This window comes from Callospermophilus lateralis, unplaced genomic scaffold (assembly GCF_048772815.1).
Source record: "Callospermophilus lateralis isolate mCalLat2 unplaced genomic scaffold, mCalLat2.hap1 Scaffold_105, whole genome shotgun sequence".
In the NCBI taxonomy this organism is placed as follows: Eukaryota; Metazoa; Chordata; class Mammalia; order Rodentia; family Sciuridae; genus Callospermophilus; species Callospermophilus lateralis.
In genome coordinates this window covers 2,872,849-3,017,027 of record NW_027510702.1, presented here as the reverse complement: position 1 = coordinate 3,017,027, position 144,179 = coordinate 2,872,849, and the positions used below count along the sequence as shown (strand labels likewise).

At 39.0% G+C, this 144,179-nt stretch overlaps 1 non-coding gene and 2 pseudogenes across 1 annotated transcript; 1 reads left to right on the top strand and 2 right to left on the bottom strand.

Annotated features, from left to right (window-relative positions):
- Window positions 1–39,985: 39,985 nt before the first annotated feature.
- Window positions 39,986–102,619, bottom strand: LOC143640005 (lysine-specific demethylase 5B-like; annotated as a pseudogene).
- On the bottom strand, window positions 85,379–85,479 carry LOC143389813 (small nucleolar RNA U13). The gene has a single exon (XR_013090173.1). It is a non-coding gene; the product is annotated as a small nucleolar RNA U13 (small nucleolar RNA).
- Window positions 102,620–124,187: 21,568 nt separating the features above from the next.
- On the top strand, window positions 124,188–129,846 carry LOC143640004 (splicing regulator RBM11-like; annotated as a pseudogene).
- Window positions 129,847–144,179: the final 14,333 nt, after the last annotated feature.

Sequence of the window (144,179 nt, the reverse complement as noted above, 5' to 3'; positions counted from 1 at the left end):
TTAAGGCAGGAAGATTGCCAAATTCAAAACCAGCCTCAGCAATTTAGGGAGGTCCTAAGCAACTTGGTGAGACTGTCTCAAATTAAAAAAATAAATAGGGCTGGGATATGGCTTAGTTGTGAATCAACCCTGGGTTCAATCCCTGGTACCAAAAAGAAGAAAAAAGGAAAAAGTAGAGTCTTGAATATGTTCACACCAAAGAAACAAATTATACGCACACACACACACACACACACACACACACACACACAAAATGTAGAGCATTTGAAAATATGTGAGAAAACCAACCCCCATCCTCACCCTGCAAAATCAAGCTGAACATTTACAATGGTCTGAATCTGTCAGCATTTTTCATAAATGTGAGCACCTGCACTTGGAATGTCTAAATGAAAACTGAACACTATGCTCCCATTTTGTCTGTTTCTTTAAAATTTGGACTGACCATTGACCCTATTTGAAGAAAGATGAGGTGCCTGATAATTTCTGATAAAATATAGAGAAAGTAATTTTAAAAATCCTGGGGAAATAAAAAATTTATTATTTTATACTCTAAACCAGCTCTCAAAGAATACCTCTTTAAAGTACTCTGAAGTCTCTTCTTTCAACAGATATTTAACACACACATTTGTGAGGAGAGGTTCAACATTTTGAACTGCTCTTTACCCATTGGTCCCTGTTAGATAGGGATGGTCAGGAGAATTAAGTTAAATCTCGGTTTATATGTACTTTCTTGTTTTATTAAAAATGGGAAAATATTGAGAATACAGAGGGTAGCTGTAGAATATAGAGGATTACTGTCAGTGATAATTCCAACTTCTTGGATAAGCTAGTTTACTCTTTATCTCAGCTTAGAAATCAACAGTCTTAATCATTATGTTACATAGGATATCAGACCTTGCTAAAGAGATTATACTATGTTTTTGGCACCCTAAACACAGTGTTATTGCACATGTGTGTCAGAGAATAAGAATTTAGTTTTTTGTAAAAGTGCAGACTCTACTGTCCCATGAAGTTGTGGGCATAGGGAGCTGTAATAATCTGTGTTAGTGGAAAGATATTACAAAATTGTTCTTTTCTTAGTGAAGGACAAGTGACTGACCTTGTTATCCCACCAGTAAAGTGGCAGAAAAATGATTGTCATGTCCTTTTGAGTTAACATGTATGTAGATGGCCTTGGCAGTGAAACAAAAGTGAGGAAAAACTTTTGTTTTTTTTTTTGTGGTTGTTGTTGGTTTCAAATGGACTGTTAAATAGTGAGCCTTTTTATGTCAGTGGATCTCACTGTGTTTGTGGTTAAAGAGAGTAGAGAGAAGAATGCAGCCGTGAATGTGTCCTGTCTAGTGGAAATCTTTGCAGGACTCCTCATGGCCAATTTATGAATGGATTGCTGCTTGCCTTGCAGATGGGCAACACCTACCAAGATCCTAAGTTCCTGTATTCTTCCTGAATTTTGGCCACTCTCTGAAGGGGTTCAAGGTTTTGTGTCCAAGATGTGTACCACATTCAAGCTCTGTGACATGGCCATAGACTGGATTGCTGAAGGGCATGCCAAGCATCTCAGAAAACTCAAAAATTAGCATGACTGGTAAGGATCTCTCTGGAGAATCCCTGCTTGGATAGATAGTAACCCAAGTTGCATGATCAGGATCTGTCAGTGCCACAGTGTTCAATTAAAGAAAAGTTTTTCTCCAGGCTTCTTTCTTCCCTATTGTTCTGTTCCCCTGAATGTCAGGGAGGTGTTTGCCTTAGGGCACTCCTTTGGGACTCCTCAAGAAAACAGTTTCAAATGGAAATGAAAAGGCCTAATCTGTGCTTTTTAAGTAAAGTGCTTTGTAAAAGCTGTGTCTGAATCAGACTCTTGGCCCTGTGTGTGGCTGGGAATTACATTCTTAGCACCCCAGGCAACTCATGAAAAATCCCATGTGTCCATCCCAATCTAAAAGGACGAAAAAGAAGTGTACTATTGGATGAAGTCTCTTGCCTTCCTCTGGTCAGACTCCTGACCTTTATGAAGTCAGAACAGGGATCCTCTGGGTCAAATGAGTTGTTGCAAGCCCTCCAGTAACTAGCACACAGGTGTTTGGGTTTTTTCATGAGTCCAGTACAAATAAACAATCTACCCCTGGCAGGCAGGAGGCCTCTAATTTGAGCAGCAGAGCAGTATGAGCAATCCCTATGTTTGCTGCTGGCAACCCCTCCAGGTAGTTCCCCAATATTCTAAATGTTGGTCAGTGTAGACATTCCACAAAGAGGACAAATCCAGTCCCCAGAATTATGGACTGTGGGGCTCTCTCCCCAGTAAAGTGCCCCCTGAGAAGGATGCCAATCAGCTCTCTGCACAGAATCCACTTATCTGTAGGGAAGGGTCCCCTTCCACCCCATGGTTCTGAGAGTCAGGGAAACCCAGGAGTCCCACACCTACCAGGAGGGCAGCGTGAAACATCTGATTATACAAACCTGCCATGGTCCCTGATGAATATTTCATACAGGAGCAACGATCCGTTAGTCACCATCAATTATTCATCCCCGTCAGGGCCAGAGCCAGGGAGGCAGCAGGGAGCAGCTGAAGCTGGGACCCACCCCCACCCCACCTCCAGGCCCCCTGAGACAGTCAACAGTCTCTCCCATGTTCCACCCACCTGCAGCTTCCTGAGCATCCACTTCTGAAAAGTGTATTCAGGAGTCAGATGGATATCGCTCAACTGAACAGATGGCCCAGACACAGGCCAAGCTGAGACTGCAACCTAGAAGCTCGCAATAAGGATTTCCAAAAAAGGAGAGGCAGACATGCTCTCCTAACCCAGTTTGACGACAGGTTGATGTAGTAGAGGTAGCAGGGCAAAAGGTGCTGCATAGCGTGTCCCTGAGTGAGACACCTATTGCTTGCTCAGCTCTGGCCTCACTCTGAGGTCTCCATTTTTCAAAAGAGGTCACAGAATCATGGAATCTCAAAGCCAAAGAGAAAAGGTCCTCAAGCCATCAATGGTTCCTAAGTCCCTCCAACACCTGGCCTCTGCTCAACTGTGCCCAAGCACAAGTGTCCATATCTGAGGCAGGCCACTGAGTCTCTGGACAGTGCTAATTCTACAACATCACAATTATTTACTGAATTTCAATGCACCTGGTTCTGAATGAGGCACCAGCCTGGTTTACAACTGAAACAGGCGAAGTTCTTTCTCTGTTAGAATCGGCTTCCTGACAGAGGGACAAAATCAGTCCCCAGGTTGCTGATGCTTCCCATGCCTGCTCGGAGATGGGGGAGATGTGAATCAGTTCTGCTTATACCTAAAGCCATGAGGTCCCTGCTCTAAGACTGTGGGACTCAGCCTGCTCCCCCAGGCTGGGCTTGTGCCCTGGAACTGCCCTCCTGATCTGGGCAACGGTTTCCAGAGCAGGACCTGAGCATTGGGGAGCCCTGGTTTTAGAGGTTTGAGCCCCCGTCCACCCCCTAGAACACTGTGCCCGCTCCTGTGCACCCCTGATGTCTCTGCCAGCCAAGAGTCTGCCTCCACCTCGCCCAGACCCCTTGACACCTAAGAACTAACTTTGAGTGAGGTAGGTAGTGAGCCACCTGGCAGCACGAGTGGTACAGGGAAATTCTGCCTAGAATATGTTCCCCAGCAGCCTTGGCAGTGCCCGGATTCCCAGCCTGCTTACCCAGCCTTTTCTGGGTCACTTCACTGCATAGTCAACATGCAGGTGTCCCTTGGTGTGGGAAGAGAATGGGGGGGGCGGGGGGACCATGAACCTGGGTCTAGGGATATAAAATAAAACACACCAGACTGTTCTTCTGGCTGGAGGAGGAAGATGAGGTGAGCCTGAAAGTGACAGCAGGTGTACCTGTCATCTCTGAGGGGAGCTTAACGGCAAGAGCACCAAAAGGGTTGGTGCAGGTAACTACACACTGCCTGGAGTCTCCCCTTTGCTGTTCAGTAGGTCTGGAGGGCTCCGGGTTACCCCTCTCAGCAGACAGGCCTGTGCTGCCTTCTTGTGACTTCTGGGGATGACAATTGTGCCTTCTACCCTAGGCTAAGTGCCCTGGACAGGGGAACCAACAGGGCTTGGATTCCTAGCATGGTGAGAGATGTGGAGGTCAAGGAAAAGACACAGAAGTGGGGAAGATGGGAAGAAGAGCGAGAGGACAGAGGGGAGGGACGTCCCATCCCTGTTGGGTGACCTGAGGGCTGGGAACTGAGGGATGACCCTGTTCAGACTCATCAAGAGGCCAAAGCCTGGTGCAGCCCTGCTCCAGACACATGAGGACACAGCCACAGTCTGGCACTCAATCCTTCCTCCTACTGTCACTCCTACAGCCCTGAGCTCTGGAGAGCTGCCAGTCTCCGCTCAGCCCTGCCCTCGCATCTGGCCCCATGCCATTCTATCCGGCTGTGCCTCCTCCTGCCTCTGCAGGATCCTCTGCAGTCCAGCCCTGTACTGAGGCAGAGCCACTGCGACAGAGTGAGGGAGGGAGGACCCTGCTCAGATACCTTGCCCCCATCGCCAAGGCAGCAAGGTCTGGATTCTCCCTCCCAATGCCTAGGTAGCCCCCTCCCCCCCAGGTGTGTCTACTCTGCTCAGCCCCAGCCTGGATGGAGGCTCTACCCCACATTAAGCTTCACCTGACCCACTGCCACCACATAGCTTGCCTCTCCCAACAACCCAGGACAGGTTTTGCCCATCAGCAGAGTGGGCGGTGGGGGATCTGGAATAATGAATATGGCAGAGAAGACGGCCCTGCCCTACATGTTGGAGAAATATGCATGACACTGATTTGGGGGCCATGGCCAGGATGCAGGACCTGGGATCACATATCCTTCCCCTTACAGGCCAGAGTAGCTCTATCCACGCCTCACAGGTTGAGATCACTCATAAAGACCCTCTGGGAAAGACATTCACAGTCACTCAAGCTCACAGTAAAGCAGAGCCCTGGAGTTCAGCCACCTCGTTTTACACATGAAAAAGTGAAGCCCAGAAACAGGAAGTGTCTCTGACAAGGCCTCACCTTGTAAAAAGCAGAACCAATATCCTACAACACCGGTTTTCCCTTGTCCCTGTCTCTACCTACAATATTGGAGTCAGGATTCAGCTTTGTGGCCTTCCTGTCTAGAGGAGGGAGGTGCTCAGCTCTGTCCATGGTCCTGAAACTTTTCCAAGCCCGGCTGCGCAGAGGTGCTGAGGATTGAACCACTGAGACACACCCCCAGCCCTTCTTGTTTTTATTTTGAGACAGGGTCTGTCTCACTAAGTTGCTCAGGCTGGGATGGCCAGTTGAGTAGCTGGGATTACATGTACCACCATAGCGGGTACGGACTGCATTTCTAAGCACAGTTGGGGCTTCCAGCTTTGCAAAGGCACTATGCAAGAGACCTGAAGGCTGAGAATAATTCTAAGGGGATTAATATGCAGACACCAAGATCACAAAGAAAAGTAGTCTAGAGTCCCAACCTCTCACTATCATCTTGAACTTGGCAGGACAACCTGGCCCTAAGACACTGAGAATCAGACCCTTTCCCAGAAGCCAAATGTGATTAAACAACATGATGGATACTAGTTAGCCAAAAGAAACACTTTCTAAAAAGGGGCTGTAGCTTAGTGGTAGAGCGCCCGCCGTGCACATGTGAGGCACTGGGTTCGATCCTCAGCACCACATAAAAATAAATAAAGATATATATATATATAAATAAAATTATATAATAATTATATAAAATTATGTTTATATAAATATATATATAAAACTACTAGAAGGAAGGAAAGGCCAAGAGAAATTTAGAGAACATGTACCTAACAGGATATGGGGTGATTTAGGAAGGTCCTACCCCGAGGCGGGAGATTTGGTACCAGGACATTTCAAGGTCACACTTCCAAAATCCAGAATCATGATTGTGACCCTTCCTGGATTGTGGTCCCAGGAGTCAAGTTGGGAAGATCACTAAAAATATTAATGCACTGGTCATTCAGCCTCTGTGTTGGTAGTAAAGTAACCTGAGATGAGGTTTATGCATTTTCTGGTTGAGACACCCTTAGAAACATCTGGAATGACATCAGAGTTGTATTAGAAAAAGAGCTAAAGCCAGGAGGTGCACACCTGTAATCTCAGCAACTTGGAAGGCTGAGACAGGAGGATCACAGTTCAAGACCAGCCTCAGCAACTTAGGGAGATTTGTACCAAAAATAAATGAACTGGGGATATAGGTCAGTGGTGGCGCAGCCCAGGGCTCAATTCTCAATGCTGCAGAAAGAAAGAGAGACAGAGAGGGGAGGCGGGGAAGCGGAGTCTATCCTGACACCAGGCTGGAGTCCTCCTGAGTGAATCTGGAAACTGTATTCTTCACCAATCCAGGCTCTTCATGCTCCCTTCAATATTGAGGCTCAAGGATCGTGGCTTTCTGGCCGGGTAGATGCTCAGCGTGTGTAAATAGACTACACTCAAACGACGGGACACGCGGCGCCCTGAATTTAAACGGGCAGCGCTGCCAACTCAGCTGGGACTGGAGAGTCACCTGCAGGTCCCTGTGGCAGGTTTGACTCTCCTAACTCAAGTTTCCTGACTCACACACTCACCCACACAATGTCCCTGAGCCCAGAGATAACACCATGACACTGCTAAAAAAGGGCTTCCACTCTGCTGAGCCCTGTTAGGTCCAGCATTACTCTCCTCCTGCCTCCTCCCTTCCCCCAGCTCCTCTCTCCCCTGACACTAATGCATTCAATGAACACACGTTCATGGACTGACAACTGATCTGTTCTTCCTATCTTGTCTAGACCCACACTCACACAAACCCTGGTATGGGAGAAATCTTGTCAATTTTTCCTTCCCCGATGTCTTTCCCATCTGAGGCTTCTCTTCCTGTTGAAGGATGTCTGTCCCACCACCCGCTTGGTCTTCTGTGACAATGTCTATGTTTAATGTCTGGAAATTCCTCTTTCCATCTACCTGATATTCTTCATGGTAGAGCTAATCCCATTGCCTTTCTAACAATATGAATCATGTTTTTCAGATGCACAGTATGTTCCTCAGTAGAAGCGGAGAACTTTTCAGAATCTGGGTGCAGACATGTGCATAAAGGTAACACAGCCAGGCTCGGTGGTGGTGCATGCAGTAATCCCAGCAGGTAGGGAGGCTGAGGCAGGAGGATCACTAGTTTGAGGTCAATCTCAGCATATTAGTGAAATCAAACTCAGCAAGACCCTGACTCTAAATAAAACAAAAATGGGCTGGGGATGTGGCTCAGTGGTGAAGTGCCCCAGGTTCAATCCCTGGTACCAAAAAAAAAAAAGTAATAATGACACACGGAGGACCTGTGTCCCTGGACAACAATTTTTTTTTAAAGTCCAAGGACACAAAGGACCTTGATAAGACATGGGATCCATCCCCCTTTATCTAGAGACATAACTGCCCTGGTGCCCCCTGAGCAGAAGGCTTTATTGGCTACCCAATGCCACACCCTCGAGGAGTGCATTCTCAGACCTCGTTTCTGGGTCAGAAACATGAAATGCCTCCCAGCCCCCAGATTGCCAGAAACTAATACACTTTTCAGAAGCCATGTTTCTATTACAGGAGGACACAAGGGCAAAGGTGTAATTGGCCTCCATTTGATTGAGGGTGACAACTGCACAGTTAGCCACATGTGTCATCAAGAGATGTGAATCAGGATAGTTTATGCTCAAAAACTCATTTCCAAGAGGACCTGACATCTTCCTCTCCCAGACACCCGGACAGCACTGACATCAGTGGCAGCGCCAGGAAAGATTCATGGACTTGTCTGAGGAGAGACCTTGTAAGGTCACCCATTGCCCCTGCCTCCACACAACCATCTCCCTCTGAAAAGCTCTTTCTCTGCTTTTTATGAAATAGCTATGACACTCACTCTCCTTCAACATCTTTGGTCGCCTGCCAGATGTCTTAGTATTATAGGCAAGAAAGTACTGCCTAATATCTAACCTAAACCCTGCTTGCTGTAGTTTTCAACCACTGCCCTGGGATCCCGCCATTAGTACAAATCTCCCTGATTCCAGCCACTGTAGGATGCACCTGTCATACCCACACCCCTCCATTTGTGCTGTCAAAGGACCATGATCTCCTGACTCTGGCTTGTTCTCCTCCCTATCTGTCGTTCTCTGGAGTGAGTGGCTGAAGATCCCATTCCTGAGTTCCTTTCTAGGAAAGAACTATGGTTTGTCCCTTGGAAACTGATGCTTTTCTGGGATTCTGGGAAAGGACATCAGGAAATTTTGAGTAAGATTTCATTTCACAGAAGAAAGAACAGAGGTACAAAGAGAAGCGACAAGCTCAAGGTCACCTGGGGAACTAACTAAAGGCAGAGCCAGAAATTCCAGTTCTCTTTACAAGTCGGAGTGATGCTCCTGCCCATGCCTTCCAGGTGTACACACTCGGGCACTGCCAGAGAGCGGCCTGACACCCCTCAAGAAGGCCCAGGAATGCCCATGAGCTGAGGTGGCCACAAACCCATTCCCCACTATAAACCCTGGAAGCATTAAGCATTTCTCTCTGCATGCCAATGACCACAGCTGCAATTACATGAACAATTTTGTGATTCTCTTGCTTAATGTCTTGCTTCCCTTGGACAATAAGGGCCAGGAGGACAGGGACCTTCTGTCCCATCTTCCTCACCATTGTAGTGGCACACAGAGGGGTTCCCTGACTGTTGGTAGCCTGGAGGAGTGATCCCAGGGAAGGGTGGCCCTGAGGCATGTGATGACCTGGAGGCGTCCATAAGTGAAGGGCTGTGGGGCAGAGGTCCCCGTTCCTCTTCCTGGTTTCAACACTGACAAGAGTTTCCCTTTTCTACAGAATTTCAGGCACAATTAAAAAAAAAAAGAAAAAAAATCTTCTCACTATAGGGTGAAGCATGGATCAAGCTAGCATCTGGAGTTGGTGAAAGGACCCAAGGGATCTACACACTTTCCTACCTACCTTTCTTCCCTCCCCCTTGCCTTCTCCTCTGCCACCTCTGTCACTCAAGCAGTGACTGGAGTGCCGGGCTTTGGTCCCAGATACACTGTCTCATTCACCTTCCTCCTGACCCAAGTCCCTCTCCAGAAAATGCTTCTCCAAACCTCGGTCTAGAGTCTGCAAGCAGGCCACACAACTGCCCAGCACCAAGCAGGACCCAGAGCACTGCTGAGCCAAGCTGGGGCAGTGGCATGTGGACTGGGGAAGGAGGCCCTGTGTCACCTGAGGAGTCTCCTCCAGAGACAACACAGAGATGAGGCCTCAGGTTGAATTTCATTCTCGATTTCCAAGGAATGAGAGAGGGAGGGCCCCTGCCCATGGGCACCCTGCCAAAACTGGGCCTAGGCGGTCTGGTGAGCTGGTGGGACGTTGTTCATCCTTCCCCCTCGGAACCAAATTTCCCAAGGTGCCATCAACCCCAGATAAGGAGATGCTTTCAGAAAGTGGGGTACAGATGGGACCCTTCCAGGAGCTGCTTTGGGAACCTGTCTCTGTTGTTTTGGAGGGGGAGGTGGCCAGAACCCTGTGCCCCAGAACGGACATGACAGGTGGGTCCTGGGAGCACCCACTTGCCCCCCAAGACCTCATCCACACTGTGAGAAACAGAAAGTCTCGTGGTCCATTTTCAGAATACAGTATAACGCCTGAACTGGATCCGATTGGAGCCCTTCCCTTTTGCCCGCCCCAACTCTAAAATAAGTCAATCGCGTAGAAGGTAACCCCGAACTCGTCCAATCAGAGTGAAGGGCAGAGCTGCGTTAGGATAAAGATAAAAGCAGGCAGGCTGCTCACCCGGGTCACTTGGTAGCCAGGTTCTAGGAGCAAGTCCTCTGCCAGGTCCAAAGATGTGCCTAGCTCACCCACTTGCCACCACGTGTTTGATTTCTTGTGGCACCTCGTTCTATCTAACACGCACACACACAAGGTATTTATGTGTGGTGATGGATGTGTTGATTAATTTTACTATGGTGAATATTACACAGTATGTACATATACCAAACCATCATATTGTATACCTTGAATAGATAGACTTTTTATTTGTCAATTATACCTCAATAGAGCTTGGGAAGAAATGATTTAAAACAATTGTAATCCTGCCTAATGAGCTGCCCCAGCCCACCTCTGAGCATTTGCAAATTCAGTGTTGATTTTCCCCTACCTGACGGCTGCCAGCTCAGGGTCCTTCTACAGTGCTGCTCGATGTTGTGGAGAGGAAAGGAAAACACAGCTGGGGGTGCTAGGAGGGTGAAGGCTCAGAGACCCCACTCCTGCCATGGTTGGATGACCTCTGTGGGCAATGTCTCCCCCTCCAAAGCAATGTCCAAGGAAAGTTCAAGTGACCCTTCTCTCCCACCCGGCCCCCCATCTTTTACTATGTCTTGGTCTTTCCCATTCCTGGTCTAAAATGGGCAGTGGAAGCAGCCCTGCAGAGGCACTCAAAAGCTGGGCAGCCAGGGATGCTCAGGCAGAGGAAGGAGCGGTGTGTCAGGACAATCAATTATGTCAGCCTGTTCTGCTCAGGAGCTGAGGGAGGTGAGCTCCCTGTTAGGCCAGATGTGCATGAGCAGATGTGCATGACCCCGCATGAAGGTGGCTCTTCTGCTGTCCTCCAGAGCCTCCCCGCCCTCCACTTGTCCTTCCAGGATAAACTGACCACATTTTCTCAATGCCAGAGCCACAAACGCCACAGAAGAGACACGAAAACTGCCTGGTCTTCTTGTGGGAAAAGCAATTACCTCCAAGCCTCAGAGATCAGGGTCTTGAATCTTCATTATAACAGGTAGGTGTCCAGGTAGACACAGTCCATAATCTGCATCTGGCTCTGAGTTGTTCTCTAAACTATGTACATTGACCCCCCCCCCCAGACTCACTGGGTAGGAGACCTGGAAGAGTGGATGGAAAGTGGAAATGGTTAGTCAATGCAGCAGGAGGAATGTGGCTAGATGCCTTACCATTAGAGGTTACTAGTGTTAAGAACCAATTTTATTTACTTCCTGAAATTTTTATTTCCCAGACCCTAGAGGACCTGCACAGCAAGGAGCTTTAGGTCTCCTGTAAATTAGGCAATGGAAGCTCCCCGTTCATGCAATTTTACCCTGGAGAAGAGCAGAGATCCAGATCTCCTCAGCATCCACAGAGCTGTGTGGCCAGAATCATGCTCAAACTGGACTGACATGACCAGCTCTTGTGACACCAGCCTTCAGGGGTGACATTTGCCCACAGCCCCCAAACAATGGACCAGCTGACCCTCTTCTTTGCAGTGTGCCCTGGGGAATGTGGCACGGGAAGACAAATAAACTTGAATCTGGGTGTTAATTCTGCCACCCATTCCCAGAGTGACCTTGGAATTTATTCTACCTGAGACGGTTTCTCTCTATAAATGGGGTAAAACATGCTCTAAAACTGGATTCTAGTAATGATTTTCCATGCTGTAAATTTACTAGACACTATTGAAATGTGCACCTTAAACAGATGATAATGTGATCTTCAAATTCACCTCAGCAGAGCTCAGCCTTGTTATAAAGATAAAACTGGATGACACGCAGGGGGCATCAGGATGCATGCCTGACCATTTGCAGGGCCCCACCACAGAGTACCTAGGCGCTGTGGGCGGAGGCGCTCCAGTTACAAGGGACTGTCTCAGGTGTTGGTTGTGACTTGATCACTGGTGAGTTGACGGCTCACTGTGTTTTTTTGAGAAGTCACTTTCCCTTTATTGGTCTTGTCTTTAAAACAAAGGACTGGGGCAGTTGAGGGGGCCAGTCCCTGGGTATTCTCTCTCCCAACTCCAAGAAAAGCAGTCCAGGAAGAGCCCCTGCCCCAGAGGTCCTCATGAAGCCAGTAGGCTAGGTATCCCCCGGGGCTTCCTTGACCCTGGATGTGCATCTCTAGGGGCCAGCTGGTCTCATGCAGGATGCCCAGCAAGGCTACTAGGTAACCCTGGACATTTAAGACACAGAATGTCCCAGGTTCTGTCCCACAGTACCAAATCCTGGGAAGTCAGGAGCTCTGAGGAGCAAGCAGTCTTTGTCTGGCATTTACTGGGTGCCCAGCTACCAGCTTGCCTTCACCTAGGATGGTGTTCTCAAATATGGTCCCAAGACCCATTGATGGAGAACCCTCCAAGAGCCTGTGGTTATGTGGGTTATAGCTACCAATAATTACCATATTATAAATTTCTAACTTTATTTTTTAATTGTACGTGAACAATACCTTTATTTTATTTATTTATTCATTATTAATTTTTATGTGGTGCTAAGGATTAAATCCAGTGCCTCAAGTGTGCTAGGCAAGTGCTTTACCACTGAGCCACAACATCAGCCCCTAATGTTAGAAATTAAAACTCAGAAATTTCTAAATTATTATATTAAAAAAGCAATAAACTCTTTATATAGTATCATAATATAGTTCAATAAAAAGTAACTGTAGGGCTGGGCTGGGGCTCAGCAGTAGAGCACTTGCTTGGCATGTGTGAGACACTGGGTTCAATTCTCAGCACCACAAATAAGTAAATAAAATAAAGATCCATCAACAACAAATTAAAATATTTTTTTAAGTAACGATAAGCTAGGTACAGTGGTGCATGTATGTACTCCCAGCAACTTGGGAGGCTGAGACAGGAGGATAGTAAGATTGGCACCAACCTCAGCAACTTAGTGTGATCCTGTCTCAAGATAAAAGAAATAATAATAAAGGGCTGGAGATATAGCACAGTGGTAAAGCATTCCTGGGTTCCATTTCAAGTACCACAAAAATAAATTAATTAAAATTTTTAAAATAAATTAAAAATAAACACAAATAAAAAGGACTGGGGATATAAATGGGTGGTAGAACACTTGCTTATCATGCAGAAGGCCCTAGATTCCATCCCCAGTGTATCTCTCTCTCTCTCTCTCTCTCTCTCTCTCTCTCTCTCTCTCTCACACACACACACACACACACACACACAGTGTAAGTTCTATCTAGTAAGAAGGCCTCATTTTACATCTCCACAAATGTCTCCAATGGCTGGTTTACTAGAAGGCAGCTAAATTCTCATGCCAGCTTCTGTGTTCAATCTGTTGCAATAAGTTACTTTGATTGAAGGAGAAAAGAAAATCCAAACTTATACAGAAGTGTAGCTGTGAAAGGGGAGGAGGATTTGCTAAAGCCTTTGCAGATCACTGTGGATATTCTTCTTTGATGGGACACCAAAACTCAATACATGGTAGTTTCTTAAAGGTTTAGCGGCAGTGTGGAATCTGAAACCTTAAGTTTGGAATGGATCTTTTAACTCTGAGCATGATTTTATAACACCATAATTTATCATTTTGAAGATACTGGTTTGCTCAGTTGTGCAGATCTTTCAGATATTGAAAAACTTCAAAATATTGACAAATCACATCCATTAATATTGTAGCTAATCTAATCAGAAGTCTTTTTTTTTCATGGCAATAGATGTGAGTTTCCCAAAATTCTAATTCTTTTGCTTGAAAGCTTGAATTTTATCATTGGAAACAAATACTATCAGTTGATTTTCTTGAAGTCACAGTCTGTATTCATTCATTTTTGTAAAAATGCCTGCTGAACACCCAATTCTAAATAATTGTAATTTGCCCATCATTCTTTCAAGTAAAAATGATGTCCCCCACTAAATGTGATTAGTTTAGCTTGTAACTCAAACAAATGCATAGATATTGGTGGTGAGTTTTTGTTTTGTTTTGTTGTTTAAGATACTAAGGATTGAACCCAGGATCTCATGCTTGCTAGGCAACTGTCTACCACTGAGCTATATCCTAATCCTTAATCTTTAGTTTATGAGAGAATTATTTCAGTATGCAGAAGCGTACTTCTCATTTCACCACAATGACTATTTATAAGATGTGTGCTCCAAGCTGGGTGTGGTGGCGCACACCTATAATCCCAGAGGCTCAGGATCCTGAGGCAGGAGGGTTGAGAGTTCAAAGCCAGTCTCAGCAACTTAGTGAGGCCCTAGGCCACTTAGTGAGACCCTGTCTGTAAATAAAACACAAAAAAGGGCTGGGGATGTGACGTGGGTTCAATCCCCAGTTCCAAAAACAAAACAAGATGTGTGCTCCAGGAGCTGGAGATATCGTTCAGCCTAGTATACGAGATCCTAGATTGGATCCCCAGCACTGCAACACACACACACACACACACACACACACACACACACACACACACACACACAAAGAGAGAGAGAGAGAGAGAGAGAGAGAGAGAGAGAGAGAGAGAGTGTATTACAGAGTCAGGATTTAATAAAACCATACCATCTGCTGCTTGATCAAAGACATTCTCAGGTGAAACTGCCATTTCCTCATTTACTGACTTATTTGCGGTTTGTGGTGGGGAAGAAGACAATGACCAGTACAGTTGACGCCACAACCTTGACTTCTGCAGAGGTACCAGCAGTTTTGCCCACAGTTGCCTCAGTACCCATCACCATCACGTGTGAAAATGTCAATAACTTAGGGTTATTACGAAAACTTCTTTGACCTTGGGGCTCCCTCTGAAAAATTCTTGGGGGCTTCCAGGTATCTGTGGATCCCATCTGGAGAACTACTGTTGTAGGACATCACATGTAGTCTTCCAGAGCCACGTGTCCTATGTGTTACTAGCTCCATCCTCAGAAGACCTTGAGGTATAGAAAGTTTAAGTGACTTGCCTGGGGACACATGGCCAGGAGGTGGGAGTATTGGTTTAAACCTAGGCCACCTGACTCTCTGACCTACACCTTCTTTGGAGGTGTCTTTTATAACATGCAACTGGGGGCATGGAGCCAGGGGTGTCAAATGCCTCCTCTCCCCCTTCTCATTCCTCTCCTCCTGGGGTCTTTGGGGCTCACTGGACACCTCCCAGCCTTGCAGCAGTGAGAACCTGGGCTCCCCATTGCCCCTCCACCAGCAGAGCCTGGATGGTAGTGGGGGTTAGGCCTCCCCGCAGCCTCAGACCCCTGGAACTGGGCTGCCAATGGCTGGCTTAGACCTGGCTTCTTCCCTGCCTCCCACAGCAGCGGAGCACAGTTCCCAGCATCAAAGAGCTAATCTGATTTCTCGGCTGTGTCTCCCCCTTTGCCTCCTGCAACGCCAGGATTGATTTGGAACCAGGGCAGCCTTATTAAAGTGATGCTTTTTCCTCCTCCTGGGAGACTCACACTGGGAAAGAGAGACCTCCTGCCTCACCAATTAACTCCGTGCTTCCTGCTAACGCGGATCCTAGCCACAGGCCGCCCTTGACTTTCCTGGGGTTTAACCTCTAACTTTTCTTGGCTCCTAATGGGGAGGCTGGATTTCAGTCCCAGGTCTGCTTCCCCGCAGGACCCCTAGCACTGAACCAACAGATTCTCGTTTTCTCCCTCCACTCCTGAGCTGTGGAGTGGGTGATCCCATTCCTCCTGGCATCTGGTCCCAAACCCTACCCTGGGACGTGTGATTTGGGTTCATCTGAGTTGGCACAATGAGTGATCCACGGTTGACAATCAAAACAGGGAACCAGACAGCCCCAGGAAGGACAGAGATAAGGGACTATGTGTTTGTTAAATATTCTCTTTCTAGATACACACAAGATGCAGAGGCACACAGAGACCTCCACCACAGTCAAGGACCCTCCATGACCCCCCTGCAGGCTGTCTCTCAGGCTCTCCTCCTCTCTAAGAAGCTAAGGAGCAGCAAGAGAAGGTGAGGTCACACATCCTTTCCATTAAGACATAAAAGCTCTTTCCCCAGACACTTTCCAAAACAGGAAGCAGCAGCCCAACACATCTGGACCATTAGTTCAGAGCAGAATCAACGGTGAGGAAAAGATACTTCTCTCAAATCCTCCACCTCTTAGGGAGCAGGAGTTGTCCAGAGGGTCCTTGGAGCACAGAGCACTGGCTGACCTTGGGGAAGCCACATCTGCTCTGGAAAGCGACAAACACGCACCGTCCACTAACTCCAAATGTCCCCTCTTGACTTGATCCTGCACCAACACATCTGGTCTCATTTGGCTTCAGAAGAAATTGAAGCCAGGAGTAGGAGTGAGGAGGGAGAGAAAAGAACAAGAGGAAAAGGGAAGGTCAGGTGTGAGGAAGGCACTGTCCCCTCTCTCACAGTTGGTTAGGACTTACTGTCTGCTTCTCCTCTGCCCCATGGCTTCCACCACCACTCCCTCTGCACCTGCAAGCAACCTGAGCTGAAGAAGCACATAGAATTTGAAGTTTCCCAACACATGCACACACACACACACACACACACACACACACCCTGCACGCACACACAAAATGATAAATGTCTGAGATGCCGATTTCCCTGAGCTGATCATTACATATTGTGTGTGTGTATATATATATATATATATATATATATATATATATATATATATATATAAATGTCACACTATATCCCATAAATATGTGTGATTACTGTGTGTGAACTAAAATTAAAAGCAATTTTTTAAAAAGGCCCAGGGTGAGCCTGGGTGATTTTTGTCTCAGTCACATCTTACAAATGTGACCGGCTGCTTGCATCTCCAGATCATTTCTCAGCTTGGGCATGTAAAGGGTTAAGCTCTTCCCAGCCCCACCCCATGCTCAGCCTGCAAGCCCCTCACAGCATCCCTTCATTCATTTCTATCTTCCCAGCTTTCTAGTGCCACGCTAATAGTCACAACCACTTACACTAGATATTAAGATGCATGGAATAGTAATGGGTAAGTTCTGCCTCTAATTGCAATATTCCCTAATTGCTAAATTCCAGAGCTACCACATCAGCCCCATTATGAAAGCCCTGCCGGTGTTTACAGCCTGACAACTTCCTGTCGCACTCAGAGGCACCTGGTCCCCACAAATGCCTCCAGGGAGCCTTCCTGATTCCTCCCAGGATCCCAGATTGTGCAGTCAGGAAGCCTGGGCTGGGGGAGCAGTGGGAACCCTGCCGCCCCACACGGGCCATCACGAGTGCTCCCTCTGGGTCCTCGGGGATCCAGGACAGGGGAAAGAGTTCCATGCCCTGCCCTTGGGGAGCTCCAGGTTGGCAGAGGAGCCGTGGTTAATTTGAGCTCCCTTTGCAGCCGTGGGTACTTAGTTGAGTTGAATGGAAAGTGGAGGGAAGAGGAGGATGGTGGGAAATCGAGAAAGCACAGGGCACTGTGGCTCAGACTGTGCATGGACTCCAGCTACCCATGCATCTGAGGGTTGGTGTTGAGGCTGCACATCCCATGGGGATCTGACTTCTTGAGCCTGGGCTCTGAAAGAGAAGCAGGCTCCAAGGAGTTCCCATTTCCCCTGCCTTTGCAGCTAATCCTATGACCCAGCACACACACTCACACACACACACACACTCTCTCACACACACACACACACACGTGCACACACACTGTGCCAGGCTCCACAGGCTGCCACATGTCTGGCATCTCAGACATTTATCATTTAATCACCAAACTGGGAACTTGCAGAGGCTCAGGTGCCCAGGGGATCAGTGTCCCATTACACCCAAGGTGGCTGGCAGATTCAGATTCAGCTGCAGCGGGCATCCCATCAGTCACCCCAGCAGCCTACCATGGCTCTTCCCTACCCCCTTCAGAGCAGGTGCTCCGGAAGAAGATGCCGGAGCCTTTATGGAGAATCCCAAGGAAACCCTGCAGCAGGGAAGGAGAGCCAATTCAATTTCTCCAAGTCTCACTGCCTAATTTTTTTCAAAAAATCTGCTGCCTGATTTCAAACATCTAGTCTCCAGTTTACACTCAAAGTAACAGGAACTTCATCCCCAAGGGCCCCCAAGAATTCCCCAACCCAATTCTCTGGCTCCATGCTGTAGGCAGAACTGGTGAGAATGGGGAGGGACTTGACCACAGCAGGCCAACTCCACTCTGACCAGTCATCTCCGTCCTGCAAGGACCCGTGGCCTGGAGATTTGGGATATGTCACACCATGTCTCTGGGCCCTTGCCTCTCTGTTGTAAAATGGGGACAGTGATGGCTGCTCTGAGATCTGATGGTGGTACTGGAAACCCTTTCTGAACAGCTGTCTCGTGGGCAGGCAGCATGCTGCGGGTGACAAGGGGCGTGTGTTCAGCCAAAGCTGAAATCCTGGGGCCCCAGATAAAGTGGCCAAAGAAGGACCTCTTGACTTGACGGCAGCAGGCAACTCCTCTCCCTCTCTTTCTCTCTCTGTCTCTCTGTCTCTCTCTCTCTCTTTTCCTGAACCCTCAGATGTGGGGGCAGGCTAGAGCATCCGACGCTCTGAGGTGCAATGCTTATTTCAGCGGCCCCCACTCCTCCTGCCTTCCTACAGGGCAGGATCTGGAAGGGACCTCCAGAACCCGCACTCCTCGTCCCTTCACTGGGGGACTCCGTCCTCATCTGGAAGTTCATCTGAGGCAGTTCCACGGCAGCTCTTGCTTGCCACACATTTCAGAGTCCTCCGTGGAGTTGGATCTCAGAGCCAGTCTGTAGGGGTGGTGCCACCAGTTGGGTGCCCCCTGCAGGCTGGACTCCACTCACTCATCAGGTCCCTCTGGGTTTGCATCCAAATTTACTCTGGCTCCCTCTTGGAGCTGTCTGTTTCAGGGATGAAGATGAAGGATTGCCAGGACAGAGCCTTCCCAGAAATCAAGCTTTGGCAAGAAACGGCTTGTTAGCCATAAAGAAGCCCCTGGAAATCGCAAGGATGAAATATTGCAGTGACCACCAAGGCAGTTAGAGCAGCATCTTCTTTGAGTTTTTAAGATGAACAGAGGTGAAATATGGTTCCTTCAGCTGAAGAACCCAGGACAGAGTCCTGTCTGTGGGCAAGGAAAGGGCTGTGAGGAGCACCATGACAGAAAAGCTTATATGACTCTCACCCTGAGCAATGCACTTTACAAGATCCAATTCATTTACTCCTCACCCACAGAAACCTAAGTCAGAGGCAGGAATGTTAGTTCCATTCTACAGATGGGAATACTGAGATTTAGAAGTTGATTAACTTGCCCAAAGTCAGAGCAAGTGGCAGAACCAGGAGGAACCCAGGCAATCTGGTGATAGTCACTCTACTGCCTCTTAGAAAAGAAAAAAAAAAGCCAGGCACGATGGCACCCTCCTGTAATCCCAGCAACTTGGAAGGCTGAGACAGGAGGACTGAAAGTTTAAGGCCAACCTCAGAAACATGGTGAAGCCATGAGCCATTTAGGGAGACCCTGTCTCAAAAGAAAAAAATAAAAAGGGCTGAGACTGTAGCTCTGAGACAAAGTACCCTGAGTTCAATCCCCAGTATCAAAAAAAAAAAAAAAAAGAATAAAGAATGACTGACATTTCTCCAATGAAACTGAAACTGTCATTTATCACAGGCTTTCTGACCCAGGACTGAATCCCAGATCCTGACCTGGCTTCTGACCCAGTGGAGGAAGAATAATCAACTTGTTGCCTGTGTAGAGATGATTCATGCACAGAATTTAGAAATGCATCTGTCCAGTGATCCAGGGACTATTTTAAAGATGAAATTATAGTTATTTATACAATATTACCCTGTAAGGTAAATAGTATTACTTATTCTCATAGAGAAAACTCTCTAAACCTGGTCAGGCCACCCCATGAAATGCTCTCTCGGAGTATCCTGTATTATTGCCATGATACTTATCAGGACTGTGACGATGGATTCTTGGTGTAATTATTCATCTAATTGTTTGGTATTCACTAGATCATCAGCTCCACGGGCAGGAACCAGGTCTGTTTTGTTGCCATCTGAATCTGTTGCCTAGCATAGCTCTGGACACAGCAGACTGTCAAACAGCAAGAACCGAGTGAGTGTGGAAAGTGACATCAGGGTGGCAAAGGATACAAAATCCCAGATTGACAGGAATTTTTTGTCTATTGTGCTCACGGCTGCATCCAGTGACTAGAACATCTGCACAGAGTAGGTAGAGTAGGTACTCACTAATAAAAATACTTGTGTGAATGAATGAATAAGGCCACACCACTGTAATTCAGGACCCAGGGATCTGAACCCAAGCCCAGCTGGCTCCTGGCCTCTCTACTTTGCTGCTTCCTGTTTTAACCACCATCTGTGTAAAAGCCCTCTCTGTTGCTCCCTCTGGCTGGTCCTTCCAGTTCCTAAAGAATAATCTCAGCAAACTGGACCATCTAAGATGTTTAGCTCAAGATAAGCAAATCCAGCTTTAGTAGAACCTGCCCACATCAGGAAAGTCCACACAGCAAATCCCAAAGCTGAGCAAAGCAGCATTTGTACTCAGCCGCAGCCTTCCATCATCCACCAGGTGCCTCAGTGCAAGCAAGGGATTGACATGTCATTCCTCTGGCGCACTAGGCCCAACCACCACCACCATGCCTGCCCATACCCCTTCCACCACTCAGCAGAGAAAGAGGAGATCCAGGCATGACAGGACAAAGAACAAGCAGAGGCCATTCAAGGTCAGGCACACCTAGGCTGGGGAGGACTGGGGTGGCTGGCAGGGAAGAGACTTCTCCAGCCACCTCCGAAGCCCACCCCGCCCCTCTCCACAGTATCAGGGGTGGCCTGGCTGCATCTGCCTGGAAGATGCCTGTGGAGGAAAGAGCTGGAATTAGCTCCATCTGCAGTGTAGGTCCAGCAACCCAGACCCAGCTCTGGAAAGGCCTCTCTGGCTACGCAGAGGCTATGGAAAGGTCCAGGGATGTGACCAACCCCAGTCACAGGTGAAGCCAGTCGGCCTCCTCTATGGGGAAATGGGCAAAGTGTGCACCCCCCCACACCCTTGGTTTGAATGAAGACATTAAGCCCCAGAACTAAAAGAAAAAGAAATGTGCTTGCACAATCCACCCCCCTCAAAAACAATAACAACAACAACAAAAAAAAAAAGATCCCAGGTTGAGTGGAAAGATCTCACGAGTAAAGCTGACTCACAACACAATGGTCTGGTCTCTGCCTCTCCAGGGACACAAGGCCAGTCTATGGGAGGCTGTAATTGGAACACCTACCTCTGCCTCCCCCTTCGCCACTTTCCCAAATCTCTTTGCTCCTCTGTGGGCCAGGTACAGAGGAGAGATGGTGAGGAGGAAACCCAAGAAGTCCCCAGTAAAAGTCAGACCCTGAGGGAAGTCCTAGATGTGTCCTAATATGTGTCCTAGATGAGGAAGTCCTAAGGATGTGTCAGGGAGCCGAGCAGGTCAGAGGCTGGCCATACTGAGGGAGGAAGCCCAGGAGTGGGGGTGCAGCCCTCATGGGTTATTCCCCAGGGGCAGGAGGAAAAGAAGGTCTGGGGCTGGACTCCCAGGGCCAGGCCTCAGTGTGCCTGGCATGGACCCCTGACGCTGACTCACCCCCTGAGGCCCTGACACAAGCTGCAGCTTGCAGTGCCTGCCAGGCCACTGCCACTGCTCGCTGGCCAGGACGCCAGGCACGTCCCGCTGCATCAGAGCCTCCCTGCCCCCTCCACCAGCCCCTTCCACTCAGCCCTAGGGACACAGGGCATGGCTATTTTTTTCAACACCTCTGATGATCACAGGGATGTTTCCAGCAGCCCAAAAGCTGAACTTGGACTAAGTAGGGGGAGATGGCTGGAAGGACTAAGGGCCATCCTGTGCCTCCTTGTCACCCCTTGTAATGAAATGCCTAGGTTGCCAAGAGCTGGAGCGACTGGATTGAGGACAATTTATTACACAGGGAGAGGACCCCTCTGGGCAGAGGAAGGAGGAGAGGAGGTTAGCGCATCTACCCCCAGGCTTTCTGGGTCAGGCCCCAGACCACCTTCTTGCCTCGACCCCGGATGCTAAGGATTTCCTCATCTCCTGCCCACCCCATTCCCACCTAGGCCTCCTGCACCCAGCCAGCCTCTGCCCTCTCCACACTGCAGTGGTCCCTCTGGGCTAGTGCCTTCTCTGTCCTTGCACTGGTTTCTTCCGCTGCGGGGAGTGTAGACGGGAGGGCTCTCATTCCTCTACTCCAACAAGAAACCCCATGCCCACTTGGGCCGCGTGGGCCAGGGGCGGCAAGAGGCACCTGTGGAGTGTGGAAATGAAGGGAGGATGCCTGGGATTAGTGGAGGGGAAAGGATACAGCTCCTCTTTGATTCACATAACCCCGTGCCAAGGGAAAGGTAGATGGAAGAGTCCAGAAAGAAGAATGAGGTTGTCTGTACATGGGGACAAGGGCTGGAGCAGGAATGGGACGTCCTAGGTGATGCTGAGTCATGAGATTTGAAGCGAGGCAAGGGGCTCCTCCATCCCTGCTCCTCCCTGTCCCTGCTCCTCTGGACCCTCACTTCCAGACAGTCCCTGTATCTGGCTCTGCAACCGCTCCCTGATCCAGGGGCTCCGGTTCGCAGGGCTCGCGGACCCTCCCTTCTCCTCCCACGACGGAACCCGGGGTCCCCACTTGGTCAGAGACCGTTCAGGCGGGCGGGGGAGCGCAAGATGCGCATAGGGGGGCTCCGGGAAGTAGCCAAGAGGAGCGAGGGCGCAGGGGTCGTTGGCCCCCTCTCCTCCGCAGCTCCTCTCTGGGAGGCGGGAGAGGAAATCTGCTCCCTCTTGGCCCCAAGCCCGCAGAGGAGCCGTCCCCTCACCCCTCATCCGGCTCCCCTAAACGAACCTTCTTCCCCCAGACGTTCCAAACTCCCCCAGAGGCGGCGCGGGCGCCTGGACCCCTTGGCCTCAAACTTCCAGAGCGCCACCCTGGCCCCTCTAATTTGTAGCGGGGATGGAGAAACTTCGGAGGGGGAGGTCGGTGCCCCCACAGATGGGGTACGGACTTACTGGAGACAGACCCCCAGGAGGAAGGAGGGATTCGGGTTTCCCGCTGCGAGGGCGCGTCGGGTTGTAAGGATGCGGCGCTGGCGACAGTGTAGCAGCGGTGTCCTTTCCCCCGGGGCGCGGAGTCCCCGCTCCGCCCGGCCCGGCCCCAACTGGGCTCCGAAGTACCTTTGCCGCAAGACTTGCTGAGCTTAGCAGTCTGCGCTGAGGCGGCAGCGGGAGGGGGCCTGATCGATGGGCGAGCCCGGCGAGCGCTGCAGTGAGGGGAGGAGACCAGGCGGGCGGCGCGGGAGGGCGGGGACTGCGGAGGGAGGAGGCCCGCAGGAGGCGGAGGGAAGGACCTGCCTGCAGGGACCTGGTCGGGTCTGCGCAGCCCCCTCCGCAGCCCCCTCCGCGCTCCGCGCCCACGCCTCCTGCTCAAGGTCAAGGCGGCTGCTCCCAGGGCAGGGAGAGCAGGACAAGGAAAGGGGCCGCCTCCTCCCCACGCGCGACGGGTTGTCTCGCTTGAGACAGCGTTTTCTCCCCAATCTGCAGAACCCTCTGCAGCTCAAGGCTAAGTTATTAGGCTCAGAACCCCCCCCCCCCCCCGTAGCCATTTGGGGCCCCTGAATCCCTTTCTTTTCTCCCCGCCCCAGTAAGTCTACCTACAGTGATCACCGGGATGGTGGGGGCCTTTCAGCCTAAAGGATGAGTGAGGAAGAGGAGGATCTCTGGGAGAAGATAAAGGTGCCTGGAGCAATAGGGTGGTGTCCAGGAAGAGGGGAGGAGGTAGGGAGGAAACCCCTAAATGATGGATTTTCCCTACGTGTTAGTTTGCTGAATATGTGAGACATCCCTTTCTTAAGACATCCCTTTCTTAAGATGGGTATTATGCTTAGTTTATAGATGGGGAAACAGTTCAGGTACAGTACTGGACCAAGGAGCCACACACAGCAAGTGGTGGCACTGAGGGAGAGTCTGGGGAAAAAGAGGATTGCAAGCACAGGGTGGAGCCCTAACCTACTCAGGATCCCTGGGGGCATGAGGAGGAAGGCACACAACTCACACAATACAGCACAACTCCAATACCCACTTTAACTCTTCCAGAGTCAGTTTTTATTAGTAGTGGTATTAGTATTAGTATTTATTGATTTATTTTACCACTGAGCTGCATCCCTAGCCCTTTTCGTTTTTGAAACAGGAACTGGCTAAATTGCAGAAGCTGTCCTGGAACTTGTGATCCTCCTGCCTCAACCTTCCAACTTGCTGCAATTACAGGTGTGCTCCACATGTGCAGAGTCAAATTTTAATCAAGGAAGATGTGACTGTCATTATGTTGTTGTTCCCATGCAAAAGAGGATGTCCAACCCCTCTCTGAGCCAGGCATATTCAAGGACTTGTTTCTTGGACACAGGGACAAGCTCTTCTCCCCTTGCTCTTTCATACTCCTAATACTGACAGTGTGTAACTACAGGACTGCAGTTCCCATGCTAACGGGGCTAACACACTTCAATTCTATGGCAGTTGGCCCAGCTGCGCGCATGCAATGAAAGCCTGTGTCAATCTGGTGCCCCAACTTCTCCTAAGCTTGCCTGGGAACCTAAGGTCAGGGGAAGCCAGCCTGCCTTCCCAGACTATTAGGAAGTCAATGCTGCAATCAATTTGGTTAAATGAAAAATGTGGTGTCCCTGGCTACAGCCTTAATGTTCTTTTAATTCATCAGGACCAGTAGTGTCTGAGTTATAAACCTAATCACGAGCTCAGAATCCCTTATTCCCCCAGGAGCTGGAAGAGCAAAGAATGGAAAAGACATCCACTCTCTCCACACCCAACCTATTATTATTTTCAACCACTCATCATTTTTAAAAGATGAGCCCTTGTAGTCTTAGTCCATCATCACTGATTTGCATGACCACTAGGGCAAACCCTCTGCCTGTATGCAAGATCATTCTGAACCCATGAAGGTAGGGGTCTGCCCATATAACATAGAGCTATATGGGGAGAAATCTACCTCCCTTGATTACATTGTTTTGCCACTTTCTACTAAACAGTGCTTCCTCATAGCTTCATTCTCTAATTTTTCTCATGTAGGAAAGAAGAGAGAGCAAGGAACCAATTGCAGCATCTCCCTCCAAAGGACTCTCTGGGGATGCAGAGTCTCTGTGCCCCTCCCCCACTTGCCACTAATCGGCACATAAAGCCCAGCATTTTTGTCCCTGGTTGCTCCCAGGTCTGCTAGCACTTACACTGAACACCTAGATTGCTTCCCCCTCTATCCTGGGAAGGTCTTTGTTCTCACACAGCTTTTCAAAGCCCTGCCCATTGTCTGTCCTTAGAGTAAACAGAAGAGATCAGGCAGGAGCACCCTCCTTCCTGTCCACCTGCAGACCTGGCCAGCTCATTCCTGCCTCCTCTCCACACACTTAAACACAAACATGGGGCCAGGGATTGCCATTCCCATCCCCTAGCCCACAAGCATCCATCTTATCTCTGCTTGTTGTTTCCAACAATTAAGCCAATAAAGGCTGGACCCGCCTCTGAACACACCTGCCCCACTGCAGGCACTCAGTATATGGGTCTATAAAACTGACATGCGGTTCCTGTCACTGAGGTCTTCTTCACTAGTGTTTTCTGCTCGGATTTTGTACACGTAGCAAGTTTGAATATATCTTGGTTTTATTTATATATATTTATAAAGTCCACTTAATTTTTAGACATCCTATAAAAATGCTCTCAATATAGAAGACACTAATTCAAGCCAGGCACAGTGGTGCACATCTGTAATCCCAGCAGCTCAGGAGGCTGAGGCAAGAGGATCATGAGTTCAAAGCCAGCCTCAGCAAAAGCAAGGTGCTAAGCAACTCAGTGAGACCCTGTCTCTAAATAAAATACAAAATAGGGCTGGGGAGGTGGTTCAGTGGGTGACTGCCCAAGTTCAATCCCTACTACAAAAAAAAAAGAAAAGAAAAGAAAAAGAAAGAAAAGAAAAGAAGAAAAAAGAAAGAAAGAAAAGAAAAAGAAAGAAAAAATAGAAGACACTAACTCATCAGACAGAGGAGGATGAAACATGGGTAAAATAAAGTTAAATATTGTACAATCCATGTGATATAAGATATCTTATTTTTAGTTGTAACTAAAAATAAAAATCCTGGTTTCCTAACAAGTGGTGAAGGCCAGCTTTTCCAGGAAGGCTATTAAATGAATTGTAATTATTTATGATCTGTGCAGTGAACAAAACAATAAAACAAATAACACGGAGCACAAATAAAACTCTTAAATACAACAGAATGGGGAGGGCTATTTATTTATAATTTAACACTCCTAGAAGGAAAGTGTCTGGAAGTTTTCAGGACCATATGACATACAGAAGAAAGTTGAAAAACTAACCACAGAATTTTATTAGATCCCAGGGACGAGAGGACATCATGAGGACTTCATGTTTTCACATTCTTGTCCGAAAGTAAAAATGATTCTCACATTCAAAGGGAATAATCTAAAACACCAGAGCAGACTTCCTCCCTCCTCAGTGGAGTCCCTGTCACACAGATTTATGTCCCAGACAAGTTATACTGAGCCTAAGTTTCTGCCCTTGTAATACAGAATAGGGTTCTGGACTATTCTACCTAATGTGAAAACTGCCACTTTCCCCAGCCACTCCCCCTTACACTCTTATGGTGACTCTAAAGATGTGGAAGAGATGCTGTGCGCAGGGAGGTGCGTACCTTCTGGGACGTGAGGAACAAATGGCTCAGAACTCAGATCTACAAGGGCAGGATGTTTTTCCTTTCCAGAGGGCAACCGTGGGCTTCGAAGCTACCCATCAGAAGGAGATGGAAAGCAAGTCAGTTGAAACACTTTCTGGAGAATTAATCCTGGCCCTTTAATACCCCAGCGTCCATTAAAACCTTTCATACATTGGGGTTGTAGCACAGAACTGCCCTTGGATGAGCCCCAGCTGTGGGAGGTGAGTACCAGAAGCCACAGCAGAGGACACCAGGGAAGAGCTCTAGGATTGACACATGCTGGGAGCCATCAGCCAAGTAGGTATGACAATCTCCTTGCCAGCTTACTTCCATGCTGTCTAGTGGAAGGACTTCTGAAAGGTGACCTTGCTCAAGGACTAGGGCAGTTTAGCATAATAGGAGAGTAGGGTGTTCCCCCTTTAGAATAGGGCAGTTTAGCATAATAGGAGAGTAGGGTGTTCCCCCTTTAGAATAGGGCAGTTTAGCATAATAGGAGATTAGGGTGTTCCCCCTTTAGAATAGGGCGTATCCTGCTGCTGAGTTCCTCTTGAGTGCTTAGGGTCAGACAGTATATTTTGGGAGACAGAAGCCCATGCGGAGTGGATTTGGGCGGAGAAGTGGATTTGGGAGAGAGTGGATTTGACCAGAGAACGTGGATTCCCCCAGAACGTGTTTGTAGACGGCCGGTGTGAGTTCGGGAATAAAGAATTGCTGTTTGAATCTACAAGCTGTGTGGAGACTCGTGATTTGTGCCCAGCCAGAGACTGCGGCAGACACAGTCCTCTTTTGGGTTGCCCAGGTGCATCTGCCACCCTTCTCTGCACCTCTGGAGCCAGTTCTCTTAATCTTCAGATCATCCATGTCCCCATGGGCTACCCAGTCAGCATTTTTTCCACTCACCTCCTAGGACAAGGTCTATTAGGACCCCTGCTAGGGGCTGGCAGTGTGGAGGGGACACTTACACACCTCCAAGAGTTCACAGCCTCCTGGAAGCAGGGAGTGAGATGATCAGGGATAGGAAAGTTAAAGGTACCATGAGAATGGCAGCGAGAGTCTCCAGGTCAGCGTGGCAGGAAGGCGGAAGCCATGACAGCCTTCCCTCCTAGAGGAACATTTCAGCTACCTCCAGAGGAAGGACTAGTTCTCTGGGGAGGCAGTGAAGTCCAAGGCCGGCCAGGCAGAGACAATCCTGGTGTAAATGGGTAGAGTGAGCTTATCAAAGCGCTTGAGCTTTGTAGGGGGAAAGCTCTGTGACCTGGGATACCTTCTGAAACCTCAGCTTCCTTATCGTTGAATGGAGACCTCACCATCTCCCTTGAGGGGTTGTTGTGAAGATTAGGTGTATTTAAAGATAGAGCAGTGCATTAGCAAAAGGTATTATGCTCAGGGAAGTGAAAATAGTTCTGTGAGGTTGGAGTGCAGAGTGGGCTTGGGGAGCAGGGAGGCCAGGGCAAGACCACGCCAGAGCCTGTTGGCCAGCTGTGTGGATTAGGGCCTTACATTCAGGAGAAACTTGATCCATTTGTTTTTGTTGTTGCTTTGTTTTTGTTTTTGTTTGGCGGTGCTGGGGATTGAACTCAGAGCCTCACACATGTGCTTTTACCACTGAGCCACATCCCCGCCCACACACACACCCCTTGTTGTTTAGGTTTTCTGGTACCAGGGATTGAACCCAGGGGCGATTAACCACTGAGCCACATCCCAAGCCCCCTTTTTATATTTTATTTAGAGACAGGGTCTGCATAAATTGCTTAGGGCCTCACTAAGGCTGAAGCTGGCTTTGAGCTTGCAATCCTCCTGCCTCAGTCTCCCAAGCCACTAGGATTAGAAGCTTTTGCCACTGCCTCCACCAAAACTTGATACACTTGATTTTAGAAAAATCACTCAGTCTGAAGTTAAGTTGAAGGACCCATAAGGACCCTTTTCCTGATGGCCTCTCAAAAGAGCCCACATAGCATAGTACTCACCATTTTGGATTCTAAAGCCAAACCACCTGATTTTGAATCTCAGCTCACCTCTCACAGGCAGTAAGACCTTGGGCAGGTTAGTTCATTTATAGAAATATGCTGAGAACCAAACTAGGTAATCTAAGTATGTTAGTCAATCTTTTCATTGCTGTGACTCCAATAACTGACAAGAACAACTTAAGAGGAGGAAAAGTTTATTTTGGATCATGGTTTCAGAGGTTCGGTTCTTGTTGGCCAAATCCATTGCTCTAGGTCCAAGGTCAGGCAGTACATCATGGCAGAAGAGCATAGAGGAGGAAAACTATTCATCCCAGACAGACAAGAAGCAGAGAGTGCAGGAGGAGCCAGGGACAAAATGCGTAATCCCAAGGTATGCACCCAATGACACCGCCTGCTCTAGCCATATGCTCTACCGCATACAGATGCCACCCAGTTTGTCCATTCAAATTATCCATCATATACCAATAATGAATTGGCTGAGAAAGAAATCAGGAAAACAATTCCATTCCCAATAGCCTAAACAAACAAACAAAAAAACTAGGAATGAATCTAACCAAGGAGGTAAAAGGTCTCTACAACAAAAACTATAGAATATTGAAAAAAGAAACTAAAGAAGACCTCAAAAGATGGAAAGACCTCCCATGTTCATGGATAGGCAGAATATTGTTAAAATGGCAGAATTAATATTGTTAAAATGGCCATACTACCAAAAGCAATATACAGATTCAATGCAATCCCCATCCAAATACCAATGACATTCTTTACAGAACTAGAAAAAAACAGTCCTAAATGTTATTTGGAAGACTAAGAGATCCTGAATATCCAAAGCAATTCTAAGCCAAAAAAAAGAATGCTGGAGGCAATACCTTACTTTAAATTATACTACAGAGCTATAGTTAAAACAAAACAAAACAAACAAACAAACAAAAAAAAAACACGCTGCCTGTTGGGCTGGGATGTATGTAGCTCAGTGGCAAAGTGCTTGCCTCACATCTGTGAAGCCCTGGGTTCAACCCCAGTTCCAAAAGGGGGAAAAAAAGACCAGAGCCAAAAAAGAAAAAAAAAATGCATGATACTGGCATAAAAACAGATGCATAGACTATTTTACGGTCGTCTGATTCTTGACAAAGGGGCCAAAAACATACATTGGAGAAAAGACAACCTTTTTAACGAATGGTGCTGGGAAAAATGGTTAATGAAACTCTATCCTTATCTCTCAGCCTGCACAAAAATCAACTAAAAATGGATCAAAGACCTAGAAATTAGACCAAAAATTATGCAACTCTGAGAAGAAAACTTAGGATCAATACTTCAGCATATAGACACAGTAAACAACTTTCTCAACAGGACCCTAAAGCTCAGGAATAATGCTGAGAGTTAATATATGGGATGGCATCAAATTAAAAAGCTTCTGCATAGCTGAGGAAACAATTAGGAATGTGAAGAGATAGCCCACAGAATGGGAGAGAAATCTTTGCTTGCTACTCCTCTGACAGAGGATTAATATCTAGAATATATACAGAACTCAAAAATTTTTATGCCAAAATGCCAAATAATCCGATTAATAAATGGGCAAATGAATTAAACAGACATTTATCAAAGGAAGAAATGCAAATAAAAAAATGTTCAACATCATCAACAATCAAACTATTCTGAGATTTCATCTCACAACAGTCAGAATGGCAGCCATCAAGAACACAAATAATAATAAGTGCTGGAGAGGATGTGGAGAAAAAGTAACTTTTACACTGTTAGTGGGAATTGTAAATTAGTACAACCACTATGGAAATCAGTATGGAGGTTCCTCAAAAGATTAGGCATGGAACCACCACAAGATCCAGCTATACAGTTCTTTGGTATTTATCCTGAAGAATTAGTCATCTTACTGCAGTGACACATGCATACCCATGTTTATAGCAGCACAATGCACAATAGCCAAACCATGAAACCAGACTAGGGGTCCCTCAATGGATGAATGGATAACAAAAATGTGTTATACATACACAATGGAGTTTTATTCAGCCGTAAAGAAGAATGAAATTATGTCATTTGCAGCAAAATGGATGGAATTTGGGACCATTATGTTAAGCAAAATAAGCCAACTAAAAAAGTTAACGGTCATATTTTTTCTCTCATATGCAGAAGCTAGAGAGAAAAAAATGAAAGGAAAGGTGGGGGCAGATCTCATGAAAATCAAAGGGAGATCAGTAGAGAAAAGGAACCATGGGGTGAGTAGGGAAAGAGCTGGGGAGTGATATTGGCCAAATTGTATTGCTAAATTATGTGCATGGATTATAAATATGTAACAACAAATCCCGTCATTATGTACAACTATAATATAATAATAAAAACTGTGTGGTGGGGGAAACAAACTATTCATCAAAGCCAGATGTGATGGCACACACCTATAATCCCAGTGACTTGGGAGGCTAAGTCAGGAGAATGGCAAGTTTGAAGCCAGCCTTATCAACTTAGTGAGACCCTGTCTCTAAATAAATAAATAAATTATTCAGAATGTAGTTCAGTGGTAAAATGCCCCAATTCAACCCCCAGTACCAATAAAAAAATCAAATTATTCATTAAATGAATGAATCCCTAATTTGATTACAGCTCTCGTAACGTAATCATTTCGTCTCCGAACATTCCTACATTAACGGGAATTTGGGGGGATACCTCATAATCAACCGATAACTCTTAAGTATCCAACATGGCGATAGATGTTGTAGCAAGAGCTGAATGAATGTTGGGCATTATGGTAACTTATTCCTTAGCTCCAGAAGGCCAGCAACTAGAGATTCCCCACATCATTTGCCTCCGAGAGGCTGAGTGACTTTCCCAAGGAAACACAGTGAGTCTAGAAATCTGCTTACCACCTCATTCTCAGTGGCCTGGCTGGGGGAAGGTTTGAAGACCATTGAATGCCCTGAGCTAGACCCCCCACACACACACAGAGGACATGGCATCAGATATGTCCTCCTTTCTGCATGAATGATTGCCCTTTGTGTGCAGCTAAGACCCACCAGCATGGCAGTCTTTGGGCTTGGCTACCTGGGTTCAGAGCACTGAGTGCGTGCTTCTCCTGGTAAGTGTCTGCCACAAGAGAAGCTTGCCTCAGGCCTGAGGTTCTCTTCTTCCAGTGAGGCCAGTCACCTTGAGATTTTCCACTTTTACTTATGCAATTCCATCTCTAAAGGTCTGAGCTTTCTGGGACTGACTTGCTCTTTTTGCCAGGAACAATGAATATGCCTGGCCTCAGTCCCAATTGAGGTGACTTTGCTCACAGTGGCTGGAGGCTGAGGGCTGTGGTGGAGCTGCCACCCACCTGCCAGCAAGTTCCTGAGGGCAAGGTCCCAGCATAGACCTGCACACCTATCTCCTGCGTGTAGCAGGCACCGGAACCTTAAAGAGGCTGCTGAATGCGTTTCCAACGTGGCTCAATTACCCGTTTAGTAAAAAAGAATGTTTACTGGGTTTTCTGAAATGAGGCTTTCATAAGCCTCACCAAACCTGGGGTAGAACAAGAAACTCACAGCCTATGGGGAGTTAGTAGCTGTGTTGGGGAGTGTTTAGGAATGGTTTATTGCTTTGGAGAGCCACATGCCGCAGAGGCGAGGCTCAGGGGTACTCAGAGAGTTTTCATTTTGCTTTTGAGGTTCAGACTCTGGGTTCGAATTCTAGTTCCTCTACGTACCAGCTAGATGGCCTTTTACTTCTCTGAATTCAAGTTTCTTATCTGTAAAGTGGGCATGATAATACTGACCCTGCTGGGATATGGTAAAGATTGAGCCTGCATTAGGCATTGTGCTAGTTTTACCATTTTTCACGGTTATGGGTGTCATTTGAAATGCCTCTTCCTCACCTTTCCCTAAACACACACCTTCTTCTGGTCATTCCCTAAAGATACTGAACACAGACTCCTAGGACCATTTCATTTGGTTCTTCTCCACTCACATATCCAAAATTTGTTCCCAGCCTCAATACCCAAAGGTCCTCCTGGGCCAAAGCCTTTACTGGAACAATTTGCCATCAGTGCCTCTGGCTGATCTTAGGTACCACTTAAGGTAGTGGCAATCAAGCCAAACATTTAGGGAGAGGGGAAATATGGCCCAAATGACACTGGGGATCTCATAGCCAGTCTTATTTTTCTTCTCTAGTTCTACTACAATTACGTATTCCCAGGAGAACAAGAAACTAGAATGATCTGTTTTCTTAGTTCCCTCCTGCACTCAACTTTGAGTTCCTTTGGACACAGGGCTTATATTCCTTAAGGTCATGAATCTATAAAACCCAGTGCAGAGCTACGAATATAGGAGATAGGTGCTCAATGTGCTGGGCAATTCATTGAGATCATCACTAGCTTAGGGCTTGCCTCCTATCAACCAACTGAGAGAACAAGGATTCAGAGCTTCGGTTTTAGGTCAATAACCAATCTTCTCCCAAACAGCAAGCAAGTTAGATTTAGATGATGAACTGAAAGACTACACATTGCAGAAGACAGATCCTTACCTCTGGCTTAGGGTTGGCCATGTAGATGTAAACGAATGCAGAGTGACCTTGGGTACCTAAGTGTTTCTCTCTACAAGGCCTAGCTCAGGTCTGGGAAATAGGATGGGAGAGCAGTTTAATCTTGGTCCTCTGCTGCCCTCTTCTGTTGTTTATTAGAAGTTCCTGGTGGCTTCTGCTTCACAGTCTGAAAAACACCCAATCTTCTAATACCCCTTCTCCCCACACCCTCATGGTTTCAGTGCATGAGGTTAATATTAGAAGCAAGAAAGCTGTGATTGCCACAGTTTCTAGTTCAGACTAGAAAATAGACTATGGTCTTTCTGGGCAAAAAGCACCAACATTGAGCATTTCTTCCCTTCTGAACCCTGTACTTCCCTCCACTAAGGATCTGGCAGACATGGAACCAGTACATGCATGCTCCTAAACTCTAAAGCTAATACTTAAGGGCACAATTATGCATCGAAATTCCATCCTTACCTACAGGGAACTATTACCTTGTGTTTCGAGGATTAAATATACATAAAGTCCTAGGAATAGTATCTGAGGCAGGAGGATCACAAGCTCAAAGTCCGTCTCAGCAACTTTAGTGAGGTTCTGTCTCAAAGTAAAAAGAGCTGAGGTTGCAGCTCAGTGATTAAGTCCCCATAGGTTCAATTCCTAGTACCAAAAGCAAAACAGGCTAACAAAAAAAGAGGGCCTCGACCTTATTTTCCCTTGAATTGAAAAACAAACCTATCCAAAGACACTTTGGCCCTGCATGGTGGCACAGGCCTATAACCCCACAGACTTGGAAGCTAAGGTAGGTGAATCATATGATCAAGCCAAGCCTCAGCAATTTAGTGAAAATGTATCTCAAAAGGGCCCCATGGCTCAATCCCCAACACACACCACCACCCCAATAAAAAGACTGATTTGGGAGGAAAGCAATGTATAGAGACCCAATGGCTTTCTCTGCTAGATAGGGCTGGAGCCCAGCTGGGCCTGGTGACACACAACTATAATCCCAGCTACTCAGGAGACTGAAGCAGGACAATCACAAAATTGAGGTCAGCCTAAGCAATTTAGCATGACTGTTTCAAAATAAAAATTTAAACATTTTTTAAAGGATTTGGAGGTAGCTCAGTGGTGTATTGCTGAAAAATCAAAAAAACTAAAAATGGCTGGAGCCTTAAAAGCCCTAATAATCATATTGAAGTTTGCCTAAACTCACTCTAGTTTGTTTATTTCCTTGTGACCAACCTGAACAGGACCAACCTACATGGACAAGGCCAGAGGATCCATGGCACTTATAGAAAGCAAATAGTGCCATCTGGTGGCCACGCCAGGAGTGGCAGCTCCTTAAGTCTAGCAGTGGCTCAAAGAGGGTGTGCTCAATCAGTGGAAAATCATCACCGAGCTGGGAGCTTGGACACCCAGGCACATCACCTCCAAATCCTCCTCTGATTTGCTTTCTGGACAGCGCTTCTATAGTCCTATAGGATCCTGGAGGAGCTTCTTTGAGCAGTGGGTGGTATGGGGGGTGGGGGATAGAAATGGAGAGAGCAAGGAAATGAACAAAGTCCAGGAATTTGTGTCCAGGGTCTGCTTTCCCTTGTGAAACTGCCTGAGGACACCAGCAGTATCTAGTGGGGTTAGTTATGAAACACCCTGTACTGACTATGTGTTCTCAGTCTCAGTAGGGAAAAGGAAGTAGGGTATTGGGCCTACGGAGGCGAGTGGGGGGTGGTGTCGTTCTAGTGTTAAATGCTAAATGTGGCTGCTAGTTTTCAGACATCTATAAAACACAAAAGCACCTCCCAACCAGGGCCACAACTAAGAATCCAGTGGTTGGAGGTTAAATCCTGAGTCACATCTGTCCACTCTATTCCCTTCAGGCTGGGAGAAAGGGGAAGGTGGAAGACTGAGAAAGGAAGCAAGATCACCCACCTGAGTGCCCATATTCTTGGTTCTCTGAAACCTGTAGAAAGTTGTGGAAAGGAACCTGCAAATCAGAGCAACAGGCTCTGCCCTTAGAATAGGGTGCCTACATCAGTCTCATCTTATGCCCAAAGTTCATATCTCCTATCTTGGCAAGTTACCGTCTTTCAGTTTTCAGACCTGTGAAATAGGAAAATCGGGCTCTTTGCCACATACACCCTGAAAGGTGATCCTCAGGAATAGTAGACCAGCTTTGAAGAACACAATTCCAAGCAGACTAACTACCAATGCATCACAGCTGCTGCAGAGGAGTTGCGTCATCTGTAATGGCAGTTGTCTCCTGGGAGCTTAGAACATTTTTACAAATACTGAACCACATGATGTAAAATTAGAGATTGACCCCAATCCTATTTCTACATTCCTTCTCTAACCTGTGCATTCAGTCTTGGCCTGCTGAGCACTTAAGTCTGCTCAGGTCCTCATCCACAAACTAAAATTGTTTTAAAATTTAACTGAGTATTTTTCATCCTTTATTTTTGCAGTACTGGGGATTGAACCAGGCAGGGGTGCTATATTATCTAAATATATCAACCAGTCCTTTTTAGACTTTAAGACAGGGTCTTGCCAAGTTACTGAAGGTATTATCAAGTTGTAAAGGCTAGCCTTAAACTTGCAATCCTTTTGCCTCAGCTTCCTGAATCCTTGGGATTTACGAGTGGGGCAGAGAACAGCAGCTTCTAGCCAAGAAAGTTTGCCAGGAGCTGAAATTTTTGGTGTATCCTAAAACAGCAAATAATGTTTCCTTGGAAAGGCTTTTTTTTGGGGGGGGGGTGCTGGGATTGACTCAGCTTCTCCTGCATGTTGGGCAAGTGCTCCACCACTGAACCGTATCCCAGACCCAGAAGGGCAATTTTTTAAAAAAATGTCTGTTCCTCCTGAAGGCAAAGCAAAAAGAATAGTCCTTTGGCCTCCACTCACCTGAACAGATCAAATGATCTCACCATTTCAATTCCACTTTGGTAAGCAGTAGGTTATCCTGAAAATTAAAAACACACTCAAACTCACCAGATCACAGCCCTTCACCTCATGTAATTAACCCAAAACCAAAACAGGGAGCTGGATTATCCATTCTGTTGTTGGCTCTATATATATTCCACTTATACTAAGGAAAATGTACAGGTGCATTCCAATGTCAGCAGTATTTAAACATGAAAATTTGTTTACATAAATTTCAAAGTGAAATATATACTTTACAAATTGTTTATGCCTTAAAAATAGATTTGCAACAGTATTGCTTTATACAATTTTTTGTTTAGGCAACTTTCAATAACATTTCTAGTACACAAGTTATACATGAAACCTCTCATGTGAAGAGGCTTAAAAAGCCACGTGCAGAGGACTGGGAACAGAGAGCCATCAGAGATGAAGCCATCGCTCAGGTGTTTCTTAGACACTAATTGAGGAAGGACCCCGGTCCTTAAAGGATTCGACACTGAGATCTTCACTGCTTTCCTCAGATCTTCCTCCCAACAGGCAGCATTTCCTCAGGAGGGAATTCAGTTTTACACAGCATCACAGCAGGGAAAAGCCAACGTAATATAGGCTGACCTCTAGCACATGTAAGTAAGCCTGTACTGAGTGAACAGCTCGGGTTCAATGCCTGGCATACAGGCAGACTCAAAATACTCAGTAATTCCATTTCCTATTACAGGAATATAGCACCTGTGATCCATTCCAGATTGAATTGAAACCTAGGTAGGTTGAACCCACAAAGACACCCGTGGGCACTAAACACCAATCAAGGCTTATTTCAAGCTAGAAGCAGGTCTTAATGGACTGCCAAATATCAGAGGGGGGAAAAAAACCACGGGGGTGGAGGGCAAGAGGTGGGGGCAGAGATCCACTACACAATGGTACATAAATGCCAAGTTTTAGCTCCTTTCAAGTTGGCATCTGCTCCGTTCTCAAGTTTATCTTCCACTGATACCCAAAAGTTTGTGTTGCTTTTTATGGTGGGTATAATGGCAAATCAGGTGCATCTCATTACTGAAGATTCAAAGCCTCAAGACCTTCACATCTTATTTTCTTAAGCTCTGCATGGCAGAATGGAAAAGGGTAACAAGTCTGTACCCACCTCCACTGCCCAAAGTGGCACCTCTGCTTTAGGTTCATTCACCTTGAGACAGAAAAGTGAATCCTACCTCTTAGAGGACCAAGGAAGTTGGTGATAAAGATGTTAACCTCTCTTACAGCTAGTCCAAATGACACAGTCTTTATTTTTCCCCCAGGCTGGAGGCTTTTTTTAAGAAAGCCATTTATTTAATATAAGAAATCCCTTAAGTGAGGCACAGTGGCACATGACTTTTTTCCCAGCTACTTGGGAGGTTGAGGCAGGAGGATTACAAGTTTGAGGCCAGCCTCAGCAACTTAGCAAGACCATGTCTCAAAGTAAAAAAATAAAAAAGTGGCTGGGATGTGGCTCAGTGGTTAAAGTGTTCCTGGGTTCAATACCTAGTACCAAAAGTGGATTGGGGCGGGGGGCGGGGGGGTTTGGGGATGTAAGCTCAGTAGCAGATCACCCCTGGATTCAATCCAGAGTACTGTAAAAAATAAATAGAAATAAAAAAGGCTAGGGACACAGTTCAGTGGCATAACACCCCTGGGTTTAATCCCTGCTATCAGTCAGGGTAGGGAAAAGAAAAAAAGGAGATCTGGAAGAAAAAGCAACCACTTCACAGGTGAAGTGACAGCACTCCTCATCTACCCTTTGCTGGCGATGTCCCCGGACTTGCTCTTCACCAATGAGTTCCTCCTGGCTCAGGCTCTACCTCCCTCAACCCTTCTCTCTGAGCTCAGGGGGCTGCAGAACTACTGAGATGGAAACTCAAGTGTCAGTTGGTGTGTATCTTCCTCATATTTCCAGTAAGGTCAGAGGTTTCTCTGGAGTCCAGGCCAGTTTTTAGATAACAAAAATTAGTCTGTGGTCACATTGGGTACGCAATGGAAGCAAAAACATGCTCTGTTCATTTGCAGTGTTTGATAGCGTGCAAGACAGCAGAACTGAAAGAAAATGCCAGGCATTGTCATTTACTGGCAGTATAACTGTAGGCAACCGATGCTGTCTATATCTCTAGCTTCAGCACATGTTTAAAAAAAAAATGATCAGTGGTTCCCACCTGGGGGAGGGGTGGCTCAAATACACACCTGCCTATCTTTCCCCCTCAGAGATGAAGATAATACCTCACCAAAGAGGCTATTGTTGGAGATTGTGCACAACTTACAGATGAAGAAAGACTATTGGGGTTGGATGGCGGGGAGGGGGTGGGGGTGTCTTGAACAACATGGGTGAGAGCTCTCTAAAGGCAAAGGCTTTATTTTAGCAGCAGTCTTCTTTGCCCCTTGCAACGCTGGGGGTGGAACCCAGGGTCCTGTGCACGAGCTACTCCCGAGCCCAAGCTTGTCCTCTTTCAAACTTTCTTTCTCAGTGGAAGGTGAGGACTGGGTCAGCTGGTATCTTGTTCCAACACCAGGGGTGGGGTGAGGTGGGGTTAAGAATTTGGATACTAAAAAGGCCAAACCACTGTTATTTCAGATTGTGCACTGGAAGCTATGCATTTCTTTTGGCCCCATAACCCCCATGAGACAAGGAGAGACATCACAATAACTGCAGGAAAACTGACTAGAAGTCATTCTTAAAGAGATTTAATTATTTGAATTGCATAAAAGGGGGTAGTACATTTAAATCTCTGCTACATCACAAACTGCTTTTTGTTGTTTTATTTTATTAAAGACCCACTAGAGTTTTACGTCTGCAGGTTTATGGCTATAGAATATGGGAGAAAGAGGAGAGGAAGAGCGAGCAACAGTTTCTTCTGTTGACCAGGATGCCCTCTCCACTGCAGAGGAGAGCTCTTTCAAAAGAAAAGGAGGGAAACAGATGTGGCAGTCCACGCCCCATACCCATCCAGCTCCAGATCCAGAGTTAGAAAGGGACAGGAAGGAAACCAGGAAGGCGGAGCCTGGGCGTTCACAAGTTTCCCTTTAGCCCTCACACTAAACCCAACCCTCTATGAGGATGAAACTTCCTTAGATTTCCTTCCAATATCTTAACCCTAAATCAAGTTTCCCTGTCAACTGAAATATAATAGGTGTCATTTCCACAAGGAGGGCTGACTTGAGGGTTGACTCACCAACATTCTGAAGTGTTTATTAAAATAGAGCATGGCTTTAAAGACAGGTTCTAGTCTTCAAAGACTGAGGGGTTCTTTTAGTGGAGCCTGGAGGCATATGACCCACCAAAAAGAGCAGGATGCGAAAGAAGAAACCCCCATGTTGTTCGCAGGCATACACTCATTGCCACCACAGCCTGGCTGGGCAGAAGTCAAGGCAAGCGACCCCTTCTGGTTCTGCAAGCCCACAAGGCAGAGGAGCAAAGGAAGTTGTTCTAATGACTCTAAATAACCAGCATATAGTGTAGTATTAGGACCAAGGATTTATTCCACAATATAAACTGCAACATTTGATACAAGCTACCAAAAAATAGGGGAGGGAGGAATGGGCAGGGAGAAAGCCAAAATACAGCTGTGGCAATTACTTACAGAGCAGTCTCTTTTCTACATCACTAGTTCATCAGTGACACTAGAAACTAGACATTTGCGTTCTGTACATCAACCAAATGCTAAAGCACCAACACACTGTTCAGGAGTTTGTTTTGTTTTGTTTTAATTCCAGCCCTGAAACCAACATAGAAGTTATTGCTCAGATAAATAAACCTAGTCTACCAGAAAAAAGAAAAGTGGATAAAGAAAGGAAGAAACAAACAAAAATCCCAAAAGTGGAAAAACTTAAAATCCCCAATGTGGTAACAGAGTAAACAAGAGAAGGATTCCTCAAATGAGGATTTACTGGAATTTCTGGTGCCCCTCTGGGCACTGAAACTGAGTTGGGTCTTAATCCGGTAAATCCCAGACAGAGGTACAATTTCAATGCTGTACATGAAAAGGTGCAAGCTTCAATGCCTTCCAAATTGGTGGAAATTCCTGCAAAAAACAGTCAGCGTTTCAAACCTCAACAACCACAAACAGCTCTTAAGGAAAAAAAATACAAAAAGTGTCAAAAATTTTTTAGTTGTTTTTTCTTTTTTTCAAACAGTTCTGGAAAAATGATCCCATGAGGAATAGAAATAGCACCATGTACAGACTGGCTTGAACACCAGTCCTGTAGCTTTGCTGAGATTTGAGGAAATCTTCTTGGTTGGAGTCCTGAATTACATTAAGTGGGGGTGTTTGTTTTGTTTTTACTTTCGGCTTGGTGCGTCCTTCCCAGTACAGCGCACACAGATGTAGTCTTCTTTCTCTGCCATCTCTGGAGAAACACCAACACAGACCTGATGAAACCACTGATTGCAGCTGCCATCACACTGGACCCAGTCCACCTGGTTACAAAGAGCAGGAAGATGGGGTGTTCAGAGGAAAGAATGCCATTCAAAATTGGGCAGGCCAGCCTCAAGATATTCAGGCCGTTTGCCATTAATAGCCACCGTCCCACCACTGGGACCAAACGAGTGTAGCTGGCCCACCAGCCAAAGCAACCGAGTCAAAGTCATCTTCAAGTCGTGACTGCTTTGGGGTTAAGACAGTGCTGCCCTGTGACAGTAAGCAAAAGGGCATTACGTCAGCATCCCTCCCGCCTTCTTAGCGCCAGGACGGTGAAAGCTGGAGGAGCAAGAAAAGGAAAAAGGGAAGAAAGAGAGTTTCTTCAAGAGAAGGGAGGAGAACCAGGAACGATGGTAAGAGCAGAAATATCGGTGGGGGGAGGACTGAGCAATCCATTCAGATCAGCTCAAAGCAGATAAGCAAAAGAGAAAGCCCCAGCGAGATGAGGTCTAGCTTACAGGGTTTCTGAGTTAAGGGAAAGCACGTCCTCTACGGCCCAAACCTCACTGACCTCATCTCCTTCTGGCTGCAGGCAGCTCGCAGCTGGACAGATGGCATCTTCATCCTCAGAGTCTTCCTGTTCCAAATAGGACATGTCTGAGGGCAGGGAATGAGTTTCAGCAGAACGAACTAACTCATAGCTATGCTCTCTCTCTCTAACTTGAAATTGTTCATGTCCTTAGGGTGGCTCAGTTTGATTTTCTTCTTTTTGGGGGTCCTCATTTTTTTAACTCGATCCCACCGTTCACTGGAGAGGCCTTCTCTCTCCAGGCGTCTCTTCAGTTTCCTCTCAAGATTGTTGATTCCATCTCTCTTTCCTCGACAGCAATCATTCTGGGTGGAAGATGAGCAAATTCAATTTTAGCCTACAGTTTCCCTACTACTAAAATTAGTGAAGCTAAAGGAAATGGGCGAATGAGCCTGGCATGGTGGCACACACCTGTAATCCCAGCTACTTAGGAGGCTGAGGCAGAAGGAACACAAGTTCAATACCAGTCTGGACAACTTAGTAAGTCTTTGTCTCAAAATAAAAAGGGGAGAGGATGTAGCTCTGCAGTTGAGCACCTGCCTGAAATGTGCAAGGCCCCAGATTCAATCCCCAGGACCACAGAAAGGGAAAATAGGTGAATAAAAAACCAAATTATTCCCCTGGTGAATATCCTGCATCCTAAACATCACCACCACCTTCCCCCTCCAATTCTATGGACAACCATTTGACTTTAACTTCCTTCCTTCCTCTTTGTTAGTGCTACAAAGAAGACTAGAAAAAAATAATGATTTGCCTTAAATTACTCAACCAGCACCAGGAGATGCAAGATCCTTCCAAAGATTCTTTTCATCAAATCAGGGAGTGACTGGCCACTTACATAGTTTCTATCTGGGTGTTTATGTCTACCCTTTGATCTGCTGGCTCCTAAGGAACCAGGCTATTAGTTCCTTCTTTAAAACCATACACCCCTACCTCTCATAGAAACATTATCTGAACACAATAATGGTGCTAGGGGCTGGGATTGTGGCTCAGTGGTAGAGCACTTGCCTAACATCTGTGAGGCACTGGGTTTGATTGTCAGCACCACATATAAAGAAATAAAATAAAGGTCTGCCAACAACTAATAAAAGTATTAAATAATAATAATGGTGCTATATTATTTGCTATCATAATGAAAAATAAATCCTAAATGCTGGTATTAGCCCTTGTATTATCTTTCTTGAGATTCTTCCCTAATATGGCTTCAGTCTTCCTGGTAAGTTTCTATCTGACTATTTTCAGGGGCCTGAAGTGCCAGGTCAGTTAGTTCAATAGAAGGAAGCAGAAATAGTACCCTTAACTAGGCTAAGAAATAGGACAGTGTAGAGAACCCTTCAAGTCAGCCAGCATTCAAGATGAGCATCCTCAATCTTCACACCAGCTGCCTTGTTCAGGGAGTAACAAAAGCATTTGTTCAGTGTTGACTCTGGAATTATCTTTGATTTTTGAAATTGTTATAATTAAAAGCCCTCTCAGCTATAATTATATTTTCACCTCTTAGTATTTCTGTGATAGGACAAAAAAAAACACTAACTCTCACTATTATCACATGGTAATGATGAAACATACACCTTACTAAAAAGAAATTAAAAAAAAAGAAATTCACACAGTCACCTCAAACAAAACCCAAACACAGGCCATAAGCTTAAACTGTAGCAAATGGTGGCTGGTGCCTACCTTCTCACGGACACCCTTAAGAGCAAGCTATAAGGAAGACACCAGGCACCCTTTTGTGGATTAAAAATATCATCTCAAAGCCTTTGTGCTTCTGCTGCCTCCAGCAGCCTCAGACACTCACCTTCTCACTGCTGGGTCTAACTGGTGAGTTTCGGTCAGTTTACTGAGCAGGGCTTGGCTTTGCAAGTAGAGTCTGGTAAAGTTCCTGAATTTCAGGAAGGGATACCTGGAGCAACTGGGCTTCCATCAATAGCTCATTCACTTCTGGACTGATGCCTGTTTAAGACCAGACCCAATCAAAAGGATGACAACAAAGAGTGTTCACACATGTGCATTCAGGCCTATGAAATTTACAGAAGGACTGCCTTTCATAACACTTCCACCCTCTATCCTCCTTAAATGGCATTCAGTTCAAGCTAAGTTCACTTAATGTGCCCAAAGCCCCAAACTAGATTTCCTAAGACTCCTTATTACTAGAGAAGTATTAACTTCATCCCTTTGATAATTGCTAATACAGAAAAGACAGTACCTCTACCCTGACAGCTCTACTAGAAAACTCAGAAACAAGCTGCTAGCTCAGGGCATGAATAATCTGAGTGGATCAAGGGGCTCTGACCACAAGACTAGATGCACACTGAGAAGGAGTGACGAAGGCTCAGGATTCCAACTGCAGCTTTTGGCAGAAATCATGGGGTAGTCATTTATAAGTAAGAAAAAGAAGGTAGGCCAGGCATAGTGGGGCACACCTGTAACTCTAGCTACTCAGCAGGCTGAGGCGGAAGGATCATAAGTTCAAAAGCAGCCTGGGTAACTTAGCAAGACTCTGTCTCAAAAGAAAATTTTTTTAAAGGGCTGGGTGTAAATCAGTGGTGCAGCATCTGCTAGCATGCATGAGGCCCTGAATTTGATTCCAAATAAATTGGGATGGTGTAGGTTTTAAATGTGTATTATCTCTGAGATCCTCCACAAATCTCTTAGGTAATTTAATAAGACAGTCCATGACTTAGCACCTGACTTAAATACTTGCTGCTTAATTATTAGTTGTACGGGACTGACCCTTCTGTCCCTGGAAGCAATAGACAAGGCCTTTCTCTCTGTTTCTTTCGCACTTATAAAACTTAAACATTATCCCTCTTCCCTACCTAGTGAATGCACATTAACCCATATCCTACATTTAACAATGAAGTTCTGCTGGGTGCAGTGGTACATGCCTGTAATCCCAGTATTTTGGAAGGCAGAGACAGAAGGATTGCCAAGTTTGAGGTCAGCCTCAGCAATTCATCAAGACCCACGGGAACTTGAAACCCAGTCTCCAAGTAAAAAAATAAAAAGGCTGGGCATGGGGTGCAAGCCTGTAATCCCAGTAGTTAGAGAGGCTGAGACAGAGGAAAATTTTAAAGCCAGCCTCAGCAACTCAGTGAGGCCCTAAGCAACTCATTGAGACCCTGTCTCTAAAGGACTGGTGTGGGACTGGAATTGTAATTCAGTATTAGAGCACTTGCCTGGCATGTGTGAGGCCCTGGGTTCAATCCTCAGCACTAAAAATAAAGATACTGTGTCCATATACAACTAAAAAACTATTTTTAAAAAGGGCTGGGGATGTGGTTAATGGTTAAGTGCCCCTGGGTTCAATCCCGGGTAGCAAAAAAATAAAAGGGGTTGGGATGTAGCTCAGTGGTAGAGCATCCTGGGTTCCATCCCTAAAAGACAGTACCTCCACCCTGACAGCTTCTACTAGAAAACTCAGAAACAAGCTGCTAGCTTGTACCAAAAGGAAGAGAAAGAAAGGGGGCTCAAAGCTGATTTTCATTTTATTTTTTCCCTACCACTGAGCTACATCTCTAGCACTTTTTATTTTTTATTTGAGACAGGGTCTCAATAAGTTTCCCAGGCTAGCCTTGAACTTACAGTCTTCTTGCCTCAACCTCCCTAATGGAAGGATAAAGTTTTTTATTGTACCTGATCCTCTACAACAAAAGACTTGGTTATATCTAGATGACCTGTTACTCTCCAGCCCTCAAAAGAGCAGCAGTAGTAGTAGTAGTAGTAGTAGTAGTAGTAGTAGTAATGATAATAATGATACACAAACCATGGAGAGGGACACAACTCCATCCGGTAGAGAAGGGAGAGTGTAAATATGAGGTCCTATTTTCCCAGTCATCAGGCAAGGAAAAAGAGGTTGTACCAGGAGGCTGAGATACCTAATGGAAGAAAAACATCTTACAACAAGGCCTTTTCAGGATTAAAAATACTGGCACCAACCAAAGGAAAGTAACTTGGGTTATCAGGAAGGTAACCAGGAAAAAGAAAGACTAATTCTCCCAAACTGAAGAGTCTCCTGGTGTTTCTAAACTGACTAACTCAACAATTCTTTGTCAGGAAGACCAAGCCTTTCATCTTCCCAGTTTTACTTGGACTGAATTCAGAAAGGTAAAGAAGACCACTGGGAAATAAGCCACTTTCTCTGAGAACAATCATATAACCTTATGTAATTATCCTTATTGAAGATTACAATACAATAAACGTAGTCAAGTACCGCTCTGAACAGATCAAAGGAGAATTTGTCAGAATCATTCACATTCATCTCCCTATCTTCTCCTGTATTTAAAGGAAATAGGGAAACATTTCTTCGACCATGATTTAATAAATAACAGTTGTGTCTTTGCCTTTACTGATATAATCCTAGCAAACCCTGTGTAAAAAAAACACAAGCAATTCCACGAAATAGATAGCTCCAATTTATCTATGTAGTGAGTATTGAATTGATCATCTGGTATATGCCAGGCACTGTATTTTTAAGGCCTGGAAAGAAATAAAAACACAGAAACCAAGGAAACAAATATGACAAGGGCATTTTTGGTTCCTTAACCCTTAAGTTGCTGAAGATTTAATTCATTTAGTTCATGTCTGTCCTTAATGGCACAAGAGCACTATAATTATCTCAGATAGAGAAATACGTACTAGATTTAAAAGTCAAATTATAAAAAGACTGACTATTGTCATTCTGACTGTGCTTTTCTGGTATCTTCACATTCTTCTCCTGCAGCTTCAATGGAGGAAAAGACAGAAAACGGCCTACCCCTTCCAGTGATGGTCAGGGAATCTGGCTTTGGCAGAAAGAATGCACAAGGTATTGAAACCCACAGCCTTTCTACTGAAGAAATAAAGGACTCAAATACTTACAAAAATTATTCTTTCTCAAAGGCTGAATACACAGAAGACAAAAGCTCTTCCACTCTCAGCAAATTCCATGAGGGAAAACGGGCCAGGTGCCAAATTTGTAGTCAAACAATAATTTAAAATACACACATATGGGCTGGAGTTGCAGCTCAGTGGCAAAGCATTTGCTTAGAATATGCCAGGCATTGGGATCGATTCTCAGTACCACATACAAATTAATGAAATAAAGGTCCATTAACAACTAAAAATTTTTTAAAAAAGATATATACACACATGAAATACACATTTGGGTTAACAGACATATAAATGGAAAAAATACTTGTATATATGAAAAGGTGAACATTTGTTCTGTGGAAATGGAATGCCTAGGCAACAACTATTAGGAGCAGAGGAAACTAAAAGGATATGGCAGATGAGCACATCCTTCAAGTAGGAAGCTGTAGGTGCCACGAGTGCTGGTAACACAAGGTGATTACCAAGGGAACAAACAGTGACACCATAGCTAGTGACACAAGGATCAGGAGAAAGGTACAGAGATTCCCAAAACCTGAGGAGTCCAGACTCACCTTGTTGGTCTCTGACACCTGTCCTGCTGAGGCTTGCCATCTGCTATATAACAGTCCTGAGCCCACACGGTCTTGCACAAATTTTAGATTCCCTGACGAGAGCAGTTGCTGGGCTCTGTGTTGCCAGTTCACGGTTCTTTCGATCATGTATCGAAGTGCATCTCCCTCAGGAAGGCGAACTCGGATTCGCTGCAGGGAGGCCAGCAAGGGAAGAATTTTCTCTAATGGAGGTTTCTCTGACCTCCGACAATGGGGACAAAGCCAGATTCGGAGGCTTTGAGAAATACTGGGTACCGCCACACAGCTAGTGTGGAAAGCATCCCTGCAGAGTTCACACTGGATCATAGGGGTAGCTGGGGCCTTCTGACATAGGCAGACTTTCATCTCCACATCTTGGGCAGGTGACAGCAACTTCCCTTCATTGGCAAGTCTAAGAGACTGCAAAGCTTCCATTTCCCTTAGGCGAGCTTCCCCAAGTGTTGCCATCTGAAAAGAGAGGATGGTATCATAAAGAAATTGACTTCTCCAGAACTCAAGGTCCTAGTAGTTAACAGAAAGGGCCCCACAGTAATTTATCTGCATTCAAAGCCTGGCTCAGCCTCACATTGTAGTGCAAGGAACTGTGGGGAACATATTCCACTCTCTATAAAATAGAGATGAAAATAGTGTGCACCTCACAGGACCGCAATGATGATTAGCTGTGATACGTGAGATAGATCACTCTGCCTGGGGCATAGGAAGCACAGTATGAGCAATTACTTAACATATATCACTTCTTAAAAATCCAACATCTATGTACATTTATCTCCTAGAAAATTTACTTCTCTGTAAATAGAGACTTTTTTTATACTCCATGTGAGCTCATTTCTGAGGCTCTCCACTTGCTTTCAGTCCCATTAGCTTTTGCATTCTTCTAGAAAGGTACATGAGATAGAGGTCTCTTAGGCCAGCCATTACATAGTACTAGTGTATGTCTAACTGCTCTTCAATGCTGAGGTCTTCCATGTGTGCTGAGTACAGCAATTACAGGCAATGAAACTAGAGTCCTCATTAACAAAGAAAAAAAAGAAACCTTTTAACCAGATTTATTTTTTTCCTCCCTCCCTCCCTCTCTCTCCTCCTTCTTTCTTTCTTTTCTGTACCAGGGATTGAACTCAGGGGTGCTTAACCACTGAACCATGTCCCCAGCCTTTTTTTTGAGGCAGGGTCTCTCTAAATTGCTCAGAGCCTTGCTAAATTGCTGAGGCTGGCTTTGAATTTTTAATCCTTCTGCCTCAGCTTCCAGAGTTGCTCATACAGGTGTTTACCACCACGTCCAGCTCAGATTTTATTACATGTACACATGCATACTAAACTAAGATCATTTAATGCAAACACAACAACAAGTAAACTGCAAACCTGCTGTTCTGCAGCAAGTTGAATGTATTCATAAAACCTTTCTTCTTTATTAAAGAAAGCCAGCACCCAGCAGAGTTCAGTCACCTTGTCTTGAAAACAAACACAATCAACTTCATAGTCATTAAGCTGAAATGACCATTTAAAGCTGCCCACAAGTGAAACTTTTTATATGCAGAGAATAAAGCACTTTCTATCTATAAGGCCTCCAGTAAATAAGCAAGCCCAAGCATTACAGATTTATTCACTATCCATCATGAAGTAAAAGTAGAGTATAAAGGTGGCAAATTCAAATTTGTACCATGTCAGAGTTGGCCATAACCTCAATCAAAAGCTGGACCATTAAAGCCCTCCTCTAGCACATTACTAAAAGAAAACAGATACATGAAGGGAAACAGATTTTTTTAAAAAGCTATCAGATGCAGGACCTATTCTATTTTCTCAAGTCTTTAAAATGTTAATTTGTCAAAGGTGAAACCATTCCTAGTGATCATATCCATCCATCCTCCTTCAGTCACACCATGAATTATAAGACCAGAATGAATTATTGTCTCTCTTTGAGATTGAGGAAGAAAAATCTATGGGGGGGGGGCAAGAAAAAATAGTTCCAAAAGTATACTAAGTAACAAACCTGTGATATATTTCTTTAAAAAATCTTATTGAAAATGAACATGATGTTCAGCAATATATATGTTATCTAATAACAAGGTGTCCTCTTATAACCAAAAAATGGAAATCAAGTGACTGACCTTTCAGGGTTCTGCCATGCGTGCATAGGAGGAGCTCTTAAACCAGAGTCCATGGACTAGATGGGCAGAGACTGACTACACACAAAGTTTCAGACAGACATATATGCATTTCAGGGAAAAGGGACTATGACTCAGTCTTTACAAAAATGAAGCACAGATATAATAGTGTAGTTCACTATTATATCTGAGAACTACAGTAACTACACCAAAATAGTGCTTGGGTTGCAGAAATATATACATATACCCCAAAGAAACAATGTGTCAAATATATAAATAAACCAATGCAATCCCACATAGATCATAAGAGGTCAGTGAGCTACAAAAAAGCAAACAGGAGAAAAGGTGCCCTGGCGCAAAGATGAACCCATCCAGTCACGTTCCAACATCAGGTTGCTTGCTACATAATGTTATGGTCAACAATAGACTGTATATATGACAGTGTTCCTGTAAGATTATACTGCCTACTGACACTGTAGCCCTATTAGTTGTAAGGGTACACCTCTATGATGTTCACCCTTCCCAGAACTTATCCCATCCTTTAGCAACAGGTGATGTATTCCTGCTCTGTAATGGGCCATACTTTGTGCCAATAAAAGCATCCAAATCAGGCTGGGAGTATAGTTTTATAGTAGAGTGCTTGCTTAGCATGTGGAAAGCTCTGGGTTCAATTCCCAGAGCCACACAAAAACAGCTTCCAAATCATGCAGCTATCTTCTTTTACCTAATACTGTTCATTGAACATGAGCTTGACTTGACTCATTAACTTGAAGATGATATCTTGAATCAACAGTTTTACTAAATGCAGGTCAGACTCAGATAAGCAGTGCTGGGCATCAAACCCAGAGCCTTGTGAATGCCAGACAAGCACTTTACCACTAAGCTAATTCCCCCCATCCCTGACATCTTTCTGTGTTGGTCAGGTTTTTTGGTTTTGTTTATGATGATGTTGTTTTTGTTTTGTGAGATAGTCTATGTTGCCAAATCTGGTCTTGTGACACTCTTGCCTCAGCTTCCTAAGTAGTTGAGATTATAGGCATGTGCTACCATGCCAGGTATCCTGGGAAGTATAAATCTTTTATACTTGACAATTTCTAATAAAACTGAGCACTTTATTCTACTTGCCTTCCCAGTATACCTGTATATCTGAAAGGGTTAAAAATTATCCTTCCCAAGGCTGGGGCTGTAGCTCAGCAGCAGAGCTCTCACCTAGCATGTGTGAGGCACTGGATTCTATCCTTAGCACCACATTAAAAATAAACAAATAAAATAAAGGCATTCTGTCCATCTACAACTACTATGTGTGTGTGTGTGTGTATATATATATCAATAATATTCCAATAATAAAGGAGAAGAAAAAACCCTACTACGCACAGCTGAAGCAGTCTCTTTGCTTTCACTTAAAGCCCTCTCCAGGGCACTCAAACTCTCCAATTTGGCGCTTTTCTTCTTCCCACTTGGCAAGGGCTCCTTTAACTTTCTCTGCTTCCTTTTCAATCCCAAAAGGCCAATATCACATCGAGGACACAGCACCTAATGTGGGACAAAGCACAAACATCAGCAAAATGGGTTTCAGATAAAGCTAAATAAAAGACTAGTCTATTAAAAAAAGGAAAGAAGGAAGAATGGGGAAAGGAAAGGAAGACAGGATTGCTTACAAAATATTTACTTTGATTCCAGATTCAATTAAATAGGTAAAAATATGCAATATAGGGCTGGGGATGTGGCTCAAGTGGTAGCGCGCTCGCCTGGCATGTGTGCGGCCCGGGTTCGATTCTCAGCACCACGTACAAACAAGAATGTTGTGTCCGCCGATAACAAAAAATAAATATCAAAAGACTCTCTCTCTCTCTCTCTCTCTCTCTCTCCTCTCTCACTCTCTCTTTAAAAAAATATGCAATATATCACAGACTCTAGTGATGGTGCATGAGCATCAGCTTAGAAAAAAATATAATAAAAAAGTACAGATAAAGCACTTTATGAAATAGGTGCTTTCTAATCTGGTAGTGATGTAAAACTAAGTTTAAAAGTACAATTTCAACAAAGATAGAGGAACTTAAATGAGAACATGGTCTTTAGACACTGAATGCCAACAGGTATCCAAAAATAATTTAAGATTGCTAAAAACAATTCAGAACACAGATTCATATGTAATGATGTGATTTTTGTATATGATAGACCACATATTTTACTAAGCTAGGAGATTTTAGTGCTTCCAAGTGAGCCCGCTGTAAACTTACCTCTAAGAGAGAATATGGAGAATTTTCAGTCAAGAATGTATTAGCAGCACATTCTTTCCAAGCCTGAACTTCAGCTACTAGTGATTCCAGTCTTGGCAAAGAATTTAGACGAACTGGGATAGATCGACCTCTTGTAACAAGTTCTATGAGCATGTCTAACACTGGCACACGTCCTCCAGCCTAATAAATTAAGAAAAATTACAGAAATTTAGGGAAGAAAAAAAAATATTCCATGTAAAACAAGGAAAGAATAATTCAGATGGTCCATGATCAATGGACCAATTCAAATTACTCTGTGACTTCAACATGTTTAATTCCCAGATGTTCCAATGGAATGTCAACATGACAAACACTGTGGTGTCTCTTTGTTCTATTTATGTCATTCTACATTGACTTGTTACATTGGTCCCTATGGACTGTCTGAAAAAACTCAACAGAAATAAAAGCTTACAGTGACCCAAGCCTTTCATATGCTGACTTATATTTTAAAAAGTAACAAAAAAGTATTTTTCTCCAATCCACTCACCAATGATGAATTAAAGTAACCCAGAATAAATTATTCAGGAAACTAAAATCTGAGTTGAGAAAGCCCAGTGGTTCTTAAACTTTAGCATGCATAAGAATCATCTGGAAAGCTTGTTTAAACACAGTTTCCTGGGTCCCATCCCCAGACATTCTGATTCAGTAGGTGAGGGAAGGGTCCATGAATTTGCATTTCTAACAAGTTCCCAGGTGATGCTGCTGCTGCTGGTGATGCTAATGTTGCTGGTCCAGGAACCACAATTTGAGAATGATAATGCCAAACTGGAAGAAGAATAAAAGCATCAGGTTATGGGGGATGAACTGCACCAGTGTTGCTCTAATACAATGGTAAAACTTAACATGGCTAATGGTCAATCTTCCAGATACATCACCACCTCACATATGGATGTATTTATTCGAGTTAAACATATTTAACTCAAATCCAGCAAGGCTTTGAAACTAACTTTGAAACTATAGAAGACAGAACACACCACAAAGAATCTCTTAACCAGACAAATCCAGAAGGTGGAGCATACCTCAGGAAAATTAGACTGGACAGTGAAACCGGGGAGGGGGGGGGAGATGGGATGGGGAGAACTCCATGACTTTAAGAAAAAAAATAAAAAGAGCTATAGGTGCAATGGATTAGACAACCCTAAACGACATTTCTAGGGCAACAGGGTAAACTGGGCAGTTGAATATTTATGCTATTTTATATTTATTCTTAAAGAAATGAATCTGTTAGGGCATAAATTTCTGATGGACATTTAAAATAAAAGCATTGACTCATGAGTCACATGCCATTCCTATCATTGTTATTCAGAAGAAAATGGAGTGGCTGGGTACTGGCCATGGCCAGCGGAGGCAGCTAAACTAGAGATCTCTCAAGCAAATTTCCTAAGATATCAAATAAAACACAAATGCACATTTACCTTTAAATTCGGCTCCTCTGCCCTCAGCCTCAAGCTCCCTAAACGGGGAAGCGAGGAATATCATAAGAGCCTGGCGAGAGAGAGTGAGCATGTTTCGGAGTGGACTTTTATTGGGGGGACTCTAGATTCTTTAGAAATTTCCATCCAATGAAGGTCAAGAAGGGCAGGGTTACAAGGACAGGTAAGGTAACTCAATTCCTGGGGAAAGAGGAAGGCACGCCCATGCATGGAGACACATTTGGCTGCATTTTTACTACCCTCAAGATTGGGGCTACCATCTTCAGCCACTTAAAAGTAGCCAGATCAACAGGGATGACTGATAGTGCCTCAACCAATCAGGAGGGAAAAACGCTGGTCACATGATGTGACAGCCTCCCACAGCTGGGCACAGCTGTGCATGCTTATAATTCCAGTGGCTCCAGAGGCTGAGGCAGGAAAAAGAATACTCCATAACCTTCTAAAATAAATAATCTAACTATCAAGTGGATTGGTTTCCTGTTGTTAATCAAATCTATGTAAGAAAAGGCAAGGCTATTTTTTTTTCAAGTAAGAAGCAAAACTTGCTTTTTGGTCTTAAGGACACTATTGCAAAGAAATGAATGCAATATACCTATCCAGAAGCATAGCCTCTCCATTTGCATAACCTCACCTTCTGGTTGCTACCAATCACTGAGTGAAAAGAGGGCCATGACTACAACTAATTACTATAACATCAACAACTATTGAGAAGAGCCTGCAACTACAACTCCTTGGGCGTTTACATGCATGTAAAATACTTTTGTCTTGCTAGGATTACATTTTAATTACATAATATCCCTCAAACAATGTATCTTCTTTTAAGCCCTGTTAACCAGAACAGAGGCCCAGATATTTTGTTGCAAACATTTATCTACAAATGTCCCATTTGGTATTTCTTATTAACAAGTGGTCAATAAGCATCAATTAAAATTACACAAATATTTAGAAAACAAGAGTGTCTTATTACTAGAATCTGAAAAGAAAGCTTGAGGCTCTTTTTCCTCCCTCAAAAGGTCCATCAAACCTACAATAATTACAAAGATAAAAGAAGACACCCATTTCCCCCACCAACTGCTTTTCAAATTGTTATCCAGCTAAAAATTGGGTAAATCATAGAAGGCATTTTTTCTGAACCTTACTAATGTTTCAAGTGAACTGGAGTTGGGGGTGGAAGGAAACACAGCAGACAGTACTGAGGATTGAACACAAGAGCTCATGTATTTTAGGCAAGGCCTCTATCACTTAGCTACATTCCTAGCCCAAATATAACTCTCTTTTTAAAACTTTATATCCAAGTCAATAACATCTAGCAAAAGGCCACATAATTACTTAATTGGTGATAATTACTTTGGATATAACTTTGAAACCCATTTTCTTTTGGTGGGGGGGATGAGAGGATAACCTTTTTCTCTCAACAACTTTTTCTTTTCTTTTTTTTCCCTTGATCTGCAACCAAGTACTCAAGAAAGACTCCAAAAAGTGGGTTGAATTTTCTATGCTTTAAATATTTGATCCAATTGGTCAGGATAATATCAGGTAAGTATATCCCAAAAGGCTGAAAAGAATCAGTATTTGGGTCTCAACTCTTAAAAAAAAACAATCTGTGCAGTGAAATAAGATTCCACACACCATCCTTAATAACATGTCAATTATTAGCTGGGAGCCATGGCACACACCTGTAATCTCAGTGACTCAGGAGGCTGATGTGGGAGGATCCCAAGTTCAAAGCCAGCCTCAGCAACTTAGCGAGGGCCTAAACAAATTAGCAAAACCCTGTTTCAAAATAAAACATAAAAAGGGCTGGGGAATGTGGCTCAGTGACTAAGACCCTTGGGTTCAATCCCTAATACCAAAAAAATATATATCCTACTGTAATTTTATTACTCCCAAACAGGACTGCCTACCACTAACTGAAGATTCTATTCCATTTATTTCTAGTACCAAAAAACAAAATCCAAAAACCAACATGTGTGTGCACGTGCGCACACACACACACACACACACACACACACACACACACACCCTCTCCCCCCAAAAAACCTGCTTGTCAATTATTGCTCTTCATAGATGCACTTACAAATCTGGGACATTTTCTTTTGTTTTTAAACCAACCTGCAGAGCCTCGACATTCTGAAGCCAGTCTCTGTCTTTTTGCACTGAATCTTTCAGGGCTGCACCATTGGGCAGATATGCGGGGATCTCCTGGATCTCCTTTACAGCTGTAGCAAGGCTTTTCAACGAATGCCGTGGTCTACATAAATTAAACAAAAAGACTTCTCAGCATTTTCTATGAAGGTTCATTTTTCTTAAAGCTAAAACAAACCCTCATTTTAAAAAATAAGAAATTAAGTATGGCAAATAAATCTGCAAATGCAAATGGCACTGGTTATTAGATATAAAATTAAACTTTAATTGCTCTATAATCACAAATAGGATTAAAAAGCAAATGATTCAGTAAAGCATTTAAGCTCTACTTGGACCTGATCTTATGATGGTATAAACTCAAACTTCCATCTGCACAAGGTAAACAACTTACTGACAGACATCTCTTCTACGTTAAACTTGATAAACTGTCAGAATTGAGAGTTTCACTAAGGACAAAGTGAAATTCTACAGGATATTAACACATTCAAAGCAGAGTACCAAAAATTGCTCTGTTCAAAGACCTCTATTTTAGGATTACAAAAGAATGTCTATAACCTAGATAATTTCAATGCTTTATGTTGTCAAGAGGACCAACAAAAATCTATCAGAAAAAGCAAGAGTAGGAAGAAGCTTCATTCTCTCTTCTCCCTCAGATGGTTAGCCTGTGTATAATCTAAATCTAAACCTCAAAAACAGATAAAAGTATCCTGAATTACTAAATCAACAGCACAAATGTACAGTCCTGTTTCTATAGAAAAGTTGCATTATCTACATATTATCTCTCAGCTATTTCTCTTAAGACTTCCTGACACCCCACTTATTGGTTTAAACATTTCCACCTATTTGTAAATGTTTTCTTCTCTTGAAGACAGTCTCATTGGGATCCAGAAAAATTTCATTAAATCTTGTCCCTAGAAGAGGTAGTTCATTTAAATCATTAATTTCATCATGAGTAAAATAAAATAATAATAATAATAATAATAATAATAATAATAATATTCTTCACCTAAGTTGCAAAGTAGGCCAAAATATCTAAGCTATTTCCACATGTATTCTATATGCATTTTAGCAACTGAACACTTACAAAATGCCAACAAATATGCTCTCTGTGCTTTAAAATGTAACTATCATCCAACCTTCCCCAAGATAGGGATATGGGTTTACTATTTTTACCTGGCCTTGAGAAGACTCTTGGCTTTGTCATCCCAGTGCTCTGACACTGTAAGCAGTTCTTGCAGCCGGGCCATAGCTTTCTCCACTCCCGAATATGGGGCCAGCCCCACTCCCAGGTCGATGAGACGTCTCATATCATCTAAAGTAAGGGACCTGGGATCTAGATAAGCTTGCTGAACTTCTTCTAGCCAATGGGCCTGCTCCAGGCGTATCCGCATCTCAGCAAGCTGTGGAAGTTCAACGTCAAATTCAAAGCTAACATCTAGCAAGTCCTGTAGCTCAGCAGCACTAGGCATTTCCTCAGAGAGTAGTTTCTGGCTGTGTTGTTGGAAGTCTTCTACACAGTTCAAGAGATCCTAAAAGGAAAAAAGCAAACAAAAACAAATTGCACTTGGTGCAAATGCAACAAATTACAAGCTGTCCCACCAAAGTAGTAATTTCAAAGCCAGACGTGGTGGTGTACACCTGTAACCCAGCAAATTGGGAGGCTGAGACAGGAGGATCCCAAGTTCAAGGCCAGCTTGAGCAACTCAACAAGGTCCTAAACAACTAAGCAAGACCCTATCTGGAAAAAGATAAAATAAAATAAGGGCTTAGGATATGATTTGGTGGTTAAACACCCTTGAGTTTAATTGCTAATAAATAAACAAGTAATTTCAGAAATTGGCTCCTTTCAGACTTAAAATCTTTAATTCACATTCAATGTGATCCTCTGACATCATCCCTCCTTGATTTTACTAATAATATAAGTAAAAGAGGCAACTAACATAAGCCAACTGTAGCAAGTTTCTTGCTAAAACAAGAGACTATGTTTAAAAACAAAACAAAAAAAAAAAAACCTTACACCAACTGTAAGAACTAGCTGGTGGTCACTTTCAAAATAAAAATTTTGAATTTTCTCTCTCTTCTACAGACATATTATAATTTCTTTATGCGCACCCAATTTTAATGTATATTAAAATGTATTTGAAATAAAAGAACAAAGTAATTAGGAAAGATAATTTAATGATTAAAGTTTATTTACAGAACACAGAATTAATAATGTATTCCCACACATCCTCTATAATTACCGTTAGCAGTGGTGTTTGACTGAGGACACACGGAAGAGCATACAACTGTGTCACAAATTGTCGGAGTTCATTCACTGTCAACTGATTTTGGGATTTTCCTCCACCAGATCGATATCTGCAAAAAAAAAAAAAAAAAGGTCCAAGGAAGCTTTATGAGAACCTTATTCATCACTCACAGGTTCCAATGTCAAAGAAATCTGGGACAGAAGGAAAAATCAGTTAAAACAGGTTTCCAAGTTTAGGTGACAAAAATGATCAGAAGTACATACGTAGTTTGCCTTTTGCCATTAAGCAACTGCTAGGCAACAGAGGCACACTTTTCTGCATCTTGTGTGACTAAGTGAAGGTGACGCAAAAGATCATTATCTGGGAATTTCTTCATTTCCGATTCTTCAATTAAAGACTTAAAGCTGACAAGACCTAGGAATAAAGAAAAAAGTCACCTTTTTATAATTATTATATTTATTAGTACTGTCATAGAACTGAGAGGGAGAGATTGCTTTTATCTACTCTTATCTATAAACATAACTTGAACACTATTGCAATGGTCATTAATAAATTTGTTCATTTGAAGTGGGCATAGTGGCATAAGCCTGCAATCCCAGCAACTTGAGAAAAGCTGAGGCAGGAGGGCTGCAAGTTCAAGACCAGCCTCAGCAATTTAGCGAGGCCCTAAGCAACTTAGTGAGACTATCTGAAAATAAAACATAAAAAAGAGGGTTGAAGATGTGGGTCAGTGTTTCGATGCCATTGGTATCAATCCCCAATACCAAAACGTAAAAAGAAATTGATTACTTAAATAAACTTATTCATTTGAGTGGGGGGTGGGGGTGGCAGCTGGGCAAGAAACTGACTGGCAGGGGTGCAGTGCAGGAGGTACTGAGGATTGAACCCAGTTCCTCACACATGTGAGACAAGGGTTCTACCAATAAGTTACAATCCCAGCCCTGTAGCCCTTTTGATTTTGAGACACAGTCTCACTTAGGCTGGCCTCAAACTTGTGATACTCCTGTCTCAGACACCCGAGTCACTGAAATTACAGGCATGCACCACCACGCCTGGCTGGAGAAAAAGATTTTAAACAACTGTTTAGATGTGGTCTTCAATATGAAAATATTAAGATCTACTCAAGATGGTACACACCTGTATGTATATGAGGCTGAGGCAGGAGGACTCTAAGTTCAAGATCAATGTGGACTACTTAGCAAGACCCTATCTCAAAGGAAGAAAATAAAAAGATAGGGATATAGCTCAGTGCTAAAGTGCCTCTAGCTTCAATACCACAAAATAATAAATAAATAAAAGCTTTCCCAAGATTCTATGTGAAATGTAAAATGCTTTCATCTCTGAAACAAAGAGGTGTAAAAGGTTATTGTGTTTCCTAACAATATTGTTAAATAAACTATCAAGCACAATTCATATACTAAATCATCACTTTGATGTAAGGGCATCTGCTTTATTCACTCTTGGGTTTTAAATGTGTTGCCAATGCTCTAGAAACCTGGCTGCACAGAGGTGGTAACCAAGGATGACTTCAGCTCTTTCTAATAATCTGTTTTGTTGATAACTTTAAGTTGTCTGCATCACAATCAGCCCCAATTTGCTATTCAGCCAGCCCCACTTTCTGTGCCACATACTTTTCTTCTTATTGATTTTTGCCTCCAAAGCTTCGTTCACATTCAAGGCCCATTCATTGTAAGATTCTGCTCGAAGCTTCAATGCATTCATCATAGGGTAGAGATCATCCAGAGTGTATCGAAAACTGGAAAGAGAATACCAGACAGCTTTGAGACACATGGCTCTGGAGAAAACTTAATGTTTTATACTTACCATTTTAGCCCGAGAACAAGAAGATCACTGAGCTTTTAATAAAGATTCCATGCTATTCATAAAGGGGGGGAAATCATTCCTCTTACTTACCGCAGTTTATATTTATAAGGAGGACAGGAACACAATTCCTTTACATGATGCAAGCAAACAAGCAGGCCAGGTTTACAAGAGCAGGAGATGGCAGACATGAAGCATGTTGTTTTGCATTTTATACACTTTCGCTCATCATCTGGCAACAACTCAAAATCCATTCTCTCCAAATCAATTACTCCTTAAAATGAAGTAGACTTTAGAGACTTCTAAAGGACAATAATCTCCTTGCCCCCAAGACTAACAAAAAAAAAAGTCTTACCAAAATACAGAAGCAGGGCAAAAATGTGTGAATACAAAGTAACAAGGACCTCCACCTTTTTGAATAACGTAAGGTCTTATGTTTGGCTTTTCTGATCTAAGTATAAAAACAGAATGTACTAACAATGAGTAGCTGCTTATCCTACTCCAAAATGGCCTTGTCCACGTCTTCAGCAAAGATGGGGATAAAAGAAATAGAAAAGATTTCTATTTATGAGAAAATGCTACATAGAGCTTCATAGTGATATTCCTGGATAATCTATAAAAAGAATAAAAATAAAAGAGCAATTGGGAAAGATACCCAAGCAGTAACTGTTTACTAAGTGGTCTCTTAATTTTTTACAGAAAAAGTTATCTGCAGTGATATCATTATCTCATGAGGTTATAAAATGTGTGTAATAGAAGAGACTAATTTCAAAGTAAGACTCTCAAGGGAAAATAGTCTTAAGCAGTGAATTTCACCTGTATTCTACACCATCCAATTTTTAGAGGGCCCTAGTGGGATGTATCTTTTGCCACTCAAAGCCTAAACTCTACCACCTATTCTAATTATCTGCTTCTAGATCCAAATCCAACTTGAAAATGCCAGTCCTGAGCCTTCTGTTTTATTTTAACATTTTGGCTATTTCACTTCTAACAAATATATTGACCAACAAAAACAAGGAGAGTAAGGAAAATGCTAAATTAATGTTTTTTATAAATATGTAATTTTTTGGTCTTACATCTATAATTGAGAATGTCATGAATGGAGACAGTTGAAATTTTTTGTTTAAAATAAGATTAGCTACAATTACTAATGTATGAGCTTAGTAGGTCATTTAAATCCTCTGGGCATAGCTTCCCCAACTATAAAGTATCAGGGGAAGGTAGATATCCTGCAACTAATTCATAATGGACCTCAGAGAGTCAACATTTCAGCATACACCCAAAGAAGGCACATTTTTAAAAAAAATAACTAAATTCTACTTGAAGACTTGTCCCCAAAGATATCCATTAAAAATCTATTAGAGGGGCTGGGGATGTGGCTCAAGTGGTAGTGCCCTCGCCTGACATGTGTGCGGCCCGGGTTCGATCCTCAACACCACATACAAAAAAAGATTTTGTGTCCACCGAAAACTAAAAATTAGATATTAAAATTCTCTCTCTCTCTCTCTCTCTCTCTCTTTAAAATAAAATGTAAAGAATCGTTGACAGCCTATACTTGTACAGTTGTTTTTTGTTTTTTGTTTTTAAATCTACTAGAGGGCTGGGGTTGTGGCTCAGTGGTAGAATGCTTGCTTCGCACGTGTGAGGCACTGAGTTTGATCCTCAGCACCACATAAAAAGATAACAAAAAAGGTACTAAAAAAATCTACTAGAAATGGCCAGGCGCAGTGGTGCATGCCTGTAATCCTAGTGGCTTGGAAGGCTGACACAGGAGAATTGTGAGTTCAAAGCCAGCCTAGGCAACACAATGTGTTAAGCAACTCAGTTGAGACCCTGTCTCTAATATAAAATAGGACTGGGCTCAGTGGCTGAGTGCCCCTGAGTTCAATCCTGGTACCCCACCCCACCCCCACAAAAAAAATCTACTAGAAATTAAAAGTGAGTTTAGTGAGGTTGCAGAATACAATTAATCAGTTGTATTTTTACATGTTAGCAATTAGAAAATAAAAAACTTTAAAGTGCCACTTATAATAATGCCAAAAAAGAGAAAAACATAACTATACCATGTTCATGAACTAAAAGACTCAGTATTGTTAAAAGTATCAATTATCCCCAAACTGTTTATAGGTTTAATAAAGTCCCAAACAAAATCCTAATGAGTCATTCTGGTAGAAATCAATCAGCTAATTCAAAGAAAATAAAAGACACAAAACTATTTTTAAAATAAAGAACAAAGTTGTAAACCAGGCAAAGTGGTGCACACCTGTAATCCCAGAAACTTGGGAGGGTGAATAAAGAGGACTGCAAGTGAGACCTTGGCTCAGAATGCAAAATACATAGGGGCTGGTGATGTGGCTCAGTGTTAAAATGTTTGCGTTCACCCTGGGTTGAACCCCCAGCCCCCAGTAGGGGAGGCAGGGGTGGTTTTGTAAGATACAAAATTTTAAAAATTCTTAGAAAATTACAATAATGAGGAGCATATGGCATTAGCAATAGGACAGATGTACATATGTATGAAGTGATTTTCAACCAATATGCCAAGGTAACAATGAATAGAGATACTTTTTTCAAAATATGATGCTGGAACAACTAGACATCCACATGAAAAAAAAATAGCTTTGACCAATACCTTATTACACAACAAAAATTACTTGAAATGGATCAAAGGCCTAAATATAGTCTTCAAACTATAAGATTCTAGCCAGGAGTGGTGGCACACGTTTATAATCCAGCCACTCAGGAGACTGACAGGAGAATCTAAAGTTCAAGACCAGTCCCAGCAACTCAACAACAACAAAAAAACCCTGGGGGGGGAGGGTAGTGCTGGGGATGCAGCAAAGATAGGAAAGTAGGACCCATACCCCCCACCCCCCCACCCCATGATCTACAAAAGGAAGAAATCTGGCTGGGGATATAGCTAAGTTAGCTGAGTGCACACCTCGAATGCACAAAACCCCGGATTTAATCCCTAGCACAGCAACAACAAAGGAAGAAATAAAATGGACTTCATTAAAATGAATACATTCTATTCTGTGAAAGACAGTGCTAGGAGAACCAAAGATAAATCAGACTGGGAGAAAATATTAGCAGAACACTTATCTGATAAAGGACTGGTATACACAATATATAATGTACTCTTAGAATAATCTAATAAATAAAAAGGGCCTAATATGGGCTGGGGTTGTGGCTCACTGTGAGGCACTGGGTTTTATCCTCAGCACCACTTAAAAACAAATAAAATAAAAGGTATTATGTCCATCTACAATTAAAAATATTTTAAAGGAGGGGTACAAACATTTGAATACGAAGATAGAGAAATAGGTGGCAAATAAGTCCACAATAAGATAGGCAGTAAATAAAAACAAAAATGATATATTACTATACATCTACTAGAATGGCTTTCAAGGAAATTAAATACACTAAAAAAAGACTTCTTAAAGTGTGTAAGAACTTTAATAAGTTATACCCGGATGACATGCAATTAGGTGAGGAGAAACCTTACCAATTTACGAACAGTCTCCCTTAAGGCTTTCTCATCTTCAATCATAATGGCCAGGTCTTCCTGAACAGTTGAAGCCACTACAACATCTAGTACATCAGCCTTAGATGCCATATTACATATCATCTCATCATGGGAAAACACACAGTAACGGTGAAGCAGGCAGTAATGCTCCACACACTGTCGGCCTAATGGCAGCTGTGTTGAAAGAAAGGAGGAGATACACTCATCTTCTATTTCCCAAAACTTCTAACTTGTACTATCAGTTAATCAAATGTCGCATTCTGGGTTAAAACATTTATCAACTCTAAAACCAGACTAAGATACCAAGACTAGACCCAGACCTTATATATCTTTGGATCTCAAAGATCTAGCATATTGGGTACCTTAGTTGAAAAGTGGTATTAAAAATATCACCAAATATCACACTATAAAATATCATACTAGCATGTATGAAGGCAATGGAATCTCAGCACCACATATTTTTTTTTAAAAAAAAGGTCCATCAACAACTAAAATATACTTTTTTAAAATATTCAACTTTATAACTAAAGGAAACCAAATGTGTCAGTAAATTGCAATACTGTGAATAATTTAAACCAGTATGGACAAAGTTCCAGACCAGAGTTTCAGAATATTAATCAATAGCCTCCTTTCATCCTTAAGTCAGGATACTGAAGAGGCTAAAGAAGGTCACTTGAGCCCTGGAACTTGAGGTGAGCCTGGGCAACATAGTGAAACCCCATCTCAAAAGAACAATAATCAAAAACAAAAAACAAACAAACAAAAAGTCACAACAACAACAAAAAATAAAGTCTTGCTACAAAAGAAAGAAAAAGTTAGTGGAATTAAATAATTGTGATTATATTACATATGCTTGATTTACAATGTGGTACAAAGAGCCCTATCTCTTTATGGACTGGAAAACAATTTGCAGACTGTCCAGCTGAACATCAACGGGTTATAGTAACAATACACAGGGCAGGTTTGAAAGCATTATATTCCATTTCCACAGTTAGAAAAAGCTCACTAATTTGTAATTACATACCCAGTCAACAGTGCAGAAGTTAACAGCCTCAGCAAAATTAAACCCTTGGTTAAAACCACTGTGGTAAGCTCCTGGAAATGTAATCACAAACTCTCCAGCACACTGATTCGTTCGATAAACCTAAAAAGACAGACAATTAGAGATTTTTGAGGTTCTCAATTACACTCTCACCAAAGATAATTTGGACATAAACTATTAGGTGATTCTCCAAAACATGAAGCTTTCTGCCAGTTAAAACTGAAGAAAAAAGAAAAAGAAAAAATATAGATAGAATGTCACCTAATTTCTGCCACAAGATGGAGCAAGTACCCCAGGCTACCATAGTTAGTTACTCTGAACAAAAAATATGGCTTCCAATACAAAACTTTGACCACATCCAGGATCGATTTTTTGATCATTTTTCTAAATGCAGCTACCATAAAGAATATCCTACTGAGTATGATGGTGTAATCCCATTATCTCAGAAGGTTGAGGCAGGATGATCACAAATTCAAGGGCATACTCTGGAAGGCAAGCAAATTGGCAAGACCCTGTCTCAAAATTTTTTAAAAAATTAAAAAATTTAAAAATAAAAGGGTTGGGGATGTGGCTCAGTGGTTAAGCATACCTGATATCATTTAAAAAAAATCCTAATGTAATTTCATTAGCCCCAAACAGGATAGCCTACCACCAGCTGAAGATTCTATTTCAAGAATATCATAATAGGGCTGGGGTTGTGGCTCCATGGTAGAGCGCTTGCCTAGCTTGTGGAAGGCCCTGGGCTTGATCCTCAGCACCACATAAAAACAAATAAATAAAGACATTGTGTCCAACTACAATTAAAAAATATTTTTTTTTAAAGAATCTCATACAGAGCTCTTCCTGATTTGGATCTCAAATTTACTTCCTATCATTCCACTCTTTGGATTAACCAAACACCAAAAGCACCTGTATTATTCAAGGCACACAACTTTTACACTGAACTTACATAAGAGCACACAGCTTTTTAAGCCTCTGTATCTCGAATTTATGGTTGTTCCAACTGTGGTCAAGACCCCAAAAAAATCAGAAATTCTAGTGATGGGGCCCAGACATATGCATGGTAATGACTCTATTGGGGTTCTCATAAAGACAGACTGTGTCACATGAGCAAAATCCTTTCTATCTGAACTACTTTCTTCCTCTCCTACTCTTTGCCAAACACTGATAAGCAGAAGTTCAAACTCCTACTTCAGATGGCATCTAATTTATAAGCCCTTTCTGAATCTCAATAGTCTACTTGACACTAACAAACCACACCACCCTTTCCATTTTCTACATAAACTTTGTCCCTTTTCCCCTTAAATTGTGAATCCCTATTGCACAAGGAGCTCACAAGGAGCTCATTTATCTATTTTGTTTGTTTGGGGTACAGGGCATTAAACTCAGGAGTGCAAATTGGCAAGACCCTTTTATTTTTGAGACAGGGTGTCGCACTAAGCTGCTTGGGACCTCACTAAATTGCTGAGGCTGGCTTTGAACTTGTGATCCTCCAGCCTTAGCCTCCTGGATCACTGGGATTATAGGTGTGAGCCACTGCACCCAGCTTATTCATCTACTTCTGTAGGTCCAGAATGTAGTCTTGCATGATTTGCTCAAATACTAAAGAACTAGAGCCAAGTCTTGCATTGAGCAAGCTACTTTTGACAAATGGGGCAAGACCAATCCACATTGGGCGGGGGCAGGGATCAATGAGCAAAGTACTAACAATGAAAGTATGGAAGAATTTTAGTACTTATTGGTCATTATTTTATCAGTTATAGCCCATGCATAACTTATGATACCTCAATGAAATGTCTTTTCAGTCTATTCCCATTGACTAACTAACCTGTGATGCCAAAACAGATAAAATTTAGGTCACAGCAAGATCAAGAACTCACTTTAGGGCTGGGGTTGTAGCTAAGTCACAGAGAATTTGCCTAGCACATGTAAGGTATTGAATTCAATCCTCAGCACCACATATAAATAAATAAGTAAAACAAAGGTATTGTGTTCATCTATAATTAAAAAAATAAAAATAAAAATAATTCATTTTAACACTATTAGTCTATCATTTACATTTTATTTAGCTAATTAGGATGGACTCTTCAATTCCATACATCTCAATATAGACTCCCAGGCTGGGGATATGGCTCAGTTGGTAGAGTGCTTGCCTTGTATACACAAGTGCACAAGGCCCTGGGTTCAATCCCAAGCACCAAAAAAAAAAAAAAAAAAATCAATATAGACTCCCAAAATATCTTCAGAGTATTATCCAAAAGAAAGCAAGCATATGAATGTTACTTTATGTAACAGCAATCTCAGAGAAAATATCCACAGCACCTTCCAAGTCAAGACTGGGAGCCCTGAACAAGCTCAAGACCTAGAAGTAAATTTTCACTTAAAATAAAACTTGGGGATAGGGGTACAATATAAATAATTTCTATTAAGAATGATACTTTGGTTCACCATTCAAAATGAAGATCATATAGATTCAATATAATTATTTTTCAAATAGGGACAGAATATAAAGAATTCTAACACCACTCTATTTATAACAAAATCTAGCCATTTTCATAGTAAACTATGTATACTGACAGATCATTTAAGTTTTTGCTTTAGGGCTGGGGTTGTGGCTCAGCAGTAGAGCGTGCAAGGCCTTGGGTTTGATCCTCAGCACCACATAAAAATAATAAAATAAAGGCATTGTGTCCAACTACAACTAAAAAATATTTTTTAAAAAAAGTTTTTGTTTTATTGATTGTAAGACTGAAGTCATAAAAGAAATTCAGTCTAGAACATATTAGTGGTCAGAGTTGCACAACCTATGAATATACTAAAGCCATTGAATGAACAATGAGAAAGAAAAAAAGAAAAATATCACACTTTTTTTTTTTTGGCAAAGCAAGACCATTCAGTTATCCAGGTATTAGCTGCAACAAATCAGTTTCTGTGGTATTTGAGTGACTACCCCCACTGGGTTAATGCTATATATATAATACCAACTTGCATCAAGCACCTGTTTCTGCTATGAAGTATCCTATGGAAAACAGGTAACCAAATCAACTTCATTAAAAAGTAAATAATAGGGAATAAATGGTGAATTAGTAAGTTGGAGTGATAGGAGGATTAACCAGAACATACAGGCACTTCATGAGTCATCAGGGTATTGGGGTTCATGATGGTCACAAGCTGATGGAGGAGATCTGGTTGGGACACAAAGAGCTCTGGAGCTAGTTTCTTCATTACATTTTCCAGCTGCTCAGCAGCATACCCTGGTACTCCATACAGGTTTTTGGCTCACCCCTGGAAAGAGATTATAAAAATAAATCAATCTGCAATACCAACACAAAACAAAATGTTAATCAGTTCGTATTTTTCAGACCCTGCTGTGTAAGACTTAGTTACAAAGGAATGTTCAAATTGAGGAAGTATCATTATAAATGTGATCTGAACATACGTAATGCATTTTCTACCTTCAAGTATAAGTGTAAGCATGAGACTTTCTAGCTGAGGTCCATTCCTCTCCCAGCTCCCACTTTTAACTAACTAACCCTTTAAAAAAATGCAGATATTCAGAATTTGTAATAATAAGGGATCTACAAGATATGAAGTTCCACGGTTTCCTACAGCAACTGACAAGAGATGGCAACTCTCCATCTTCCTCTTCCCTTGCCCATTCTGACAGATGAGGTTACATCAAAAATGATAAGGCAATTAGCACTTCTAAAGAGCTCTTATTCTTCAAAGCATTTTCAATTGTCAACCAATTAATCTGTAACATCCCTGTGAGATATGATAAATATCATCTTCACTTTACAGCTGGGAGTAACTGCCCAGGGAGTAAGAACTGATGCCATACGTATATATGCCATCTCTTCTTTCTTGTGGTACATTCTTGAATTCCTTATATAAGGATTTAAGTGAATTATGAATCTTCAAATATTTTTATATTTAGAAGCAAGATGAATAAAGGGGGGAAAACAGATGTGAAGAAATGGCTTTGAGAATAGAGATCCAAGTATCTGCATCCACAAAATTGACAGACACAAGGATGAGGTTCCCTCAAAGTGTTGTGGTGACAGAATTCCACCCAACAAAAAGGAAGCTGGCATCCCAAGGACCTGGAAGATACTATGTACCTATAGCCTGCCTCTATTCCCAAATTGCAATTGAATACAATTTTCTATAGGAAAGTACATTCCAAAGCTTTTTTAACCATTCTATGAGTAAAAACTTACTCCACAGAAACAGGCTACACTTCTCAGGCTACAGTGTACAATTTAGAGGATCCATGTACTTTCTAGAAAGCTTTATAAACTACTACTGCCTTAATAGGATGCCTATTATAATAGCAGTGAAAAAAACTAGCTCATCAGTCTTCAAACATAGCTGAGACATATTTGAGAGGAACAGAAAGTTTTTCTACCCGGTTTACATACTGCTTATAATTTCTATGTGGGATTTCTCACCAGTGCAGGTATTTGATGGAATAGCTCCAATGGTCTTCAATATGCCAACAGAATGAAGAAAAGCACATTCCCACATACAACCAAGGGAGTTTCATGCCACATATATCAGCAGTAATATGGGCAAGGACAGACTGCTCCATCACTGGCATATTGTTCAAATTCCAGCCACTATCAAGATATTCCTAAAAATAAGAAAAATGAGGGTAAAGTTTTAGCTGTACCATGTTAATACTTTAGAATTCTATTTCCAAAGGCTGTCTGGAAAATAATTTCCTTCCAAATAAAAGGGAGAGGGAAGTAGAGGGGTCAACATGCTCAATTTTAGGATGCCCGTAGATTAGTTCTGCCTCATTTGAAGCTTTATATAAATGGACTTGTTCCAGGATTGGTGGAAAAGGCTGTAATCCTAGTGACTCAAGAGGCTGCTGCAGGAAGACTGCAATTTCAAAGCCAGTCTGGGCAATCTAACAAGACCCTGGATACAGAGATACTAATGTTCAAAAATAGGCAAAGTAATCTTCGGTATTGGAAGTCAGAATAGTGGTTATCCTGAAAGAGGTAAAGTAATGAAGGAGAGAGGGCAAAGGGGGAGTTTGGCGCGGATTCTTAATTCTTATTCAACTGCTGGTTACATGGGTGTGCTTAGTTTGTGAAAATTCATCAAGCTATAGATATAGGATTACCCATTTCCTGTGTGTGTTAGAATATATTTATATATTTATTTTTTTTGTTTACTTCCTAACAGGATAGAATTTTTTTTAAGAAACCTGATGGTGTAGAAAACAATAGACTCATAGACATAATTTTAAGATAAATAAATAAATAAAACTCTTAGATTTTCTTCAGAAGGAGAAATTAATTTATACAATCTGAAGGCAAAGTTATTTTCCCTTATCACCATGATATAAAATGTAGTGGTACAATTAGGACTAGAATTGTTCTATTGTCTTCCAACTTTTCTTGAAATCACTAAAAATCTGATAATTAAGGATCTGCTGAAAGTAATAATAAATTACTTCAAGGACCAAACAGAATTTCAATAAGTACTTAAACTTTCAAGCCACATACATGGACTTTCATTTTTTATAATAAGGATGCTGGGGTTGCGGGGGTGCTGGCTGGGGTTGTGGCTCAGCAGTAGAGCCCTTGCCTCACATGTGCAAGACCCTGGGTTTGATCCTCAGCACCACATAAAAATAAGTGAAATAAAGGTTTAAAAAAATGATCCCATTAAAAAATAATAATAATAATAAGGATGCTATTAATCCAGTAGCAGGCTCTTTAGATCAAGGATATGCTGCATCATAGCTTTAAATGCACAAGTCTCCCTCAAACTAAAAGTTCCTTACTATTTGGGCCTACCTCGTCCTCAGGTGAAAGTTTGATTTTTCCATCTCGAACAGGAAAACCACTTCCAAATTCTTTTGAAGCAATATCAGCTCCATATTCCACTGTGACATCCTCTTCGATAGTGCCTACCAATCGCCAGAATTCTTTCTCCACAGTTCTGTGGGAACCATCTAAAAATATAATAAGAGGAAAAGGTGAGTTTTCTTACTCAGTTACAAACTGCCTATGACTGATGTAACTAGGTAAATTAATGACAGGAATCATGGACCAGACTTCTAAGGGAAGATTCTCTCCATATCATTCCATAATTGATCCCAGGCAATTCAGGAAACATCTTTATTTTCTAAAAGGAATTTTATAATTAAGGAGCATTAAGAGTTGGGTACAATGGTGCAATGCTTATAATCCCAGAGACTCAGAGTCTAAAGCAAAGATTGTAAGTTCCAGGCCAACCTGAGCACCTTTGTGAGACCCTGTCTTAAAATATAAAATACAAAGGGACCAAGGATGAAGCTCAGTGGTAATGCATGCTGTGTTCCATCCTGGTTACCAAAAAAAGAAAAGAAACGGCAACATAAAAATTAAGAATTCAGGGGCTGGGAATGTGGCTCAAGCGATAGCGCGCTCGCCTGGCATGCGTGCGGCCTGGGTTTGATCGTCAGCACCACATACAAAGAAAGGTGTTGTGTCCGCTGAAAACTAAAAAAATATATATATATTTTTTTAAATTCTAAAAAAAAAAAATCAAGAATTCATGTTTCTCTATCACGAACCTGGCTATGATTATAAAAAGTAGCTAAAGAATGTAAAATGCTGATATTCAAAAATTGGGAATGTTTGTCTTTTCAGAAATGTAGTACACAACTTGGTTGAGGACAGTATAAAAATAATGGTCATCTGTGTTTAGAATGATGCTTTATACTTCAAGAGGCTTTTGAACACATTGTCTTTGAGTCCATCCATTTTTTTTACTAGATATGAAAAGAAGAGTAAAGTAGGTAATGATGATTAAAAAAAGAGACAAGGGTGCAGAGTATGAACAAAAAGAACAATTAATTTGGGCAGAATGCCCTATAAAAAGGCACCAGACTGTCAAGGATCTGTTGATATCTGACTTGAGTACACAGTCAAGTAAGTAACTTAAACATCTTTCATCTTTTAATTAAAATAAAAAGCCAACCATAGATAGGTTGCAAGTCACTAGAATTGGCTGAGCAAAAACTGGCAAATACTATAATATACAAGGAAACAAAAGACCTAAAAATTAAAATGGAGAATAAATATAAGCCAATTAAATAAACAAACATTTTAGCTAATGTTGGTGATAATAAAGAAAAACAGGCTAATTAATATATACTGCTGGATGTTGGGACTGGGAATATAGCTCAGTTGGTAGAGTGCTTGCCTTGCATATACAAGGTTCTGGGTTCAAATCCCAGCACCACACACACACACACACACACACACACACACACAAGTAAAGCTGGAGTGCCATAAATTGATGGAAATGTGGGGGTAGGGTAAGGAATAAATATTCTTATTATGAGAACATTAGATCTCAGCAATCATTCAAAGAACATAATTCAATTACAGAGATCAACATGGATGAAGTGTTTGCTATAGCATTTATTTAGAACTGAGGAAGACCCCAGCTTTAAATAACCAGAATTACTAAAGGAAACCATTTAGTTTTGTCATATTCATTTGATAGACTATTAAATGCTGAATGAAGCATGCTTATAGTGCTAGGTGAACCAGGGAGAATTAAAACAAGAATCCTATGAAGTTCATAATACTAACTTACATGCAACTAGCTAATATACAACAAATGCATTCCCAAGGCAAAGCACACAGCTTGGCACATAGTAAGTTGTCAATAAATTTTTGCTGTATTCTTTAAATTACATGCATTGGGCTAAAGGGACTGTAGGTGATTTTCTTTATTGCTATTTTTACTACTGCTACTGTATAATCTCTGTGAAAAAGGTATCTCTAGTGAAATTCTTAGATGAATCAGAATGCATTTTATTGTGGAATTTTAATATCATTAAAAATTAAAAGTGTCATTTCTGTCTCCAAAGTTATTAAAATCCTCTATCAAAGCAGTAAATGTGTACATACATGGACTGGCATGTTGAAGTAATCAGATTTGAATGCATCTTCCATTTCCCCAAAAGTACGAAGGGTGTAGTCCCTGGCTGTTTGTTCAAAGCCAAATGCTTCTTGTGGTTTACTACATTCCTGCAAATAAAAAAGAAAGTTTGTGTTCTAGGTGGCACCTGAAAATGTCAAGACTACAAGTCTATCTGGTCAATCATCAAAAGGACAGATTTTCTTTAAAAAAAAAAAGTTTTATTTTTTTTTACTTCTATGCAATGTCTCCGTTTAAAAAAAAAAAAATCAATCTGCCTGAAATTTGAAGGGTGTTCTAGCAAGCAAATAAATTTACTTAAATAATCACATCTTTGAATAATTTAAATCTCTATAAAGAAGCATCCTAGGCTGGGCATGGGGAAGCTGAAACAGAAGGATAACAACTACCAGGCCAGCCTGGGCAAATAAGTGAGATCCTATCTCAAAATAATAAATTTAAATGGGGGGATATAAAGCAGTGACTAGGAATATAGCTCAGTGGTACAGTTACCTGAGTTCAATCACCAATTATTAACTCTTTGTCCCCAAACCCACATACACACACAGAAAAGAGGCAGCCTAAAACCTTGCTTCTTTCAGAACCAAAAAAAAAATGTTTTCAATAATGAGAGGAATAATGTCCTTCAGAGAGTTAAAACTAAGAAAAAAATCAACACATAATATATCATCAAAATAGAGATAAAACACTTGATGGAAGTAGAATGGCTCTCTGAACAGCATTAGTTAATTATATCCTAACTATGCCATCAAAAACAAACACTGAGCCAGGCACAGTGGTGCATGCCTATAACCCCAGCAACTTGGGAGACTGAGATAGGAGAATCCCAAGTTCAAGGGCAGCCTCACCAACTTAGCAAGGCCCTAAGCATCTTAGTAAAATCCTGTCTCAAAATAAAAAATAGAAAGGATCAGCAATGTAGTTAATTGGTAAAGCAACCCTAGGTTCAATCCCCAGTACTAAAAAAATAAAACTAAACATTGAGAAGTTAGCAGGCAGTTACAGGTGGCCCTAGATTATAGAAAATTAATGAATTTGAATATTCCAGACCATCTTGCAAGTTCAACCCTATTTTTTTCAAAATATTTTTTAGTTGTTGATGGACATTTATTTTATTTAGTTGTATGTAGTGCTGAGAATCAAACCCAGTGCTACCACTGAGCCACAACCCCAGCCAAGTTCATCCCTATTATCCACCTTATTATATAATCTAATCCTAACTCAAACATAGTATTCAAGTGACTGTTTCATTATAAATAGTATAAAATAATCCTCATAAAAAGTGATGGCAAGTATCAGTAAATACACAAAAATACTTTAAAAAGTAGATCACTAAAATTGCTTATGTAATGTAATTTCATTTGTTTAAAATAGAAGAGAGTCTGGATGAATATACACTGATATGATGGTTATCTATGCACTGTGAACTATCTCTATTTTCAGTTGTTCAGTGTTTCAAGAATTCTTGCTAAGAATATGCAGTGCTTTTTAGAATGAGATTTTTTTAAAAGCAATGTAATTATATCTTACATTTTTTTTTACTTCCCCCCCCCCTTCTCAGCCACACTGTGGAATTTACTTCTAAGACTTCTATCCTATTCAGGGTCAATCCAATTTTCTTCCTGAACTTCACTATTATCCATTGCCAAATCTAAACCACCAGGCAAAAAAAAAGTACTCCAGAAGACATTTTCTAATGTTACCACTGTCTTTAATTTTTACCTGAGCCAAACACTTAGGACACCTCCAGTCTCCCTTGGGAACATCATGGAGTGGTGGAATCAAGCAAAAGGTATGGTAACTGTCATCACAGCCATCACATAAGAGAAGCCGGTCCTCATCATTGCCACTGCCACACAAGAGGCTGACATACAGGTCCACCTGCATCAATGAAAAAGAGGGTAGAACAAAGCAGAATGAGCTATTACTTGATTTAGTGAAACTGTAAGAATGAAATGGATCTAAGACATGTATGTAGTCTTTCCAGCCTGCTTCCAGTTGTACAACTTCTATAAGGGATATTTAAAATAAAAAAAAACCCTTCATTTTCTTTCTTTTTTTTTTTAAATTAATTTTTATTGTAGGTTGTTCAAAACATTACATAGTTCTTGATATATCATATTTCACACTTTGATTCAAGTGGGATATGAACTCCCATTTTTACCCCATATACAGATTGCAGAATCACTTCAGTTGCACAACCATTGATTTACATATTGCCATTCTGGAGTCTGTTGTCTTCTGCTGCCTTTCCTATCCTCTACTATCCCCCCTCCCCCCTCCCCTCCCCTCTTCTCTCTCTACCCCCTCTACTGTAATTCATTTCTCCCCCTTATATTTTCCCTTCTTTCCCCTCACTTCCTCTTGTATGTAATTTTGTATACCCCTGAGGGTCTCCTTCCATTTACATGCAATTTCCCTTCTCTCTCCCTTTCCCTCCCACCTCTCATACCTGTTTAATGTTAATCTTCTTCTCATGCTCTTCTTCCCTACTCTGTTCTTAGTTACTCTCCTTATATCAAAGAAGACATTTGGCATTTGTTTTTAAGGGATTGGCTAGCTTCACTTAGCATAATCTGCTCTAATGCCATCCATTTCCCTCCAAATTCTATGATTTTGTCATTTCTTAATGCAGATTAATACTCCATTGTGTATAAATGCCACATTTTTTTTTATCCATTCGTCTATTGAAGGGCATCTAGGTTGGTTCCACAGTCTTGCTATTGTGAATTGTGCTGCTATGAACATGGATGTAGCAGTGTCCCTATAGTGTGCTCTTTTTAGGTCTTTAGGGAATAGACCGAGTAGTGGAATAGCTGGATCAAATGGTGGTTCCATTCCGAGCTTTCCAAGAAATCTCCATACTGCTTTCCAAATTGGCCGCACCAATTTGCAGTCCCACCAGCAATGTACAAGAGTACCCTTTTCCCCACATCCTCGCCAGCACTTGTTGCTGTTTGACTTCCTAATGGCTGCCAATCTTACTGGAGTGAGATGGTATCTTAGGGTGGTTTTGATTTGCATTTCTCTGACTGCTAGAGATGGTGAGCATTTTTTCATATACTTGTTGATTGATTGTATGTCCTCCTCTGAGAAATTTCTGTTCAGGTCCTTGGCCCATTTGTTGATTGGGTTATTCATTATCTCATTGTCTAATTTTTTTAGTTCTTTGTATATTCTGGATATTAGGGCTCTGTCTGAAGTGTGAGGAGTAAAGATTTGTTCCCAGGACGTAGGCTCCCTATTTACCTCTCTTATTGTTTCTTTTGCTGAGAAAAAACTTTTTAGTTTGAGTAAGTCCCATTTGTTGATTCTAGTTATTAACTGTTGTGCTATGGGTGTCCTATTGAGGAATTTGGAGCCCGACCCCACAGTATGTAGATCATAGCCAACTTTTTCTTCTATCAGACGCCATGTCTCTGATTTGATATCAAGTTCCTTGATCCACTTTGAGTTAACTTTTGTGCATGGCGAGAGAAAGGGATTCAGTTTCATTTTGTTGCATATGGATTTCCAGTTTTCCCAACACCATTTGTTGAAGATGCTATCCTTCTTCCATTTCATGCTTTTAGCCCCTTTATCAAATATAAGATAGTTGTAGTTTTGTGGATTGGTTTCTGTGTCCTCTATTCTGTACCATTGGTCCACCTGCCTGTTTTGGTACCAGTACCATGCTGTTTTTGTTACTATTGCTCTGTAGTATAGTTTGAAGTCTGGTATAGCTATACCGCCTGATTCACATTTCCTGCTTAGAATTGTTTTTGCTATTCTGGGTCTTTTATTTTTCCATATGAATTTCATGATTGCTTTCTCTATTTCTACAAGAAATGCCGTTGGGATTTTGATTGGCATTGCATTAAACCTATAGAGAACTTTTGGTAATATCGCCATTTTGATGATGTTACTTCTACCTATCCATGAACAGGGTATATTTTTCCATCTTCTAAGATCTTCTATTTCTCTCTTTAGGGTTCTGTAGTTTTCATTGTATAAGTCTTTCACCTCTTTTGTTAGGTTGATTCCCAAGTATTTTATTTTCTTTGAGGATATTGTGAATGGGGTGGTTGTCCTCATTTTCATTTCAGAGGATTTGTTGCTGATATACAGGAATGCCTTTGATTTATGCGTGTTGATTTTATAGCCTGCCACTTTGCTGAATTCATTTATTAGCTCTAATAGTTTCTTTGTAGACCCTTTTGGGTCTGCTAGGTATAGAATCATGTCATCTGCAAATAGTGATAATTTGAGTTCTTCTTTTCCTATTTTTATGCCTTTAATTTCTTTCGTCTGTCTAATTGCTCTGGCCAGTGATTCGAGAACTATGTTGAACAGAAGTGGTGAGAGAGGGCATCCCTGTCTTGTTCCAGATTTTAGAGGGAATGCCTTCAGTTTTTCTCCATTCAGAATGATGCTAGCCTGAGGCTTAGCATAGATTGCTTTTACAATGTTGAGGTATGTTCCTGTTATCCCTAGTTTTTCTAGAGTTTTGAACATAAAGGGATGCTGTACTTTGTCGAATGCTTTTTCCGCATCTATCGAGATGACCATATGGTTCTTATTTTTAAGCCTGTTGATGTGGTGAATAACATTTATTGATTTCCGTATATTGAACCAACCTTGCATCCCAGGGATAAATCCTACCTGATCATGGTGCACAATTTTTTTGATATGTTTTTGTATCCGGTTCGCCAGAAGTTTATTGAGGATTTTTGCATCTAGGTTCATTAGAGATATTGGTCTGTAGTTTTCTTTCTTTGAAGTGTCTTTGTCTGGTTTAGGAATCAGGGTGATGTTGGCCTCATAGAATGAATTTGGAAGTTCTCCCTCTTTTTCTATTTCCTGAAATAGCTTGAAAAGTATTGGTGTTAATTCCTCTTTAAAGGTTTTGAAAAACTCTGCTGTATACCCATCCGGTCCTGGGCTTTTCTTAGTTGGTAGTCTTTTGATGGTATCTTCTATTTCCTCAATTGATATTGGTCTGTTTAGGTTGTCAATATCCTCCTGACTCAATCTGGGCAAATCATATGACTTAAGAAATTTATCGATGCCTTCACTGTCTTCTATTTTATTGGAGTATAAGGATTCAAAATAATTTCTGATAATCTTCTGTATTTCTGAAGTGTCTGTTGTGATATTGCCTTTTTCATCCCGTATGCTGGTAATTTGAGTTCTCTCTCTTCTTCTCTTTGTTAGTGTGGCTAAGGGTCTGTCGATTTTATTTATTTTTTCAAAGAACCAACTTTTAGTTTTGTCAATTTTTTCAATTGTTTCTTTCGTTTCGATTTCATTAATTTCAGCTCTGATTTTAATTATTTCTTGTCTTCTACTTCTTTTGCTGTTGTTTTGCTCTTCTTTTTCTAGGATTTTGAGTTGAAGTATTAGATCATTTATTTGTTGGTTTTTTCTTTTTTTAAGGAATGAACTCCAAGCAATAAATTTTCCTCTTAGAACTGCTTTCAATGTGTCCCATAGATTCCGATATGTTGTGTCTGTGTTTCCATTTATCTCTAAAAATTTTTTAATTTCCTCCTTGATGTCTTCTATAACCCATTGATCATTCAGTAACCTATTGTTCATTCTCCAAGTGATGCATGATTTTTCCTTACTTCTTTTATCGTTGATTTTCAATTTCATTCCATTATGATCAGATAATATGCATGGTATTATCTCTACTCCTTTATATTGTCTAATAGTTGCCCTGTGACATAATATATGATCTATTTTTGAGAAGGATCCATGTGCTGCTGAGAAAAAAGTGTAACTGCTTGATGTTGGGTGGTATATTCTATATATGTCAATTAAGTCTAGGTTATTAATTGTGTTATTGAGCTCTATAGTTTCCTTATTCAACTTTTGTTTGGAAGATCTGTCCAGTGGTGAGAGAGGTGTGTTGAAGTCTCCCATGATTATTGTATGGTGGTCTATTAGACTCTTGAACTTGAGAAGAGTTTGTTTGATGAACATAGCTGCACCATTGTTTGGGGCATATATATTTATGATTGTTATGTATTTTTGGTGTATGGTTCCCTTGAGAAGTATGTAGTGTCCCTCTTCATCCCTTTTGATTAACTTTGGCTTGAAATCTATTTTATTTGAAATGAGTATGGACACTCCTGCTTGTTTCCGAAGTCCATATGAGTGATATGATTTTTCCCAACCTTTCACCTTCAGTCTATGTATGTCTTTTCCTATCAAATGCGTCTCCTGAAGGCAGCATATTGTTGGGTCTTGTTTAGTGATCCATTCTGCTAGCCTGTGTCTCTTAATTGGTGAGTTTAAGCCATTAACATTTAGAGTTATTATTGAGATATGGGTTGTTCTTCCAGCCATATTTGTTTATTTATGTTACTAAACATGGTTTGTTTTCCTCTTTCATTATTCCCCCTCACCTTTACTGTACTACCTCCCGCTGTTGGGTTTTCATTGATATTTTCCCTTTCCTCTTCCTGTAATATTTTGCCGAGGATGTTTTGAAGAGCTGGTTTTCTAGCTGCAAATTCTTTTAACTTTTGTTTATCATGGAAGGTTTTAATTTCATCTTCCATCCTGAAGCTTAATTTCGCGGGATACACAATTCTTGGTTGGAACCCCTTTTCTTTCAGTGTTTGAAATATGTTATTCCAGGATCTTCTAGCTTTCAGAGTCTGTGTTGAAAGATCAGCTGTTATCCTGATTGGTTTACCCCTAAATGTAATCTGCTTCCTTTCTCTTGTAGCTTTTAAAATTCTCTCCTTATTCTGTATGTTGGGCATCTTCATTATAATGTGTCTAGGTGTGGATATCTTATGATTTTGCACATTCGGCGTCCTGTAGGCTTCTAGGATTTGGGATTCTGTCTCATTCTTCAAGTCTGGGAAGTTTTCTCATATTATTTCGTTGAATAGATTGCTCATTCCTTTGGTTTGGACCTCAATACCTTCCTGTATCCCCATGACCCGTAAGTTTGGTCTCTTTATGTTATCCCATATTTCTTGAATGTTCTGCTCATGGTTTCTTAACAGCTTTGCTGAGCTGTCTATGTTCTTCTCCAGTTGAAATACTTTCTCTTCATTGTCTGATGTTCTATCTTCTAAGTGTTCTACTCTGCTGGTAGTATTCTCAATTGAGTTTTTAAGTTGGTTTATTGTTTCTTGCATTTCCAGGATTTCTGTTTGTTTTTTATAACCTCTATATCCCTGTATAATTGATCTTTTGCTTCTTGGATTTGTTTATGTAATTTATTGTCGAAGTGGTCGAAGTGGTCTTTCATTGTCTGATTTTGCTGTCTAATGTCTTCCTTGAGACTCCAGATCATCTGAAGCATGTATATCCTGAATTCTTTATCTGACATTCCATCTGCTGCAGATATTACCTCTTCTAAAGTTGAGTTGACCTGCATTGCTTGTGGTCCTTTCTTTCCTTGTCTTTTCATACTGATCGCGTTTCTTTCTGCTTGGTGAAACTGTTGTGTTATTGATTTTTCCCCCTATATATTTATATTGCTCTTGTATAGCTGCAAAGTCTCCCTCGCAGGCTTTGGCGGTGGCTCTGCCCCTCCTCCAATTGAGGCAATGTGCCTTCCACGCCAGGAGGCCGCTGTACCTGTACTTTCGATGGGCCTGTTCTTTCGGTGGTCACAGGTCCGCCTACCTTGCAGGCGTGAGCAGCGGCTTTGCCCCTCCGCTGGCCACTAGGCCTGTTCTGTCTGTCGGTTGCAGATCTGTCTACCTAAAAGGCGCTGGTGGCGGCTCTGCCCCTCCCCCGATGGGGCGATGTATCTGGCGGGCCACTGGGCCTGTTTTGTCGGTGGTCACGGTTCCGCCTACCTTGCACACGCATGGAGCAGCTGTTTCATTAGTGCCTGGGCACACTCTCCTTGTTTGCCTCCCTCAGGCCCTAAGTTTGTAGAGCTTGGGGCTGAGAACCCCCAGCAAATTTGCTTACCTTCTGGTAGCCACGCCCCCATATCTGGTGCAAGAGACCTCAGTTGTCAGCACTGGTGGGAGCTGTAGCTGGGAGACCCGTGCCGCGCGGCTCCCGCCGGCTCCTGCGTCAGCGCCGCCTCAGCTCCCGCCGGTTCCCGTGCCGCTGCCGCGGTTCCCGCCAGCTCCGGCCGGCTCCCTCGCCGCTCCTGCTAATTTAGAATCCGCTGGGAAGGAATCTCTTTGGCCGATCTTTGATGACTTCCCCTCTCTGCTATGGCGGGCCCCTGGCTCCTTGCAGGAGTGACCGAAGGGAGAGGTGGAACTGGCTTGTCTCTGGTCTGACACAATCTCTGGTTTTAGATCCCAGTTCGCTAATTCATAGAGGCTTGGTTAGATTTCCTTCCCATCCTCTCAAGGGGGGGAGCCCTTTCCCGGGTGGGCAGGGCCGTTAGCAGAGCCGGAAGGGCACGTGCCTTCTGTCGGGCCAGGCGGGGACCCTTCTGGCTGCGCTGGGCCGCCGGGGGCGCCCACAGAGCCAGGCAGATGGCGCCCGCGTGGCTAAGAGCCGGGCGGGGTGACCCTTCGCAGAGCGGGCGGGCCGCCAGGAGTGCCGGGATGGTGGGAGCTGTCTGCCGGCCGGGCAGGGACCCTTCTCGATGAGCAGGGCCGCTGGGGGCGCTTGTAAAGCCGGGCGGCTGCAGCCTCGTGGCTAAGAACCAGGCGGGCGGGGTGGCTGTTTGCAGAGCAAGAGCGGAATAGCGGGAGCTGTCTGCCGGCAGGGCGGGGACCCTTCTCGCAGAGCAGGGCCGCCGGGGGCGCTTGTAAAGCCGGGTGGCTGCAGGCGCGTGGCTAAGACCCAGGCGGGCGGGGTGGTTGTTTGCAGAACAAGAGCGGAATGGCGGGAGCTGTCTGCCGGCAGGGCGGGGACCCTTCTCGCCGAGCAGGGCTGCCGGGGGCCGCTTGTAAAGCCGGGTGACTGCAGCCGCGTGGCTAAGAACCAGCCGGGTGGGGTGGCTGTTCGCCGAGGCAAAGCAGGGCCGCCAGGGTAGCCGGGATGGCGGGAGCTGTCTGCTGGCTGGGCGGGGACCCTTCTGCCGCGCTGCTCTGGGCCGCCTGCCGCTTGCAGAAGCGGCGGGTGGCCGCGGGATTGGACTCTGAGCCCGCGCTGCCGGTCAAGTTTCACTTGTCTGGGGCAAACTGTCACGTCTAATAAACTTACTAATTCTCGGCAGGTCTCCTTTCAACGGAATTTTGCTAGAAGATCCTCAGTAGGTAGAATGTAGCTGTTTTAATTGGTGTTTCTGATCCCGTTAATGTGGAGATATTGAAAGTGCAGCTTCCTCGCCGGCCGCCATGTTGGATCCTCAACCCTTCTTTTTCTATAAAAGGTATTTCATAATACTTCATGCAACCTCAGTTCCAAAATGTGATCTCCCAAGTTTCTGAATATTTTTTCTCAATTGTCCTATATTTACATTGCTACCTTTTGGTAGTTTAAAAATAAGTCTTTCAGGGGTGAGGTTGTGGCTCAGTGGTAGAGTGCTTGCCTAGCCCCTGTGCGGCACTGGGTTCTATCCTCAGCACTGTGTTTATATACAATTAAAACAAGTATATTTTAAAAAGCTTATGACCCAACCTTAAAAGAAAAAAAAAGTCTTCTAGAAGAATAAGGTGCTAGGTAATAATTACCCGCTAACCAAAAGTAGAATTTATGAAGGAAAAATTCAATTTTGCCATATTTAAAAGAAGAGAAGTTTTAAAGTTAATTAACTACATTAAACTACCACTTCAAATTCTAACTAAGTAAGGGTCAGTGTTTAAAAGTTCCCCCAAAATACCCACTGGTGAGGTATATTTACCGGTGTGGGAGCAGGAAATGAGGGCAATCAGAGCCTAACACTCTAGTTTCACTTTAAACAAAAGTGTCTAACAGAGTAAACAGCTCCCCATCTCTGCCATGTCCTACCCACTAATCCCTAGGCTCCTTTCTTCTTCTTTCCTTCCTTTCTCTGTTTTATATTTCATTTCTTTTTTCTGTTCCTTTCCCTTGCTAGATGGAAAGTTGGAAAACACCAAACTGATTTTTGAGATAGCCTTCAGCTCATTTGAAGGTAGGTTCGTTGATTCAATATATGATACAGCTCGTTTACTATTCAGTGCTCAACAGAATGTTCTCTAGAAAAACAGCTGCCCCTACCACCTCTCCATATTACTACACTGTCTTTATAAGGTTCTCGTGTATTTCTTCATTTACAAACTGATAGTATAAACTGACTCAAAAAGATCTTTTCATTGTCAGGCAGTAAGTTAACCTAACCTAAGTACGGCACAAAAGTATAAGCTTCAGGGTAAAGAGACTCAAAAGGAAGAAATGAAAGGAGAAAAGAAGAAATGGGGGAAAAGAGAAAGGAAGAAATCAACTCACAGCATTGGTGGATTTTTTAGATCGACTCTTGGGCTTTTCCTTCTCACTTTCTACAATATAATCTTTCTTCTCAGTGAGTTCTTCCTTGACGTTACTTTTCATTTCTTTGTCTGTGGGAGGCAATCCAAAGTTAGATCTTTCTGTATTATGCTGTTCTCTGCTTCCTTCTTCACCCCATCACCTCCTTCTTCCTTCTTTTTTTATATTGGGTATTGAACCCAGAGCTTCCCAAATCTAGGCAAGCACTGAGCTACATCCCAGGAAATTTTATTTTATTTTGAGACAGGTCTCACTATGTTGCATAGGCTGGTCTCAAACTTGTGATCCTCCTGCCTCAACATCCTAAGTAGCTGGGAATACACCGTACTCAGCTATGTTTTCTTTCTTATTTATGAATAAACTTTCTTACCATTTTTACATTTTAGAGTTGGACAACCCATTCGACGTCTCAGATTATGAGTTCTGGCTTCTGTTGTCTCTTCTGGCTCTACTTTAATATTCATGGCCTAAAAGAAATTATCATATATATGAATACTTTCTTTAAAAAGAAAGAAATCTTTAAAGAATATAAACTGTACAGGTTTATATAATCTTACAAACTATATCTGTTAATCAGGAATTCAAAAACACACTTCTCTCTTCCCTTGGAGACCACCTCATCTTTGAAACAACTCTTTTTTTTAATGTTTTTTAGTTGTAGATGGACACAATAATTTTATTTATCTTTATGTGGTGCTGAGGATTGAACCCAGTGCCTCACTCATGCTAGGTGAGGGCTCTACCACTAAGCCACAACACCAGTCCTGACACAACTCTTACTTAAGGTATAAAGGAGAAACTTAGAAGTTAACAGAGTATTCTCCACTATTTTATGTTTTAAAAAATAAAAATAAAATGAAATAGGCCCTTTCCCCACCAAAAATAACAATGAAAAATCAGGAACAAATTATGGGAAATATTACTACTCAAATTGGAAACAACTCTTATTTTCCTCCTGGAAGCTTATTTATTTTTGTTGACTTCTTTTCAAGGTCTACCAGTATTCACAGAAAATTCAGCTTCTAAAATTTTCTTCAATTCTTTTTACAAACCATCATTATAAACTATACTTTTAACATCAATAAACTATTAAGGACTTCCTTCTCATTGAGGGTATATAAGCCAGTCTTGGTTTTTATTGTTTCTCAAAGTACTAATATTTATTGGGTTTTGTTGTTGTTGTTGTTGTTTGTTTCTTTTTGCGGTGCTGGGGATTAGAACCGAGGGCCTTGTGCATGCAAAGCAAGCACTCTTACCAATAGCACTATATCCCCAGCCCAGTACTGATATTTTTTGGGGAAAAAAAACCAAAATTATTTTTGTGATCTGTTAACCAAGTAGTGTTTCTGAAACTATATATCACTTTGCCCTTGTTCATTCAGGTATATTAAGGATGTCCATAAGTAAGAGATTTTCTTCTAAAGGTGTCACTGAGGTAAGATGTAGGCATCCATATCCCAGGACATGTGTCTCAGTTATTTCATTATTTCTTTTATCTTTTTTTCCCCCTTTGGAGGGGGGTGTCCAGGGATTGAACTGAAGGGCACGTGACCACTAAACCACATCCCCAGCCCTATTTATATTTTATTTGCAGACAGTGTCCCACTTAGAGTCTCACTAAGTTGCTGAGGCTAGCTTTAAACTTGTGATCCTCCTACCTCAGCCTCTCTAGCTGCTAGGATTACAGGCATGTGTCTCCACAACCGACTATTATTTATTTTTTTTTTGAAGTAATGAGAATTGAACCAAGGGGCCTTGCTCATGCTAAGCAAACATTCTGCTACTGAGCTATATCCCTAGCCCTTATTTATTTTGAGAAAGGGTCTCACCTATGCCAGATTGGAGGGAAACCTGTGATTCTCCTGCCTTAGGCCTCCTAAATAGCTAGAATTGCAAGGGTGTGCCACCATGCCCAGCTTATCTACACAATTATTTTTTATTAGAGCATTATAGTTACACATAGTACTTAGGTTTATTAAAGATCAAGGATATGCTCAAAAAAACTGATTCTTTAATTAACAAACTTAATATGTTTATGGCTTTTGAATAACTATTTTCCTATTCTAGATAGTTTCCCTCATTCAAAAAATGGGGTTACTAAAGTTTTTCATATTTCCAACTTTTCAAAGTAAAAAAACACTTCTCTTATTTATTCATTTTCTCAGAAAGCAAAATGGCTGAGTCTTTTTTTTTCCATCTTTGTCAATGATTATTAAATAGTCAAGAGATTGAGAAGTGTGGTTACTGCAATATGAAGCTTCTCATTTCTAAATGTTCCCTATATATTCTGAATCCTAAAACATACATGCTATCAGACAGACTATACAGGAATCCAAAAAGTTTACACCTCTGTATGGAACAAGATAACTGAAAAAATATTCTTTCTTTTCCAGGGAAACTTCTTATCAGTCTTTTTACTATTCTCCTGATTTTCCTTTTATTTCACCTCATATATTTAATGCTACTTTAAGCTTCCCAATTCTCTCTCAGCTAAGTATTTGACATTGGTTCCATGCTACTTTTCAGTAAGTCTAAGAATTGTGGCTTTCACTCTCTAACCTGTTTTAAAAAACTAACAACTCCCCATCTTCACATCTCCCACCCTTAATCTCCAATGTATATCACCTTTGAAAGTACAATGGGCAGACTGGGGTTGTAGCTCAGTGACAGAACACTTGCCTAGCACATGTAAGGCACTGGGTTTGATCCTCAGCACCACATAAAAATAAATAAATGAATGTATTGTGCCCATATACAACTAAAAATTGAAAAAAAAGAAAGAAGGAAAGGGCAATGGGCAATCCAAATAGAAGCACAAGAACACCCATTCTTCCTAAGTATTGACTAGTTATAACTCAGCAGCTATCCAGGCAACATAAGCCCAGAAAAAGCTCTTCAATTTCTTATCCCTTTGCTGGAACAGTTCCCACCACCCCCACCCCACAAGCGTAAATGCTGGAATACACAAAGCCTCCTTGTGTGAGATGAATAAGTTTCAAAACAATAAAAAGCATAGGTACAGTTGTTGGACAGCCGTAGCACCACAATTCCACAATGCCTGCTAATGGACCTGGAGAAGCTCTCACCTCAGCTCTCATGCATTTCGCTCTTCAGGCTGGGGGACAGGTTTCTGAGGGCTGCACAGACTGCCTCTGGGGAATATCATGGGGTTTGCACTCCTTGTCCTTTGTGTCTGTGGTCAGGTCGGGCTTCTGTAGACACTAAACATAAAATAAATTGCATTAATGAATCTCCCTTCTTTTTTTTTAATCTGGTTTTGATGTATTTTTACATGGTACAATTATTTATGTAGATAACATACAGGTCTATTTTTTAAAATCTAAATACAAAGACAAGTTTGCATCTGTTTTAAAAAACTAACAACTAATAATATACACACATGTAATAAGTACAACAGCTTAAATTTTTTTAAACAACTAAATTTGGTTTCTTCAATTTATTTCATTGATCTCATTAAGTCACAGGAAACCACAGCAGGTTCCAGACACTCCCAAAGAGCCATTTGCAATTTCCCTTGCTTGCAACTGTCAATTAATTGAAGACAAGTTGTTAAAAAGACCCCTAATATGTTCCAAAAATAATTTCCTACATTAAGACTATCTTATTTTTCAAAAAGTGTTTGGAGTAATAAAAAGGGGAATCCAATAGGTTTTTTACAATTTTACCATCTTGTAGTTTTAGAAATAACTAAGCAATGCTGTCACCAAAATATACCACCTGAATTGAGAAAACAGGACATGTGACAAGCATTCCAAGGTTTGCATATCTCCAACAAAGTCTAACTCACAAAGCAAAGATTAATCAGTAGCTCAAAGCAATAACTGGCTCATCATACAAGTCTCTACTTATTCACTTTCTCCTTTAGTTTAATTCTAAGCTGACTAAAACATGGTATTTAATGCCAATACAGCATAACACAACAAAGTATCACCACTGAAGCTAATATGAATTTTAAGTTAGCACTTCCATTTCATAAGAGAACCCACAAACATCTTAAGCTTTCGGGAGGTGGAGATAGAGGAGATTAAACCCAGGATAATTTATCATTAAGCTACATCCACAGTCCTTTTATTTTATTTTGAGACAGGGTCTCACTTGGTTGCTTAGGGCCTTACTGTTTTAAGTTGCTGAGGGTAGCCTGCAACTTTAGATCCTCCTGCCAGAGGCCCAGAGTTGCTGGGATTATAGGTGTGCACCATCCTACCTTGCATGCAAAGCATTTTTTTTCCCGCCAGAAAGGTAATATGCCATGTCGTAACAAGGTTGAGAGGGAGGCACATCTCACACAGGAGCATGAACACCCAATCGTCACGCTTATGAACCGAAGGATCATGGCAAGCATTTTTTTAAAGTGAGTTCCAGCTAGGCAAAGTATGCACATTTATAATCCCAGCAACTCAGAAGGATCAAAAGTTTCAGGACAGCCTCAGTACCTTAGTGAGACCCATCTCAAAATAGAAAATAAAAAGGGCTGAGATTGTAACTCAGTGGTAAAGTTCCCCTGGTTTCAATCCCCTATACCAGCTGTGCAACACCCCCTGCAAAATGTTCCAAAATGTAACCATCTAGAGGTTTTATATCATTTGTATTTGGTATGATAGGTACCAAAATAACAAAATTCCAGAATTATTGGCATTATGGATACCACTATTACCATATAGTCTTATTTACATGTTTAGCTCCTTTTCCTTTACATTTGCAGAGAAAATAGAGACGCTGTGGGGAGAATAAACAAAAGAAACCGTAGAGAAACAAATTATCAGTCTATTTTCTAATGTTTAAGAAATATAATATATAAAACAGAACATCAAGTGATTACTTAATATCAAGTGAGGAATATACCAAAGACACAACAACATAGCAATACTAAATATTTTGTTCTTTCTAAGTGATTTTATTTGGAAGTCAATTATTATATCATTAATATTATAATTAAACAGTCTGAAAAACTTATGAATAAAATACCAGTAATAAGTGAGAGAACCTGAGTTTTTTAAAAAAAAATTGTTATGAAATAATATCTACCATTCTATAACAAGTCTTCTATTGAGCATCTGGAGCACATTTAAAGAAAGCAAACAGAGAAGAATAAACTTGCCCATCACATAAATTAACCCATTTATGTGTTCTATGAACTCTCTATTTGAGACACCAAAGTTGGGAAATACTAATTACTGTAAGGATGGTCAGAAATTCAGATACTAAATATTCAGACCATTTTTATTTCCCACTAGTTTCAATGATTTCCATTATCTATGATCAGTTCAGTTCTATAGGGACTCTATATATTGAGACCTACGAGCTTAGCAGCTTTTTAGAATATACATGAAGAGGGCTGGGGATGTGGCTCCAGCGGTAGCACGCTCGCCTGGCATGCTTGCGGCCAGGGTTCGATCCTCAGCACCACAAACAAACAAAGATGTTGTGTCCGCCAAAAACTAAAAAATAAATATTAAAATCCTCTCTCTATATATAAAAAAAGAAATATGCATGAAGAGCTTCATTATTTTGTTCTGAACCATAAATCAAAACACACACCTGAAGCCTTGGTTTTATATCTAATGCTACCACAAACACTAATTTTAACCTTTACTTGAGAAACAGAAATTTACAAATGATTAATAGCATCACACCATAAGCACATCATCCCACAGAGTAATCCCTTAAGACATTTAAAAAACATGATGATGCAAGATGGAGACCTGTGTTCTATAATGCCCATATATCATTGCTCAACTTTACTCAAGTTTCTCCAAATTTAGGCAATAAATTTGCAATAAATCCTTCATTATGTGCACTTCTTTTTTAAAACTCTATATTTTCTAATTCTCCTTTACCATAAAAACAAATTTTGACAATGAGAAATGAGCATAGGGGCTAGAGGTGTAGCTTAGTGGTATGGCTCCTGCTCATCATGTGTGAGACCCTAGGTTAAATCCCAGAACCCCCATTCCCTGTCCACGCCCCCCCCTCAAAAAAAGGGGGACCAATATAAACCAATATAAACTTTCAATAGTAGGAGAAATTAAATCAAGACCTGGATATAAAATGGAAAGCCACCATCATTCAAAACTGTGTTTTTAAAAACATTCAATGACATAGCAGATGCTCATGTCAAAAAGACAGGATAACAATATTGTATAGGAAGAACCCATTGCCAATTTGTATATACATGCATAAAAAACAGCCAAGAGAAGTAACAAGCAGGAGGATTAGGGGCAATTTATTTTCATGATACTTCCCTGTGTTTTTAAATGCTTTTTAAACAACAAAACTCCACTGCCTAAGTATACAGATGGCATATTTCTGAAATGTTGGAACTTTAAAGCAGGAACTTTCTCTCCCCTGAGTCACTGCAACCTCCACACTTCAGATTCAAAAAGAGAAAATCTATATGGACAACTCTATCTAGGTCTGATTATAAAACAGAACCATACAAGTTCCAAATTCAATATTGTTTTTAATTTCATCCATGGACTCACTAACCACTCATGTAATATACATTAAAACAGCTGGGCATGGTGGCACATGCCTGTAATTTCAGCTACACAGAAGGCTGAGGCAGGAGGATCAAGTTTGAAGTAAGCCTCAGCAACTTAACAAAAAGACCCTGCCTCAAAATTGGGGGGAAAAAAAGTAAAGGAAAAAAAGGTGGGGGCAGGTGGTAGGGTAAGGATGTAGCTTAGTAATAAAAGCACCCTTGGGTTCAGTTCCAAGTAACAAAAATAGACACATAGCTTTCTGAATATCAGATTGGTCACTTTCTTCTAGGCTAAAATGAAAATTTACTTGAAATCAAGAAAGGAGAAAGGGAAGAAAATCTATAGGATTTAAGCATTACAAATGGTACTAGATTATAATATTAGAACAGGGTTTTGATTACTGGTTTGCCCTCAGAAACCATGTTATTATCTACCTTTCTATAACATAGAAACAACTTTTAAAATTATAGGGCTCACTGCTCTAGTCTTAGAATAACTCAAAGGATTTAAATAAATTATGACTCTCTTTTTTTGCCAGAATCTTGAAATAGGTGGGAAGTTTCTACAATATTGTTTTACTTTAATTAATGAGAACAAAAGTGTTTATCTGAGTAAATTCACAAATACCATTTCTGTATGGAAACAAACATGGCTAGGTAAGAACTACTGAAAAAGGAACCCATTAGCTTCAAAGCTTTTGGGTTTTTTGGTTTTGTTTTGAATTGTGTTACAGAGGATTGAACCAGGAATGGCATATGCTAGGCGAATCTTCTACCACTGAGCTACATTCTCAGCCTTTTTTTAAATTTGATTTTGAGATAGGGCATCATTAAATTGCCCAGGTGGTCCTAAATTTTGTATTCTTTCTCCTTCAGCCTCCCATTAACTGGATTACAGTTTTAAATCCCACCACACACCCTGAAGCTATGCAGTATTTTTAAGTTCCTTCTCCTTTACAAATATAAGCATTCTACATGACCCTTTCCTTGGGAATCTCTGCTGCCAAAAAAGAACAAATAAATTATTTTCCAAGTTATACTTTCATAATATGGGAACCAGGGATGCTTTAAATAGCAAGCAAATGCAAAAGTATAAACCTAACAGTATACAATAATTAACTTCTTGCTGTAAATAAACACCTGTTGTGGAGTAAATACAGATTTCAGGTTTTGACAGTAAAATAACATGTCCTCTATAATCTTACTCATTCTAAAAACAAATGTCTAAGTATGGTTGCTCTCAAAACAGAATAACAACACTGGAGAAAACGGCCAAAAACCAAGGTCTTCTGAACAGTGTCATTCAAATACAACTAAGGCTTTTTTATTCCCCCTAAAAGATAATATACCAACAAGCAGTAAATGAAACAGGTATGTGGCGAGCCCCAAAACTCCCCCTCAGACTGTCTCCAGACAGGAATAAATTGTAAGGGTTGAGAATTTGTTCATAATGCCCTCTGATATGTGAACCCACAGCTTTGCCAGGAGCAAAACCCATCTTGGTGGCAATTTTGGTCCATTTTCTATCCTTGCAAACAACTGCAAATCCACCTTCTTCTGCAACTAACTGTTAAAATAGCAAAAGTTAGAAACACTTATGTGGAAATCATGCCTAGGTAGACTCCAAGAACAAAATGTTCTTGGCTAATGTTATATTTTAAAAATACTTTTCCCAAGTAAAAGAAAAAATGCATGTGCTGTTAATATCAAGCTAGACAATTAAAACATTTTTTTAACAATATGTTCATAAACATTTTGTCCCTCCCAAAATGACTTCTTGCTTCCCCAAAGCAGTCATCTTAAAAGAATCATAATCAAATCTCTACTAAAGCAAAGGCCCTAGGTACTTGGTCCTACTCCGTGACCCTTAAAATCTCCACAAACTAAGGGACAGAAAGCCTGAAATAATGTTTGGTGGAAAGAATGAAGGCTTTAGATTAAAGTGGGACCTGGGGGGCTGGGGTTGTGGCTCAAGTGGTAGTGTGCTCGCCTGGCATGGGTGCGTCCCGGGTTTGATCCTCAGCACCACATACAAAGATGTTGTGTCTGCCGAAAAATAAAATGTAAATAAATTTTTTTTTTTTTTTAAAAAGTGGGACCTGGAATTTAACTATGAGCTCAGCCATTTTAACTGGGTCATTTTTTGTTTGTTTGTTTGTTTAAATCCCCATGAGCTTCAGTTTGTCTGTCTATACTAAAATGGAAAGAAATAGTTTACAGAATTATTGGTGAGTTTAAAAATGACAAAAACGGGTGGCAGCAAAATACACAAGACTTCCAGACCAGACAGATGGAACCTGATTCTTATCACTCAACGGAACTAAAAATCTCACTTTACTTTGATTTTGGTACCAGGAATTGAACTCAGGGGTGTTTTACCACTGAGGCACATCCCTTTTTATTATATTCAATTATTTAGAGACAGGGCCTTGCTGAGTTGCTTAGGGCCTTGCTAAGTTGCTAAGGTTGGCTTTGAACTAACAATCCTCCTGCCTCAGCCTCCCCAGTTGCTGGGATTACAGGAGTGTGCCATTTCACCCAGCTTCACTTTATATATTTTAAACAAGTTTCTTCACAAGGCAAAGAAAACCAAATGCACTGTTCACAATTATATAAATGAGTAAGATGGTCATTAGCCCTTTACCTTATTTAGCTGAAACAAGTCCAAGATCTTCCTCTCCACATGTGGAATTTTTAGAGTACTTCCCTGTAACTCCCAGTACTTTGCAATCTGGTCCAGGAAATTCAATTTTACACGAGTTTGAGCCTAAATGACAAAAAACTGAGCATTAATCTCAGATATTTTGTTTATGTCTTTGTTTACTTATTTTTGGACATGTCTCACTATGTTGCTCAAGATGAGCTTGAATCCCTGGGATCAAGGGATCCTCCCACCTTAGCTTCCTGAATAGCTCAGACCACAGGCACATATGCCTGCTTATAAAATAAACTTACCTAGTTTTATTTTAAAGCTCATGTCTATTACCTGCCTGTGCCACATTTTCATTCTTAGAATATTTAAATGCAAAACTATTTCTGAATTCAAGAGAAATAATCAAAGGATACAAGATAAAGCTGATTAAACAATCATACTTTAATAGAGAAATAGCTGAAAGTAAATAAATGAAGTTGGCTAAAAACTTATATACTAACTCAACAAAACCTTAATTTAGCCCTTATCAGGCAAGGAGTTCTACACTCAATAAACAGTCTTATAACATAAGTTCTTACCCTAAAAGGTGCTTCATTTAAGAGGTACCAGAGTAAACACAATTTCATTTTACAGCTTAAGTTACGTGACAAGTTTTTATATGCCCACCTTGGTCTTTTTACAACAAGATTTCAAAGGCTTGTTGCAAGTAGAAATTTTCTTACTTGCTCAAACACAAATCTAAAACCAGATTTATAATAGTGCTACTATAGCAAATTTTTTTCAATGGTCCTGGGGATTGGATTCTGGGCCTTGTGCATGCTAGATAAACACTGTACTGCTGAGCTACATACATCCCCAGCTCTGATCCTCCTAGCTCAGCCACCCAAGTATCTGGAATTATAAACATGCAACACCAGATGCGGTCTATATGAGTTTTTAAAAAATATATATATTTTTGGTTGTTAGAAGATCTTTATTTTTATTCATTTATTTATACGCGGTGCTGACAATCAAACCCAGTACCTCTCACATGCCAGGCAAATGCTCTACCATTGAGCCACAACCCCAGCCCCCATATCAATTTTTAAAAGTGTCTATAATTTAAAGATAAAAAAGGAAACTTTTTAAACATATTATTATTATACAGTCATTTTTATTTTTACTCTCTTTGCCAAATATAAGCTGGACAGTTTGGGGAGATTTAACTTGAAGCCAGACCAAAATTTGAATCAATATTCAGATATTCTCAATCATACCAAGATTTCAAGTTAGTAATTATCTTCTGTTTTCAGGTTTAATTTGAATTTGAAAATACACTGAAATTATTTACAGTATACACATTTTAATCCTATTATCAATGTCTATAAAATTCTGTTGGATATGTGCTCTGTTTCAGTTAAGGATGTTTAGTTCAAAATTAAAATCAGATTTTAAAACTAACAAAAAACACAAGTCTTATCTACCCTGCTCTTGGTGGCTAGAAACTGAAAAAACATCTGTTCTCTAGAGAATGTTCTGTGTTCCTCACTCTTCCTTAGGAAACTAAAGTGTTATTAAATCTAAGTGACAAAGTTATGCATTTTGAAGAAATTAGGACTATAGAATCTGTTCTACTGTGTAATTCTTTTCAAAACCTAAATTCTAATGATTATCGCCTTAATATAGGATTTACTAACAGACCAAAAAGTGTCTGACAAGTATCATTGCTTTTAGTAAAATTTGTCTGTTTCAATGGCCTTACTGCAAATTGTTTTACCATGATCATCAACTATTGGACATAATTTCTTTCCCTACCAGATTGGTGACAAAGCCTCTTCAAAGTGGACCCCTCAGGAATACGGGAAACAGGAACAATAGTAAAGACATTACCTCCAATTCATTCAGCCTCTGGATCCGTGGAGTAAAATGAATTTTATCAACATCACATGCAAAATGTGGCTGCCAATCCTAGGAGAGAGCAAAAGCTCTTATTAGAAGAATTTATAATTATTTGACATTTAGTAGCAGAATATATACACGAATGAATGATATATCACATATACTCCCCCCCTTCCCTGCTGAGCCCAGCAATATCACTAAGCGCCAGCCTGTGTTGAAAAAACAGGTTTAGGTAAAGAGACTCTAACTTCTTATTTACTACAGAAGTATCTTACTACAAAACAGCTATATCAACACCATAATATATATTTTTATATATTTAAACTTCTAGTCACATTAGCTTTTATTAAAAAGTTGAAGATAAGTTCTTCAATAGGGGGAAGGAGAAACTGACATCCAAAACCAATTTTCACTATCCTTAATATGTCTATTCATATAGATACCTGATCTCTAGAGAATCCTTCTATACTGGGAGAAATGAGATCATGAGGAAAGAATCAAGCAAGAAGAAAAACATATAAATTTACCTATGTGGAGCTAAATACAAACAAAAATCTACAATAAGGTAAGAGCTAAAATATTTTAAAAATGCTTTTTAATGAATTTCATTTGAAATAATAATGAAAAAGTCCAGAGATGGATAGCAGTGATAGTTGCACAACAATGTAAATGTATTCAACCAAAACAATCATAATCATAATTATAGGAACAGGGAAATCAATAAAGTAGATCAAGGAGATCAGGGAAAAAAGAAAAAGTGGCTTTGAAATAGAAAAATAAAATATTGAAAAGATATAATTCAAGGAAGTTCATATCCTTTAACCGAATTTCATACACAGAAATTTATCCTAAGAGAATAATTCAACCAGAGTGAACAAATTTCATGTGTGAAATTAACTGCAGTATTATGTTAGGAAGAAATATTAGGATATTAAAATAACAATGAATAACATACAGCATTTGCAAGTGCCAGATTTATGAAGAATCTCTGATCAATAAGAAAAAATTGGGGGGGAAACTAGGGTGTAGCTCAGTAGTGAGAGAGCATGCTTAGCATGCACAAGGCCCTAGGTTTAATCCCCTGAACCAAATTTTTAAAAAGAAATGGAAAATGACCAATCATCCCAAGATTAGTGTCCAAATTAATTCCAAATAAGAAATAATCAAAGCTTATATTGTTTCTACCTATCTTACTTAGCAAAGACTAAAAATACACATACCATCGATATTAGAAATTTGTGACAAACTGTGCACTCATAATGGTAAGATATTTAGGAAGCTTATTAAGGCATATGCCCTCTGACCCAGAAATTCCCTGACAGCAATTTACAAATATGCATTAGTATTCACAATAACAAGATGTAGACACAGGAAATTCACTGTAGAATTGTTTCAACTTAAAACCAAATATGTGGGCCGGGATTATAACTCAGTGGTAGCATACTTAACTAGCATGTGTGAGGTACTGGGTTCAATTTGCAGTACCACATATAAATGAGTAAAATAAAGGTCCATCAACAACTAAAAATAAACATATAAATTAAAAATTATTTAAAAAAAAAACACACCCAAATACACTAAGATGGGCTTGGTGGTACACACAGCTGTGATCCCAGCTAATTGGGAGGGTGAGATAGAGGAATAACTAGTTCAAAGCCAGCTTGAGCAAAATAAACAGAAAGCACTGGGGACATAGCTCAGCAGTAGACAGCCCCTACGCTCAGTCCTCAGTAAACAAAACAAAAATAAATGACAACAAAGCCCTAATATGTATCAGTGAGGAGTAAGTTAAGCAAATGTTGGTACATCTGTAAATAATAAAACTAATCAGCGGTAATAAATAAAATATCTAGGCATTCAACATTGAAAATAGCTAAGATTCAATGAGTAAACAAAAACAAAACATGAAAAATTGTGTTCACAGTTTTATGTACTTTAAAGACTACCATAACAGGAAGAAGGAAGAAAGGCTTTTTCACCTTTCGAACCTATACTGCAGGAATTTATCACTATAGTTTTTTTGTTTAAAAATAAAAAAAGCCAGGCATGACAGAGCAACTCAGGAGGCTGAGGCAGGAGGATTAAGTTCCAGGATAACAACAGGGCAATTTAATGAGACTGTCAAGAAACTGGGGATGAAGCTCAGTGGTAGAGCACACTGGCATTCAATCCCCAGTGGTACCAGGGATGGGGGTGGGGGGTAACAAAAAATAGAAGTTTAGTTTTGTTTTAGTGATATAAAAGACTTCAGTTGAAATGCCCACCTGCAAGTTCTAACACGTGAGGGTTAGTTGTTTAAGAATACAATGTTTAATGCCATTTCAGTCACACTGCCTTCTCAATAAAGACTATGACATCCCAGCAGCTCAGGAGGCTGAGACAGGAGGATCACAAGTTCAAAGACAGCCCCAGCAACAGTGAGGCGCTAAGCAACAGTTGAGACTCTGCCTCTAAATAGAATACAAAATAGGGCTGGGAATATGATTAAGTGGCCGAGTGCCCCTGAGTTCAATCCCTGGTACCAAATAAATAAATAAATAAAGACTATGGCTAATATTTAAATGGTAGTTATGTTCAAGTTAAAAATACTCCATACTAGGGCTGGGGATGTGGTTCAAGCGGTAGCGCGGTCGCCTGGCATGAGTGCGGCCCGGGTTTGATCTTCAGCACCACATATAAAGATGTTGTGTCCACCAAAAACTAAAAAATAAATATTAAAAATTCTCTCTCTCTTTTTAAAATAATAAAAAAAATAAAAATACTCCATTACTAGTCAAAAATATGAAAGTCTAGGGGCTGGAATTCTATCTTAGTGGTAGAGTGCTTGCCTAGCATGTGTGAGACCCTGGGATGAATCCAAGGCACCACTTAAAACTAAATAAAATAAAGGTGTTGTGTCCATCTTTTTAAAGATGAAAGTTAAAAATACTCCATACTAGTCAAAAAGATGAAAGTCTAGGGGCTGGGGTTCTAGCTTAGTGGTAGAGCACTTGCCTAGCATGTGTGAGACCCTGGGATGAATCTCAGGCACCACTTAAAAGTAAATAAACAAAATAAAGGTGCTGTGTCTATCTTTTTAAAGATGAAAGTCTGCCAGGTGCAGTGGCACACACCTATAATCCCAACAGCTCAGTAGGCTGAGGCAGAAGGATGGCAAGTTTGAGGACAGACTCAGCAACTCAGTGAGACCTTGTCTCTAAATAAATACAAAATAGGGCTGGGGAGGTGGCTCAATGGTTGAAAGTCCCTGGGTTCTCTCCCTGTATCACATATACGAACAAGTGATCAAATATTTAGTTTTATCATACCATCCAAAAGGATTTGAAGGTGATATAAATTATTCCCTGACTGATCAGATAGATAATAAGCCTTCTAATCCCTAAACATAAACACATGATATAGAAATTTCATGTCCTGATAAGCCTGAAAAACTTTGAAAAATTAAAGTATATCTTTATATTTCTATAAGTAATTTATGCTTATTTTAGCCTGTAGCCTCAAATAAAATGAATACTAAAAGTGACACATCAAGAGTCCCTTCAATTATATTTTATAATGACACATCAATTAAAATTTATAATTAAAGGTTTCAAAAATCATTTTTTTTCATTTTAAAATATCTACTCAAATGTTTGCCTCCTCTTTCAGTTGCAAATTAGAGGAAAAAAGATAAATGCCATTCCTTTTGGGACTTTCATTTTCAGTAACAAAGGTGTACTTCAATAAAAAAAAAAAAAAAGAACTGCATGGTGCGGTGGCATGTGCCTGTAATCCCAGAGGCTCAGGAGGCTAAGGCAGGAGGACCACAAAGCCAGCCTCATCAACTAGAGGTCCTAAGCAACTTAGTGAGACTCTGTCTCTAAATAAGATACAAACTAGGGCTGGGGATGTAGCTCAGTGGATGAGTGCCAGAGTTCAATCCCCAGTGTTAAAAAAACAACAACACAAGAACTGCACATTATTTGAATGCTCACTATCATGGGGAACCCAAGAGAGCCTTGGCAAAGTCTGGCCTCATTGGGTCATGTGTTTTAAATAAGGATGGGAAAGCCATTAAGAAAGAAAGATAAGAAACCATTATAAAAAGGCTCTAATAAGTAAAAATTAGGGGAAATGATTTTCAGATTAAGAAGTCAAATAATAAGATCTCCACTTACAAACATTTTGAAATTTTCTATCTCAACACTTAATCTAAAAGGAAAATATCATGTAACCTAATCAATAAAGTGATTAAAGGCTGGGAATGCAGCTCAGCGGTAGTGGGCTTCCCTACCATGAATGAAGCTGTGGGATTCATCCATGGCAATACAGAAAAAAGATTTTTAAAAAATTTTAGCCAGGCATGGTGACGCAATATGCCTGTAATTACAGCAACTGGGGAGGCTGAGACAGGAGGATCACAAGTTCAAGGACAGCCTCAGCAACTCAGTGAGGCCATAAGCAATTTAGCAAGAATTCAATCTCAAAAAATAATAATGGTTGGGGGGGTATATCATTGGTGAAGTGCCCCTGGGTTCAATTCCCTGTACACCCAAAAACAAAAAGTGTCATTTTTTATTTTTTTAATTGTTGTACACAATACTTTAATTTTGTTAATTTTTATGTGGTGCTGAGAATTGAACCCAGAGCCTTGAACATGCTAGGCAAGCCCGCAACCCCAGCCCAATAATAAACCATTTTTCTTACAGAAAAACAATATTTTCAGTCCATAAAGTAATAAGAAATCATAGATTACAAGCGGTTCTAAATAAATTCCCTGCTGAGATTTAATTTCCTTCATTTTTAAAACTTTAAAATATAGTTTTAACTTTCAAAATAAAAACTACAAGAACTATATTATTTAACACTTTCCTGTTTTCATATATGTATACACGACCAATGTAACTCCAAATCATGTACAACCACAAGAATGGAAAGGTAGGCCAGGCACAGTGGCGCACAGCTATAATCCCAGCTGCTTGGGAGCTGAGACAGGACAATTGCAAGTTCAAAGCCAGCCTCAGCGACAGCAAGGCACTAATTAATCAGTGAGACAGACCCTGTCTCTAAATAAAATACAAAAATACTTCTGGGAATGGACACAGTGGTTGAGTGCCCCTGAGTTCAATCCCCAGTACAAAAAAAGAAAAGGAATGGTACATAATGGTAGGATTCATTGCTAACACATATGTTCATATATCATTCCCCAGGATCTCCTCTTAACCTTCTCCTCCCTCTCACTGGTCCCTTTATTTTACTCTACTGATATCCCTTCCTTTTTCATGAGACCCCTTCCCCCAACCTTTCTTTTCCTTTCTCCTCTCTAGCTTCCACATGAGTGAAAACATACTGACCCTCCAACATTCTGAGTTTGGCTTACTTTGCTTAATATAGTGTTCTCAAGTTCCATCCATTTTCCCGAAAATGACACAATTTCATTCCACTTTATCACTGAATAAAACTCCCATTATGTTTACACCACATTTTCTGTATCTATTCATCCACTGAGAGACACCTAGACTACGGTTCCATAGTTTGGTTATTGTGAATGGTGCTTCTATAAACATGAGCATGCGTGTATCAGTACAGTTTTCAGACTTTAATTCTTTAAGATAAATAGGAGTGGTCTAGCAGGGTCATATGATGGTTTCTCCATGCTAATTTCCATAGTGGTTGTGCTAATTTACAATCCCACCAAAAGTTTAAAAGTGTTACTTTTTCCTCCCATCCTCTCCAGCTTGTATTATTACTTGTATTTTCTTTCCCTTTTTTTTTTTTTGGTGTGTGTGTGTGGGGGTAATTAAACCCAGGTGGGCTCCAAGACTGAGCTACCTCACCAATCCTTTTTGTTTTTTTGAGACAGGATCTCTCCAAGTTGCTTAGAGCTTCACTAAATTGCTGAGGTAGCCTTGCACTTGATCCTCCTACTTCAACCTCCCAAATCACAGCTGTATTGTTGTGTTTTGATTTGCATTTCCCTAATTGCTAAAGATGCTAAGCATTTTTTTCCATATATTTGTTGGTCATTTGTATGCTTCTTTTGAGAAGTATCTGGTTTAATTCTTTTGAGAAGTATCTGCTTAACTCATTTATTAATTGGATTAATTTTGGGGCCTGGGGTGTTAATTTTAAATTGAGTTGTTTAAATTCTCTTTTCACCACTTTTAACAAAACTTGATAATTGGGCTGGGTTTTTAGCCAGTTAGGCCCTGGGTTCAATCTTCAGAACAATAAAAAGTACATATATATGCATATGTATATATAAACTTGGCAATTACAGGTCCTCAAAACCAGAAGAAAATATAAAATGGCTCTCAGAGATCTTTTTTCATCAAACCTCAAAGAAACAGTTTCCTGTCAGGTCACTTTATAGGAACTAGCCAAGTATCATGTTGTTCATATACAGTAGAGTAAGGAAGCTAACTAGACCACATAGATACCTTACCATTCCCAAATTTACTCATCAGAAGTCTCCCAAAATCACCTACTGAAATGATTCATACAGATTTTGGCATATCCTCGAAAGTCTTTTTTTTTTTTAGAGAGAATTTTAATATTTATTTATTAGCTTTTGGCAGACACAAGATCTTTGTTTGTAAGTGGTGCTGAGGATCAAACCTGGGCCGCAAGCATGCCAGTCGAGCGTGCTACCGCTTGAGCCACATCCCCAGCCCCTCCTTGAAAGTCTTAACAGGCCTATAATGAAAATATCTTTTTTAAAATTCACGAAGAAGGATTCTAAAAAAGCTAACTGAATCCCTAGAACAAATCACCTTCTACCCAAATGGACTGATAATCATGATGTGGGCTAATCATGACAAGTTAACAGAAAACTAATATTTCTTTTCGGTCACTCATAGTTATGATATGTAAATCACTGGATGGGACCAGAAGAAACTTTAGATTCTTTTTCCCTACTGTTACCAATACAGGCACACATTATTTATTTTGGAATGCTAACACCAAGTCAGATTGTGACCAAATAGTCAGATTGTGACCAAATAGCTGTAACACCACAGCTTTTCTCTCAAGGAAGTTATTATTTATTTATTTTTTATTTATTTATTTTTTTAAAAGAGCAGCCAAGACCTTGTCTTTCTTTCTTTTTTTTAATATTTATTTTTTTAGTTATCGGCGGACACAACATTTTTGTTTGTACATGGTGCTGAGAATCCAACCCGGGCTGGTCGCATGCCAGACGAACACGCTACCACTTGAGCCACATCCCCAGCCCCAGAAGTTATAATTTAATAAGTAGTTTTGGTTCAGTTTTCTTCCATACTTAAGATCCCAGTAAGGAAAAACAATGTCTGGCAGAAAATTGAAGTTATCAAGGTTATTAAAGACCTGTTAATTTACCATCTTAAGTGGATGTGCATCATCTTAAATGTTTGTGTCTCAATACATCCTTTATTCTTTCAAATGGGCATCTATCCTTGAAGCCTGGTCACTGTCTTAATGTGTTTATGCTGCTAAAACAAAATCCTGGAGACTGGGTAACTTGTAAATAATAGAACTTTATTTTTCACAGTTCTTGGTAGGTTTTGATATTTGGTGAGGGTTAGGTCTCTGTTTCCAAGATGGTGTTTTGAATGCTGTGTTCTACTTGGGTGGAAGGTTTGTAAAAGGGTCTGGGCTAGTTCCTCCAACCCTTTTATAAGATTTCTAATCCTATTATAAGTACTCTGCCATTGTGATTTAATCACTTCCCAAAGGGTCCTACCCCTTAATACTATCACTTTGGTGATTAAATTTTAACACATGAGTTTTGGGAGGGGCACAGACAATGAAACCATAGCAATCAGAATCTATTAATATTTTGAATGGACTAGCAGTTTAAACCTTGTTAAACATTTAACAGTAGTGGGGTGAGCTAAGCAATTTCCAAGCTAATTTCAGTTCAGGTTTAAGTTTAGTCTTTGACTTTAAATATGACTATTAGGGATCATATGTGGGGTTTAAGAATGTTTCCACTTTGAATGTTAGGCTTAAAGTTAATGAATCTTAATTGTAGGAGGGCTAAGTATTTGCTGTTAAATATTTGCATCTATTAAAATAGATTACCATTTAACTTCCTTTTTTGAATACAATTACAAATGTATGTTTAGTTGAGACATCAACACAACAACAAAGTTTTTGTGTTCTTTTTCTACCTTTTCTGAGGCTCAAGATGATTTTTAGTCTTTCTACTATCCCTTTCCTGACCCTGGCTTTGAATCTCTTTAAAAGTGATTAGTTCATAAAAGACCAAAGGTAGAGCTTGTGTTTACAGTCTAATGAGACCTTAAAAGTAGGGTGTGGGATGTTTGACTTTTCCTGCCTTTGGTGTCCAGGTAGGTTTGGGTGTTGCTTAGGGAAGGATGTGGGGGCAGAGTTCAACCTGAACCCCATTCCTCATGAGAACAAATCATTTTTAGCTTGTAGGTGAATTCTAAAAAAGCAAACACAGCCAGGAGTTTATGAAGGAAGGGTTATGAATTGTTGCCTGATAAGAACTATCACAAAAGGCTCTGCTAGAACCATTAACTTGCACAGAGGCCACCAAAAAACTCATGCAAAAAGTACTTCCACAAGGTCATCTGCCCAGCAACCGTCTGTTCAAACTTGAATTGTTGCCACACTTGTTATTAACCCTTGTGACTAAGGATTATTGTTTTGAAATATATGAGGTAATCCTCTTCATTTTTGTCTTTAAAAACTTCCCCTGGCATCAGTGTCTTTGAATAGGCCCATTATTTCCTACGACAGGCATAGTCCCCTTGCAATACTCTGCCATTTCCAAATAAATATTAGTATTTTAGAGTCACCTGTGTTTTATTTAGGTAGATAGTTCCATAAATAGGGGGCAAATTCTGGTTGCAAAGTGAAAGACATTAAAATGATTCAGATGCATTTGGGAAGAAGATATAATAATATCTGCCAATCCATTATCTCATACTGCTTTGAAATCTATTTTCCCTCCATTTGAATCTAGGCTTACTGTCTTTGGCCGATAGAATGTGATGGGAATGACACCTTGTAATTCTTTTTTTTTTCTTTTTTTTTAAAGAGAGAGTGAGAGAGGGAGAGAGAGAGAGAGAGAGAGAGAGAATTTTAATATTTATTTTTTAGTATTTGGCGGACACAACATCTCTGTTTGTATGTGGTGCTGAGGATCGAACCCGGGCCGCACGCTTGGCAGGCGAGCGCGCTACTGCTTGAGCCACATCCCCAGCCCCACCTTGTAATTCTAGACACAGGTCTTATATTCAGCTTTTAACTTCTCTGAGTCCTCACCTATCCTACTGGATAAAGAACATGGAGATGGGTAGAGGTCCAGCCAGCCATCCCCCTGCTGTTCCAGCCATTCAAGCTGAGACACCACATATGTGAATGGATTCCATTCATCAGCTAGCTGTGCACTCCAACTGACCCTGATCACTAGCTGATAACCCAGATGAATCCAGCCAAATGCTCAATCCCAGAAAATACCACAAGGAACAGAGGAAATACCCAGTCAAGCACACCTACCCCTTATTTCCTGACCTATAAAATCTTAGGCAAATAAAACTGTTCTGGATTTAAGCCATTAAATATTGGGATAGATAGTTGAGTAACAAAAGATAACAAAAACAAACCTGACACTAATTAAATTTCTTAATGATCAATTATAGAATGCCTACACTTGAGGTGATCTATGACCTGTTTACCTTCAATAAGTTACTTTAAGGAAAACCATGCTGAAGTCTGGAATATTCAAGTGATATGCTTCTAATTTTAAACATTGGTCTTTTGATAATTTATAGTTTGATATTAATTTAAAGCAAATCTAATACAGTTAATACAAAGTAGCATATGTAAAGTTCACAATTATCTACAAGTTTATCATGAATTCAGGTTTATAATTATTAAAATTAGCCATTTGATCATCACATAAAAAAAGCAATTACATTGTTCTGTGGAATGTAGTATTCATGTCTCTAAAACATATTTTCCAAATAACAGGAAAATATATTTAACACATAGCCAATTGAATTGAAAGAATTGTTGCCAAGGTGGGTATAAAATTATGCCATATGAAACTATTTATAAGTGTGTGATATAGCTGATTTTTAATTTAATCATAGCTTATTTGAGGTTGGTCTAAGGTTTTCTTGATGTTTTCTCTTCAAGTCAGGAAAAAATGAAACTAACTACTTAAATGGTAACACAAATTGATGTTAATAAATTAGTACATTCATAAAAGGACTCCCAGTTTTACTGCTAAAAGCACTCCATTATTTGCAGCATTATGTAGTTTAAAAGGCACCCTGATAAGTGCCTGTATTCAAATCCTTTCCTGTGCCCTTTGTGTTCTTATCTTCCCTGGGCCAGCAGACAATACTGCTTTTCACTAACCTTTGGCACTCCACCATCAGCAATAAACTGAGAGCTCCTTCCTAGTCCCTGAGCTTCCTTAATTAGCATCACCTGTGTACTTTCCATTTGGAGCAACCCCATCAGCAGTGCACACCTGCTTTGGAGCCTGCAGGTAGAACAAGACTCAGTGTCTCTGGGCTCTGGGGAGTCCATCTGCTTGCCCTAAAGCCATAACTGAATACCTATCATCCTCAACAAGCTTACAGTAGCCTCTAATCTGGGTAATTGTGCCACCATAATGTCAAAGTGAAATGATAAACAAGAAACTAAACAGACCCACATAGAGTGGCCCAACAAAGAATGTAAAACGATTCCTTCTTTTTCAAAATAAAAGATATTTATCTTTACAAAAAAAGTAAAGTATTTTTCTGCCCATTTCAAGATGAAACATTTCATGTTTAGATTTGCTCTAAGGCTTTGATCTGTTTTGAGTTTATTTTGTGAAGGCTAAGATACAAGAATGTAGTCTCAATATTTTACACACAGGTAACCAGTTTTCCCAGCATCATTTTGTTAAAAAGTCTCTTTTCTCCAGTGTATGTTTCTAGTACCTTTTTTAAGGATCAGACCCTATCTGTGGATTTCTCTGTGTTCTGTTCTGTACCATTGGTCTATATGTCTGACTTTATGTCAGTATGATGCAGTTTTTGTTAATACAGCTCTGTTGTATTATTTGAAGTCAGATATCATGATGCCTCCAGCACAACTTTTTGGCTTAGAATTGCTTTGGCTATTCTGAGTCATTTATTCTTCCAAATTAATTTTATGACTTTTTTTTTTAGTTCTGTAAAGAATGCCATTTGTATTTTGAACATTGACTCTGTACATTGAATTTGTACATTGCTTTAAGGAGACTGGCCCTGTAAAAAAATACTAACTCTGCCTATCCATGAACATGGAGGTCTTGGAAGTCTTTTCATTTTCTTGTGTCTTCTTCAATTTCTTTCTTTAGTGTTCTACAGCTTTCATTGTGGAGGTCTTTCACCTATTTGATCAGGTACTTTTTCTTTGAGTGTATTGTGAAAGGGATTTTTTTTTACTACTTTCTTAGCAGATTCATTATTTGTTTATAGGAAAGCTACTGATTTTTGTATATTAATTGTGTAAACTTCTCCTTTGCTAAATTTGTTTATTAGTTCAAGTAATCTTCTGTGGATATTTATGGATCTTTTAAGTATAGAATCACATCAGCTGTAAACTTTGATATTTGATTTCTTCTTTTCCTATGTTAATCCCTTTTATTTCCTTCTCTTGCCTAATCACTCTGACTAGAATTTCAAGTACTATATTGAACAGGTGACAGTAGACATAATTGTATTGTTCTGGATATTAAAGGAAATACTTTCATCTTTCCCCCATTCACTATGGCTTTGCTTTGGGTTTGTCATATACAATTTTTATGATTTTAGATAATTTTTTCTCTCCCTACTTTCTTCAGTGTTTTTGTTATAAATGGATAGTGATTTTTTTGCTTTCTCTGCATTTTTGAGATGACTACAGGATTTTTTCCCTTCATTCTATTTATATGGTGAATTACATTTATTAATTTGCATATTTTAAACCATTGTTGCATACCTGGGATAAAACTATCTGGGTTACAATGTGCAATCATCTTACCATATGTGTTGAATATGATTTGCTAATAGCCTATTAGGCACTTTGTATCTAAGTTGATCAGGAATATTGTTCTATAGCTTTCTTTCTTTGATGTGTCCTTATCTGGTTTCAGTTTGAGGGCAACACTGGTTTCATGGAATGAATTTGAAAGTGTTTCATCACTTTCTATTTCATGTAATAATTTGAGGAGCATTTGCATGAGTCTTTCTTTAAATATCTAGTAGAGGCTATTTTCTTATTGAAGAGTTAGTACTTTTATCACAAATATTATTTTCTTAATAATTATTTTTCAAATTAAGAAGTGATTATTTTTTATTAGAGAAGCTAAATAGCCTCACTTTGAAGACTTATTTTTTCTTTAATATAAATAATATGCTGACTCTTCATTATAGTTGCTGTGAAATAGTCTAAACCATAACAGTATGCTATATGTAAGTCAACAATGCAAAAAATAAAATATAATACAAGAAATAAAAATACAATGTTTTAAATTTGGATGGTATGTTGTTGTATGGACAATAAAACATTAAAGGAAACATTTTAATTGAATGTTAAATACTGGGAAGAGACTCTATCAATGTTACATCTGGTTGTTGTATATGAGAGATAAATATTTAACACAAATTAAGCTAGCATTTTTGAAACAAATATTTACCTTTTATTTTAGGTGACCACACTCCACATACATTTTGTACTATAGTTACTGACTGTTTATGCAAAATGCAACAAACACAGTAGTAATAAAGCATGAATGTTGGAAAGAAAGTAAGCTTTCTTTGTATAGGAAAAAGTGTGTGTGTGTGTGTGTGTGTGTGTACACACACACACACATATATATGACATTAAAGTAAATACATACATGATTTGTAGCAGAGCAAGATAATCTTACTATTTATGAATGAAAATTTTACCAAGACAAACCAAAGGCACGAAAAGGTAGGCATGGTAACTTTATTTTAAACTATTTATTGGCTTCAGCTGCTATGTTTTTGATGCAACCAGTTTGTTTCTTCTACTCTATTGGCCACAGACTATGCTCAATTTTCCACTAAGAAACAGAATGTTCACTATCCCCAAAGAATATGCACATGCATTACCTGTCTTACAAAGTTAGTAAAATTATTAAAGGGTTAGTCTATGTAAAAAAAAAATAATTAAATTCGTACATTTTAAGCTAAAGTTTGAAAGCTTAGGCATTTAGAAATACAGGAATTATAGAAACATTAACTAAATATAGATGATTCCTGAAACTCTCTTAAATATTGTATCCATCATTTTCAGTTTTGTGGAGAAGGGTATTCATCCAAGGGTATACTTTAAAAATTTTTCTACAATGAGCAATAGACCAATTCTGCCCTCAATAGACCTAAGTTCTAGGATTTCACATGTCTTTGCAATGCAATACTCTGACTCCCATTTCAAAGACAGATTTATAGGCATGTATGTAACCTAAGTTGTTCAAATTTCACATGAACATCCTAAACTTGATTAAATTCACATGGTTTTCTGTGTGAGATATAAAACAGCTTTAGAAGTTCCACCTCCTTGTGTCTGTTTTTTCTAAAATATAAGTAGCACAATCCAGTTAGTGGCCTCTGATTTCAATTACCCATAACCACCACCTCTCAGGACAAACATGAGTCTCCATAAAGGTTGACATGGTTAAGAAAACTCATTCAAACTATAGATGACCCAGAACTGGCCTAAATTTACCTGACCCATCCCCACTTTGAGCAAACCTGAATGGAATTTCCTTTGACATTGATAAAATTAATCTACTTTTCAGACTGTTTTCCCCTGTCTTTTACCAAATTCATATTTGATTAATGTAAACATGTTAAGACATATTTTATGGAGAATATCCGAAGAATGAAAAGATTATATACTTTATCCCTTCTGCCCACTTAGGATCACTACTTTATTCTAAAGTTAATTTAGTTAGAGTCAAAAAGTCTTACAATGTTTTAAATTAATCATAATAAATGCTTATGAGAATTATTTTAAAATAAGGTAAATCTAGATATACAATTATATTTTGATGCAAAGATAATAAGACTGCACAAATTAGAATTTCAAAGCTATAATTCTAAATGCTTTGGGAAAAAAAGTATTACTTTTATTATCACAAGTAGTATTACATAACACATTATATATTGTATAGCAAGATTAATGATAAAATTTCCAGACTTACCAAAAGATATTGAATGTACTCAGTCAAAGTCTCAGCAACTTTTCTGGTGTTTTTAACTGCTCTGTTGTAAATAAAAGTTGTAGCACCATGGTTCCAGTCTACTACAATTACATTAATATCTTCTTTATGCAATAAACTCCTTACAAAATTTGAAAGCCATGATGGGGTGGAGCCCATTGGTCTGTATCCAAGAATCAGCCAGACTGTTTTCTTTTGTGTGTTGAAATTAACATTGAGTGAGTTATTGAGCCCTAAAAGTGGCTCAGCACAGTTCAGCTTGTTCCTTGTATACATCATCAGAACTATCTTTAATCTGGGAATAAACAAATCTTTTCAGGAATCCTTTACACTTAGATGAGAGAATTCAATGCATGGTCTTTTATTCTCTGAAATTAAAATTAAAAAAGTCAATCAAGCTGAGAACTTAGATATTATTGGATTCTTGATGCTGTTATAAAGAACAAAATTGAATATGAGGGTTGGGGGATTTCAAAATTTTCTTAGCAATCAAATATAATTCACTAATCAACTGCACTGTTCAAAGTAATGCACTGATCAGGCAAAAAAATATAATTTCTAAACTAGAAATAATAAAAAAGTTACAATAGAAAATATAAATAAATACGATTGGTTAAAAATCATGAGTTGTTTATCTGTATAAAATAGGAAATTATAGCAATGTTTGTGACTAAAGTCATGAATATTGCTAATAAAGAAGTGATGAGCCCACCACCAATAAGATAGATAAATTGATTTTGAATTATGAACTTTAACAATAGCTTTATAGAATAGTACTTATATATGAATAATAAGCTTTAGGTAAAAAGACATTTTACTTGACCAGTTATCTAATGAATATGAATAAAAACAAGATAACATTTTCTATCAAATAAAAATAGACAAATCTTCCTATACCATTGATAAGGGTAAATACCAAATGACTGATAAACACAGTGAGAACATATAAAATGACACACTCTTTGAAAAATTTATATTTATGTGTGTATCTCCATATGTGTGCACCACACACTTATTCTTGGCACAAAATTATAAATCACTTTAAATGTCATTATGAAACCATATGTGTTCTCTCTCTCTCTCTCTCTCTCTCCCTCTCTCTTTCTCTTTCTTTTTCTCTCCCTTTATAATTCCCAGAAGAAACCAAGGCAGAAAATAAAATAACTAAGAAAGATTAAAAATGCTCATTGCCACATAGTAAAACAACAGCCACTTTTTATTTTCTCTTTCATTGATTTTCAGAATTGTAACTCTTTTCATAATAACAACATAATCCCAAAGTTTTTTTTCCAAATAAACTTTTAATGAGAATGTGTGCTTATATTCCTTCTTGAACATTAACTCTATAATATTTGGAAGAGAATTGGTCAATATATATGAAATATTCACAAATGTGTTAGTATATTTTATCTCAGCAAATCTACTTCTAAGAATCTATCAGGAAAAAAAACAAAAAGAAATGAACTAACAAATATTATTTTATTACTGGACATATATATTTTATAATAATCTTAATTGTGAATATATATTTGCAATATTGTCATAATCACTGAGGTACAGTAAAAGGAGAAAGACATTGAAGGAGAAGCAAGTTATACATTCAATTCCCAGGCAAAAATACTAAGGTATCCTTGGAAAGTTAAAACCTTGATTCTTTATATGTTTTAAGTACTAGAGAATGAGGAAGTAAGAGAAGAAATAGATTGAATCATAGTGCCTATGAATGCTTGCTACACTGTTCAAGTTGTGTAAGAAATTCTGTACCTCCACCTTATCTTATCAGCAGAACTTGGACAAGGGCCCAATGCAATCAATGAATCCAAACTTCTGACCCACTCCAACTCTAGGTAGCTGTTACATGGCCCTAGAATGAATAATGGGGAATTATTCAGTAGGATTACTGTGAAAAAAAAATAAAGGAAAGAAATTATCATCCAAAACCACCAGCAGAGAAATATATTATTTATTACCAGATGTACAAATAATTGCAGAAATAATTTCTATAGAGATAGCATCCCCATTGGAATGCGAAGAAAAATATCATTTCAGAAACACAAAGCAGAAAGCCATTAAGAGAAAATTAACTGAGGTTAAAAAAGAAAAAAAAACACAGCATCACATGGAGAACAGAATAATGAAATATTCTAGTTTATGAAAGTAAAGCGAAGCAATTGCAGAATTAAAATTCACATTATAAATGTCATAACAAACATGGAACTCTCTTATAGCATGAAATAAAACAAGAAAAAATTAAAATTATGAAGGCAAACATACATACAAGAGAAAGAAAGATGATTCAAATTTTAAAATGTTGTTGTTTCATGGGCTGGGGCTTTGGGGAGGGGGTGGGTAGAAACTACAAAAATTAAGGGAATTGCATACCAGGAGTTGCAAACTGAGAAGGTTCACTACAATGCAGAGAAAGTCAGTTAATCAGACACACCAAGAGGTTTCCTAGAAATTCGTTTGGAGTTCCATGAAAGAGAGATATATCCTAAAAATAGTAAGGCAGAAAATATAGGTTGCAAACAGAGGAATGAAGTAATGATGACTTCATGTTTTCCTTTAAATGAATACATCAGACAGACAAAAGTTATAAGTGAAAAGTTTGAGGCCTTAGAAGTCTATGTCTTTCTAGAGGACTCTACGAAAAATAATACAGCACACTTTCTGAATCATCATTGTTACTTAAAAATGTTAGATTTATTGGAGATAAGATCAACAGAATTTCATAGTATGAAAAAGATTGAAAGTGAATGTGCAAATAAGGTGAACACTGATTTAGGTTGAATGTTACAAAATTGGATAAAACAGAAAAGCAATAACAAAAGTTATTTCTGTATGTCCAAATTAAACTAATAAGACAGAAGCATATATTAAAAGGAGTATAGAGGAAGTGGGCTTGGTGCAAAAAGTTCTTAATAGAGGAGTAATTTGTAAAAATTCAAAATTTTTAACTGTAGAAATAGAAAAATAGGGTATTAAAAAATATTGAAAACCCAAATGTCAACTGCTATGCTATGCAAAACATAACACATAAATTTCTAAATATAAAAATATTTAGAATATAAATTAAATATTTAATCATATAACAGTATATATATATGTATATATATATATATATATATATATATATATATACAAAATATACAAAATATACAAAAATAAAAGAAAATTTGAAAATTGAAGTAATGAAACTAGAAAGCATAAGACAATGTTAAAGTTACACTAGAGAAAAATATATGATATGTAAATAGACATGTAACTGTAAAGTTGGCCTATTAAAAAATAATCAATTTCAGCTTTTGTAAAAATAAATAAATAAATAAGAATAACACATCTAGAATAAGAACACAGGGCTGGGGTCGTGGCTTAGTGGTAAGAGTGCTTGCCTAGCATGCATGGCGTTGCATGTATGAGGTGCTAGGTTTGTTCCCCAGCACCACATAAAAAAATCAAAGAAACAAAATAACGATATTGTATCCATCTACAACTAAAAATATTTTAAAAATAAATAAGAATATAAATGGACAGATAAGTATATTCCTCACAAAAGGGGCATAGGTAGCTTTGTTAGAGCACAATGATGGCTCCAATTCATCACCCTTTCCCAAGTCTGGGCCATTTACTGTGTCACTTTGAGGTATTCTCTCATTTAAGTGGGGTGATTTGCCCCAAACCCACAATGAAGAAACAAAAATAGGACTTTCTTTGACAAATAGTACCTTAGGAGACTTGAAGGAAGCAGAGGCTTGAAATGGACTTGAACCAGGCGACTGGTCTGTACAGCTAGAAGATGAGACATGTGTGGAAAAGTTTATTTCCTCAGTTGTGCTAGGCACTAGTCAGTCCAGATGATGGCCACTCAACAGTCAGACATGCTGGTGATCACAACCAAAAGCAAGAATAATAATTGTTCCTTATTATGTTCACTGAGTCCACAGGTGAGACTAATGGATTCACATCAAGTGCCACTAAGGATGTTAGCATTTACTTTGTTTTGGCTTTATTTTTGCCTGATTATAATATTGTAGGAAAGAGAGTGAAAACAAGAGATACCAAATAATACAAAAGAGTTAACATAGTGTATTGTTAGACTTAAAGAACATTAAATTGATTTAATTCTAGATCTTTGGAGTAGAAAGAAGAATAAAATTCTAGGCATCAAAAATATATCAGAATCCTCATAAAATTATCCTTAACAATTAGGTATAAATTGAAATATTCTCAAACAAGCTGGAAGCTCCTTTACTTACTAGACTTGTCCTATAAGAAATGCTGATGCATCTTTCAAATTGAAATAAAAGTCCACTAGACAGTAATTTGAAGTCATGAAAATATAAAGTTCTCCAGTAAAGACAAAACACACAACAAATACAGAAAACAATACTATCATAATTTTGGTTTATAACTTTACTTTTCTGTAAAAGCATGTCAGTATGAAAATCAACTAAACATAAGAAAAGGTAATAATGTAGGAAATGAGGAACAAAAAGGATTTAAAAGACAAATGAATAGAAATAACTGTATCTGCATGTTCAAGGGTAGACAATGTATAAAGACAAAAGTTTTGTCATCAGTAACATTAAGTAGGGTGGAGTGGAACTTTAGAGAGGTAGTATTTTCATGGGATTGAATTTAAGTTAGTATCAGTTTAAGTTGGATTGGTATAATTTTAGTATGTTATTTGTGGTCTCCATGGTAACCTCATAAAAACTATCTATAGGATTTATAAGAAAGGGAATGAGACTAAAAGCATGTCAGTATGAAAGCCAACTAAACCCAACAAAAGGCACTGATGTAGGAAATGAGGAACAAAAAATACTTGAAGACATGTAGAAAACTAATGACAAAAGAGTAGATCACCGCAGGTGAATGTAGATGTATTGAAACCCCTAATCTAAAGGTGTACATTGGCAGAATGGGAAACAAACAAAACAAAACAAAACAAAACAAAGAATCCAGCCTCCAACTATATTCTATCTATAACAGACTCATTTTGTCAAAAGATGAAAAAAAATATTCAATTCAAAAGAGAGTAGAAATGCTACACTAATACCAGACAAAATTGCTTTAAATTAAAAATTGTTAAAAGATTAGGAAAAACACTATAAAGCTTAAACAATAAAACCTCCAAAAAAACAGAAATAGAAAACTTTATTAGATTGGATTTAGCACTGATTCCCTGATTTCTCAAAGAATACCAAAAAGATTTTAAAAAGCACAAGCAATGAAAGCAAAAATAGATAAGTTTAGTTTTATCAAAATTAAAAGCTTTTGTGCATTAAAGGACAGAATCAACAAAGTGAAAAGACAACCCACAGAATGGGAAAATATATTCATCAAAAAGCAGATAATTTTCAGATGAATACCACAATGTAACAAATAAAAATCAAACACTCAATTTAAAAAAATAAATGGGCAGAGGAGTAGGATAGACATATCAATGAGGAAAAGTAAATGGTAAATAAACTGATTTAAAAAATACTAAATTTAAGAAAATTAAATTAAAACCATAATTGAATATCACTTCCAACTCTTTAGAACCTCTACTGTTTTTTAAAACATCAAAAAATACAACTATTGATGAAGATATGGAAAAATGGAATTCTTGTGCATTGATGGTGGGAATGCAAAATGGTACCACTGCTGTGGAAACAATATGATGTCTTCTCAAAAAAAAATTAAATAGAATTACCACAATGTGTTCCCTGAAAGAAGAGAAACAAATCCAGTAATTCCATTCTTAGGTAAATAACCAAATAATTGAAGGCTGAGGCTTATGGCAGTATTATTTACAATAGCTAAAGAGTGGAAACAACCTACAAACCCATCAATAAATTAATGGATTAGCGAAATCTCTAATATACAATGGAATGTTATTCAACCTTAAAAAGGAAGAAAATTTTACACATGTTACAATATGGGAAAACCTTGACTAGATATGATACAGTGAAAATACAAAAGTCAAAAATAGATCAAATATTCTATGGTTCCACTTACATGATCAACCTAGTTTCAATGACCAAAATAGTTGATTTCAGAGAGAAAGTAGAATGGTGGTTTCCAGAGGCTGAACAGAAAGCGGTAAAGGGGAGTTAATGTTTCAAAGGAACATTGTTTCAGTTTGGGAAGGAGAAAAAGTTCTGGAGATGGTTAGTGATGATGGTTACATGACAATATTTTTATACTTAATGCCACAGAATTATACACTTGAAATGGCTAAAATGTAAATTTTTATGTGTTTTACCTCAATTAAGAACAAAAATAAATAGATAAGTAAATGCTTTACAGAATCCAATTCCTGTCATGATGGATATCCATTGCAGATATTTCTCTAAAAAAAGAACACTGGATAAGAATTGGAACAAATAAGTTTAAAATTTGACAACAACAATCACAGGAATGTGTTCCCTGAAAGAAGAGAAACAAATTATTTGAATCCTATAATCTAATATCTTTCTGCTAGGAGGTCCTTTCTTGACTGCAGTGTAGGAAGGGTGAATCCAGTTAGAGCATGGCGATCTTGCTAACATAGGAGAAAGCCATTGAAGTTTGAACAGCAGAATGCTAGAGAGGAAGAAGCCATGAAGAAGAAGAGCTTTGAAATTTATAGGGCAGTTTCTTTGTGTCTGTTGCTGTATACAAACCTACACATGCATAGAATAAAGCCCAAGGAGCTACAAGCTGAACAACTCCAGAGGTCATGCAGGGAAAGAAGACACTAATGTCTCAACTAGATAGAGTAGAAGGACATTAGTGAAAAGCATATCCATCCTCTAGAGACCCCAGAAAGTCACACATTAGTTGCCATGCTGCTAAACCACATATAAAGTAAAAGATAACTTTGACAAGCCCTTTCGTCCTCTCATGTTTTCAACTCTACTTGCTTTGATTCAGTCTCATTTAATTGCAGGAAGCAGAATATGTGTATGAATTGAGAGAAAACATTAACGATTTTGAGTGAAGCCAGGATTTCTCAAATAAGAAACTGCAAGAATGAAACAAAAAAGAAACAAGTGATATATTGGACCTTCTCATAATGAAACCGATTTGCTCCTCAAATAACAGTGTCAAGGATACAAACATGCAGACCTGCAATATGTATATCTGACAAGTACTTGGGCTCAAAAGATTTGTGTGTGTGAGTGTGTGTAGAATATACATATAATAATAAAACACACCAATATTTTAATAGGCAAAAGAACTGAAGACATTTAACAGAAGATTGTAATAATGGCCAAGAATCTCAAGAAATGGTGCTCAATGTCTTTAGTCATTCAAAAAATGCAAATTAAAAACAAAATAATACACCACTACTCACCCACTAGAATTTTAAAAAACTGGCAAAAGCAAGCTGAAACCATTCTACATTAATGAAGAAAAAGGACAAAATAATACAATACTTTGGGGAAAAAGGTTGATAGCTTTTTTATAATGCTAAATATGTAATTTACATAACCACAAAAAGCTCACATCTAGGTATTAACCCTTGAGAACTGAAAATATGTCCTCACCACAACATGTACATTTTCATAGTAGCACTTTTTCTTTTCTTTTTCGGTACTAGGGATGGAACTCAAAAATGTTCAACTACTGAGCAACACCCCAGCCCTTTTTATTTTTAATTTGGAGACAGGACTCAAAATAAGTTGCTGAGGTGGCTTTGAACATGCAATTCACCCACCTCAGCCTCCTGAGTTGTTGGGATCACAGGCATGTACCACTCAGTAGTATTTTTTTATATAAACTCTAAATTGGAAAGAACCCATATGCTAATCAAGAAGTGCATGAATAAACAAAGTGTGATTATCTATATAATGTAAGGCCACCAGCAATATAAAGGAATAGAGTATTTATTCATGAACAACTTTGATGAATCACAAAAAAATATATATTCTAAGCAAAACTATAGCTATAAAACCTATAGAAAAGTAGATTTCATTTATATGAAATTCTAGAAAAGGATCTTGAATCTAGAATGTCAGAAAATATGTCCAGTTTATAAGGAATCAGAGAAGGAAAGTGAATTAATTGCAAAGAGCTAACTTTTAGGGTAAAATAAATGTTTAAATCTTAATATGTTTTTACTAAGACTTATAAAACCGTACACATACATATTCATGGTTCATCAAAATATAATTAAAGTATATATTTTACTGTATTTAAATTATACCTCAATAACCTTAATTTTTTAAAAATGTCATAGTAAGTACCCAATATTTAGCAGCAAATAGAAAAAAAAACTTTTAAAATCACTTTAAATAGTTCAATAACCTTAATACCAAATGTGAAAATAGGACAAAGACACACATGCACAAAGCGCATGCACGCATACACACACACACACACACACACAGAGATACATGAATTAGAAATTATTCTAAGTCATGCAACACCTCAAAAGCAAAATGCCTAAATAACATATTGACAAAAATACACAGCATTAGACAAAATTAAAAAAAAATTTTTAATGGATCAACAATGATGCTTGTTAGTTTATACTCAAAGGGCTTAAAAATCAGCATACTACAGTGATGCAGCCACATCAATGTTTATAGCAGCACAATCACAATAACTAAACTGTGGAACCAACCTAGATGCCCTTCAACAGTTGAATGGTTAAATAAACAGTGATTTATATACACAATGGAATATTACTCAGCATTAAAAGAGAATAAAATCATGGCATTTACAAGTAAATGGATGGAGTTGTCGAATATCATCAAATCATGGCATTTACAGGTAAATGGATGGAGTTGGAGAATATCTTGCTAAGTGAATTATGCCCATCCCAAAAAAGCAAAGACCAAATGTTCTCTCTAATAAGTAGACGCTGATCCTTAATGGGGGTTGGGAGAGGCATGGGAGGAATAGAGAAACTTTAGATAGGGCAAAGGCAAAGAAGGGAAAGGGAGAAGGCATAGGGATAGGAAAGATGGTGAATGAGACAGACATCATTACCCTACATACATGTATGGTGACATAAATGGTTTGACTCTACATTTTGTACAACCAGAAAAATGAAAATTTGTGCACTGCTTGTCTACTATGAACTGAAATGCATTCTGTTGCATGCATAACTAATTAGAACAAATAAATTTTACAAAGTATTCTACATAAGTTAAAACAGATATTATTTATTAAAATGAGAAAATCCTGTGAATTTCATGCTAAGAGTCATAATCCTATTAATGAGGAAATAATAATAGCATATATCCATTAAAATAATATAAAAAATATAAAAATAAATACTATTATGCATTTTTAATATTTTTAAATTAGCAATAAGAAAAAGAAATATGATGTAATTAAAAGAATGCAGATATTATTCTTTATTATTGCATATGACATGATATTCTACCAAAAATAAGAAGATGGCAACTGAAAAAGTAATCCAGTGAGAAACTTTAGTGTTACTATATAAAAGTCAATAACTTGGCTCACAGCAACAGTAGTCAATATAAAATATAATTTTAAAAATATTCAGAACCACAAAAAATATTAATTAATATTACTATCTGTATAATTTGTTTTTCAGCTCTCCTGCCTTACATTTTTGGAAACTTCTCCCAATCCTAAATGATTTTTTTAAGCTAATTTACAAAGGTGTATTCTCTCTCCATCTCAGTGAACTCTGAATACTCAAACAGAGTATTGGATTGGATCCACAGGAGTGTGTGAAATCTAAGCAGACCCACTTAGGAACCTTTTGAGAGAGGCATTGAAATAAAAAGTGCCTTTATTCTTTTGAGAGCTCAAGCTAGAAGGAAATACATCCTGAAGCTATTATTTCCTGAGTACTCGTATTCAGTGGTATTTCATGCAAAACTCTTTAAGTTATAGAAGATAATAAACTCATGTTTTTGTTTAACCTAGTTTGAACAAGGTTCTATGATTTGCAAGTCAACTAGTTCTTTCAAAAAAAGAAGAGGAAGCAGAGTGTAAGGAGAAAGGAGAAAGAATAAGAGGTATTAGGAGAAAACAACAACAAAACATTATAGACAGATAGATAGATTGATTGATTGATTGATTTTAGGTGATTTTTTTTGCTTGATGAGGTATTAATATCAGAGGGCCATCTTGATAGAAGAACAGTTGAAAAAAGCAATAAGGCATAAAGGCAGGTGTGCAGTAAGTATAAGAAGTAAGGAACAGGAAAATAGAAATCATGATGAAAAGAAGAACAAAGCAAGTCATTTTCCACAATAAGATTACCATTTTTTAAAAATCAGTAGATAATGTTATGACAGTAGATATTGTTATGGTTTCAAATTTTATGATGATGAATAACAATGTATATTTTGTGCAATGAAAAAAATACTTCAAAACTTTTAAAAAAAGGATAAGAGGAAGAAAAGGAGGAAGAAAGGAAAAAAAAACAAAGACAAAAATATATACAATAAACATTTTTTTAAATGAAAACAAAGCTACGAAGCCAAAGAAACTGTACATAGAAATAGAATGGATTCGAATAACACTAAGATATACCACAATCCAGAATGGAAGATTTAATATGAAATAATTTTTATTCAAGTTAATTTTACAATTCTAAAATTAAGATGTTAATAAGATGTCACAGGAAGGGGAAAATGTATTTAAAAAAGAATGACCTTTTGAAGATAATAAGGGGCATGGTTAAAATTATCCCAATATTATAAATAAAGAGGCCTGTGAAATTGAATCAAGAACTAATAGATGAAACAAAATGAGGACACCAATAAGTATCATGTTAGCTATGAAAACGAGGGCAATTAAAACAGTCAAAGGCAGTAGATTTTTAAATAAACAATGCTAAGATGATTATTTGAGTCTAGCTATACTAAATCATTCCATGTAAAAGCCAAGTTGTGTGAACTAGAAGGATACAATTAATACAATTACAGACTGAGAAATGATCTTAAGCATAAAAACAAAGGTGGAAATATAAATACAAGCCAACATATTCCACAGCACATAAACTTAAAATGTCTGTATATAGAAACTATAAACTAGCTATAATATAAAAAATAAATTAGAAAAATAGTTTCAATATAAGGTAGAAAAGAAAAATATATATGCATTTTTTAAAAAAAACCATAAATGAGTAAAGGAAAATGATACATGCAAGCAAAGGAAAAACAGATACTATCCAAAATAAAGGGCTCACAAAATTATTAAAATATGATCAAAGAAATAAAATTTAACTAAAATATTACCATATTATTTTTACTGTCATACCAATTGACCTTATTAGTATTAATACATCAAAATGTACTATAATTTTAATGGTCAGTATTTAAGAATCAACTAAATTATAGCAATGAGAGACTAATAAAATAAATTATAGTGGATCCTTAAGATGAAGGCTATGAAACAAATTAAAAATCATTTATAAAAACTAGTGATAAATTATAAAACTTTTTATATAAAATAAAATAAAAAGCAAGATTACAAAAACATATATATAAATCACATAAATATATTTCTATGTGTAGTCCATAGGTATAGTCCTAATTTCATCTGTAATACTTAATGTATGTGTATGCACAATACAAATATACACATGTACATGTGCACATACACAACCATACATATTTATTGTAATAGAACCAGGATACAGATCCATAAAGTATAGTTTATGGCGATGCTACTATTACAGCGATTTTTTTCTCCTTATTTATACTTTTGTCTTTTCTATTTCCTGTATTTCTATATTTTCTTAGATTTTTGAATCTAAAATATTCACGTTTTGGTGTTATCGTGAAGAAAAATGGTTTAAAAAGACCCCACTGAATCAAAATTGAAAACACCAAAAAGTAATGTTATTGGAAAAAAAAAGTCAAAGAAATCAAAGCAGAAAAAGAAATATTAATTTTTGGATAACAAACTGAGGGTCTGAGGATTAGATTATGTAACATTATTGTGATTAAAAATTGAGAATTGGGAAACAATATAGGAGTTTATTGCTAGTTCTTAGGAAGATAATGATTCTGGAAATTGTCAAAAGAGAGGTACACTGATAAAGAATGCTGAAAATCATTTTAGGTTTCAAATTTTAAATAAAGTAGCAGAAAAATGTTTAAAAAATGTCAGATACATGGTGAAGTTAGGGAAAATTGTTCTACACTGTGCAACTGTATCTTCACAATACATTCTCATTACAGTTACAATGGCTGTAATAATGAGAACAGAATGATCACAACATTCCAAAGAATGAACAGTGCCCTTGGCATGAGCAGCTAAAACCCAAGGGCCTCTAGTCCCTCTCATACTTCCCTTACAGCTCTGAACAAATTCTTATGCCTCTCAACCCTGAGCCCGGGTTTCTTCACTTTTTGAAATATTTTATTGCCTTACTTTATGTAATCAACCATATAATAATTGCATGTTTATGGAGTACATTTCAACACATATATACACTGAATAACTGGCACATGCCTGTAAAGAGGCTGAAGCAGAAGGATTACAAATTCAAGGTCAGTCTGAACAACTTAGTGAGAACTTGTCTCAAAATAAAAAATAAAAAGTCTATTGATATACATCAGTCATAGTGTGCCCCTGGTTTCAATGCCTAAACCTTTAAAAAAAAACTGAATCAGATTGGCATATATAGTACCTCAATTGTTAGTACCTCTTTCTGGTGATAAGTCTAGATCCTCTTTTCTAGCTATCTTGAAATATACAATATATTATTAGATATTGTCACCCTAACAGGTGATAAAACACCAGTGCTTATTCTTATCCAATTGTAACTTTGGATGTGTTGACCTACTTTTCCCTGATCTTCCTTTCCCACTTCCCCTCCCAATTCTGTGGTAACCACTATCCAACTCTCAACCTCTACAAGATAACTTTTTTAAGATTCTACATATGAATAAGATCATGCCATGAGATATTTATCTTTCTGACTTACTCACTTAATACAATAATGCTCTCATCTTTAAATGGAAGGAGTTGAGACAAATGTCCTCTACTACTATAATATTATTTGACTCCAAACACATTTTCCTGGTTGGTAAACTACTAAGACAAATGATTTTATCTTGTGACTTTCAGTGTTGACCAACACTTGCATAAAAAGTTACAAATCCTCACACATATCCTGAATTTAATCCATTGTTCTATGATAATCCCCTTAAACCACAATCTCATCCCAAAAAGTGTACCCAAAAATCTCCTTCCTTCTCTTTCCCTATTTCTGAAAACAAAATGGATTTGTTATCAACAGCATTCATATCAACAATAATCATATGGCATATGATTATTTAGCACTCACTCCATGCCAAGTCCTGTGTTGTTTTATATTTCCTTACTCTTCACATATTCTACATATGAATAAAGTGATGATTAAACAGATTAAATGACCTAAGGTCATAAAATAAGAAACAACAGAACATTTTCAGGTGAAATCCAAAAAGCCATAGCAACATATTTATGGTATAAGCTATTTTGTACACATTTGAGCAACACAAATAAGACCCCCATCAGAAGTTCACTACTCCATTTGCCTATTTGTGTGTATCAAGAATAAAGAGCCTTTGGGGACAGCAGAATCCCAAACCTGAAACAATTGACCCACTGATGTCACCAAGACAGGTGTTTATGTGGTTATAGCAGAAGTTAAAACAAAATTGTATAGGTGAAACTCTAAGATCCCTCAAGGATAGAGGCCAAAAGCAAAAGTAAAGGCAAAAATGTATTTTAAATTTTAGTTCTGAGCCACAAATGCAAATTCAGAAAATAAATATTGATTCAATGTGTTATACAAAATCAAGATATTCAATCACTTATTTATAAAAATATGTGGACAATGACTGACAAGAAATCTGACTACACAAGCAAAACAAACTAGGATTTCCCAAGCATAGGTTTAAAAAACTGTGTGAAAAAATACTGGGTGCCGCAGTCTTTTGCTGGGTACAAATCACGAGTCTCCACACAGCTTGTAGATTCAAACAGCAATTCTTTATTCCCGAACTCACACCGGCCGTCTACAAACACGCTCTGGGGGAATCCACGTTCTCTGCCCAAATCCAATCCGCCCAAATCCACTCCTGCCTAAATCCACTCCGCATGGGCTTCTGTCTCCCAAAATATACTGTCTGACCCAAAGCACTCAAGAGGAACTCAGCAGCAGGATACGCCCTATTCCAAAAGGGGAACACCCTAATCTCCTATTACTAAACCGCCCTATTCTAAAGGGGAAACACCCTACTCTCCTATTATGCTAAACTGCCCTATTCTAAAGGGGGAACACCCTAAACACGGATCCTGCCCTGGTCCTTGAGCAAGGTCACCTTTCAGAAGTCCTTCCACTAGACAGCATGGGAGTAAGCTGGCAAGGAATTTGTCATACCTACTTGGCTGATGGCTCCCAGCATCTCCCCCCTTCTGATTAATTAAACAACAAGTAATGTGGCTTAAGGACCGTGCCTGGTAGGTTGTCCAGTTCAACATATGGCTCTTACCCGTCATTGGAAAACTGACCTTTAGGCGTCAGCCTCCTGTCTTAGGTTGATACTAATGCAACTGGATCATACCCGTCACTGACTACCGGTCCAGCATACAGCCATACTTGTGGATAGGTCTATGCACCAGTGGGGGGGTGAGGTTCTTTGCCTCACCTCTGTTGGCCCCCAAATTTGGCCTTGGTGCCAGTGGGGGAGTGAGGTTAATGTGGCTTAAGGACCGCGCCTGGTAGGTTGTCCAATTCAACATATGGCTCTTACCCGTCATCGGAAAACTGACCTTTAGGTAACTGACCTTTAGGCGTCAGCCTCCTGTCTTAGGTTGATACCATTGCAATCGGATCATACCCGTCACTGACTGCCGGTCCAGCATATAGCCATTGGCCCCCAAATTTAGACCATCACTAGCAGAAGGGAGGAGGATACAGAAATGCCACGACACCAAGCCAATTGACAGTTCCTTTGGAAAAATTGCATCATTGGTGACACCATCAGCAAAGATCACTGGTGACACCATCAGCAAAGATATGCCAGCATTACCACAATTTGCTGCACTAAACGTAGTTACATAGTCCAGGCAAGTTCTGTAAGCAGTTCAAAGGGGAGGAATCTTTCAATCTGTCCGTCTCCTCCCAAAGTCCGTTTCCTCCCAAAGTAAGTTGACTCCTTGATTGAGCATACTTGTTGAGTTATATTCATTGGGATGAAGATAGGAATTCTGGCAATGATGCTAAAAAGACATTAACCTGAAAAGAATTATTAAATATAATGAAAAGGAAAGGTGAAAGTAAACAAACAGATCTGTTAACCTCCTTAAAAAACAATCCTTAACAGCTGTTTACCTGATTTAAATTAGTAAACAAGCAGATCTGTTAACCACCTTTAAAAACAATCCTTAACAGCTGTTTACCTAATTTAAATTAAGCCATTTAAATCACGTGAATAATAAAAAAAAATAATTCGGATCCATTTTCTCATGAGCACTCCTCATATATGAAATATGGACATACGCACACACAGACATATAACACAAAACACAAATGTGCAAACAAACATACAACACATAAGATAATAATAAAGGCCTTGTAGCTTTACCTAGGTGAAATCTCCATTGCAATGTTTAAAAACTCTATAGTCAAAAAATAAAACTGATCAGAAAAACATTAACCTAGGTTTGTATGAGCTCAAAAAATAAAAATAGAACCTTATGATGTGGAAAAATGCAATAATAAAATAGATATTGAAAAAAGCATCCTGGTTAATCACTGTTGCAGATGTAAGAATGGCCAAGCTGGAGTTCTGGATATCAGCTGTTATGGATTTGAGTCAAATCATCTTCTTTTCGATCTGTAGAAATCGTTTTAGTTAGTCTTTCTGGAATCCAAATCGGCTGCTGTTCTCCCTGTGGAAACACACAAACAGAGCCCCGACTCCAGACAATCACTGGGTCTGGACCTTTCCATTGTCCTGTTAGAATATCTTTCCAAAGAACTTTAGGCTTATGCACATTTTTTGGATACATATGCCTTTCCGCAGCACTAAGTCCTGATGAATCCAAATTTTAAAAGTTTAGAGTAAAAAGCGTTATTTTAAGTTTATCTTTGGGGGATATATACCCCTTTCCAATTTTTAAGATTAACTAGGCTTCGAATCACGCAATCTTTCCTCCGTCATGAAGGCATCTTAACCACCTTCAAATTAACCTTTTAAAGCCTTTTAATTATCATCTATACTGTACTTTTAAATGTACTTTTCACCACCTATAGCTTCACTCTTTTAAACGAGGCTTAGACTCTGTTTAAATCGCTTAATATTAGTTTACATGGCTGCCCTTCAACCAAAGGCCTTTTTTACTCCATTAAGAAGCTTTGTCTCAATCTGCCATGTACAAATACTTTTTTCTTCTTTCTTTCTTTCTTTCTCAAGCTTTTGAAGTAAGTCTAGTTTTCTCAAAATCTTTTTAAATGGCATTTCACAACTTTTTACTTTACCACACAGAGATTATCTCATCTAGAAACATTTATTTTTCTATTAACCTTTTATATTTATATTAAAATATATTTCCACATCTTGAATCTTTTTATTTCTCTTTTTAAGCCGTTAACCCTTTTTATAAATTCACATACTGAAATAACCCTTATAAAATTTCTGATTTAGACAAATTACTCCACTTTAATAAGATGAAATACTTTCATGTTTTTTATGGTACTATAATACTGTAATTGAAACCCAACTGAAACTTCTTATACTCTTTGTATTTAAATTACACCTGATAGAATCTTAACACTTAGTAACCTTGTTTCAGCAAAGACACAGACTAAAGCAATATTAAATATTTTTCCATTCACCAATTTATGAAAACACACATAATGGTTAAATATATTACCTTATGGAACTTAATAAGTAAAGAGTACTTGATTTTATATTTAGTGGTTGGTATTTTAACACTTTAGCTTTGTAAATTAATTAGATGTCTGTAAAAACCAAGATCTTAGACAAGCGTAGTAAACAGAATTAGCCATCTCTTTCTTGTTGAAGAAAAATCCTTCTACAGGATACCATGATGGTCCCATTGATATATTTAACAACTTCTAGTTTAAAAGCCATGGGCTGCATTTTTGTATTGTATCAACATATGCCCTAGCTGTTCTTGGTCTTACTGGGGTGCCTTTTTTCTCTAACAATTTCTCTTCCTCGGAGGTGAACAACTTCAAACTTTGAGTCAACCATTTTCCCCAGTTTGCCTGAGAAAGTTCTAGGAACAGGCAACTTGAAATAAAAACAAAATAAATCAAAACAAGAACACATTGTTTTTTGAAATGCTCACCCATTCTTTTGCTCTTCTTCAGGGACGAACAATTTCACTTACCTTTTCTTCAGATGTTCCCCGTACGGACCGCCAAATGCCGCAGTCTTTTGCTGGGCACAAATCACGAGTATCCACACAGCTTGTAGATTCAAACAGCAATTCTTTATTCCCGAACTCACACCGGCCGTCTACAAACACGCTCTGGGGGAATCCACGTTCTCTGCCCAAATCCAATCCGCCCAAATCCACTCCTGCCTAAATCCACTCCGCATGGGCTTTTGTCTCCCAAAATATACTGTCTGACCCTAAGCACTCAAGAGGAACTCAGCAGCAGGATACGCCCTATTCCAAAAGAGGAACACCCTAATCTCCTATTACTAAACCGCCCTATTCTAAAGGGGAAACACCCTACTCTCCTATTATGCTAAACTGCCCTATTCTAAAGGGGGAACACCCTAAACACGGATCCTGCCCTGGTCCTTGAGCAAGGTCACCTTTCAGAAGTCCTTCCACTAGACAGCATGGGAGTAAGCTGGCAAGGAATTTGTCATACCTACTTGGCTGATGGCTCCCAGCAACTGGGTACGTTTGTTCAGAATGTGGTTTCCTGGGGCAATTTCCAGAGATTCTGATTGGTAGGTAGATTTGCATTTTTAAATGTATAACCTAGGAGATTCAAGTAGTCCATGAAACTGCATGGAGAAGATCTACAGTTGGAAATTATTCAACAGAATTAAAAGAAAATGCATTTAAAGGGAAAACAGTGGATTATTGCTTTACAATCTATCATATCACACATTTACATTATCTCATTTGAGCTTCACAATTCTATGAGGTAGTATTGTAACTATTCTTTTCAATTAAAAATGAGCAAACTGAAGTTCATGGAGGCTGAGTCACTTACCCCTGATATCTAGCCACCAGGACATGAATTTAAAATTACACATTTCATGTTCTTTCACAACACCCTTGTGTTAAAGTGACTTTAGTACAGTAAATTAGTCATTTGTATGCACTTGATTTTCATAAGTCAACAGTAATAAATTACTGGACACATCAGAAGAGTATTGGTACAATTTAGACAAATATAATAATTTTGTTTGAGACAATGAGCTCATAATCCCATGGGTCTTGGAAAAGTCACTGTCCTACATACTGGCTATTAAGGTTGCATGACTTGCTATGCTATTCCCTTGCTACTTGAAGTGTGCTTCCGTACCCATGCATCACCTAACAGCTTATTAGCAATGCAGAAACTGGGGCTTCCTCTCCAGCCCATGAATGAGAATTTGCATTTTACCAAGTTTGCTAAGCGTACTTTACCATAAATGCAAGTTTCATGATTTTTAGGAAAATGACTCAACTTCCTATATTTCACTTTTCACATCTATGAAATGAGAAAGCTGAATTGATCTAACTTTTACCTCTTTGCCAGAATATTAGAACACAGGATTTGGAAAACTATGAGAAACAAATGAGACAAATACTGTCAGAAATCTAAGAATAGCTTTCATATTGTTAAATGACAGAAACAATAGCAACAACAAAAACTGCCATTTTTACAGGTAGTATGAGTCAGCAACTATACTACAAATATATATGCATATAATTAGAATATACACAGAGAGACATATAAATTATATATTGTTTTTATTGTTACCTCTCCACTTCCATTATATTCATTTTTCTTAAAATACCTGACTAGTTTCACTTATCAGATTTTTTTTCCTTTTTAAAAGACAGATGTAATCAATGATTTCTCATGTCAACAAGAGCAAAGCATGCCATTCTAGAGGTAAATATCTAGGGGTTTAGGAAGAGCAGGTATGATTTGAATAAAACAATCATGTGAAATAATCTACTGAAAATTCAACACAATTCCCTTATCAAGTATAGATTCAAGGAAGATGAGAGAAATCTTAAGAGTTTGCATGGGTTAAAAATGATTTCAAGACACACCAAAATTTTTGATTACCTTATTTTCTTTTTGCTATTGTTAATATATAAAGGTTCTATTATATTTTAATCATTATAATACATGAATGAAACTGTCAACAGAGAAACATATTGAGTAATATTCTTTGAGTTTTCCTAATTAAAAAACTCAGGCAACTGACTAAAGCTTTAATCAAAACAATCTCAGGAAGTCTGCCCAACAGTTCATAGTGAAACTACAATATGAAAATGATCACAAACTATGACATTAAAATGACACATAAGGTTAGGAGCCCAGAGTTCAAATTTCCCTAACTTTTAAAGTGCCCAAGTTAAGTACTACATAAACAAACACTTATTAAGAGACTTATGCAACAGAATATAAATATAAATGATAAAATAAATATGATAAACTGTACACTACTATTCTTTATATTATAACTGTTAGGCATGATCAGGAGTAGGTATCCATCTCTTTTGTGTGTTATAAGATCTAAATCATTCACTCTCCATTAGTATATATTATGAATTCTATCTTGGCTTCCTAGGTTTCTTGCTTATTTTATCCCTCACAGTTCTGTTGCTATTAATAAACTGCTAACTTACTTACAATCTACACTAAGCATTTTTAAGAATTTTGTCCATCCTGTTTGTTTTCTTGTTGTCTTTGGCAGAACTGAATATTTTCAAATAAACTAATAATAACCAAACATCCTATCCCTTGTTAACTGTATCAGCCCCCTAAGGCATGGGAGAGTGACCTTTTGGGACTGGCAAATACCCAGAATTATCTTTGGCAGAAGTACTAAACCCCAAATAAGTGTGCTCCATATTTTTATTCTCCCCAGAATTTCTATATTGGGGAGAATAAAGAGAACTTAATAAAGTAGGTAATAAAATCAGATTGCCTGGATTTGAATTCTGCCAGTGCCACTTTATTAATGCTGTGACTCTGAGGAGGTTATTTTACCTTTCTGTATCCTTATCTCTAAAATTAAAATAATACTTAAAAAGTTTTTATGAGAATAAAATTTTATAATAAATACAAGGTACTTAAAATACTGAATATATTGTAAGTATTCAACAAAAGTAAAATTACTACTAAGAAAGGGAAATCATTATACACTTATGGATTGAACCATATATGTGATGTAATAGCTTCCCCTCTTCTTTAATACCAAGGGCAAAAAACTACTTTATTTTCTTTGGGTTTGGGAAAAGAACAAAATATTTGTAGGATTTGGAGTTTAAAAGAATAGATAGGCAATAGAAGATTGCAGTATAACTATCTTATGTTTGGTACATGGTTTGTAAATCATCTCAGAGTCTAGACTATAATGTCAAAAAAGTCATATGTATATCCCATGACACTACATTTCATTGGTAGTACTTTTTTCTAATATTTGGTATTTCATAAAGGAAGTATGAGAATGAGTTATCATGTCCTGGTTGTGATGTGCAAATGTAATCTAGTCTTCATTAGTCTTCCTTGTAAATGGGTTTTTTGACTTCTTATTGCCTCTTATGCCTTGCTCTTAATTGAACTAATTTTTAATTTGCTAGAGCCACTGTAACAACGTACTATAGAGTGCCTAAACAACAGAAGTTAATTGTCTTAAAATTTCAGAGGCTAGACATCCAGGATCAAAATATTAGAAGCACTGGTTTCTTCTAAGCTATGAAGAAGAATCTATCCCATGCTTCTCCCCTATTCTTCTGTTGTTTTGATAGCATTGCTTGGTATTCCTTGAATGACAGAAGCTTTACCCACATTTCTGCCTTTATTTTCACATGTTGTTCTTCTGTTTTTATCTCCAAATATTCCTTTTTTATATGAATACCAGTCATAAAGGGTTATGGATCCATCCTATTCCAGTATTAACATGTCTTAACCAATGACATATGCAATGATCCTGTTTTCAAATATGGCCACATTCTAAGGTACTGAGGGTTTCATTAACTGAAAATGAAGAGAATGTATCAATCCATAACAGTTTTTAATTTACATGTGATTCCTCCATGCAGACAACTATGTGTCCAAAGATTCACGTGGGAAAAATACTGGTTTTAGACAATTGACACTTGTTTTCATAATGCAGCTTATCTCACCTCTGCTGTGGAGTCATCCCTACTCTGTAATTTCCCTTCACCTTTCACCTTGTCTCCTAACTGGGCTCCCATATTTTTCTTCTTCCTCTCACTAATAAATATTTTTATCTTTCACATCCTTTCTTCCTGTTCATTTTTTAACCCCACTGTTATATGAGAGCTACTCTTTTTAAGGTGATGAGAACTTTCTGATCAGCCATTCAGCAGCCTCAATGTTTATTCAGTATACCCCTATGGAACAACTTATATTTTTCTAATTTCTTTCTTAATGAAGTATGGACTTCTGACTTCTACTGACTTCTGGGATACTACTCTCAGTATTTATAAATGGAGTCTCCCCCATCCATCTGACTACATTTTGTCATTTCTTCCCATCTTCCAGTGCTGATTTCAGCCTCCCTTAGAGTATGCTTCCTAGCCTAAGGATTAGTGGTTAGCATTAAAATTAGGGTATACTATAGAGCTAGTAGACTATTGAAGAGTAGCTGCAGAACCTAGCCAGGATTTATAACATCTCCATAAGAGCAACGATCACATGTATAAATGAAATTTGGGGAACACCACAGTTTTTTAATTAGAGATGTTTTGATTATCTTAATGCCTGGAAGATATCAGTCAACATGTTTATGTTAACATTAGTAGTCCATTTAGGAAGGAGTACAGTTTATATATTTACATAGTAAAGATACTTTAAAAATAAATTGATGATAATTTCTCCCTCTTTGTTTTTATATCTGTAGAAGATTGAACTGTATGTCCAGTGATGATTAATGACTTGCTATTGTTCTGTTACTATCTAAATGTTGTATGTCTTTATATAAATACAAGCGCTGGTCTAACATTTTCATATCAGAAAACCAAATGTGACTCTGAATGTTGAAATTTCAATATTTAGTAATAAAATAATTAATTAATGTATTGTTTTGACACTACATTATCAATATAATAACATTATTTGCATGTGTTTGTTAAAGATATTTAATTCTAACTGCTACCAGAGAAGATCTTTCTGTCTCTGTTTCTGATTATGGACAACCCTCATTAAGTTGTTAAGAGAAAAGAATATTTGTACCTAAGAATTTTAAGGATTTTTTTTGCTTTCCATTTTATTTCTCAAAAGGAATGAAGAAACCTTGGGCAGATCTTCCTTTCCCATGCAGTTTTTTCCCATTAATAATACTGCTTTACCTCAAGAATATTTTTTCTTTCATAAATTGGTAAGTTTGATACCCATTTAGTTTAGCATATATATGACACAAATTTATGAAGAACATGAAAAACATTCATAGTATTTGGTGCTCATATAGTTAATATTAATGAACAACCATTCATTACCTGAAACTATGAAAGTATTTTTCCCAACATATTCCATTCTATTCTCTCTCTCTCTCTCTCTCTCTCTCTCTCTCTCTCTCTCTCTCTCTTCTCCCCCCCCCCTCTGGTAGAGGTGGAAGTGAGTTGAAAGACAAGTTCAAGGTATCACAGTTTATTTCTAATCTGCTGTGAGTAGTTAGAAATTTTAGTTATCATGTCTCTTTCATATATTGAGATTAATACATTTGTAAAAATTTTTATCTGTTTCATTTTATTCTTATATTGTGGCTCCTAGAAGAGTTAAAACTACATATGTGGTTTGCATTATATTTCTTTGATAATCTATATTGTAGTAAACTAATAAACCTTTAAATGTTTATGTTAAGGATTTAAGGAAGCTCCCACATTCCTACTATGAAGTCACTGCCTTTCTTATACCAAAATACAATTTGATTTACTCTTGACTATTTGCATAATTCATGTTACTTTTAACAAGCATTAGACTTTTTAATGTGCATTTAACTTAGCATTTTGGATTTGTTTTGGTATATAAGTTGACTTTTTTTTTTCCCCCACAGCAGCGGCATGCACATAATCCAGTGCTGCAGCTTCCTTTCTATGAGATGACAGCCCAACTTCCCAGTAGCACGTCTGGGTCTTCCTCACTGAGTCATGTTCCAGATCTAGATGCTGGACCTAGCTCCTATGAATGGACTATCCAACAACCAAGTGACTCTGACCTTTATCAGATGAATACCCGAAAGAGGCAAAAGCAAACCAGTGACATGATAGTAGCACAGAAAACAATAGAGGAAATGAATTCAGCCAAAAATTCTGAAATTGTAAGAAAAAGAAAAGATATTAGTATTACCTTCAGATAATACGTATCTTCATTGATCTCAATTCTGTTTAAAGAAAACTGAGCAATTTCTTGAGTGTCTTGTCGTTTTTGAAATATATGAAAACATGACTTATCTGATTTGCTATTCAATTTTTGCCTCAAATGATAAAAGCTTTTAAAAATAATATAATGTACTACTTTTGTATGTCATAATATATTTGACCCATTGCCAATAAAAATATACTTTGTATCATTTTATTTTAGTACTGATGATGAAATTTCATTAAACTATTAACTAAAAGTCAGCTACTGAACACTTGTGGATAAGGTACTGTGATTTCTCTATATTGTTAATATAATATTCAAGTACAATTAGGCTGTAATTAGGAACATTAGATTTGCCAAAAGAAAGTAATGCAAATATTTAAGAGTTGCATGTGGTTCCTAGTGAATATGTTATAAATAGACTTTGTTTCCTTTGTTAATAACATTTTATTTTTTACATTCACTCAAGTTTTTTCTGTGCCTTAATGTACTTCAGGTTTATTTTATCAAATGAAGACATATGACAGTGATACCAAAGGAAAGATTATTATCATGGGATTGGCTTTTGAGTCATTAACTTGTTATATGAGTTCAATGGGGATTCCTGCCTCTTTACTTCTTACTTGTTTATAATAAACATTAAGTTGGCTATGTAAGTATTACATTATCTACCTCTTTTGCCAGCCAGGTTTGAGAGAATATGTTTAATGTATTTAACTCTTGATAATTAATAAGTAAATAGAATGATATTTCATTAATGTTTGATATCTAATACTTAATTGTCCAAAAAATGTTTCTATTTTGGGTTCATTTATTTTAGAAGATAGAATACACATTAAACAAATTGGGGTTTTTTAAAACATTTTTGTTAATTTTATAGCCCACCATAAATTAGAATGATAAGAATTATATTTATTAAAGCTAATTGAAAGAATCATGCAACTCCTTTGTGAGTAGAGCACCAAATTTAGTAGGAAGGGCCATGCTTAGATGTTTCTTTTGCATGTTGAATAGCACTTTATAGATACTTACTGTTTAAAAGAATAAAGATCTGTTTTTAACAAAAGGAGTAACTGAATTTAACTAAGTATAGTAGAATTTAGAACAAACATTAATCTACTTTAATCTGATCAATATGAAAACCTGACCTATGCTTTATGTAGTTTTAACTATGTTTTCTTGGCTTTTGAAACACATACTCTTCTCGTTTTACATTCACATTTTTTTTCAATTTAGAATCAAGCCAAAGGGAAAAATGGCTTCTGCATAATTAGGAAATAGCATATCTTTATAAAGCTTAGCTTCACCTTCACCTCAATCTTTTCTTTAATTCTGTAACTTACCTTAAACCTAAATTATTTTGTTGTGATTGGTATTATTGGTAGTATATAAAAAAATGTTTCTTAGCAATTCAGAATAGCTTTGTGTAAGAAATATATCTTGAAATACTATTACATTAATTAAAATGTTAGAACTGCAAGATATTTTTGTTAAATTCTTCCATCACAGACAGGAAAGTGCACGTTGTGACTTAGATATGTTGGGTCCCACAAAGACTCATGTGTTTGAAGATGTGGTCCCAAATGCAGCAGTATCCAAAGTGGGAATCCTTGGGATGTGAATATATCATGAGGTCTCTGCCGTCATCTGTGGGTTAAGTGAGAGATTAACGATTTGAATGGACTATTGGGAGGTAGTGGACAGTGTAGGAAGTGGGACCTAGTAAAAATGAGTGCATCCTTGGGGATTTACTCTTGGGGACTTTATCTTGTCCCTGTTTCTCTCTCTCTCTCTCTCTCTCTCTCTCTGTCTCCCTCCCCATCCTACCCTTTATCTGTCTCTATCTACCTATTTATCTGTCTCTCTCTTCCCCTCTCCCTATCTCTTTCCCTTTCTCTCTTTCCTCTCTTTTTCTCTCTTCCCCCTCCTTCTGCTGCCATGAGTTGACCAGCTGGCCTCCACCATGACCTTTCTCATGATGATCTGCCTCATCTCAGGCCCAGAGCAATGGAGCCAGCTGACCATGGACTGAAATCTCTGAAACTATAAGTCAAAATGAATCTTTCTTCCTCTAAGTTATTCATGTCAGCCACCTTTTCTTCACAGCAATGAAAAGCTAATACAGTATCTCAGTATTAACTTGAACAAGTCAACCAACTTGAAACACATGGAAGACTAGAAAAGTCACCTTTACCATGGTGTATTTCATTATTAAAAAATATAAAATAGGGGCTGGAGTTGTGGCTCAGCAGTAGAGCCCTTCCCTGGCATGTGTGAGGCCCTGGGTTCGCACCTCAGCACTGCACATAAATAAATAAAATAAAAGATCTAAACAACTAAAAAAAATACATATATAAAAAATATAAAATATGCCTGGAAATATCTGTCACCATCCTATAACATTTTGAGTTATCAGTTTTCCCCAATGCTGTATATTTGAGTTAAGAATTATTAAAATTATTTAACTTTGGGGATTTTATTTTCCAATTTTTAATCTCTCACTCTCAAAATCTGTTCACTTTTAAGTAAGCCTGAATCCATTCTACTATGCTGCAAGAATCTTAAATATGAGAACAAAATTAGACAGTATGCATATTCTCATATTTTATAATTTTTATAAATCAATATCTAATGCATGAGGAAGTGGTAAAATCAGAAAAATTACCTACAATTAAAGTTAGATCACAGTCCCAAACAGACAGATTAACAGAAAAGTTTAGAGCATATGAGAACACTCTATAAAAAGTGGCTCCAAGGGCAGCCAGGGTAAAGGTTTATATATAAACTTAACTAAAGACAATGAGTTTGGGGTTTCAGTGGTAATATATGGCAGGTTCCATTGGGAGCCTTCCATTTTTCACCCAGACGCTGATGGGCAGTCTCCTTCCTGGCTGGGAGCTCACCAGGGAAGGATTTATGGCAAGTGAACTCTCACCTTCCAGTGCTAAGAGTCAAAGAGGGAGATTTTTGGCAGCTGTGCATTCAGAAGGCTCTGGTTAACTCCATAAAGATAAGCTTGGAAAGGTTTCTTTCAATGACTGTTGTTTGTTCATATGTTTTCAACTTAAAGTCATTTTTATGCCATTCTGGTGAGTTGGTGGTTACTTCATTTCCCCTACTTGAAACTTCACAAGAAGTTTCACAAAGAGCTGAACCAATTGCTATGGAAAGAAAAGTGAAGTTCATATTTATATTGTATGATAACTGAAAAGAAAAATAATAATATAGATTAAAAGAATGAATAAGCAAGAAGGAACAAATCTAAACACATTTCCCCACCCCCATTGAAGCAGTCTTCTAGTTCTGGGAATGGGTCAATGCAATTAAATGGCTGTGTCTCCTTAATGTGATATAGAATATTACCATCTTTGAAATGGTGTAAATCAGATGCTACTTGTCCATTCTGATTTAAAAACAATAAGAAGTGTCCACTGCAGACTGCACAACCTTCTCCTTGTTGGGTAGTCAGTGTATCTGAGATGGGATGATTTCAGAGTACAACTGGAAGCTTCCAAGAACCACATAGAGACATAAAATATCTAGATAATTGCTTTGTAAATTCTTATAATTGTTCTTTCTAAATCATAAGTCCTCAATTTGGAAAAACTATCCACATTATTGAATGAAGCTTGATGTTTCAGTTCAAAAGTGAGTTTTCTAGGATGACTTACCTGGTACATCTATACTGTGATGTTTGTGTACAAAGGACCTCACACTTTGGCATTTAAGGCAGGATATCTGGTGAAGAAAGTGGCACCAGGTATCTGAGTCTACATTGCCCTGACCACTTGAGTAATAACCTTTTATATACTTCATTGTCATAACAAATAAAGAGATCAAGGTTGAACATGACCAAGGTCAGGCTAGAATCTGTGACCCACAAGGATGAGGTCTGGTGACTTATGACATTTATCATCAGCTGTATTAACATCTATATATTTCCGTATTCCCTGCACCTCCATCAGGCTACGATAGCAAAATCAAATTGAGAAATAGAAGGTAGAGGAAACCTTCAGCTTAGCCTCCACAGAGAAAATATTACCCAATCAGGATACTCCAGATCTTAAATGTACTCATCTATATTTCTGGTCACCAGGAAAGATAAGAATAGGTAAGCTCTATTCCATGTTCCCTTGGTAGAGCCTTAAGCCCGGGAATATTTTCCTGTGATTGAGTAAATATCCATCTAAATGTCATTCTCTTTCCCTGTGATATTATTAGAGAACTGAAAGAAACCTACTTTGCAGTCAAATTATAGAGAATGATTATAGTATTTATTTGGTATTTTTTACTTAAGAACAGTTGAATGCCATTTATGTTTTCAATTCAAAGGAAGAAATTTCCTTCCAGTAATTTTACCTCAATGAAATGTAGACCATGCTGAGATGGTGGAGCACATCTGTAATCTCAGTGACTTGGGAGGCCAAAGTAGCAGGATCACAAATTCAAGCCCAGCCTAGGAAATTTGGTGGGTCAATGCCCCAAAATAAAAAATAAAGGACTGGAAAAAGTGCTCCTGGGTTCAACTCTTAGTACCTAGATCTAAAAATTTTTTTTTAAAGTACTGGAGATACAGCTCAGTGGGAGAGCACCCCTGCGTTCAATACTCAGTACTGCTAAAATGCTTCTGCATAGCAAAGGAAAGGGTCAATAAAATAAAATAGTAATCTACCATTTGGGAAAAATTTCTTCACAACCATATATCAAAAAAGGGGCTAATGTCTAAATTTTAGAAGGAAATCATACAATTCAATAACAGAAAAAAAAACTTATGGGAAAGGATTTTAATATACACATTTATCTAAAAAGACACTAACATAGTCAGATGTTAATGAGAAGGTGCTTAACATTACTCATGAAAAAAATGCAAATCAAAAGTACTGTCAGATATAACCTCACAGCCAGTAGGATACCTAGTACCAAAACATCAGGAAAGAACAAATATTAGCTATGTGGAGAAAAAAAAACCCTTTCGCACTGTGGGTGATATTGTAGATTAATGCAGCTATTGTGGAAAAAAAGTAGGAGATTCCTAAAGAAGTTAAAAATTGAACTATCATGTGCATCAGCAATTGTCCTTTTAGGTATACACCCACAGGAAATGTATTTAGCACCTTGATGCGATATCTGTACTCCCATGTTCATTTCAGCGTTATTCACAATATCCAAGATATGCACACAATCTAAGTGTTTATCGGTGGACAAATGATACAGAAACTGTGGTGTGTGTATGTTTAATATGGAATATTATTGAGCCTTAAAAAGGAGACTCTGTCATTTGTCACAACATGAATGGACCTAGAAAACATTATGCTAAATGAAATAAGCCAGACAAAGAAAAAAATATTTCATAATCTCTCTGATTGTGGGATCCAAAATAGAAGTCAAACATACAGAGTTTAGAGAACAGTTACCTGGGTTAGGATTCAGAGGAAATGGAAAAATGGATATAGGTCAAGGATTTAGGATGCACGAGTCTAGAGACTAGTGTACGACATGAGAAACCATAGTTGGAAAAATTGAATTGCATTAGGGATTTCTGCTAAATGAGTAGAGTTTGCCGTACACACACACACACACACACACACACACACACACATACACACACACACACACACACACACAAAGGTAACTATGAGATGATGAACACAGTAATTTGCTTCACTATAGTAATTATTGTAGCATTTCTATGTGTCCCATAGCCCTCTGTTGTATACCTTAAATATACACTATAACATTTATTTAAAATAAATAAATAGAAACTTTGATATGTACTCTATCTCCTCATTGAAAAAGATGGCAGGATTTGTCAGTGGGTAGAAGCCACACTTTTTATACCTGTTGATGATACATTCCAAGTATATATATATATATATATATATATATATATATATATATATATATATATATATTATATAAATAGACATCATAACAACTCTTCATTGAAAATCCAATAATGCTTGCTTAATCCTGGAATGAGAGGCTTAGTGATGCCTGGCTATAGGACAACCAAAAGCTAATTCAAACAGGGTGAATCCATGTCTCCTATTTGGGTAGTCTAGATTTGCATGTGTGTAAGTGTACCAGGGATTGAACCCAGGGGCATGCACTTAACCACTGAACCACATTCCTAGTTTGTTAGAGTCTGTAAACAAGTCTGGATGGTGCCTGGCAAAATGCCAGAGGGAATAGTTTGTAAAGTAAGAAAAGCGAGCCATTAAGTGTGAAGATTCCTGATTGGTTGACTGCTGTATCTAGTTTATGCTAATTAAGATAAGCTGTGCAAAATGTATAAATACCTCTGTTATCCTACAATAAAGGGCTTCCATTCCTGCTGCATCAACGTACACAAGTCATTCGTCACCCCCCGGTTATTTTGCCCAGCCAGCCGGGCTGCGGCACTAGTTCTTTCTTTATTTTGAGACAAGATCTTGCTAAGTTGTTTCAGCCTCACTAAGTTGCTGAGGCTGACTTTGAACTTGGGTTCTTCCTGCCTCACCTTCAAGAGCTGCTGGGATGTGCCACCACACTGAGTGTTGGACTGGATTTTTATAAAAGGAGAAAGAGAAGAGAGGTAATGAATCTCTGCTTCTGAGGTTTGAGAATGATAGGAGATATTAAATTTCAATGACTACCCTAGTATTTTTCATCAAAATTATTTCTACAGTAACGTGGCTTGATCTGATTTGATCTACAAAGGAATGCCAAAATAAGGGAAAACCTCAGTTTTTATTTTTTTCACCACTATTTTAGAATCAGCATATCTGGTTTGATAGTTTCAGTTAGTCCACCAAACAGACAGACAATAACCAAATAGTAAGAATATGCAAAGGCTGGAGATAAATTTTTAGAGTATACTTGGACTACTGCCAAGAGCAGAATGTGTCTTAAATAATTCCATGAAATATGATGATAACTTCCAGAAACTTGTTGAGATTAACAAACAATGCATTGGGAAGTGGCTTGGTCAGAATGTTTGGGATTTTAGGACAGAACCAATTGTCATTAAGTTTCCTGACCTCCTCTCTTTTTTACATATGTCCTATTAGATGGGAGATAAAAGTCAAAGGATAGGGAGCTACAGCATGTGCATTTGTTCCAATGTATAATAAACACATCTAATCATTGTTTGGCAGCCTTTGATAGCCATTTGTCTTTTTCAGGTTGTTCAACACTTGCCTGATAGTAATATCAAGGACAAATGCAGGATACTTTCAGCAGCTTTTTAAGCCCCATTGTTTCTTAGAGATTATTAGTTTTATTGGTATGTGCTGAACAATAGCAAGTTCAGTAGGAAGATGAATAGTCTATCATAGGTCAGCATATTAATGTCCACTAGCAATAGGAGTGCTCGCAAAGGCCAAGAATCTAAGACTTGTAATTGTCCCAATAACATGCAAAACTTCAAAACTATGTCTGGAATCAGTAAATATGGTAATTTTCTCCTTTGACAAAGCATAAGAGCTAGTAAAACTAGGATTTTGACAATGAGCTGATCTTAGAGAAGGCAAAGAGTATGCCTCAGGTGTTTCTTGTGAAAAAACTATTGTGTAACCAGTTATTATATACATTAGAGTACACGGAAGAAAAAAACCAATAGGGTGTGGCTAAATGTATGAATATATGTTATCTACAGATATATAGTCATATGTCATTTAATGATGGAGATCCATTCTGAGAAAAGTGTAATTAGGCATTTTTTATTATTGTGCAAATATCAGAGCATGTGTACAAATAAATACATGGAATAACTTATTATATAGCTAGGCTATATGGTATAGACCGTTGCTCCTAGGCTATACACTGGTACAGCAAGCTAGGCTGAATACCTAATGCTACAGACAATTGTAACATAATGTTATTTTTGTGTCTATACAGAGAAGATACAGTAAAAGCAGGGTACAAATTATAAAAACGGCTACATTTATTAAGACACAATGAATACAGCTTATAGGATTGGAATTTGCTTTGGGTGACTCAGTGAGTACTATGTTCATGAGTAAATGTGAAGGCCTAGGCTGTTACCATTGACTACTTGTTTTAGATAGCTTTTTTTTCTTTTTTTTTTTTTTTTTTTTTGCTGCTGTGACTAAAAGACCTGACAAGAACAATTTTAGAAGAGGAAAAGTTTGTTTAGGGGTTCATGGTTTCAGAGGTCTGAGTCCATAGACAGCTGGCTCTATCCCTCTAGGCCCAAGATAAGGCAGAAAATCATGGTAGAAGAGTGTGGTGGAGGTAAACAATTCATATGATGATCAGGGGGCAGAGAGATTCTACTCACCAGATACAAAATATATGCCCCCAGTGACCCACTCGTCCAGCCACAACCTACATGCCTTCAGTTACCACCCAGTTTTCCCAGCTCAGTTAATACCATCAGGGGAAATTATTCACTGATTAGATTAGTATTCTCATAACCCAATCATTTTTCCTCTGAACCTTGATTTATCTCACACAAGAGCTTTTAGAGGGACACCTCACATCCAAACCATCACACTACTGTAGACTTTGTTAACCATGTACATTGAAGTTACAGTAAATGTATTAAATAATTTTCTTAATGCTAAATAAATTAAACTTAGTTTATCAAAATATTTTACTTTTTTAAACTTACAAATTTTGACTTTTGTAATGAAACAAAACAATGCACGTCTTTACAAAAATATTCTTTTGTCATATTCAATAAGTTTTAAATTTTTTTTTGGTTTTTCAACTGAGATATGAATTAGCCTAGGCAGACACAGGGTTAGGATCATCACTATTACTGCTTTCTACCTCTATCTCTTCTACCAATGGGAGGTTTTCAGAGATGATTACATGCATGAAGCTATCACCTCTTATAATAGCAATGACTTCTAGAATACCTTCTAAAGGACCTACCTGAGGTTAGATACAGTTAACTATTTTCTTTAAATAGAGGAAGTACACTCTAAAATAACAATAAAAAACATAAAATAATGAATACATAAGCCAGTGACCTCGTTGTTATCATTAACACATATTTTATATTGTATATAATTGTCGTGTGCTATACCTTTATACAATTGGAAGGCAGAAGGTCTGTTTACACAAGTAATACATCATGTGTGTCTGCTCAATGATGTTACAATGGCTGCAATGTCAGCAGGCAATAGAAATTTTTCAGTTCCATTGTAATCCTATGGGACTGTTGCCTTATATATGGTTCACTGCTGATGGATATGTTACTTAGTCCATGTCTGTATAAGTGTGTGTGTGTGTGTGTGTGTGTGTGTGTGTGTGTGTGAGAGAGAGAGAGAGAGAGAGAGAGAGGTGTTTATTATAGGAATTGGCTTTCAAGTTTATAGAGGCCGGAGACACCATCATCTGCCATCTGCAAGCTGGAGAACCAAGAAACCAACAGTATAATTCAGTCTGTCTAAAGGCCCAAGAACCAGGAGAGATAAGGATCTAAGTCTAAGTCCCAGTCCAAAGGCTTGAAAATGGTGTATGAATGTGTGTTGGGGTTGGGGGATGCAGTTGTGTCAATCCCAATTCAAGTCCATAGGCCTGAAAACCCAGAGTTCCAGTGTCTGTGAGCAGGGAATATGAATGTCTTAATTTATACAGGGTGCAAATTCATTCTTCCACCCTTTTATACTATTCGGGCCCTCAACAAATTGGATGATGTTCACCCCTATCAGCAAAGATGATCTTCTTCTGTCAGACTACCAATTAAAATGCTATTTCTTTTAGAAACAGTCTCACCAACACTAAGAAATAATGTTTTAGCAGCAATCTTGGTGTTTCTTGGTCCAAACAAGTTGATCCATGAATCAGCCAGCAGATTGTGTTTCCCTAAAAATTTCATTTGCAAGGGATATTGAAGAAGAGGGTTAAGTCTAAGGAAGTGTCTGAGAGAATAATTTTTTCAGCTTTGAGCACACTTCTATAGATGTAAGGCAATCATGTAGAATAGACTGGGGATCTCCATCACTGAAGAGGAATGAGAGCTGGATTGAAGTAAGGACCATGGCAAAGACCATGGAGTAGTGAGGGATCATGAAAGAGTTTATGGTTCATACTTTTTGCACAAATTAATAGATTTGACTTCCTCCTGAATCCAATGTCCTTTATTTCTTCACTGAAAAGACTGAAGTAGTGTGGGGTGAAAAGGTGAGGATAAGAACACCCTGTTGTAAAAGGAAATCTATAATTAAACCAGTTCTTCAGTTTCATCGCAAGAAAGAGGTTTGGGGGCTACTGATGGGATAGGTCTGTATTTTCCCTCTAGATAATGTGTCTGTGAGGCCAACTAAAACAATATACATATAGTACCTTTGACTGTGTTTTACCCTTTGATTCTCATTTTTTATAACAAAGTACACTTAGTATAAGACAGAACAATAGCACAAGAGAGAGACAAATGGATACAGTGGCTATCTCTTGGAAGCCTCTGAAGTACTAATCAAACCAAGTCAGAACAGTCAAAGAACTTGTTCTAAACAACAACAATAAAAAAAATTGTAAATCTAAATTTTGGAAATTTCTCTTTTGTAAAGGGCAAGTAAAGATTGTTTTTACCTTGCTCCACCTGATTCTGAGCAGAGACCCAGCAGAATGACCTGTGGGAAAGCTTAGCTTTTTCAGTTTGATCAGAGTTCCCTAGATTTCATCTGCAGCCTCCAGAATAAGCAGGAAGTCCTGACCATACTTTGAGAACTTTCCTTGTTCTCAAAACATTTGGAGGGAAAATATTTCCCTGCTAAATCACTTCTGGGTGGTCAGGGTCCACAATTTGATTGACAATAAATAGATAGATTAGCAGGATTTATCAGAGTTCTTCAGAGAATCAGTGTGCACTTTTATGGGTAAAGAGAGTTATTATAAGGAGTTAGCTCACACAATCATGAATACTGACGAGTCTCAAGATTGTCAATAGACCAGCTAGAAACTCAGGGCAGTAAAAAGAGAGCTCAGTCTGAAGACCTGAGAACCAGGAAAGTCAATAATGTAGCTCTAGTCCGAAGGCCTGAAGATACTGTTGTTTCAGCATAAAGGCAGCCAAGCAGAAAAATTAATATTTCAGGCAGGATTAGTTCTTTCCATTCAGGCCTCCAACTGATTGCAAGAGGCCTACTCACATTATGGAGAGCAATCTGCTCTACTCAATCAATTAACTAAAATGTTAAGCTCATCTCAGACACCTCCACAGAAACACTCAGAATTATGTTTGACTCTGTCAAGGTACAAAAATTAGCAGTCATACAGGATAAAAGTTTAATTCACACAGGTGCAGTACTCTGTGAGGAGTGGCTTCCCAAACAGCCAGGTGCAAGTGCTTGTCTACCCACTTAACAAAGGAAAGGGTGTTAAGGGCTTCAGGGGGAAAGTCTGGAAGGGCTGCTGGGCTCATTTACACAATTTTTCATACCAGTGCTGATTGGCAGCCTTCGTCCTGGCCAGGAACTCCTCAAATGGATGAACTATAGATGCTGATTATTCACATCCAGTAATAGAGATCAGTCTAAAAGTTGAACAGGAACCTCCCTCAGTGGGGGATTTATGGAAGCTGTAAGTTTGGGTGGTTTTGGATGTCAGGAAAGGGAAATTGAGATAAAGTTTCTTCCTGTGGCTTCTGTTTGTTCAGATGTTTTCGGTTTAATAAAATCCTTATACCATTTTGATGTGTTTTGGGTCCTTTAATAACAAATAAACTTTCCTGTTTATATAAAGAATCTGGCATTATATTTTGAAAAAAAATTACTAATTGGTAAAAATTTAGTAACTCTTAAGCAACATTTATTATGATAAGGCATTTTGCTTCAACTAACCCAAGCCTTTAAGTCCAGACAAGTACTGTACTTTAAAAAAAAAATCCAAATACCTATACAATACTTTGGTCTAAAAAAAAGTGTGTTCTATTAACTAGAAATTCTTAAAATAATAATTTTAGTTTTTAAAAAATTAATTGTGTTTAAAAGTCCATTTCTAGATGGTGGCAAAGGTCAGGACCCTGTCACAAGATATTTTAGTACAAATCAATGAGTAATTTGCTCCAACTTCCATCCTCAAAATAAATGCACAGTAGTAAAAGTGATTAAGATAAATACCATATTCAGAAAATAAAAATATTGGTATCTCCATAGTAAGAATGTTAAAAAAGAAAACTAAATTATCAGATCAGAAATACCTGTATTCCAAACATTCTTTGTAGTTCTAGTTACAATAGTCAAGATCCAGAATCAATCAGGGTATATATCAGTAGATGAATGGAGAAGACACATGGGGCAAATAATGCAATGGAATGTTTTCAGTCATAGAAAGGCTGAATCCTGTCATTTATAGCAACATGGATGGAACTGGAGGTCATTGTGTTAAAATAAGCTAGACAAAGACAAACACCATGAGTTTAAACCCACTTAAAAAAAAAAAACTAAAATGTCTCTCATAGAATGATAGAGTGGAATAGAGTGAGAAGGAGGGGGAAGACATTAGATAAGAGTCACTAAAGTTCAAAGAAAAGTAATTATATCTGGTTTTCTATAGCCAAGGAGGGTAATGATTGGTTACAGCAATTTTTGATAGACTTTAAAATAACTAGAACAATAAGAATGTTTGCAACCCACAGAAATAATTAATATTTAATGAGATGAAAATGTTCATTACTCTTATTTGATCCTTATACCTCATATACAAGTATCACATTGTTATTTGTAAGTCATAAAAGTGTAAAAATATTTTAACTATATTATATATAATATTTATATAATAAATAAAAGCTCAGAAGATCAGACTGTATGTTGTACATGAAAATGGAGAAGCAGCTACAGGTGACGAAATCTTAGGTCTACATTTCTGACGAACTGATACCTTTCACCACTTTCCTCCCACAGACCCCCCAGTTACCTAAACAACAGCTTCTACCCCTTTCCTTCCCCATCAAAGTATAATTTTGACAATCATTCTGATACACTGTACCACAGAAGTAGTTGGGAACCAGATGAAAGAATTTGTGCCGGATATCATATTGTACTTTTTCTGAGGAACACTGGCAATAAATTCACTGAACTGTTTCAAAGAACTAAGCAATAATAGGAAAAGAACATTAATCAAATTTTCTTTGTTTATCACCAGAAATGTTCATTATCCAATGTCAGGAGTAGATATTAATAAATAGCTGAGTAGATGAATGAAAGAATGAAGCAAAAGGACTGACCCGGAAAAAGGTTAATAATCACCATAACTACTACCTATTCAGGCTATTATGTGCCAGACATTAGTCTCCAGAATGATACCACAGAGAAGAGGAAGCCCAAGTTCATTTGTCCAAAGACACATGCCTTTTTCTAAAGAGAAGAGTCAGAATATAAGTCTCATGGAACTTGTTCCAGTGCCTCAGTATAATACCATATGTTTGGTACTAAAGATTTGCTTTCAGGGTCTGCAATTCTGGGACAGTACTTTTGAATGGAAATATGCTGAACCATTATCATGATTACCTGTTTTTTTGGAATTGATTTTATCATCATTCTTCCTTGGTATAAATCTGAACATAACGTTTCTAAAGATGTGGCTCGATGCAAAGACTGTACAGTAATTTAGTCCAAATTTCGAATCTATTAAATTTGGGTAAGTTAAATGGAGGTTTCATACAATATTCTGTGTGAAACAGCTATATATGATAAAATTACTTTTTTATTCTTTGATTGCCTAATCATTCTATTTCAGATCCACATTTCCACAAGATTCAGTTGTATTTTCTCCATATTGTATGTACTATTTAGAAAATATAGACAAGATATTTGCAAAGAACTAATGCAGTGGGGTTTTTTTTAAGAAGACAGATATCAGTAGCAAAAAACAAAACAAACAGAATTTAAATAAATTTTTAAATTAAAAAAACTACTTCCTATTAAGATGAGTAAAAAATGAAATGCCATATTCTTAACTACTTTAAAACAATTCACTTATTTCTTTTGCCTAGTTAAAGCTTTATGTCTCTTGCTTAAACAAATCTGAAATTGAAGCATGACTTTATTGAAGCTTGAAAGAAAAATACAATATAAGGCAGAGTTGTTGGCTAGAGAGCTTGGCTTTCAAAAGCCCTTACATTGTAGAATCATTGAATTCAGCATAGTTCAGCACCTGGTCCTTAATTAATGCTGAAACATCCCGTGTTCTGAAAAGAATAGTAAAAAATGGTCATAAATGTTTATTACAATATAAAATTTTGAGAGTCTTCACTTCTCTGAAACTTCATGATGATTTTGTTTCTTTATCATGCATTTTAATATTCTCTCTATTAAAAGTCCCTCATTACTAAATGAGGAGAATTCTCCCCAGACTTCAGT